The 144,179-nt window shown below is 35.3% G+C and overlaps 6 protein-coding genes across 11 annotated transcripts in view; 4 read left to right on the forward strand and 2 right to left on the reverse strand.

Moving 5' to 3' along the window:
* Positions 1 to 173, reverse strand: part of LOC123540929 (uncharacterized) — a 4,251-nt gene extending 4,078 nt beyond the window's left edge. The window contains exon 1 of the mRNA XM_045326256.2: positions 110 to 173. Within this exon, the coding sequence (XP_045182191.2) occupies positions 110 to 143 (34 nt within the window). The 5' untranslated portion in view covers positions 144 to 173. The remainder of the gene's footprint in view (positions 1 to 109) is intronic.
* Positions 174 to 40,844: 40,671 nt separating this feature from the next.
* LOC123540459 (L-amino acid oxidase-like) lies at positions 40,845 to 48,511 on the forward strand. The gene is made up of 7 exons (XM_053526845.1): positions 40,845 to 40,871; positions 41,175 to 41,402; positions 41,958 to 42,042; positions 43,848 to 43,985; positions 44,501 to 44,599; positions 45,842 to 46,035; positions 47,108 to 48,511. The coding sequence occupies exons 1-7, from the start codon at positions 40,860 to 40,862 to the stop codon at positions 48,032 to 48,034; spliced, it is 1,683 nt and encodes a 560-aa protein (XP_053382820.1). The 5' UTR covers positions 40,845 to 40,859; the 3' UTR covers positions 48,035 to 48,511.
* A 5,740-nt stretch (positions 48,512 to 54,251) lies between these two features.
* Positions 54,252 to 59,584, forward strand: LOC123539795 (lens fiber major intrinsic protein-like). The gene is made up of 7 exons (XM_053526846.1): positions 54,252 to 54,802; positions 55,574 to 55,815; positions 56,562 to 56,749; positions 57,067 to 57,271; positions 57,602 to 57,682; positions 57,993 to 58,104; positions 58,513 to 59,584. Exons 1-7 carry the CDS (start codon positions 54,760 to 54,762, stop codon positions 58,638 to 58,640), a joined length of 999 nt encoding a protein of 332 aa, XP_053382821.1. The 5' UTR covers positions 54,252 to 54,759; the 3' UTR covers positions 58,641 to 59,584.
* LOC123539796 (RBPJ-interacting and tubulin-associated protein 1-like) lies at positions 59,242 to 68,644 on the reverse strand. Its single transcript, XM_045324571.2, has 2 exons — positions 68,489 to 68,644; positions 59,242 to 64,348 (listed from the first exon to the last, which is right to left on the reverse strand). The coding sequence occupies exon 2, from the start codon at positions 64,330 to 64,332 to the stop codon at positions 63,655 to 63,657; it is 678 nt and encodes a 225-aa protein (XP_045180506.2). The 5' UTR covers positions 64,333 to 64,348; positions 68,489 to 68,644; the 3' UTR covers positions 59,242 to 63,654.
* Positions 68,645 to 73,561: 4,917 nt separating this feature from the next.
* On the forward strand, positions 73,562 to 106,241 carry LOC123541075 (uncharacterized). Of its 6 annotated transcripts, none has more exons than XR_006684430.2 (9): positions 73,562 to 73,719; positions 80,512 to 80,622; positions 81,255 to 81,438; positions 84,331 to 85,699; positions 91,811 to 91,981; positions 93,006 to 93,166; positions 97,902 to 100,005; positions 101,714 to 101,817; positions 104,678 to 106,241. XR_006684430.2 is itself a non-coding variant. In XM_045326445.2 (8 exons), exons 2-8 carry the CDS (start codon positions 80,512 to 80,514, stop codon positions 101,745 to 101,747), a joined length of 4,134 nt encoding a protein of 1,377 aa, XP_045182380.2. In that variant the 5' UTR covers positions 73,562 to 73,719; the 3' UTR covers positions 101,748 to 106,241. The 6 variants fall into 6 exon arrangements, 3 of the variants coding, with proteins under 3 accessions (XP_045182380.2, XP_045182381.2, XP_053382822.1); XR_006684428.2 differs by having other exon boundaries at positions 101,714 to 101,813; positions 104,512 to 106,241; XR_006684429.2 differs by having other exon boundaries at positions 101,714 to 101,813.
* Positions 106,242 to 125,407: 19,166 nt separating this feature from the next.
* LOC123540934 (zinc finger protein 260-like) lies at positions 125,408 to 136,005 on the forward strand. The gene is made up of 2 exons (XM_045326260.2): positions 125,408 to 125,506; positions 134,554 to 136,005. The coding sequence occupies exon 2, from the start codon at positions 134,569 to 134,571 to the stop codon at positions 135,682 to 135,684; it is 1,116 nt and encodes a 371-aa protein (XP_045182195.2). The 5' UTR covers positions 125,408 to 125,506; positions 134,554 to 134,568; the 3' UTR covers positions 135,685 to 136,005.
* Positions 136,006 to 144,179: the final 8,174 nt, after the last annotated feature.

Here is a 144,179-nt window from a genome sequence, read left to right on the forward strand (position 1 = left end):
ACATGAAATTACACCGGACTTAGTGACCGACATAATCAAATAGATTTAAAATACCTGAAACGCACAACAACTTTATGTTAAAACCAAGTTAACAACAAAAAATACCTACATAAAATGCACACAGTTAATGCGTATTTAAGCATGACTGCCGTAGAGGTGTTGCAAAGCGAGTATTTTACAGGCCTTTATATAACATCAGTCAATCCGGCAAATTTATTTTATTCGCAAACAGGATTTAGTTGGAAATAGTTGTTCATTGAATTAAAAAATGAATGAGTTGGGTTTTGCGGCGAACCGACACAAAAAGTCATATCATGTTTATCTCCGAATCCGGCAAATTTTTATGTAAACAGTGCTTTTTCTTGATGACACCACACATACATGTTTTGCAACAGAACGTGACTGTACTCAATAGCTGCCCAGTTTTTGGGAATTTAAGGTTGATATTATTCATTTACTGTATACGCAAACAGGATTTAGTTTGAAATAGTTGTTCGTGGAATTAAAAAAAAATGGATGAGTTTGGTTTTACGGCGAATCGACACAAAAAGTTCCTATATCGCCGAGAAAATGTCATATTGAAACGTTATTTGTAAAGCTTATCTAAAACCATTTCAATAAACTCGTTTATGATACACCAATATAAATTCTGTGAAATAACATAAAATTGGCTTGTATTTTACAATTAAATATGAACAGAAAGACAAAAATTCTATAAATTTTAAATTCCGTATTGAACCTTCTGTATTGTAGGCTGCTGGACTACTTTCATTAATAGTCCGAGAAATTCGTAAAATAATTGTGCACATCGTGTGAAAAGCATGAAACTTGGCATGATAGCTGATGAATATATTTCATTTTATTTAAGAGTGGGAAGCGGGCTGTGAAAATCAAAATGGCTGCCAAAATCCGAGATGACCGCCAAAACTTACAGTTCTATAGGAAAATACTGAGACGACTGTTAAGATAGCATTAAAATAACATATTTTGGCATATTATTATATAATTATATCAAATGTCAAATAAGCATGATGTAAAAGCAAAAATAAAATCCAATATGGCTGCCAAAATCCAAAATGGCGGCCAAAATATTATGTTTACGAAACAAAAACGCACTACAATTGAGCATTTTTTGTAATTATCTTGAAACTTGGCAAATAATTGTATACAATCATACTCAGCTTCCAATAAGAATGACAAATTAATAAAAAAGTCCAATATGGCTGACAAAATCCAAGATGGCTGCCATAAAATCATGTTTTCATAAGTGAATCACGCAACCATTGGGGTTTACTTTTTGTGTGAATATTTATGAAATTTACATAATTCATGCATAAGTGTTCACTCCTGAAATAACATATAAGTGTACACTCCTGAAATAACATTAACATTTGTTAATAAAATCAATTAGTATGGCAAACAAAATCCAAAATGGCCACCTTAAAAGATAGATGTAGTTTTACATATTACAGAAAAGTTATCATTTCCAAAAAATACCATATATCAAAGTTCATTGGACCAGTTCTGACCATCAGATGTTTTATATGCATTCATATATATGTATGTATGTTAAAACAAAACTACAAAACAACATCGTTTAGTGGATACATACTGATGTTTTACATATCTCAAGTGTCATTTCAATTCTACCAAACAGACCTTGATATTTATTGTTCGCAGTCACCACTACATTTACACAGCGCGGTGCATTTTAAGTTTGCCTTCAAGCAACCCATAAGTATTGATATATCAGAAAATCGAGGAATATATTGATTATGACAATGATGCAGTCATATCATGTAAAGCAGCAAACATTGTTCGCCGGGATATGTTCAGTGGTAAAAACTGTGCTTTTAATGGAACATTGCAAGAAACTTGCCAACAGAAGGCTATACCGAAATTCCTACAGACTATTGTAGAGATGACCTTAGGGGGTTCAAATATTAAGACTAGGACATCGAAAGTTGATGAGTTTCAATCCGCCATGTCCAGAGCACAACTTATGATATTTAACAGCACATCTACTCGTCGCAGAGACACAACAAAGAGTGTGTATAATTGCAAGCAACGCGAACCATCTCTACCAATATATGTAGGACTCATTGTACATGCAGAGACCAGAAAGCGTGGTTTTGTGGATAAGCTTCATGATCTCGGTCTGTCAGTCTCGGTGATTCACGTTGATTGCAATTATACACACCCTTTGAACAATGTTTGCTGTTTTACATAATATGACTGCATCATTGTCATTATCAATATATTCCTCGATTTCTTTCAAGGAAAATCCTACATCATCATTAAATGCCAAAAACCTTCTCGGCCTTCATTATATGTATGCATGTCTTTAAAATGTGCCATGAGTCTAGTTTCCAATCTTGTTGAGTGAACTGCGAAATGTAGATACTTTATGCAAGGTTGACCAATCTCATTTATTTCAAATAAAACATGTGTTATTATCAAGAAGAGTTGCATTTGCAGTGCTCTTCCGTGTAACTGTCATAGGTGTTGCATCACTGTATACTGAGGCAGCCGCTTAGTTGCCGTATCAAGCTCTCGGTCTCTGAACTTTACTCTGCATGTCTTATGCCATTTACCTTTGTTCTTTGTCAAAGTATCATCTATGGATGTTTCCCTTTTCAAACTTTCCAGTTTTAAAAGTACTGGAAGACAAACCCCTGGTTCTATGAATTTGTAGATATTATCACAAAATGAGGTATACTCCTTTCCAAAGCCTGGATGAGTAGGGTTAAGGTTAGCAGGGCATTGTAGGGGTTCTCTTGTAGTTTCTTGGCATATGATACAGAGATGCCAATTGATTCCAATACCCTCCTTATCTGTGGTTGAGGTATCATTTGACAAGTTAGTAGTTTATAAGCATATTAAGTATGTTATTTGTCCAACAATGCAATAATCTATAGCAAGAACATGCAGTAATAACCTCCACCAACAACAGCAACGCTCGATTATTCAGCAGCCTTGTCAATTGAATGAATACAGAAGTTGAAAAAGGGGCATAATTTTGTAAAATGCAAAATAGAGGTATTGAACCTCTGTACTGCATGTCATATCATGACAGTGAACAAGTGTGTGAAGTTTCAATCCTTTCCAATTTGTAGATACTGAGATACCAGCTTACACACAAAAACTTAACCAAAAACTGCTAAGTCGAAAAAGGGGCATCATTTTGTAAAAATGCAAAGTAGAGTTATGGGACCTTCACAGTGCATGTTAGATCATGACAGTGAACAAGAGTGCGAAGTTTCAATCCATTCGAATTAGTGGATACTGAGATATCAGATTACATACAAAAATTTAACCAAAAACTGCTGTCGAAAAAGGGGCATAATTTTAAAAAAAAGAGTAGAGTTATGGGACTTGCTTAGTGCATGTCAGATCATGACAGTGAACAAGTATGTGAAGTTTCAATCCATTCCCATTAGTAAGTACTGAGATACCAGCTTACATACAAAACCTTAACCAAAAATTTCTAAGTCGAAAAAGGGGCATAATTTTGTAAAAAAGCAAAATAGAGTTATGGAACCTGTGCAATACAAGTCAGTTTATCACAGTGAATAAGTGTGTGAAGTTTCAATCCATTCCCACAAGTGGTTACTGAGATACCAGCTTACATACAAAACCTTAACCAAATCGGGACGCGGACGCCGACGCAGACGCCGACGCGGACGCCGACGCATGGGCGAGTCCAATAGCTCTAATATTCTATGAATAGTCGAGCTAAAAACTAGGTCTACTACTACTACTATTGTTTCATGCTGAAAGTAAAAAATGAACACTAGTTAAGGCTACAGTTTGTAGTTATCCAAACAACAAATGGGTAGAGTGCTATTATAATATGTTAGTAGCATACATGAAGGATTGAATATATACAGATAAATACATGAGCTATAGTAGGTAAACATATACTGAAATGCATAGAACTATGTGCACTGCATGTTAGACTGATGTGAAAATTATACAGTCAGGGTGTTAAAACGTATAGATAAACAGTTGATATATCTTTGACAGATTTACATGTACTTGGAACAGAAATTATATTTGTTATTTTGAATTGCGGGAACATGTGTCAGTATTAATGTTGTTGACATATATTATAAATAGCTAAATTAAAGAAAGGGGAACAACTTTTGTTAATAATTGATGCATTTAAACAAAAGGAAGGAACTTTTTAAAAATCTGTTTTAAATATCAAATGAAATAGTTGATATATAACAATTTAACTTTTATTTTGAATCCATACAGCATAAACAGTATTTCTTGTATACTTCAGTAACAAATTTCTGTTAGTAGTATACTTCAATAAAAAGTTCTTGTGGTAAGTGTTTTAAAAGTAATGAATTTGGTTTGAACTAGCTGCAGTATCATGACATTTGTCTAGAGACTCAATTAATTCTGTCAGCAAAAAAGATTTATTATAATCTTCATCATTGTTTGGATCAAATTTTAAAGGTTTACTTTCTTTAGTTGATTTAATGTTTTGGAAACGCTGATCATAATTGTTTTCCAATGCGTTTACGTATGAATTACGTTTGTTTTCAAATAATGTTTCTTAAAACTGAGTGAAGGTCGTGAAAGTTTATGATTGTTGTCATATGTTCAAGATATAATCATGTTTGTGTAATTGTTTTTCAAAACAAACTTTCATAATCTAGGCCATCTGTCGTCGCATAAATTAGGATTGTTCGTACATGTATATATTTTAAGTATATCTAGGTTCATTTTGTTGATGTTTTCGAATAATGGAGCCACTCAATTAAACAATAACACACATACAGGAGACAATAATTTTATCCGATTGAGTAGGAGCTCGAATAAACGATCTGTGGTTTTGTAGATCCGCTTGTTACCTCTGGAGTATTTTATATGAAGCATTCTGCAGTACAGTTTACCAGGCATGCGTGTACTAGGTCAGTTTTGTAACATTATGTAGGGTCCTAGATTATAATAATTGAAATCAACACTACTCAGTTTTCTGTGTTATGAGGAAATGAAATTGATTCAATAGATGCAATACATCAGGGACATCTTTTACATCTGTGTGCAAGTACTTTGTGTAATATTCATTTATGTCTCTTTAACTTGTTCGTCTATTTAGATGATATATTCTAATCAAGTCATAAACTCACGTGACTGGACAATGTGCGCCTGTCATATTATGATCATGAACTCTATTCCATGCTTGTCATTCAGTAGCTCAAAGGAGAGTTTAATGATTGCCAAAATACCCGGAAGGAATATTCTGAACTATGATAAGTTGCTCAGATACCTTGAGTGAAGTTTGAAACCAGTTTTCATCGAGCCCGCTTGTGGTGAGCTCGATATAGTCGTCACTTTCGGTGTATGTGTGTGCGTGCGTCCGTCCGTCCGTCCGTGTGTGCGAACGTCCGTCCGATTTTGTCCGGACATAACTTTGACATGCATAGACCAATCTCGTTTGTATTTGGCCTGAATGTTTACCTCAATGAGGAGGCATGTTATGCGCAAACCCCATGTTCCTACCTCAAAGGTCAAGGTCACAGTTGGAGGTCAAAGGTGAAATTGATGTTTGTCCGGGCCATAACTTTGAAATGCATGGACAAAATTTGTTAATATTTTGTATGAATGTTAACCTCAATGAGAAGGAGTTTATGCTCAAACCTCATGTTCCTATCTCCAAGGTCAGGGTCACAGTTTGTGGTCAAAGGTCAAACTGAAGCTTTTCCGGAGCATTCCTTCTTCATGCATGGTGGAATTTTAATATAACTTGGCATGAATGTTCACCTTTATGAGATGGAATGTCTTTCGCATGAACCAGGTCCCTAGGTCAAAGGTCAAGGTCACACTTATACAGATGCAAAAATGACATTGTCTGGAGCATGTCTTCTTCATGCTTAAGGGGATTTTGATGTAACCTGGCACATATGTTCAACACCATGAGGCAATCTTGATTTAAGAATAAATTCCTTTTGTTTTACTGTAAATAGCTTATATTGTAAATTTCTTATTACTGGCCTTGAGGAAAAATTGGGACCACTTTTCTGTGGTAAAACATGCATGTAACATCCAATGTTTTTATGTATTTTGGCCTATCTCTACCTGGTAAGGAGTTTTGTGTGGACTTATATATATTTTTTAACCATTTGTCAAAATAAATCATATATGCAAATACAGGTGGTAGTGTAAATCAGTTCTGACACCGCCAAATAGTATAATGAATGTTACTGTTTTAGACAGCTAGCGGGCTCGACATTCTGCCCGTGGGTAGGCAGAATGTATTTCTTTGGTATTTATGAACACTTCTCGGTTAGCTACTTGGATATTACTACTTTTCTCACATATCACCCATTCTCATATGTGTTATTTCCTTCATTTTACTGCGTTTCGGTTAGGTACTGTTTTTAGTACACTTAATATTTTTATATAGCTGTGCCTCACAAAAAAGCACATCATAAAATTGTATGTTGATTTGATTGCTAACAAGATTTGTCTACTGAAGCTATAATCTTCAAATCCAGAATAAGATACCCATAGTATGAATCTTAAGTACGTAAAACAAAAGCATCAATTAACATTTTTAAAGATAGCAGCCGCACGCACAGAAGAGACTTTCTCTTATCCTTATCCTGCTAAATTTCTATTGTGAGCTTTTCAATCTTTCAATTTTGACAGTACTAACTGTCAAAAGGAGTCATTAGCGAAAAGATACTGACTGAATGGCGAACAGTACAGATCTTTATCAGACTGCAGGGATGTGCAGGCTGATCATGGTCTACACTGGAAGCCTATGCAGAATCAATGGTGTCCAGCCTGATAGGGTTTTATCGGCTTTACTCAGTGGAAACAACTAACTTATGGAAAAATTAGGTAACAAAAAATAAATAAAAAAAGAAATATGTACGCGAACGACAAGAAGAAGAAAGGAAAAATTATGTAAATAATTTCATAATATTTCATGCAATGAAAAGGTAATCTATCTCTTATCTGTCATAAACAATGGCACAGAAATGTATCTAGCGATCCTTATTTTGGTTTGGTTGATTTTCTCCTAGATCTTTACATTTGTCTCTAACTTCTACGCACATATCTAGGCAGTAGAAATTGTTCTTTTTTCATCAGTAACCTTGTCAAAACTATCACCAAGTGAAAATCTGTGGGTTTTAACTTACAATGTTACTATTTAGAGATTGTCACATCCTCCCTTATGCATCTTTCAGTCAACGCCTTGGTAGCCCAGTGGTAGAGCGTCCGCTTCGAGTGCGGGAGGTCGTGGGTTCGATCCCCGGCCGCGTCATACCAAAGACGTAAAAAACTGGTACTAGTAGTTTCATCACTGGGCGCTCAACATTATGAGGATAGTGTTAGGACTGGTCAGTCCGGTGTCAGTATAATGTGACTGGGTGGGGTATCATGTCACGTGTCTACGACGTGATTTTCCAGTGAGGCAGCACTATAAAGTTGGGCATTGTGCTTACTGCAAAGACGGTAAAACCCGAACACACACACACACGCACGCACGCACACACACACACACACACACAAACACATTTTTCAATTTGATCTTGTTTTAGTGAAATATACAAATGAACTGCAGTATAGTAGTATAATACCATAGTAATACATAAATTGACAATATGAAAAAAAAAACATTACTGTTTCCTTTTTATGAAAGAAAGCATGGTGCGTGTGTTTATCAACATTAATTATGGTCGTACTTGTGTACCGTAACAAATCATACTGTTATATGCAACTGTTCAGATATTTAACTATATGACAATAAAAATTCGACACATAGTCACGAAGTTGTCGTCTGAAAGATGACATCACTTTAGCACCATAAGACCATAAGACAAGTTTTAGAACTAAAGGAAGTTTTCATATTCATGTATATCGAAACTATCTTGGTGCAACCATAGGACAATGAAGGTATAATAGCTTTACAGTTTTGCATTTATAACCCTTACCTTGCTAAATTTCGATAATGAACTTGTCCTTCCTTCATTTTGAACGGAACCGTTACTTGTTTAAAGGGATGCTTACCAAAATGATACTTACTGAATTGTGAACAGTGCAGATCTTGATCCGACTGCACGGATATGCAGGCTGATCATGGTCTATGCTGGTGCAAAGGCAGAATCAGTCGTGTCAATGTAAGCGTTAATTCTGTAACAAATATAACGCAGACGCTTTAATGTTCATATACTTCCCTAGGATAAGCACGTTTTATTTCAACTTAATATTTATGTTGGATTCTGTAACAAATATAACGCAGACGCTTTAATGTTCATATACTTCCCTAGGATAAGCACGTTTTATTTCAACTTAATATTTATGTTGGATTCTGTAACAAATATAACGCAGATGCTTTAATGTTCATATACTTCCCTAGGATAAGCACGTTTTATTTCAACTTAATATTTATGTTGGAATAGTTCTACCTTGAATTGGCAACCAGGATAAGAAATTCAAATTATAAAGATAGCTTTACTGAAAATGTAACTTGTACAAAGCACTTAATCTATAAATAAGTGTGAATATTTAGATGTTTATGCTTTGAACAAATCCATAACCTTTACCAAGATATGATTATTTTTAAACCCTACGTTGTTTACTAAATCCTCCACGTACAATATTTAAGTATGAAAAAAAAATCTTTTATGAAACACATCCCTCTTATCTATAGTAATTCTCTATTGACTTTTTTTTTCACTTTTTATGGCAAATGTTTGCCAGTGAACAATATACAACTTTATAATATCATTATTGTTATTATGCATATTTTCATACAAAATGACAAGAATTAAACATTTATAATATATTTAAGGCGTTGTTTATTTCATATTTGTTGACTTCCTGGTGGAGACAAAATATACTGTCAAAACGACGGATAAAAAATGGAGTTTTCGTTGAAATTCTCCTGTTCTTTAAACATTTTTGTAATGGAATTATTATTCAAATAAACGAACAAAAATATATGTGGAAAACTTTGATAACAGACATCTTTTTCGGTTATCGGAATTTACGAAAATTCAAAGCCAACCGAAGATCGAAAGGTCATGCCCATGGCTTGCACTCATTGTGCTTATGGTCGCAATGGCCATTCTTTATTAAAACGCGCAGCATAACACATATTTGTTTATGATCGCAATGACCATAAACGCACATGTCTATGATCGCTAAAATGATAGACGCACATGAAAATAGCTGTTATATGTGTTACTGATCGCTATAACAAGAAATTCATTTGCCAAAATTAGAGGATATAAGGGTTTACCTCCTAGTATAGCTGATCGGGCGAACCCTGACTTCTAATTGCTACCACTGAATTTGAAGATGCTAGATGGAATTTCCTCCCCACTCCAGTTACTTCACTGTAGTGAACAAAGATCAGGGGATCCATCCAAGCCCTAAAAGAATAAATGCCGTCTGAATGAGCTCCCTTTGTTATCGAGAGTAATCTTAAACTAGGGACAAATCACGATTCGACCAACGGTTGACTAGAATTTTCCGCTCTGCGATTTTATATATATTTACTTAAATTGGGCACTGACAACAGAAAAAAAATGTATATGCCTCCCAAACAACTGCTAATCTCATCACGTCTTCATATAATAGTTGACAGTTGCATACATCAATTACATGTAGCTTCTTGTCATATCATAGCTGACAGTTTCATAATAACAACCATCATATGTCACTTCTATACATCCTACAATTTGTAACTACAGCAGTATCGTTGTTTACAAATAAGCTAGAGTATGATAAGATATTAAAGGTGAAAACATGAAAGAAATGTCAAAGCACACATAAAAATCCAAGATACTTAAACAATATGAAGTCTGCAAAAATTGGGTGAGATGGTTGGGTTAGTAAATTCTGAAATATTACTCGCCCGAGAGCCCGGATTATGTTAACTCTCCTTATTACGAATATATATTTCATCCAAAAATATGTTTCAACGTTAACGATTTCGTACGCATTCGCATCTCTTTGCACCGGATCAAATGTATGCAAATATTTACAAAAATAATATGGCATTATTTCTATAACAATATGCACACTTACTTTAATCAAAGTTTAAAATGCATTCCCTTGATTCTCGTTTGGGAAATTGGTTAATATAAATGTCACATAGATTTTTTTCTTGCAAACAAGAAAGGGCAACACATAATAAAGGTATACACGTATTCAGTAAATATGAACCAATATGAAAAAAAAAATGTTTTCAAACACAGTATAAATAAATCTTGCACTTGTAGAGAACAGATTAGAAAATACTACTTGTAGAGAACAGTTGTAGCTATTATTTTAGTTAAATTTCTTATAATTGTATTACTGATATCCTTTCGTGCTGCAAAGCCAAGACACTATATAGTATCTGTATAACGCAACATTTGCGAAAGGATAACATAGTTTAAACGAGTTGTTATTTCTATCAGGGAGTATATTTTCTTATATCCGACCGGTGCTAGAATAGAGGGCGCGGTTAACTTTTTATTACCTCACCGCTCAAATCGGTTCTTGACAGCTTGACACGCGTAATACCTCTCATGAAAAAAACTCAGTCTAGCCGAGATATCAAAAATAATCCAAGACATATATGGTAAAATCTTTAATAACTTACGTGAACCTATTTCTATTGATATGGTTTATAGTTGCATTAGACCCATATATCATAATTTAATATACGAGCAATTACTTTATGATAGTTTTATATCACATTTTCACATTTTGTTTTGGACAATAAAAACTTAATATATGTATATAACTAGACACAGTACAACATATATGTGTAAAGCCATAAAAAACTGGAAGTGTTTTAAACAAACGACTTACTGTAAGACATTTAATTATGAATATAGCTCTACATACATCCAAAATATTGTTGAATATATCTGACGAGGACTTTTTAATTTAGAAATAGAAACGTAAAGGTAGAAAAGGCTTAGCAATAAATTGTGTTTGGATATCTTAAACTAAATAAAACAAACATGAAAGTATATTAAAGTTCTGTGTGAAAAGGAATTATCTTCGGCAGCAAAACAATTCCCTGTAGTCATTTCTAAAGTATGTTCCAACGAAACAGTAAATAACTAAATTGAAAGAGTTATTAAGGTATATAGTCAAGTTGCTTGCAAACATCAGAATGATAAATTGTTCCTTTGACCTTAAAATACGAGCCATTGATGTTCTGCCAGACCAATCTAATTCCAATAGCATCGCTGGAATTACAGAGATGCACTGAAGTAACCCTGTTGCTACACTTAATGTTGTAACTTTTGACGCCATAGTTTGTCTTTTTTTATTTCTAACACCATTGTGTTTTAACCAGCACAATTTTGCAATGATAATAACATTGCTTGTTGTTATTAATAGAAACGGCAGGGCACATAATAAATAGACAGAGGAGATTTCTAATATTATAAAATACAAATCTTGTTAATATTGTACATAAAAAAATGACATGGAACAGATATCTGTAGGACAATTCCTACTTTGTTCCAAGTTCAAACGGCTCGTGGGACGTTAGCAAGCTACATGTAAAGTAGCAGATTGAGTATATATGAAATATATGGAAACCAGAAATGAAACCAGTCAACTTTGACTGACTTTGAATGACTATAACATAAAACTGACTGATAATAAAAGCTGTAGTAATTATCATCATATTCATAGTATGATGTAAGATTCCATTTGTATCCACTGGTATTCATGTTTTAACGCGTTTCAAATTATAACTTTCCACTACAGTTTGGAGTGACATTTAAATAATATTATTTTCTTCGATGTATAATTCCCATATACAGTTCTCAATAGTTTGATTGCTAATCATGTCATCGAAACATCTGTTACAGTTACCTGTCTTATTAACTACCATATCAGCAACGTTGTACAATTCTCAACAAAAAATACACGGCTACTATAACATGTATAACTGTCTGTTTGATTACTTATTTTGTCATTTACAGTATCTGCTGACATGTAGACAAGTTGTAGAACATAAAAATAATCATCGTGGTGGAAGAAATATTCCGACGACATTGTTGAGTCTAGTTTAAAGAAATTTAAGGCAGATGATGAAATCATAGGAGCCCTTAAGTCAAAAATTAATCTCCCTAGGGCTAGTGTGCTAAGGGAGGATGCCTCCTCACACTTCTCCAAATCCGAGATTTCCCCCGAAATGTGTGAGGTAAGTACCTCAAAGGAATAGGGGGATTTGTCCTGTGATACTCTAGTTAAGGACCAGGGTAGTGTGCCTTGTGTCCCTCGGGTTCCAATAAAATCAGATGAAGACCTTGAACAGTTCTTCAACTTTCTGGACTTTGCAGAGCAGGATTTGTCCCAAGTTACTAAATAAAAATTATTGAGCTCTTTTAGAAGTTGGGAGAGTGTGGGTGAAAATGATAGTAGTGCTCTCGTGCTGGGAGAATGTCTTAAATCTTGGGGAGAGCAGGCAAATAGGGTCCATTAGTTCTTTATTGAGTCAAGATTCTAGTCTTGAGGGAATCAGTGATGAGTCTCCGCAGAGAGGAGCAGTACACTGACTTGTAACCAGCTTGATAACTCTGCGTCAGATAATGGTGGGAGTAATGTTGCTGACACCACTAAGTTGAGTTATGCTAGTAGGCCTGGTAGGAATAATACAATACTTATTCCCAACAAGTTATTTAGTAAAGGAGACCATTCACGATCAGAGACTGTACCCACCCATAATCTTAGTACTGTGTGTGTTGGTGCAGATACCGTACTTAACATTTCTCTGAGCGCCCCCTGTAATTTAGAAAATACGGCCACCGTATTAAGCCTTAATGCCAGCACCCAATGCAGTATGGACAGTAATACAAATACTGTATCTACCATTTTGTCCAGGTGCAATATAGACTATGTGGATGCCGGCATCCAATGCAATATGGACGGTAATACAAATACTGTATCTACCATTCTGTCCAATGCCACGTGCAATATAGACCATGCGGATACCGTAGTAAACCACCAGTCTAGCACCCCATGTGATTTACTCATTAATACTGATACAGTATCTACTTATCCCCCAGGGGCCTTGTTCAATTTAAACAATACGGAAACCGTATTCTCTCTTGATCCTAACGTCCAGTTAGCTTTGCACAAAAATATGAATATTGTAAATACCCTGGCTGCAACAACCCTGTGCAAATTAAACATTATGGGTACTCAATTAGTTAAGTGTCTGTGTGCCCAGCTGCTTGTGACAGTAACAAAGATTTGGCTTCTAGGGAGCAGTTATCAAATAGTGTTCTTAAGCACAATACTGTGACTCTTTTTAATACTGGCTTGTATATATTAATGGTAATTCAAGAAGATAATTATAGGAACTGCCACACAATAAGATATTCTATAAGTGTAACTGATGTATCACTAGTAGCTAATGCAACAGGCAAAATGGTACATCGGATTTGCCCAAATCGGAGACTGTTTTTACAAGGGTAACTCTTTTGACGGCCAATCTGGGACTTCAGACCAATGTCTTCCACTAAACTCCTCGCCAAGTTTATGCCAAACTAAGGCCCAGTTTAATACGAAGTCATCTGGACTTCAAGTGGCATTTTTGGAACCTAAGGTCATAGATGAATCGGGAATATTAGAGAATATTGTTACTAAAGGTCAAGGCATCGGTGGAAAGCTCACAGGCCATTGTATTCCAAAGGTTTGCGGACCTTATACTAGCAGTTATGTTCAATATCAAGAGCTCGGTAGAGTATTGCCTTTCAATCATTCTGGGGAATTGCCGCCTTATCACGTTGGGGAACCAACAGTTAGTTTATCCCTATCTGACTTTGCCTATGAGGATTCACTTGCTTGGGGGTTGCCGCCACAAGCATACCTTGTCATTGTACTCTGTACCACCCTTTCCATCAGGGTTCCCTTTTCCTGTAATCAGCCAGAGTGCCTGTACATTGAGCCATTCTCCAGGACAGCAACTATGGAACAAGTATGGGTTTAGCGATTCTTGCTCTTGGTCACAAATTATAGTGTCCTTGTCTGGGAATATGTGTCCTACAGCTCCGTTTTACTCACCCCTTCATTCAGAGATAGAAGGGTTGTACTACACCTTCCGTTCACAATCCGGGGGAATATATTTGAATTTTGACAGGTACAGTAAGGGCCTCAGGCCTCTGCCGCAACAGTTTTGCACCATTGTGGAAATACTGAAAGAGAGGTTTTTGGTGTAGGGTCTCTGGGGTGTGTTCAGGTCTCCTGTTTAGATGGACAGAACAGTAGGGGCATGGTGCGACAGAGTCATACTTTTGGATCTGATTGTAGTTTGGTGCCGCCTGCTAACATTCCTAGTGTGAGACCAAAGTCTGTGCAGCCTTTATTTAACCACAACATCCTTTGGGTGGTAGCACAAATCTCTTCCAGATGGGATTCCGGGATCTGTCGCGGGACCGGTCTGGTCTAAGCAATAGGGATCCTTGGGCTACGGGCCTGTGGAAAGGGACTCCGGGTCACGGAACACCTACTTCAGATCCTTTTTTTACTATACGGGTCAGTAGAGGCAATGCGAGTGAACCCTCATAGGCAGTCAGATAGGGATAAACTGCGTCTATCTTCTTGGGGTCTCCCCAGCCTCCTGGTATCACAGGTTTATCCTTATTCTAGATGTAGGTTCTAGATGTAGAAACTGTCCATCTGCTCAGTGCACCCCAAGCCTCCTGGGCATCCCAGGTTTATTCTTGGAATAACTTGTCCTGATACTGTCAAATGCTAAGCTATTTCCATAGACTGTAAACTCTTTTGGGTCTCTTTAAACCTTAATGCAGAATGGTCCAAACTTTAGACAGCTCTGCTTCCTAAGATTAATATGGGTGTCCCATGATCTTTAATGAGGTATTTCAATGACAGGGGGTTCTCGGATTTGAATGTTTTGCTAGGTACATTTTGTGTAATGTCCTGGTTTAAGAAATGCAGTATGGGTATCCCATGGTACACCTTGATATAACAGTTGTTTCGCTGGGTATCCCAGCACCTTAATGACTTATTATGCCTCTCCGGGCAACCTTAAATGTTACAAACTGATGTAATTATGTTTAATTGCGCGTATGCATTAGTATAAGTATAATGGTTCTTCCCCTGGGTATCCCAGGACCTTAATCATTTGATATGTTTATCTGGGTTACCCAGAAAATTATGAACTTAGGTCAGTATGGGGATCCCATGACCTTAATTCCTGTTATTATAAGAGATGTTCGGAATAACCGCTTCTAAATGGTAATAAATCTCCTACGAGGGAACCTCGTCAATGATTTCAGGAGTCCTTGTTGTCTGGTCTGTTTTGCACCAGATGTAAAATCGTTATTGGTGAAACCTCCATGTTTATTATTAAGCAGGGTATCCCTGTTATGCCTGTCTCTGCGAGGAATCCATCTGTGGCCTCCCAGATCATCTCTTTACTGTGTGATTCACACGGACTCTGGTGATACACTTTATATAAAGGGGGGAGTGTAGTGGGAACGTAGTTAAGGTTAGTTAGGTCACCGTAAGAGGTCACAGGAGAACCAGCCAATCGGAGAGTGGGATTCCTATCACATGGCCAAGAGGACCAATCACAGACGAGCAGCATCGCTTCACGACGGGACTCCATTGATTGTAGATGTACTTTTATATCATCCGCTGAAATTCAGGGCCATTTTGGGTAGTAAGTGACCTGTGTTATATTTATATCTGCCTGTTAGGGTTAGGAACCTTTTCTGCCTCTAAAAGGGGTGTCGACTCCGGTATAGCGAAGGCCATTTTCGCAGTATTTGTATTATTGTCCATATTGCATTGGATGCTAGCATCCACGATTTAAGTCGAAAGCGTTTAGCGAATGGGGCTATTATGAAATTACTTTACTATAGGCATTATGATAATTATAAATTTAGTAGTAGAATTTTATACAGATACGTTTCATTAGTTTCGTATTAATCTGATGTATTGAGAGGATAACATTTGATAAAACATGATAGAACATTAAAATGTATTAAGGTCTTAAAGACATAAATAATTTACCCTAAAAAGTAATTGACGAGCGAATGATTCAAAATGAATGGCTTCCTTTAACTACGAACAAAACTGATTTTCGAACATAGAACAAAACTCTGCTGGTTAACAGTCAATAATAGAAATAATAGCAATATTTCAAGCGTTTTTTCTTTTCTATGAAATGGTCATAATAAATGTTAAAAGTTCTAATTAGGAGGAATTGTGACTGCTCCAAATAATATGACTTTAAAGGATTTCAGTTGTTTTTTGGACAGAGATGAAATAACTTTATGAAAATTTGCTTTTTTTTTCATAAATATGCGTTTTCCACAATTTATCAGATAAATTATAAATTTGGTTTTCACGTGTCAAATCTTGTCACTTGTATTTTGCTATCTGCATCACTGAAAACTAATATGATGATTTTTTGTATAAGACTTCAATTTTCATGGTAATATAAGGCTGAAAATGGAAAAAGGTGGACATCCATAGTTCACATGATACGATAAAACTGAAAAGCTCGATTCAGTTGAAGATGGTTTATTGCGGATGTCTCTAAAAAAATGTTTGTACTTTTAGCATGTGTTAATGTTGAGTTATGCTCAACCCGGGGCTAGAGGGCGTGGACGGTAGCATGCATTTTAACTACCGTCCATGAACAGGTTCAATCAAACCGAGACTGCAACATTTTCGCTTTTGTTGTGTTGAGCGACCTGTGGAGTTTCCACTTTTTCTATTTTATATGGTGGCAAAGATTTTTGCAATAAAGTCATATGTAGAATATTTTGGAAACGTACCGGTATACATTGTAATCATGCTTTCGTTAGTTAGTGGAACAGTTATAAATACTCTCAGGACCACATTAGATCAGAGTTAACCATCAGAGACATTTTATATTAACTAATTTCCTGAGAGTAGCGAAATTTCCGCTGATTACTTAAAGGAAGACACGCAACCTTTAAAACTAATTTGAGCCGCACCATGCCAAAACCAACATATGAGTAGAACATTTGCGACCAGCATGGAACCTAACCAGCCTGCACATCGGCTCAGTCTGGTCAGGCTTCTTGCTGTTTGCTTTCAAAGTCTATTGCAATTGGAGAAACCGTTAGCGAACAGTATGGACCCTGACATGACTGCGCTATGTCTCGGTTTAAGTTAGGTAAAACAGTACTGTTGCTTGCATTGTTTCCAAATAACAAACAAGATCGGTTTAGGTCAGATTTGCTTTTCATATTATTTTCTTTCTTTTATTTATTTTACTTCACGTTTGAATTAAAAGAAGAAAACATCGTTTACATAGATACTGGCTGCTTACAAAGTGTAGGTAAGATGCATCTATTTTATTTATATATTTACCTTATTTTTCAAAGGATAATAAACAAACACTATCAGGATTGGTATATGCAAATTATTATCATTCAAATAGTATATTCAGTTACATCAATTACTCATTCATTTTTTTCGATATGTTAAATACGGGAAGAACCAATCAATGTGTCAGACGATCTATGATTGTGTTTGCTATAACTGATGAAGTGAGGCGAAAAAGGGGACGGTGCCGACGTTAATAACAAGTTTCTCGGCAACGAGGGTAACTGTCTCACAGAAGAAGAGCCCTGTTGTAATGAGTCACAAGACAAAATAGCAAATTTAAAACGCCATAACGCTAAACCCATATGAGCCTCGCCATGAGAAAACCAACAAAGTGGCTTTGCGACCGGCATGGATCCAGCTCAGCCTGCGCATCCGCTCAGTCTGGTCAGGATCCATGCTGTTCGCTAACAGTTTCTCTAATTCCAATAGGCTTTGAAAGCGAACAGCATGGATCCTAACCAGACTGCGCGGATGCGCAGACTGGTCTGGATCCATGCTGGTCGCAAAGCCACTATGTTGTTTTTCTCATGACGCGGCTCGTATGAGATCTGGCCAGTTTTCGAAAGTAACCGAGATATTATACCAATACAAATTATGTGCAAGATTGATTAAAATCGATTGCAAAATGTGGTCTCTATCGTGTTCACAAGAAATTTCCTTTAGGTGAGCTAAAAACAGTAAACGTTTTCAAGTTTGTTCTGGTGAAAAAAGGTTGAAATCAGATTAAATGGTGGCAATGACTTTGCAATAGATACATACGTACTTGTAAAATTATTTAAAGGCAACTGTTTGTGATTAGTAATCATTAGATTACAAATACCCATAGAAGGACATTCTCTAAATCATCACATTAGTGAAGACCATAAGAGACATTTCATCTTCTTTAATTTCCTGACAGCTAAAATTATCTCCATTATTTGAACGAAGACATGCAATCTTTGGAAACAATATTTTTTTATTCATAGCCGGCGTTTCTTTCTATTATTCCTTGGTAGAAAATTGTGTCTTGGTTTATGTTACAGTAACACCGTATTGCTGCTTAATTCTGTTCAGAAATTTAAAACAACTAGATCTATTAAATGACATTTCATGACTTTTCTCTAAATATCTTTTAACTACTAGTTATCATCACTCAACACAAAACAAAAAGTTCTTTACAATTTGATTGTTTACAGAGTTAAGAAAATCATATGCTTTCTATTTTAAATATATTTTTTCAGAGAAAGGACAAAAAGCGAGTCATTCATTACATGAATCATTGCTTTAAGTTCTTTATAAAATTATAGAATTCTATTATTAATCGAATATCAATTAAATGTCACATGACTACACCACTTGCATTTACAGGAGACTCTAACGGAAATAAAATAATTATATTGCATTAGGTAGTGGAATGTAAATTACATTTGATCTATGTTTTAGACGTTTTTCACTTTTTGTAAATTCTTTCAGAATGTTTTAAAGCACGAAATGGGCCTCTGCATAGTGTAACATCCTAACTACAAATATATGTTATTGTTTTTTGTAATTTGTAATTTTGTAATTACTCTCACCCCACCATTGCCTCCTACCCTGTAACATAAACAGAATGAATCCCGAAATTATTGCGATTGCGCAAGCATTTTACCCATTCTGCACAGATTAGTCAGATTTTGTTTCTTCTTTCGAATCAGGATATACTTCATCTGTTACCTTACCGACGGCTTTCAAACCGTCCTTGAATTGGATGAACGTTATACAAAACAGCCCTACAGACCAATATTCTCCTCTGCTGGACTAAATCACATAGCGTTATTACACGTCGTAAATTATACCATCCCAAAACATCAGGCTAGTGACTTGTTTTTGATCTGCTTTAAAAAAATTTGAAGTATGAGGTCTATGCTTACGTCTGTTTGGTTTTCTTCAAAATTTGAAAAAAGCATTGCAAACAACAACTTTCTTTCAAGATCCACATGAATACTAAAGAAGACACCATACCATTACCTCGTTAGAAAAAATGTCTCCTTTAGTTTGTTTGTTTGTTTGTTTGTTTGTTTTAGGTTTAACGCCGTTTTTCAACAGTATTTCAGTCATGTAACGGCGGGCAGTTAACCTAAACAGTGTTCCTGGATTCTATACCAGTACTAACCTGTTCTCCGCAAGTAACTGCCAACTTCCCCACATAAATTATCAGAGGTGGAGGACGAATGATTTCAGACACAATGTCTTTTATCAAATTGTCACAGAGCACATACGTCTCGCCCGGGCATCGAACCCGCGACCCCGCAATCTGTAGACCAACGCTCTCTCTACTGAGCTAAGCGGTCGGGCTTAAAATGTCTCCTAGTGGATTTTGACAAATAATCACTTCGAAGTAGAAGTGTTGAACCATACAATCTCTGCTCAATTGTAGAAACTTTAGGAGGTTATGGCATGGGACAGATATCTGTAGGGCTATTACTACTTCGTTCCAAGTTCAAACGACTCACGGGATGTTTGTAAGCTGCATGTAAAGTAGCAGATTAAGTATATATGGACTATATGGAAACCAGAAATGAAACCAGTCAACTTTGACTGTCCAGAGGTAAAACGTTTGCATGAAGAGAAAATGCGCCATGATTCATGTGGGTGCTATCCCGTAAAACATCCAAGATATGAATGGATAACTTAGGAAGTGAGAAATGAAATTGCCAAAATTGAAACAGACTTTTGCACATGTTCATTGAACCAGTGTATCAGTCTGTTTACTTCAGTACACTGGCACAGAACGGAGTCACGAGACGTATTAATTGAAAAGTGCATTTGAAATGATTGTTTTACACTACTATATTTTAGTTGCATTGCAACACATTTATCCGAATAACCACAGCATCTAATGTGTAAAAAGTCCTTCCTAATTTGATTAAAATAATCATATGATGTAAAAGACAATGCTATAAAAATGTCTTCAAAAAGCATTATTGTACGCGTTAACCACTTCGTTTTAGACAATACATACAAACTTAATACATGTATGTAACTGGACACATAACAACATAAATGTCTACGAGGGCGGTTCAAAAATAACCTAGACTTTTGGTGTCAGAAGACACATATTGTGTAAAGAGCAATGTGAAATATATAATTGTAATTCGCAATCTTTCTCTTATTTGGTCATACATTTTTGTAACTCTTTTAGTGATAGGCGAAGAGCGTGGAACGTTTTAATTAACATAGCTACGCATTATCGGCGCAGTCGCTTTTTTATCTGTCATGATTTGAAATTTATCGCTAATATTCGCACTGATAGAAGGCTTTCTCGCCAGAAAATACGTTAAAGTGCAGCAACACGTCAGGGCGACATGCACCGAAAGTATGGCATCATTCGGACGTAGGAGGCGAAAGTAAACAACATTAAAACTACGTGAGTATCACTGTTTATAATGCATGTTTTGTCGTAATCGACTCGCATAGATAATTAGACACTTACTTTGTTATGTAGAAATTTTGGCGAATATCAATTGAAATTTATAAACTAATGAAGCAGACGCCACAACAATGTTCGGCCATCTGTGTCTTGATTTTCAAGTGGTACAAACGATTCACAAATGCCCCATATGTACTTAAAGGCAGCGGAGGTAAAGAGAGGAAACAAAACAAATCTGTGATTCCGCGTTAACGTCATTGTATGACACTTTGGATAAAGACCAAGTACTCACGTTTGGCACCCTGTCTGAGATGCTTGGCATAATTGTTCATAATTTTCAGTATTCTAACTAAACAACTCGTTATGACTTAGGGGTTGTTCATCAAAATTAATAAAAGAAATTTACAAATATTGAATAATGCAAACCTAATGAAAGCATCTCGATGAAGGCCGTGCGTCGTTAACGTTATTAGAATATGTTCACCGTGCGCCGAGTTCGTGTAAGTGACTGTTTTCGAAGTGGCCTTACTCCTGACTGTATGATCAGAATCACGTCAAACTTGCAGTGCAATGAGCAGAAATATTGCAAATTACGATGGTATAAATTTTGTTTTGTTTCATTAAAGTAGATAAAAGATAGAGAAAAATAATTCTACGTTATTTTTGAACAACCGTAGCTCGAACAACCATAAAAAACTGGAAGTTATTTTTAACAAACGACTTGGTGTAAGACATTTAATTATGATTTCTACATTCAGAAAAAAAGTTGAATATATCTGGCGAGGAGTATTAACATTGGAAATAAATACGTAAAGATAAAAAAAAGCATAGCATCAAATGATTTCTGGATATCTTAAACTAAATAAAAACAAATATAAAGTATGTTAAAGTGCTGTGTGAAATTATCTACGGCAGCAAAACAATTCCCTGCAGTCATTTCTAAAGTCTGTTCCAACGAAACAGTAAATAACAAAATTCAAAGAGTTATTTAAGTGTATAGTTATGTTGCTTGCAAAAATCAAAATGATATATTGTTCTATTGACCGAGAAGGAAGAGCAAATGTCGTTCTTCCAGACTCATCTAAGTTCATTAGCATCGTGGGAATTACAGAGATGCACTGAAGTAACCCTTGTTATTATACTCAATGTTGTAACTTTTGACGCCATAGTTCGTCCTTTCTTATTTCTAACACCATTGTGTTTTAACCAGCACAATCTTGCGATGATAATAGCATTGCTTATCGTTATTAATACAAACGGCAGGGCACATAATAAATAGACAGAGGAGATTTCTGATATAAATAAATACAGATCTAGATAATAATGTACATAACAGAATCCATCCTCTTCTAATATTAGAATGAAATTCAAACTATTAACAGCCGCGAAGAATATAAAGGAGATTAGAAATGCTATCTTTGCCCTTCTGCTTGAACCTCTTGTATGAAACCTGAAAGGAAAACATAAATTCAGCACTCTCTCGGTTGATAAACATACAATCACCCATCCTGACAGTTGCGGGGCAAAGTAACTGCTGAACGATCTCATTTTGCACCATACATTTCCCGACAAAACATTATATGTTTCAATATAACTGTTGGTTTCGATTTCATTAATAAGGTTAAAAACTAAAGCATAAATGTCACTCGCTGCTAGAAACTTGAAATATGTAGAACATGAAACCTGACTACTTCTGCTCCCAGCAATCCATACAATCAGAGACACTGTATTGCCAGTTATTCCAACAACGCTTTGAATGACTGTAACATAAAACTGAATTGTCACAAAGGTGTAGATAAAGTCGAACAAATGAATGTAGTAATCGTTATCATATTCATAGTATGAAGTAAGATCCCATCTGTATGCACTGGTTTTCATGATTTAACGCGTTCTAATTATACGGTTCCGCTGCAGTCTGGAGTGAATTTTAAATAATATATTATTTTCTTCGATGTCTAATTCCCATATACAATTTTCATAAACAATAGTTATCTGTTTGACTGTTTGGCACATCTGTTATAGTTATCCGTCTCATTACCTACCATATAAGCATCATTGTACAGTTCTCAACATAATCACACGCTTATGATACGGTCATTTTATTGGTTACTAATCTAAACATCAAGAAAATACATTTCTAATTAAATTTACAATCTACTATAACTGCATATTTGATTATTTATCATGTCATCGAAATCTACCAGAGTAATCTGCTTGAATACTTATCATGCCATCAGCCGTTTGATCTTCCAAGGTCGGTTCTTTTTTTGTACCGCAACGCAAGTATTTCTTATGTTACTTCAGTTTTGCATAAGTGCAGATATCGTATATTCCCTAATTTGCATTATTACTATTTCTCCTGCACAAAATATATGAGCCGCGCCATGAGAAAACCAACATAGTGGGTATGCGACCAGCAAGGATCCAGACCAGCCTGCGCATCCGCGCAGTCTGGTCAGGATCCATGCTGTTCGCTAACGGTTTCTCTAATTGTAATAGGCTTTGAAAGCGAACAGCATGGATCCTGACCAGACTGCGCGGATGCGCAGGCTGGTCTGGATCCTTGCTGGTCGCAAAGCCACTATGTTGGTTTCCCCATGGCACGGCTCATATACAGTTGTCTTCGGTTAAATTCATTTACAAATGATAAAAAGCTATTTATCTGTACATTTTATCATATGTATGAACAGTTCCTGCAATACAGAAAAATATGGCCAGTGTAATTATGTTATTACAAAATTCACATTGATAAAAACACTCAATTTGATTGGTCTAGAGCGTTATGCACAAGGGTTCAAAATAACAAGGCAATTATGAAATGACTATATGCATTATGATAATTAAACACTGCAATTACGAATTAAGTAGTAGAATTCATACAGATACGTTTCATTAGTCTCGTAATTATCTGATGTATTGAGAGGATAACATTTGTTAAAAGTTTGTTAAAAGAAAAGTATTAAACATAGTGTATTAAGGTCTTAAAGACATAAATTATTTACCCTACAAAGTAATTGTCTAGCTTATGATTCAAATGGAAAATGTATTGTACCAAGCAGATATAGCAACCAAAAGACTGAGGTACAACCCCAACGATCTTCTATTTGCAAAGGTTGCATGTGATATACATGGACTCTAACAAAGTTCATAGTTCTTGCCAAGGTCTTGCCGAGGTCTTTTTTAATCCGAGATGAAAAAGGTATTTAAACATCATGGTATTTTCAAAAATGTTGTATATATCAAGTACATGTATACAGTAAAAAAGAAACATTTAGATGTTTCCGTAAGATCAAATAGGCTTTTACTGTAAAGTGCATCAGATAAATTGTATTTAACAATTCTGATTTTCAAACATAGTACAAACTCTGCTAGTTTCCAGGCAATAATAGAAATGACAGCAAAATTTCAAGCTTTATTTTCTGTGAAATTCTCATAATAAATGTTAAAAGTTCTAATTAATAGTATATTAGGAGGTATTGTGACTGCTCAAAATAACGTGACTTGAGCAGCGCCATGGGAAAACCAACATAGTGGCTTTGCGACCAGCATGGATCCATGATGTTCGCTAACAGTTTCTCTAATTCCAATAGGTTTTGAAAGCGAACAGCATGGATCCCGACCAGACTGCACGAATGCGCAGGCTGGTCTGGATCCATGCTGGTCGCAAAGCCACTATGTTGGTTTTATCATGGTGTGGCTCACTTTATAAAATTTCAGTTTTATAAGGACAGAGATAAAATTACTTTACACACTAGCGTAGCATTGAAGGTTCCATGTGCACCGCCGTATTAACACATCTGCGGATGTCTCTAAATTGTTATTTGAACTTTTAGCATGTGTAAATGTTGAGTTCTGCTCATCCCGGGGCTAGAGGGCGTAGACGGTAACATGCATTTTCACTACCGTCCATGAACAGGCTCAATCAAACAGAGCCTGCAACATTTTCATGTTTGTTGGGTTTAGCGACCTGTTGAAAATTTGGATTATTTTATAAATATGTGTTTTTCCACAATTCATTAGATAACTCATACATTTGGTTTTCACGTGTCAAATCTTGTCACTTATATTTTGAGACTTGCATCACTGAACACTTTTTGTGTAATATTTCCATTTTTTGTGGTGATATGAGGCTGAAAAAAAAAGAAAGAAATGAAATCCAGAGTTCGTCCGATACGATAAAAATGAAAAGTTCGATTCAATTGAAGATGGTTTCTAAAGTGGCAAAGATTTTTGCAATAAAGTCATATGCAGAATATTTTGGAAACGTACCTTTATATATTGTAAATATGCTGTCATTAGTTAATGGAACAGTTATAAATACTCTCAGGACTAAATTAGATCAGTGTTAACCACCAGGAACAGTTTATATTAACTAATTTCCTGAGAGTAGCAGAATTTCCGCTAAGACCTGTGAAAATAATTCCGATTTTGACTTAAATACAGCCGGCGGGTTTTCCCCCTGTTTGAACTATAATTCACAAATAGATAAAATATGTCTCGGTTAGCACAATCGTTTTCTGCTACAGCGTTGTCTACGGAAGCGGATCTTGAACCTTCGAAAATTATTACTGCTCATTACACAAAACAAAATATTTATGTACCATTATTTACTGCTTTAAGCAAAAATATATGTAGAAATAAATGTTATTATGTATTTGTCATTTTGTCATTTTAAATATATATGAGAGTTACAGTTGATCTGATAGAGATTATGACACAAATGTGCATTAAATTTGATCAACAGTTGTTATTGATCCAGTATCGACATTTTCATTAATCTTTACATAAAGATCATCACCTATTTAACGTTTAAGAAAAAACAAAGAATTGTTCGATTGTCTTATTAAGACCTATAGAGATCATCATTTCTGGTTAAATGTCACATAATACATAGTGTATTTTAACCAATGAATCTGATATAACAGACGAACAAGTATGCACAAAACCATCACACAGTGGGCGCAGTGGTTGAGAGGGCTAAAACGCTTTCCTACGGAGGTGAAGGCCCCTGGTTCGAATCCTGGGTACTCCCATTGCGGTGTTTCCTTGGGTAAGGCACTGTATCACGATTGCCTCAGTCGACCCAACTGTAAATGGCTACCAGCAAATTGCAGAAGGTAAGGTATAACTGGTTTAAATGTTCTTAAAAACTCAAAAGCTCTACAATGGTAAATAAAATTTACCTTTACCGTTACCGTTACCTTTAACAGTGTAAGTCAAGTTAATATGTACATATTTTATACAGACAAATATAAAAAGTAAGCTTTGTATGAATAGTCACTGAAAATATACAGCGCATAGTTGGATGCGACATTTAATAATCACAAAAACAGTCCACCAACTGATATGCTATATATTGCCTTGAATAACTAAGAATTGTACATAATGCCTCGCCTAAATAAGTAAGTCTTAAAGCCCTGCTGCTTCGCGGCTATTCAATTTCTATTGTGTGTGTGCAAGCCATGATTACAAAAGCTAACAGTTAAAGGCCACGCGCCACACTTTATTTCATAGTTCATGGTCAGGATTTTCATGCTATTTCAGATGTGCGTGAAATTAGCCAGAGCAGCCAGAGTAGCCAGAGTTCAGCCAGACTTCAGCCAAAGTTTAGCCAGAGTAGCCAGAATTCAGCCAGAGTTTAACCATAGTTTAGCCAGAGTAGCCAGAGAAGTCAGAATTCTGGTTACTCTGGCCAGCCAGAGTTCAGCCAGAGAAGTCATAACTCTAGCTACTCTGGCTGGCCAGAGTAGCCAGAGTTCAGCCAGAGTAGCCAGAGTTCAGCAAGAAAAGCCAGGGTTTCTAGGGTGTTAAAATGTTCTGGCTACTCTGGTCAGCCATATTATCCAGAATAGCCCGAATCCCCGGATTTTATTTGCTCTGGTTAGTCTGGTTGGCCAGAGTAGCCAGAGTTTCTAGAATTTTAAGAGTATCCAGAGTAACCTGGTTCACAAAACATTTTCCGTCTTAGCTGGGTTTGATTATGAAACGTAATATGTCATTTCTATAAAAATAACATGTATAAACTGAATTTCAAGTTAATTACTATTTTCAAGTGGCTTTTTAGAGTAGCCAGAGTAGCCAGAACTCTGGTTACTCTGGAGTAGCCAGAGTAGCCAGAACTCTTGTTACTCTGGCTGGCCAGAGTAGCCAGAGATCAGCCAGAGTAGCCAGAGTTCAGCCAAAGTAGCAAGAGTTTCTATGATTTTAACATGTTCTGACTACACTGGTCAGCCAGACTATCCAGAGTAGCACGAGTCACCGGGATTTCATTTGCTCTGGTTACTTTGGCTGGCCAGAGTAGACAGAGTTTGTAGGATTTTAACATGTTTTTGCTACTCTGGTCAGCCAGAGTAGCCAGAGTAACCAGGTCCCTTGTTCACAAAAGTGTTTCAGTCTTAGCTGAATTTGATTATGAAATCTAATAATTGAGCCGTGTCATGAGAAAACAAACATAGTGGCTTTGAGACTAGCATGGATCCGCACAGTCTGGTCAGGATCCATGCTGTTCGCTTTTAAAGCGTATTGGACTTGGAGAAACTGTTAACGAACAGCATGGGTCCTGACGAATGCGCAGGCTGGTCTGGATCCATTCTGGTCTCAAAACCACTATGTTGGTTTTCTCATGGCGCGACTCATATGTCATTTCTATCTAAATAGCATGTTTAAAACTGAATTTCAAGTTAATAATTATTTTCAAGTGGCTATTTACAGTAGCCAGAGTAGCCAGAACTCTGGTCACTATGGCTGGCCAGAGTAGCTAGAGTTCAGCCAGAGTTTAGCCAGAGTAGCCAGAGTAGCCAGAAATCTGCCTTGGGGCTTTAAGTTTCACATAGAGTAATATATTAAATCCTATAAAATTATTCTTATTTTCCTTTAGGCCCAGACTATATATATTTTGTATGTAGCATGGCCTAGTGAATGCCTCTCTTAAAATTGAGCAAATCATGTCCCCTGATGTCAAAATTGCCCCCGCTTGTGCTAATGAGCTTGCAAAGTCTTACAGGAAAATCTTTTAAAATCGTCTCAAAAGAATTGCAATGCCAAGAGTTAAGATATTTTACACGTTAAAATCAATACCCCAGAGTCAAAATGGTTCCTACAGATCCACAAGGGTAAGAGCTGAAATATTTTGCATGTAAATTAGCAAAATTTATAATGGAGTTCTTTCAAACTTGATTGAATCACCACCCCCAGAGAAATATTAGTCTTCCTCTGTGGAATATCAATATACTAAATAATCTTATACAATATAAGTTTTAGTCCAGGTAAGCGATTCAGGAGCTTATTCAGGACCATATGGGTCCTCTTGTTTATATTGATATCATAAACAACTGCAGTGAGTTCCATATAACTTTGAGTGAAAAATAAAGAATATTTATTTGGAGGCTTCTGGTTTTGTATTTATTTAACTTTAGTGTTTGCCTTGAATTTGTACCAAATAAATTAACTTGAAGACATAATATAAGGAAATTGGAGAAAAAAAATTTCATACGTGTTAACAGCAACCAATTCCTGAAATTTGCATTTTAAATTTGTGAAAGTTGACGAAATGTTGACATGTGAACACATACACTTAAAGCGGCTTAATAACGGTATTTCATATAAACCCTTGGAAAAAAGTAGGTACCTGTGACATGTCAATCAAAACGCAAAATGCCATTCAAAAATTGATTGTGGTCACCTTATGCTATCAGACAATCAACATTCCATGTTGTATTAACTTGTGTACGTGTATGAAACGATATTGACTGTGTTTGGATTAAACAGTGATAGGACTGCTGACTGATAAGTAAGACAATTCTTTGAAGTCCGTTTGATGAATCACTTGATACATGAAACACTAAAAAAACACCTTGAGGGTACAAAAAGGGTCATTTCACAACATGTTAAAACTCTGGCTAATCTGGCAGAAGTCCGTTTTATGAATCACTTGATACATAAAACACAAAAAAAATCAACCTTGAGAGAACCAAAATAGTCAACAATCTTTCCATTATAGCTTCCGTTCCAAATATAGCTGTGAGGCTCAACTATTATCCTTTACACAAGAAACTTTTGACAATTTCCAATCTGGAAACAAACAGGTCTCATTGTAATGGATTTCTCGAAAGCTTTCGACAAGATCAATCATCAACTCCTTCTCTATAAAATCGTGAAACTTTGTGTCTACAGAATCTCTCTATCCTGGATTCAATCTTTCCTTAGTAACCGTTCTCAATCTGTAGTAGTTGAAGGCTCACACTCTTTACCAGTTCTATCAGGGGGTTCCTTAAGGTTTAATGTTGGGTCTTTGTCTTCCTTTGTTTTATCAATGACCTTCCTGACTCTGTTAAAGGTAGAATACGCTTATTTGCTGATGACACTATCATATACCTCAACATAGACTCGTTAATAGACTCTTACAAAGTTCAAGATGATTTGACAAAATTAGAAGAATGGGAACGTAATTGGTCTATGGAATTCAATCCTGATAAATGCGAAGTAATAGGAATCTCAAAAAAAAAAAAAAAATATCATCTTTCCATATAAATTACTTAATCAAGAACTAAACACTACAGAAAATGCTAAATATCTTGGGATTACTATTAGTGATGTCTTATCTTAAAAATACGTATTGATATTACATCTTCAAAACCTAGTAACACTCTCAGATTTAAAAAAAAATGTATGTACAATTTAATAACAATAATATTAAAGAAACTGCCTAAAAACATACGTTCGCCCACAATTAGAATACTGTAACATAATATTGCATCCATTGCAGAAAAAAACTTAGTATATGAAATTATTATCATTATTATATCATCATCATCATCATCATCATCATCATCATCATTATTATTAATCCAGATTTGCTGAGCGCCCATTTAATATAAAATATACGTTTAAGGGCGCTTAGCAATTAAGCATGTGACATATCGCAGATATGTAAAAAAATCACAAAAACATGGCATATGCAATATTAAAACTGAAACTGAATGATTTGATTAATGTTTTTTTTTGTACAACTTTATTCGGGATGTATTCTATTTTTCATACTTGTTAACAGCAACCAATTCCTGAAAACTTGCATTTTAAAGTTGTGGAAGTTGACGAAATTTTGACATGTGAACACGTACACTTAAAGGTCCATTACTAAGGGAAAGTGAGTTGGCAATCTTTTTCATAGCCAGTGCATAGACTTCTGCAAGACACTAAATAATGAAGATTGGCAGGTCAAAATTTACAGAAGGTCTTTGGAACTCAAAGAAATGTATGTGTATTATGTTGAAATTTCAATAAATCGACAGAATGACCCCCCAGGTCTTTTTAACTTTCTTCATACTTCACAGAAAAATAATTGTACATATACTGCGATTTATTTCGAATTTCTACATACCAACTTTCATTTTCCAATAAAATGAAATAGTTTCTGTGCTTTTTAAAAGAAATTAAAATGTTCACTTTCCTTAGTATTGGACCTTTAAAGAGGCTTAATAACGGTATTTCATCTAAACCCTTGGAAAAAGGTAAGTACCTGTGACATGCCAATCAAAACGCAAAATGTCATTCAAAAATTGATTGTGGTCACCTTATGCTATCAGACAATTAACATTCCATGTTGTATTAACTTGTGTACGCGTATGAAACGATATTGACTGTGTTTGGATTAAACAGTGATAGGACTGCTGACTGATAAGCAAGACAATTCATTGAAGTCCGTTTGATGAATCACTTGATACATGAAACACTAAAAAACACCTTGAGGGTACAAAAAGGGTCAATTCACAACATGTTAGAACTCTGGCTACTCTGGCAGAAGTCCGTTTTATGAATCACTTGATACATAAAACACAAAAAAATCAACTTTGAGAGAACCAAAATAGTCAACAATTTTTTGTACAACTTTATTCGGGATGTATTCTTTTATGTTCTAGTGTCTGCCATTTAAGTTTCAAGCATTGATGTTATGCTGCTTTGATATGAGTAGCCAGAACATGTTAAAATCCTAATAAAGTCTTGTTACTCTGGCTGAGCTCTGCCTACTCTGGCTGAACTCTGCCTTCTCTGGCTACTACAAATAGCCAATTGAAAACAGTTATTAACTTGAAATTCAGATTTAAACATGTTATTTAGAAAGAAATAACATATTAAGTTTCAAGATTTAACTAAGACTGAAAATGTTTTGCAAACACGGGACCTGATTACTCTGGCTGCTCTGGCTTCTCTGGCTACTATGGCTGACCAGAGTAGTCAGAACATGTTAAACCCCTAGAAACTCTGGCTACTCTGGCAACCAGAGCTACTTTAATTAACCACTTGAAAATAGTTATTAACTTGAAATTCAGTTTTAAATAAGCTATTTACATATAAATGACACATTAAGTTTAATAATCAAGGGCGGATCCAGGAGGGGGGTGGGCATTTAGTGATTTGCTCTTGAATAAAGTCATTGTTTGTCGTTCTAATGCGTATTATTATATCACTCGAGCTACGCCCCCGTGATATCATTCCTTATTTCTTAAATAAACAGAGATTGACTACTTGTTTCTTCGTTTAACTGGCAACCAAATCCATCTATGTAAGAATGTGCAATTTATTTAATGGTAAATCGCTTTTATAAAATCGATTTATCAACTGCAAGTATACTAGTAAGACTTTGTGAAAACATGAACGATAAAATAATGTTTGTATTTTTCTATGAATGATTCCACTCAGTTATTCTTTTTTGTGACCACGAACCTTTTAATGTACGAAGATATATAAAGATAAATTATATAACAATTTTGTCAGATTTCATTAAAAAATGTAACTGCCAAGAACATTTTTATAATCAAAGCGCTGAAAGTACTGAAGGACGGTTGTCCTGGAAAGTGGCAAACCAAACCGAGCAAAAATGAACATTTGCATTATACATGTAAATGCTCAAATGTCACACTAGAGCTCACTTTAACAATTAGATAACAGTATGAGGCCTAGGTTTCTATTGTTCCTAGGGGGTCAAAACTGACAGAAACAGGCTTCATCACTAGACACCATTGCTTCAAAGAAGGTTAAGGGAAAGACTGTACAGTTGTACCTGAAATAAAGGTTTCACTAGGAGGCCTGTATATATATTCTTTATAAAGGCTTAATTAACCACTTTTACAGCAAACTCATTTCAAACGTGGTTATAAAGAGAAAGGACATTGTACATTCTATAAACTTTAATTTAGTAATAAAACAATGTTAGACTAGTTTAAAGTGTTCTAAAATAAAATAGGATTTTTAATATGAAATAATTTACAAAATAATAGTTTTATGCACTACACATCTTGGCTAACATTCTTAAAGCATCTTTGTTTTTTAATTAATTGTTTTCCTAACTTTGTTTCCTTTCAATTGAGAGACACTTTAATCACCTGACACCTGTTTAGTAGAGTAATATACATGTTTCACAGGTTGTTCAATTCTAAGTTGAAACAACTCTTTCTTTCTATGATTTTTTTTTTTTTTGGTGTTGTTTGATTTTTTTCTCTCAAAACGGAAAGCTAATAACTGTATATCCTTAAGACACCGAGCACATTTTTATGCAATCTAGCAAGGCTAATAATATCTGTCATGTGTTTACTAATCGGATAGAATTATCCATCCCGAGGGCACCTGCTCATTGGGCGGCAATGAGGCTTGCCGAATTACCGCCCATGCCAAGGTAGCCAAGGGACGGATATTTCCATCCGATTTGTAAACACATGACTGATATTTTTTCTTGCATATCGTCTACATGTTAGCATTTTATCCTGGCAGATTATTTTTCTTGCATACCGTATTTTACAAATAACAGGTAGAAATATTTTCTTTGTATCACTCTTTCTTATAGTGAGCGCGGGAAATTAACGTCCGTAAGCAGAAGTGACGTCATGATGTTTTGCGTTACGCACAATAACAATGTTCCACTTAAGTTTTATCGTTTGTAGCGTAACGTTATGTTGTTATGGTAAACTAACGTATTTTGAATCGAGAAATATACTATAAGGAACGGAGAGAAACTATCAAGGTACCTGCTTTTTTCGTATTTTTACATAAACAATACATTATCAGTTTTGCCGGCATGGGTAAAATCACCGGAAACGCCAGTCCGGTGTGCAAGAAATACGTATATGGCACGCCAATTGTCCAATAATAACATGAACCAGGTTCACGGTCGAAACATTAGGATTAACAATCGGTAAACTAGGTTTCTCGAACATAAAACCAGGTTTTTCGAATACTAACCTATATTTTCGAACGAAAACATAAGATAAAAGGCATAAACCATAGTTTATGCTCGTGAACCCAGGTTAACGTTCGATGAACTGAATTCGTTTGAACTATGAAATTCGGTCGTTATTCTAAGTTCACTATCTGTAACGACAGATACTTATTAGACCTTCCTGCTCATAGTAAGGGGGCAGTAGGACCACTCTGACAAAATAGACTGGATCAGCGTATGTCTAAAGCGTAACATACATTTTTTCATAAAAGGGCCGTACACGAGTAAAACCTACATTTTGCATTTTTAAAGTCACTGATTTTAACTATACAATAACATCTCTGATAGACGGAGGATTGGAGATTAGCACTGGGGCCGTATTCATAAAGCATCTTAAGTACAAAATGTATAAGAAATTGATTATTTACTTAAGTATTACTTAGGTTAGAAATTTATTTGATTTAAGTAGATCTTCTATATTTGTTATTCATAAAACAACTAAATAAGTTATTCTTGTTTTTTATTGCGGACGAAAACATTAAAAAAACAACATTAATTTCAGACGGATACAACATGCACAATTATGTTTAAAGTGCTTTTATCTGAAAACAACTCTTCAATCGTACTCACCACGCTATTTTATTTTCTGACTTAAGTCATTTCTTACGTATCTTAAGTTTTAGCTGTTTTATGACTAGAACTTAAGTTTTTACTTAGACTTAAGTTGAAATCACTACAAACTTAAGTAAAATCTTAAACTTAAGTCAAAACTTATACTTAAGATGCTTTATGAATACGGCCCCTGGTCTTTCTCATGTATGATGTTTCGGTAAACCGTCTTTCTGTGAAAATAGCCGAAATATTGTTGAAATCTAAAAGTAATCGAAAAGAACATAAACTAGAAAATATGTTGCATGATATCGTTGATTAATCTGGTGAACATGATAAATCCATCATCGATCTCGTGTAAAGTCGTGAAAATGTAACAGTATTTAGTACCTTTTAGGTTTAATACAGATAAAATGTAGCCGAAACTTGGACCAAAAACTTGCGCAATATTCAGGATGACGCATTTTTGTGTAAGTTTGCTGTTATATAACCTGTATAATGCGCACGTTTTTGTTTTGTACTTGCACTGGGATAGCGCAGATCTACGGAGTGTTCGATCCTCGGGCAGGACGTATGTTCTCCGTGACGTTTTGATGAAAGACATTGCATCTGAAATCATTCGTCCTCCACCTCTTATTCATGTGGGGAAGTTGACAGTTACTTTCAGAGAACAATTTGTACTGATACAGAATCCATGAACACTGGTTTATTCTTAGGTTAGGTTAACTGTCCGCCGATACATAAGTGAAATACGGTTGAAAAACGGCGTTATAAACCCAAGACAAACAAACACATTTTTAGACATACAGTGCAAAAACAATACAATTTCAGCTTTAGAGAGTTTATGTACGGGTACTGATCTCGCTAAAGTTATCAGATGCGACCATCAAACAATAGAAATAACGCCTGACCAACTTTGCTAACTAGAGCTAGATACTTCGGTCTCGGTCACAAACAATTCCGCGGGCTTCTGCAGACGTTAACACACAAAAAACGTGTATTATCCCAACATTATACAATGTAGTTATCAATAAAATGTGTTACCTTTCCGGGATTCCAACCCACACCTACACCTAATACATTGTATGCGACGTTCACTCTAACCTACTGCGCCAACGTGGCAAGTTTAGTACGTCCGATTGGTTGGTGTCTTTTATGTGTAAAACATGTATTCAGTAAACTATAGCACTCCTTTACTTGGATTAGTTCAATATTAAAAGTACATTTACGCCCGAATGCACAACGTATATCTATATTGACTCCGATTCAAACAAACATAATACTGTTAAAGTATAGAACTAGTTTATTTCAACGGGTTTTCGAAATCACAGGAGTAATAAAAAAAGTCGAAAGATTTTCCCCGTATATATATTATTGGAGGGGGAAGAAGCATTTGTACAGGCCGGTATGTCTTCGACAACAATATGGCGTCTTCCACGGCAATGAAGCGAAGAAGGGGGCCATGTGACCCGTCATGTGGTCAGTTTTGGTGCAATCTTTTTGCATTAGAGCAATACTGGGATATTGGCCTTTGGAAATTTATATAGATACACCACTTCGATATCTAACGTTTTCTCGGAGAATACGGAAATGCATCACAATGTATTTTTCCTACGACCAAAATTAATAAATAAAAGGACAACTTTTAATACAACTGTTTTGTTACAATATTTTGGTAGCTCTACATCACTCTTAATAATAGATATAATTTTGCAGACTCGCATTTTTTCAAGGCGACTCATGAAGGGAACTATTTTAACGGAGTTTTACTAGATCTTGAAGTAATTAAAATGAATTAAAGGAAAATATCGTCTATGTATTATTTTGTGCAGGAGTGGAGAAGGTGTGTGTGGGGAGAGAGAGGGGGGAAGGGAGTGTGGTTGCACTGGCCGGTTTGTCTTCGACAACCGTCCAAAAATAACGGTAGTCGTTGTGCATTAACAAACTTGAGTACAAACCTGCTTTTGTTTCTATAATAGAAAGATATTAACACAAAACACTTAAATCCCCGAAATCTTAAAGTTTCAATAAAAATTGAGCGAAATAAAACGACTCAAAAAGAAATTTGCTGAAACTATCCTTTATATAAGTTGTCTTCCCCTGACAAGAGAAGGTGCGAAAAGTCAGTGTTCCATATAGGCACAAGACCACAATTATTTGCCCTTGGTTGATACGGAAGTGGTTACGCGGAAAATAGTTCCTCTGTTTGATGGTGAATATTGCTGAATTTTTGAGTGAAAGACCTGCAATAAATGGCAGGATTTAATAGAGGAGATATGAAATAGTAGGTACATGTACAATTTGACAGAATGAGAATGTCAGAATATGCATAACATGACTTTTTGATAGGGCCTGTTTTGCCTGTTTGCGGCCATCTAGAGAGTATTCTTCATACGCATGTGATTTGGTTCAAAATTGGAAAAAAGAGCCGGTCAACCCAATGTTTACTGTGGCTGGATTTTTTTCTCTTGAATAGTTCTGTTGAGTTCAGGTATTTTTATGGGGGTTGGAATGCATGCAAAATTGCTATAGTGTCCAGTGCCTATATAGAACATATAGTAAAAATAACTGTGGTCTTAGACCTGATATCCAGATTTGTATTTGACATAACTTTCAATCATTTAATGTTCGTTGATTGTTTCTACTAAAAGGTGCAAGATCGAATGACTTATAAGCTTAGCTATTAGTAAATTGGAGGATAAATAAAATGTCACGCATGATAATTATTTTCAATAAATAAGTACATGTTCATCTCAACGCTTATTTAAAGAGGAAGTAAACTTTTACACTTACACAGGGGATGGCATACGTGTCAAAAACACGAAAGACCACAGCAGTAAATTTAACTTTGTGGAAGCTAAATGCTTTTTCATGTTGAACTGGCAATGGCCAAGTGTCATGAAACCATTAGTATACGGTGCTCTTAGCGGGCGATCTTTATCACGTTGACAAATGTCATACAGAGGACCCACCCACGTCGTTGGCCTGAAACCTTTCCTGTAAAGTGTTTTATAGACTGGCATCAGTCGTTAGAGTCATAAATGTAAAGCACTTGGCCATAAAATCAATCCTCTTTGATAGCACTTTCTGAAGAAATTTACAATATCTCTAGCCTCTGACTCTAACGATGTCACTTTCAGAATCCAATAAGAGACCACTATAAACAGATTTGTATGTATTCTACATAGATCCTTATATCAAATGTTTACACTTCCTTTTTGAGGTATTATCAAGTTTTGAAGTAAAATTAAAACCAAAGCATCAATGAGCCTAGAGAGAAAATGGTTTTCTTAGAAAATATCAGTGTCAGTATGAAAAAAGAATAAACTATTACACGGATAACTTGATCTCAACAGACTTTGTAAGTCTAAGTGTTTTAAGTCATTGGGAGAAGTTAAGTTCCTTGTACTTAAGCAAATTTCAGAACAAAACTGCAGTACTGATAAAGGTTGGAAATAAGCTAGCTTGCATTTCTCCCATTCGGACTTAAATTATTTCAACGGAGTTTTTCAAAAGCATTATGTATAGGTTAATAAATGGGAGAGCGGTGCCTTTGAGTGATAATGGCCCTGGCAAGGTGATAATAGCCCGAGGGCTTTAGCCCGAGGGCTATTATCTTCTTCCAGGGCCATTATCACTCAAAGGCACCGCTCTCCCATGTATTTACCTGTTTATTACATGTTTATCTATAATATAGTAAGAAATGTTTTTTTGTGTCATTTTTATGGGTACTTGCATCTTCTGGCACAATAAATTTCAGCTTTTCGGTTTCTATATTATTTGTATAAGACTTAGAGTCTATTTACTATATAAAATTAAATTCCTGGATAGTTGTACTTTCTTGCTTATTGCATAATTTAGGGATAAAATACGTTATTTCACGAAGAATACACGATGTTACGCTCAAGATGATAAAATAAAACGGAAATATTCGCTGTTTTACCTCCACGAAACGCCATGACGTCATTTCTGTTTACGGACGTTAATTTCCCGCGCTAACGCCAGGGCCATTATCGATAATGGCCCCGGGGCTTATTATGATAATGTGATAATGCATGACGCAATGCGATAATGGAAGAATTTTCAACACAAATTTGTTACTATTTATAGGTACTCATGTAATAAATCGAAATTACATTTCTTCTTGAAAAAGCTAGTGGTATATAATAAGTAGAAGTAAATTAACATTTTAGATTAAGCTTAATCATTTGTTGAAATTTAAAATAGATAAATGAGCCGCGCCATGAGAAAACCAACATAGTGGCTTTGCGACCAGCATGGATCCAGACCAGCCTGCGCATCCGCACAGTCTGGTCAGGATCCATGCTGTTCGCTAACGGTTTCTCTAATTGCAACAGGCTTTGAAAGCGAACAGCATGGATCCTGACCAGACTGCGCGGATGCGCAGGCTGGTCTGGATCCACGCTGATCGCAAAGCCACTATGTTGGTTTTCTCATGGCACGGCTCAAATATAATTCAAAATTTCCATTACGTTTGTCTTATATTTGTACCTTTCACAGTTTGTTTCTTTTCATACCCTGATAGGGCTTAAATACAACACTCAATTGGATATTTATGAACATTAGAATATGAGTATTCGTTTCTAAACTAGATCTATCTTTAAAAAAAAAAGCCAAATCAAAAGAAAAAAGATGCACGCGTCGGGAATCGAACTCGGCTCGCAGCGGCTATAAACACTTTTCCACTGTCTTTACCAATGCCAGCACGGTGGACTATGTATTTGTTTGTTTGTTTGTTTTGGGTTTAACGCCGTTTTTCAACAGTATTTAGCGCATTAATTATTGGTATTTATAACTAACTAAAGGCAGTTTACCTCAAGTAAATGGTTACAAACGCTTTTCGATTATCAGTGTAAAAACAACTTATTCTCATGTGTTTCCACAACATATAGTCTGTCAGTAATTAGAATTAAGAACTATAGCATTAATTTCCTGGTACCTATCATTTACCCTCTGGTTTTTTTTGTTGTTTTTTTGTTGTTGTTGTTGTTGTTGTTGTCGAACGATTTGGAGGTCTGTGCCTTTATTAACGTCACATCCAATCGAGTAAAGGTCATATGGATAATTTGATATTGAACAGGAAATACATTATGACCATATCCTTGTTCATCAAATCTCGTAAAATAGAAAACATCCGGCCATTGAAAAAAACACTTAATTATCGCCCAGCTTCGAGTCGGACTGTCCAGTGATTGTTCAATTGTTACGTATAACGAGAAGGAAGAGAAGCTGCTGCATGAGATATCATCACTTTAATTACCATTTAATACGTCATTTACTTAAGGATTCAAGGCTATGTCATTTCTTTTTTTCGTGATTATATAAATCTTAGGTTAAAAATAATAAAATGTATTAAAAGATCTTTGGAAATAAATCATTCAAATAAGCAAAATAATGGCATACTCGGAACTGGAATCATTTGAACAAACCGAAGAAGCATTTCTATGAAATTTATTTGAACTAGATTAGAGACAACCATTCTAACCATTTTATATAATTCAAGTGAATCATTAACCAAGATTTTCAATTGTTTGACCAAGTGACTTACTATTTTGCCCAAATCACAGCTGAATTTAACTGCTCTCGGCAGTTAATGTTTCCCACTAAGTTCTTTTAGAAATGTTAAACTGGTTACGAATACTTTACAAGAAACACTTTCCATGCTGATAGCAAACTGGACAGCTAGTATGACACAAGCGTTGAACAAATATATCACAAGTCTTCAATTTAACATCTGACAAAATAATTATAAAAAGAGAAAAAGAAACTGCGGTTATATCAGAAAGCGGCATCGGTGTTCAATTGAAAGGAATTTTGTGTACAATTAGGTACTCCTTGCTTGTTGCTAGCGTTATCTCGATGCAACACAAGATAATACTTATTTTAAATGAGCCGTGCCATGAGAAAACCAACATAGTGCATTTACGACCAGCATGGATCCAGACCAGCCTGCGCATCCGCGCAATCTGGTCAGGATCCATGCTGTTCGCTAACGATTTCTCTAATTACAATAGGTTTTGAAAGCGAACAGCATGGATCCTGACCAGACTGTGCGGAAGCGCAGGCTGGTCTGGATCCATGCTGGTCTCAAATGCACTATGTTGGTTTTCTCATGGCACGGCTCAAATTGTAATGAGCTTACCTTGGTAGCATTTGAACAAATATTACAAAGAAAGGACGTAAGGGTGATGAGTAGCTTCCAGACGTTTTATTGAACGTTAGGAGACATGTAATTCATATTTTACAGAAAAAAATGATGAAGCTAGAACTTTGGTCCGTTAACATTATTCTGATTAATTTTGATAAAAAAAAATCAAATATACAGTAGTAGTGCTGAGGAATAGAATGGCGATGGGTCCATGATCCAGTTTAAATTTCTTGTCTGTATATTTAATTTTCAAATGTGAAAATTGTACTTTCATTAGATCTGTATATTCAAACAACGAAACCTTACTAACACATTTGAAAGAAGTCCTCTATTTTAAATGAGTGTCCTTTATTTACATAAGTTCACTTTTTTCTAGGAGAGAGTCCCCGATCATAACGTAATAAATTCTGGTCAAAGCTTTGTCCCCGAAAAATGTTGTAATAACTTCTGGCCAAAACTTTGTCCTCGACTAGTAATTTTGTAATAACTTATGGTCAAGCATTTGTTCCCGATAATGTTGTTATAATTTCTGGTTAAACCCTTTTGTATATCTTACTGCGAAGTGTCTGTACATTTGGCGTGTGTATATGAACTGAATGTATATAAAATGCTCAGAGACATATAGAACTCTTATTTAGCTGAATAGTATATCATTTTGCCATCAGTTTAGAAAATATTTAATAGTTCTTACAGCGATTAGGAAAGTTCGGACTGACTCTGTCAGTTATATCCGGACTCACATTGTACACCTTGCAGCATACAAGGGAAAATCTATGAGGGTACTTAATTATGAATAAATTTTTACCGTCCTGTATGAACGACGTAATTATTATCTCGTTGGAACGAAATAATATGTTGTGCCTACGAGATAATTAAAAACGAAACATGTCCCCATTGAGCGTCCGTAGAATCCTGTTTCAGTTTCTACTTAACAAATAATCCGCAAAGCCTTCGAGTGGTTTATCGTCTAATTTACCACGGTTCAGAGTTCAGAGCGTAGGTTACATCATTTGACGGAAGTTGGTTGTTACATACTAGTACATATAGACCCGAAGCTAGAATGCTCCCAGTTAATTTTCATTTTGCTGGCTGTGATCTCCAGAACAAATATGTCGGAAAATGTACGTATTATAATTTTTTAAAGCATCTAGATTTGTTTTCTGTAAGGAAGATATTTCATTTAATCTAAATTAAATGTAAATGAATTCAGTGTAAATAAATTAACATAATAAGATAAAATAAAATGAATATTCATTTTCATCACGATTGCAATTTATTTATCAAGTTGAAAATTAAACGATTCACTAATGTATATTGTAAGTGTTACGGCCATAATAAATACTTTCCGGCTTGAGATCAATGAAAATTTGTTAAATTTTAGCAAAACTAAGTAGAATAATTATTTGTTTGATTTGTCATGCTAGATTGACCAATACTTCGGTATTCAGCAAGATGAAAATTATAGAGAATTCATGGGATGGATCACCACAGGTGGTCTCCGTTATGCCTACGCGAAGCACAATGAAGTGCCTGATCCTGAAAGCTTCCATCGCAAAAAGGTTACTGAAGAAAACAAACGCAAAGTGATAATCGTCGGCGCCGGGATGTCGGGACTGGCAGCAGCTTATGAACTAGCTCAGATAGGACATGAGGTAAAACATTTTAATTTTCCGTTTAGATTCAAATTACTTATAGCTGAGCCCGCTGTCTTATGGGCAGCTCGTATTATACTTATTATACTTTAATATCTATATACTGTAATTGGGATCTGGGTATCTATGCCTTCATACAGTATGTTAGAATATTTGAGTTAAAATTAGAAGTGAACCATTTCTTATAACTCAAATTTATGAGTGGCAACACATTTATTTTATATATGTTTTAGGTATGACCTCTTTGTATTGTGTTGATGAGATGTAAATAAACTAAATAAATAAATAAAAACTTATAAACTAGCTAAAAATAGTTACATCTTATTATCACTGTGACGTCGCAAATACTGACATTTTTGCCGAAATCGAAGTAAAAAGATGTTATTTTGGACTTTTATCTAAAAAATAAAACCTCCAAAACTCGATTTAGGGAGTCATTTTGTGAAGATATTTTTCCACGAGACCATGTTACGCCTGCATCATAAATAAAATGATAAAAACGAAATGACATATGATCTTAAATTTTACTTCCGTTCATATTTTCAATTAAAACAGGTCACTATTCTTGAGGCACAAACTCGTGTGGGCGGCCGTGTTAAAACATTCAGGGAAGGTTTTCAAGATGGTCTGCACTGCGAAGGTAAAACAAAAAAAAAGCTGAGGTATTTAAGAAACAATATAACATAAGCAATTGCTTGTCATTGTTTGGGGTCCATATGCAAAGGAATTGTATCACGAGGGCGCAAAATACAATAAATAGAAAGTATTGAAATCTGCAAGCTCGATTTTTGTTAACGATACTACATGCATATGTTTCAAGCTCATCTTTCAATGAATACATTACGTCTGTTGTTTTCTGTGTATTGTTTAAGAAGTTATATATCACAAACAGTGATTTGTCATTGAATAAAATCATTGTTTGGTGTTTAGAAGCGAAGGAATTATATATATAATTAATACGCATCTAAACGACAAAAAATGATTTTATTCACGGGCAAATCACTGTTTGAGATCTATTATTTCGATTCTAACACGTTATCAAGGATTATTTTGTACGTCCTTGACGATATTTATCAAATAGTTGTCTGCTTTCTGTTGAATTCTTTTCCAGCACGCCGCTATGCCGTCTAACGCTATGACGTGATAATTCTAACTTCAGAAAAATGAGTTGTTTAAGAAATATTCTAACACGATCCGATTCATTTACTTATTAAACAAAGCAGGCAGAAAACAGTGAATTATAATACAACAAATTCATGGCGTCGAACGGCATAGCGGCGCGCTAGAAAAGAAACCGATTGAAAACGGGCAAATATTTAATGAATGTAGTCAAGGATGTACTTAAAAATACTTTTTAACGTGTTAGAATCGAAATAATATCTCTCATCCAGTGATTTGCTCTTGAATAAATCATTGTTTGTCGTTCAGATGCATATTATTATATCACTCGGGCTGCGCCCTCGTGATATAATTCCTTCGCATCTGAACTCCAAACAATGATTTATTTAACGACAAATCACTGGATGAGATATATTATTTCTTAAATATTTACATTCGCCCTATCCTTTTCCGTTGAAAATTATAACGTTCATTTCGTATGAACAGCAAAAGGAAAGGCGCGAAAGTTACGTCATCGCTGCTTAGTGATAACCGACCGCTGCTTTGATGACGTCCGCGTATAGTCAAGGAGAACGTTCCTTAGATGACGTCTTAGTTGTTCCATCTGGTGAACAGAATGGCCGGTAAGCTGATTTTAATGCTAAATGCCACAAAATATGTGCAGTTTATAATATTATCTTGTTTACAAATGGAAAGGAACTATAATGTAAATATTAGAAATGAAACGATTTTTTCGGTGTTCATGCGAAATGAACGACAGAATATGATCGGCAAATTAAGCATGATTCATGGTTTTACCGATCCTATTCTGTCGTTCATTTCGCATGAACACCGAAACGAAAATAAAAATCATTTCATTTCTTAAATATATCCCAAACAGTGATTTTTCGTTGAATAAAATCATTGTTTGAAATTTAGATGCGAAGGAATTATATCACGAGGCCGCAGCCCGCGTGATATAATAATACGCATCTAACCGACAAACAATGATTTTATTCACGCGCAAATCACTGTTTGAGATTTATTATTTCGATTCTAACACGTTATCAAGGATTATTATACATGTACGTCCTTGACGATATCCATCAAATATTTGCCTGATTTCTGTTGATTTCTTTTCCAGCGCGCCGCTATGCCGTCTAACGCTATGACGTAATAATTGTGTCGTCAAAAATGAATTGTTGAATAATAAGTTAATAACACATAGTTTTCAGCCTTCTTTCTTTAATAGGAAAACAAATCGGGTCGTGTTAGAATGAATAATAACACAAAGTTCTCAGCCTTTTTTGTTTCATAGGAAAACAAATCGGGTCTGTTTCATTGCAGGTGGAGCAATGCGGCTTCCAAATAACCATTTCCTAACGAAACACTACATAGACCTGTTCAATGTTGAGACTAGAAAGTTCCAGAATTTCAATGAAAATGGATACATGTATATATATGGAGAAAAGATTACGATGAAAGGTTTGATATTACGATTTTTTTTCTCTGCAGTTTTCATGTTTTACAAATGTGCATTTTATTACCTTTGCTATTGTCTCTAGCCTACTAATGATCTTTGGTTGTATTTTATTCAAGTTTTCAGTTTGTCCCACGTCTTACGTTCGTGGAAAACGTTGTAAGTTATTTTATTTGTTTGTTTTATATTTAGTGCTGGTTTCAAGCAGTATTTCAGTTATATAACGGCGGATATTTAACGTTACCAGTGTTCCTGAACTCTATACTGGTACTCGCATGTTCTCTTCTAGTAATTACCACCTTCTCCACATGACTTACAGGTACACGAATTATTTTAGACACGTTTTCTATCAAACTGTCAAGCAGAATATACACCCGCTCGGCTCTACGATCCTTAGATCTACGTTCTCCCTACGTAGTTAAGCGTCATGCTATTGTCAGTTATTTACATTATTATGTGTAGTTTTATAACATTTATTCCTTAAACAGCATTATTAAGTGTATTTTGAATTTGTCTCCAGATTGGTCTGAAAATAATGGATATTACTGCGACCGTTTCTGGCCAGGATGGGACGCTAACATAAAGGAAATAAAAGTGGATCAAAGCATAAAGGGGATACGTAAGTAATATAACAGCTAAATATTTCTTTTCACATATATGTGATACGATCTATAAAATATAAACATGATTCTAATATGGCTAACAATGCTTTAATCATCACAACGATGTTATGTTGACGTCACGTCAATGTGATATTTAGCGCCATGTACGCATCAAGAAATAGCGCTTTCAAGTTTCATGAAATATTTTACTTAATAACATGTTTTAAACGAAATGTCATATTGCACAAATGTTTTAATGAATTTATACACATACTGAATTAGTTATTTGCTTTGCTGAATAATTCGCAATAATTTTCGCTCGAAATGAATTCTGCTGCAAGACGTATTACCGTTTCCGGTCCTGGCGTGTTTTACAAATACCTACTATTGGCGCCATGCTTGCGCGAAGAAACAGTTCCATCATATTTGATATAAATTTTACAATAAAGAACATATTAGAATCGAAATAATTTATAGCAAAACAGTGCTTTATCACTATTTATACACTCGGGCGGTTATACGTCGTCCAAAATAATTTCACTCGGGCTGCGCCCTCGTGAAATTATTACGCCCGACGTATAACCGCCCATCGTATATAAATAGTGATAAAGCACTGTTTTGCTATAAATTATTTCTTAAATGCAAGCAGACGCGGTTTATTTGAATCCGTGCATGAGATATTATGGGAAGTACAACACCCCACACGCCTCCCTAGCACCGGTTAAAAAAAAGAAAGAGAAAAAAAAGAAAATATAATAACACTGAATCCAAGTACATGGAGACTTTTTACGACCGCCACACGGCTCTTGAAAATTGCTGTTGTGATAGTTTATGAAATTTATAAGAAGAACATATCGTGGGCTTAGCGCAAAACGGTTGTAACTCCTTCTTTATTTCATATAAGTTACAACCGTTTTGCGCTAAGCCCACGATATGTCCGCGACAACCACAGGAAACATTTTGCCGTTGCTGTTTATATTCTCAAAATGTCTCACAACTGAAAACTTGTCATGAGACACTAAATATTTGGAATGATTTACACTTTTCAAATACGTTTTTGTATAATTCTTCCGTAAAAATAAGATAGAATAAATTCATAGCTTTCACAGTCTCATTGTCAGAAGTTTAATTTTAAATCGTTTCCAGAATTTTAATTGAAAATACAGTTGAAAAGAAAATAACGTAAAAAGTTTTCACAGACGTGGCGAATCTGTGTATGAATCGACGGATAAATAAACCTTGCTTTTGAACCGTTTTAGTGGACTACTATGAATGTACAATGGATGTAGTCAAGAAAGACCTGGGCACAAATCCATCTGAGGAGCAATGGCAACGTTGGATCAACAAATGGAGCAAGCTTTCAGTGGAAGACTTCTTAAGAAGCACAATATACCAACCTGATGACCAACCACAGCTCAGACCCTGGCCTGAAGAAGCTATTGAGGGATACAAGGTATTGCATTTTAACATAATCATACCGATACTGTTCAATGTATCACCAGTATACTTATTTTGCAGCTTATTTTTAGCTCTAAAAAGTAGAGCTATTGTACTCGCCCCGGCGCCGGTGCGTCGCCGTTGGTTAAATTTTTTGATAAAGTCAAATATCTCTGTTACTATCAAAGCTATTGACTTGAAACTTAAAATTGTTATTTACTATCAAAGTCTACACCAGGAGAAACAACTTAATAACTCTGATTTGAATTTTGACAGAATTATGCCCCTTTTTAACTTAGAATTTTTGGTTAGAGTTTTTGATAAAGTCAAATATCTCTGTTACTATCAAAGCTATTTATCTCTGTTGCTATTGACTTGAAACTTAAAATACTTGTTTACCATCAAAGTCTACACCAGGAGAAACAATCCCCATAACTCTGGTTTGAACTTTGACACAATTATGCCCCTTTTAACTTAAATTTTTTTTGTTATTTTTTTTGATAAAGTCAAATATCTCTGTTACTATTAAAGCTTTTGACTTGAAACTCAAAATAGTTATTTACTATCAAAATCTTCACCAGGTGACATAATTCACATAACTCTGGTTTGAATTCTGACAGAATTATGCCCCTTTTTAACTTAGAATTTTTGGTTAAAGATTTTGATAAAGTCAAATATCTCTGTTACAATCAAAGCTTTTGACTTAAAACTTAAAATACTTGTTAACCATCAAAGTCTACACCAGGAGAAACAATCCCCATAACTCTGATTTGAATTTTGACAGAATTATGTCCCTTTTTAACTTAGATTTCTTTTGTTAATTTTTTGATAAAATCAAATATCTCTGATACTTAAAGCTTTTGACTTGAAACTCAAAATAGTTATTTACTATCAAAGTCTACACCAGAAGACACAATTACCATAACTCTGTTTGAATTTTGACAGAGTTATGTCCTTTTTAACTTGGATTTATTTTTACTGGCAAAGCTCCAATTCAGACTCAAGCACTGAGAAAAGTCGAGCGCGCTGTCTTACGGACAGCTCTTGTTATGTTTTACAACTCAATTGACACATGTAATCTTTTTCAGATTTCAACATACACCCCAACGTTTAGTCAGGATCTAGTAGCCTACTTGCGAGAAGAGCTTGGAGAGTGGTGGAAGGATCCAATGTACACGCCTAAATTTGGAATGGATGAGATACCAAAGTCATTTGTAAAAAAGAATACGAACGGATGGAATGAAGATGTATATCTGTCTAAAAATTTAAAATTTGGAGTCATGGTACAAAAGGTCGAGAATATTGAGGAAGGAGGTCGGGGCAGAAAGGTAAAAGTATCTGGTGTGAATAGAACAACAGGTAGGGCAGAGGTGTTTGAAGGAGATGCGGTTATTTTGACTCTACCGCTTCATATTTTACGCCAGCTTGAAATTCCTCTCACTACAGATCAAAGAAAGGCACTCGCATCAGTAACTTATGGTGCTTCAACCAAGGTAATGCTTCAATGTAAAACACGCTTCTGGCAGAAAGAGGTTGGTCAAGGGGGCTTCAGTAAGACAAGCATGCCAATTGGTCAGCTACATTATCCTGATTACGATGGGTCCGGGATAGAAGACGACGAGCGTGGAATTTTATTGGTTTATACTTGGGATGAAAATGCCATGATGTTCGGCTCTGAAACCAAGGAGCTAGCAATAGCCAGTGCTGTTGAACAGATTAGTAAAATCCACCCAGAAATAAAGGATGAGTTTGAAGTAGGCAACGTACAGGCATGGTACAGCGATCCAGCTGCCCAGGGAGCGTATGCCAATTTGAAGCCATTCGAGTACATGAAATACATGAAAACACTGACAAAGCCGACTGAAACGATATATCTGGCCGGAGAAGCTTTGTCTTGGTCTAATGGCTGGATACAAGGTGCACTATTTTCTGGTCTGATGCAAGCTTACTGTCTACAATCACTGGTAGAAGGATGTCCCAATATCTGCGATCCTGTTTCACTCTTGATCAAATAAAAAGGAGAGTCTGAATACAGATTTGGATTCAGCTTGACATTTGCATACATTAGTATCTTTTTCTACATATATCACAAGTCAATATGAAATTAACTTATTGTCAGGCTTTCCTTGTCCTTTAAAGGCCAGCAATTTTAACACACATTAAGCTTACTATTCCTTTGTTAAAATTGTCGTTTTTCGTCTATATATTTTTGATGTTTTATATATATTATATAATGTTTATTCCAAGTACAATATGCAAGTGACACTATGGATAAAATGTGTATTATCTATTTTTTCTAGTTGTTATTTGCTCATTTTTGTTAATTAATAAGTATCAAATACAGATTATTGCAGTGAACATATTGAAATTAAAGATAAATGTATAAGGATTAATGCTGTTTCAGAGAAACAAATATTACTTAAGTTATTTCACAAATATATATGTTTCATTGATTGTACAACAGTTTAAACTATACATTTTTATTCTATGTCTTACCCATTAATCTTGTTCATGTCAATAAAGAAACAGAAACTTTTAATTTGTTTGTTTCATGGCTGATTTACGATTAACGTTTTGCGTTTTAACTGGTCAATGAAATGGCTAAATTAGCAGACAGTTAAGAATTGCACTTACTTTAGAAACACTTGAGAGTTTTAACATTTTTATTGGATATAAGATCACGCAGACACAACTGTATATTTGAATATTATATCAGGCACGAGTGGGCAGGTAGAACCGCGACCTTCCGTAAGCAAGCTTCCTCATATGAGCAAGCCAGGTTTCCCACCCACAAAGGCATGGGACAGGTAATCCTCAACCACTCGGGCACCATGTCATCGACTTTTACCACCCGGCCACGGAGTGATCGACCTTGACCACCCGGCCAGGCCACTCAGTCTTTCGTCTGCTCCTGTTAAATTCGATGACAATTTTTAGAAAATGCACGATTATTATGGCAAACACCAGGGATGTGCCTAATATACCGGTATTTCGTTAAATTGCGATTCGTAGCATCGCGAATATACTGTATATGTTATAGCTCATTTTGTCATGTATTCAAAAGGGTGTTTACTGAAAATTTACTTTTGAATAGTGAGCAGAGCAGACCATGTTCAGCCTGCACAGATATGCAGGCTGATCCTGGTCGACATTAATCACTTGCTGCCAGCAGGCTAAAGGTTAATAACCGTGCTCAGGCTGCATTTTACTCAACTCATTTTAAATATAGGGCAATACCATTGGTATAATATATCATTCTAAGAAACTCCTAGGGGTTTTACAGGAATGTCTTAATTTTTCAAAATACTTGATTAATTCTGCATGGACCATTAAAAATACGAATTTGGTAGGGTATTTTTGATTGTCATTTAGGATATTTTAGATTTAAATTGTGGCTAATTTGATGATAAACTATTATAAAACTTTCAGGATGTCTTAATCAGCCTAAAAGCCAATTCCTTTCACACATTTCTTAAAGTTTCTAATTTTCCAGAATTGTGATTTTGCCCAATTTTTACTAGGGGAAATTACATTTGTGGCCATAAAATTAACCTTATGAGAGATATTTTAAAAGATTGGAAAGACCTTTCTTCTGTTTACCCTTGGAGACCTTCAGATTGATAAATACCTTCATCTTGCAAAACAAACAAAAATCTGTAACGATTTAGGCTGAACAAACAGTAGGATCGATGTAAAAAAAAAAATCTGTTTACAGTTTTCTTATATAAAAGTAAAAAAAAGAACAACAAATCACATACAAAAACAGTGAAAAAAAGTCAATTATTATTAAATTAAGCAACTTTCACAAAATATATTATTGAAATTCTGTAGCTGTAGGAGCTTTCGAATAGCTATGTTACATATCACATAACTTATGAATGTTTGTATGAGGGAACTTTAAAGAGAGACAAGTCTGAAGCTAAACAAGCGTTTGATTCGAAATTAAGGTACACTTATCTCCCTCCGCCTGTTATTGCGTATTTAGAATGTTAAAACGAAAATACTGAACTATTCAAAAATGTTTACTACTAATATTTGTGTATAAACAAAAACTTAATATATTGTATTACGTTTATTGGTAAGTTAGATACAAACTTGAAGTAATCGTATAAATGGTTTATGCGTTAAACCGGAGTAGTTTTCAAAAGCTGTAAATAAAGCTTGAAAACAGGAATAATTTGCATTGACATGTATAAGACTTTATGACATTGGGTATATTTGCTGTCGAAAATCATCAGCTTATTTATTTACTTATTTATTTTTTTTTTTTTTTTTTTTTTTTTTTTTTTTTTTGGTTTTCTTAAAGTAGTATCATCATAACTCTCTGTATCTACATTACAGTTAAAGTGTATGGTATTGTGTATTATTCACATGAGTCGCGCCATGAGAAAAACATCATACCCAGGAGGCACAGCAACGTCGATTCAACGTTGAATTTTGGTTGAATTTACATTTTATTTTGAAAGTTGAAACAACGTTGAAGCTTCAACCATTATTCAACGTTGATTTTAAGGTTGAAATAACGTTGATTCAACATTGATGCAACGTTGATTTAACATTGAATTCTGGTTGAAGTCAACCAAATATTATTTAAAATAGGCTGATTGTTAGATACTGTATTGTCAGTGGTTGATTGACTTGATACCCGTAGTTGGTCACAGACTTGCAATCGCGTAACTTCTAAACTGGGATTTGTTAGACGTTGACATAATGTTGATAAATGGTTGGGGACTTATTCATTTAATATTTCATGATTTAAAAACACTAAACTGCATCAAGTCTAAATTTATGTCCAGTAATCCTCGTTTGAGATTATAACCGTGTGCAGCGTTTTTCTGAAAGTATTAAGTAATCTGGCTAATTTTTGATAAATCATTACAAATGAAATTCAAGTCTTATAAAATCGTGCGAGATTTTTGTTTGCAAAAGGAATAATAATGTATAGGATTAGGACATCAGGGGATTAATGACCAATAGGCACATAGGGAATGCAAGCATACATTTTTATCCTGTTTATAAAGAGCTTATGGTAGATGCATGCTGCAAAAGCACGACTTGATTTTGAAAAACTTTATTGTGTTTAAGTTCTGAATTTACCATTTATGTATGGGTGTTTTGAACTTAGAAATTCAATAACAGTCTGAGACTTATTTTTGAAAATCGGAGAAAACTGTTATAGTAACTACTATAATTAAGTCGAAATATATGCCTGTAATTATGAATTTTATTGAAACTGTAGAAATAAACTAGAATCACACACTTAATTAAGATATGTTAAAAATGTATCATGCCACATGCACAGGCGCAATAATAAATAACATGTATTTTAATGCCATACTGGCAATCTGAGTGTACGATTAATAAACGAAAGTCAGTATTGATCTTGAAACAATTTTCAAAGCACCTCTTTTTATCTTAACCTTGCAAGAAGGTCGAAACATGATCAATATTCAACGTTTATTCAACGTCAGTTAGCGACCAAACAGCAAAAGAGCATCGCCTATGGTTGCTGAAGGTTGAAATAAGGTTGATCAACGTCACGACCAAATTTAAACGTTGAATCAACGTTGTTTCAACGTTGTGTGCCTGCTGGGTAGTGACTTTGCGACCAGCATGCATCCGCGCAGTCTGGTCAGGATCCATGCTGTTCGCTAACGGTTTATCTAATTGCAATAGGCTTTGAAAGCGAATAGCATGTATCCTGACCAGACTGCGCGGATGCGCAGGCTGGTCTGGATCCATGCTGGTCGCAAAGCCACTATGTTGGTTTTCTCATGCCGCGGCTCAATTATACTGTATTACATTACTTGTTAAAATACCTTCAAGCCGTCTCCTAAAACTGTACGTTGTTTAAAATCAGTTTGTAAGTGACTTCAAACTTTTGTTTAGACTCAACCAAATTTAACCCTGGAAGTTATTTTGCTTGATGTTTATGTTCCATGCTTGCGAAGGATCTTATCGTTTTTGATAAATACACTTTCCCAAAAATGATACAATTATTTAAAAAAATCTCAAAGAGCTGCCTATATGATCACATTAGAGCAGATTCAGCGCCGTATATGTTCAGCACTGTAACCATGAAGCTCTATTAAATGTCGTGTAGATCTTGATTCTTGAATCCTAGGCATTGCAGTTTTTGAAGTAAAAAGGTCCTTCTTGAAAAGGGAACATTGAAAATTTAAGTGAAGCTTGACATATCCCTCCTAACAGTAAGTTAGTTAGTTTAGTTATGTTTAGTTATGTTAATACATTTAAAACCTATGTATATGAAAACTGCGTCTGACCGAAGCGTTCAATAGTTTAGACAAGTACTTATGCACGTAGTCTACAATACATGTTTGTCCATGGTTCGAATACCTAACAGGATTTTTTTTACAAATGTGTTATGTTGTCGAGTTTGTGTACAATAAATCTATGTTGGTAAACAGGGGAAATGAGTGGAAGGTATTAATACAACTGAAAATAAATACCGCATTAAAGATACTGCATTTTTCAAGACGGGATTCGAACTATAAACTGGTGTATCCAGTCATTTCCGTATATATATTGCTAATTTTATAAAAATTGTATTTTGCAAAATATGACAAAATAAGTCCGAATATCTGACTACCACGTCTACATGTCCGGCTCAAAGGCTAGTGACGAAAAAAAAACGAATAATTAACAAATGCATGTTTTTATCTTGGCCCAACACGGCCCGAAAACCTTTATTGCCTGACCTGCCGAAGTATTTTATAGGGTAAACAAGTAAACATGTACATTAATCCTATGATGTAGAAGTAAAGAAATTATCAAAACAGACATCAAAGTGTTTGAAATCGTATAAAATGTGTCATTTAAGATATCATAAGTGATAAAATCAACGATTGAAATTCTTTATCTAGCTCGTTTATAAGCTGATCTAGTTACAGTCTTCAGCCTTATGTTTTTTTAACTGGATTAAATTTACGTAGTAAACAGATAAAATGATAATGATAATACTTTCTTCAATGGCTATACAATGTTCTAGATTTATTTCAAGATATCTTTTATGTCGAACATCTCGCTTAATTCGAGTTTACATATCTCAAACAAATAACATACGATATTATAAATCAACATGATACCCGTGTCTTAACCGGCTAATTCGTATAAACCGATCCTATATTTTAAAGGTACTTTATCAGTTACTTTATCAGAAACGTAGTTGAAAGAAAAATATAATATTCATTTCATGATTATAACGTGCAAAACATATTTTCGGGTTCATTATATGTATGTGCTATGACAAATTGTATACTTATAGCTCGGTTAATGTCTGTAAACGTTTCTTTTGTTTAAATATAGTCTCTCTTATTTCTCTTTTATTATATCCCCCTTGTTCTTGTAAATTCATACCCGTTCTGCGCATAAACGTTGTGGTCCGAAACGGTCTGTTCAAGCGAGAATCATTCCGTTCCATTCCGGTCCAGTCCTTTCTGTTGTAGTGTGAATCAATCCTTCCTGCCTCATAAAATTTGAGTACATGTTTTAAATTGATTGTCAAATGTCCTCGGATAAAAGAAAAACGCATCATAGAGAAGTTGTGCGTGTACAGTTTGATTCATCGTAAAAAAGCTCCAAATTATTTGGAAAAAATCCGGAAATTAAATCATGACTGTGTTGCACACCAAAGTTTCATATCAGGATTTTGACGTCATATAATTACAATTTTGATTATAAGATTCTGTCACTGGTTATAGGTGCAGATGGGAATATCCGGCCTCGAGGGTAACTGTTTAGGTGGTAACGAGGCTCCCTACCGAGTTACCGCCTAAACAATTACCCGAGAGCCGGATATTTCCATCTGAACCTATAACCAGTGACAGAATCTTTTTCTTGCATACCGATTTCCAGAAATAATAATAAAAAATAAAAAAAATCTTTTTAGAACTATTTCTTATAGCAGTGTATATAAACAAAGCGCGGGAAACCAACGTCCGTAAACAGGAAAGACGTCATGACGTTTCAAAACAAATAACAATGTTAAGTTCCGGTTTTGTTTTATCATTTGCAGCGTAACGTTATGAATTTTTGATAAAATAACGTGATTTGAGTGTCAAGGTATTGAATTGTTATTCCGTTTTTTTTTTAAATAAAATATGAATTATTACATGAATCTTCTACATATATGTAGTTTGTAATACGTCATTTACAACACGAGAGTCATCTTACACCCCGGGGTGTAAGATGGATTTTTCCAGCACCGGTAAAAATACCGGAAATCCCCGTCTGGTATGCAAGAAATTTTCATATATGATGTTGTGTATTTCGTACGTAAGAAACAGTATGATAACTGTTTTTTTTTTCTATTTTTTTATGTGGGTGGGGTCACACTGATACAATTATTGGTCATATGGCAGAACCATCGACCTTGAACCACGGACCTTCAGTAAGTCAGCTGGAATGGTTCCTTACACGAAAACTTTTGCGCCACAAGCGAGGCTCGAACCACCATAGGTGAGGGGTCAGAAGCCTCTACTACTCGGCCACGGAGGACCCTATGAAAATTATTCAACATAAATGTATGTAAACACTGATAATACTGGTGAAGATGAATTAAAATATTGTTTAGTAAATGAGGAAAATACATACATAATAAAGAGCACCTTTACAAATTAAGCTTAATGCGAGACAAAACATACAGACACCGGTCGCTTCTTCTCATTTTTAAACTTATCTACATCGAGAAAAGAGTGCATTGACATCTGTCAGGATTCTGATGACTTTGGCTCAAAATAATTTTGAGATAGAGAGCTTTTTAAGTGAGTACTGTTACTTTTTAATCTGTTTAGTAATTGTTGTCATTGCTGTTGTTGTTTCTTTTTGTTTAATATTCATGTTGAATTAGTTTGTTTAACTAGTATTATGTGTGTTCATATTAAACATTACGTTTATATTTTGTCTAAGAGTACGGACACTTAATTATATAAATAGAGGATATTACATGAGTGTCTTTCCATATTGAATTTATTAAACGAGTTGAATAAAATAATATAATGCGAGGCTCTGCCGAGCATTTTATTAATTTTATTCAACGAGTTTAATAAATTCAATATGGAAAGACACAAATGTAATATTCTTTTTATCACATGTTAGTTTTTCCTTTTAAAACATCAGAAATTCTACATTCTTTTACTATAATTATAAACAAGTCAATTTCACCAACGTCTCGTATACTTATAACGACGTCAACGTCAAAGCTTTATTACACTAGTGTATTACCATTTTTATTTAATGGCTTTATTACACTCCCGCGACGTCAAACATGTGATAACTGAATTTATTTCATTAACTTAACTTGGATAGAAATACAGAGTAACAAATATGGGTCCCATAGGAAACTTTATTCCCTTTTTATCAATGTTCATAGTGGTTCAAAAGTATATCTTTAAAATGTCTGCATGCGAGTATGTATCAAAATTTTGTAATTATGTTAGGAATACAGTATTAAGTGGACCGGCAGTATTTACAATATCATGCAATTATTATTTCTGAAATTAACAATCTGCTACTCCATCACTTTGCATTTGCAGAAAATTTAGAAAAAGAGTTTCAAGATCCAAACATGGATGGATATTTTCTAGACTTGTCCAGACGAATAGAAAAGGTCCGAACAGGAGATTCTCCATCAGGGATGCTTCAAGAACTAAAGTCTCGTGGATTTTGGCGCGCAGTATTCGCAGAATTCATTGCTACCATGGTGTTTCTATTTATAGCCACAATGGCTGCTGTACCACTTGTACCAGTGGAAGGATCGGAAGCTAGTGTTGTAAAGGTAAGGCAAAGCCCTTTATATGATATCTTTTCGTGTTATAATATTGCGGAATCCCGACGGAATAGTTGGTCCTGTAACGTTTCAAGAGGGATTCTGCAGGTGATTTGATTGGAAACAAACGTACGTAAATGCTATTCTAGAGTATAAAACGTGTAAACTTTTAAATTAAATAAATTCTTTAGGCATAAAAAAAATTGTTTGTTTCCGGTATCCCGACCTACCCTAAATTTTTGGCCCGACCCTAAATGTTTTTATGGCCTTGGAGAATTTTTTTTTCAACTTTTGCAAAACTGCACTTTTTATGCTTTAAACATGGCCAGTGATGTTAGAAATCAACTTACTGGTGCTCTAAAGGCATAACCCCCTTATTTGTATTCATTTTTTGACACAAAAATAATTTCCGAAAAGTCTCTTATTAAAAAAAATTCAAAAAAAAAAATTTTCCGACCTACCTACCGTAATTTTTTTTAGCATGTTACCGGAAACAAAGAATTTTTTTAAGCCTTATCAATTAGTGATAATTTGCTTAGTTTTAATTATGCTTTATGGGACAGTTAAACATTTGGGTTTTCGACAGTGTGTATATCACTTTGCCTCCTGTTGAACTGTTTAAATCCCTTTGAAAATCACAATAACAGCAGTTTTATGGTAGAATAGCGTGAAGTAAATGCCGTTATCAGATTATTTCAATATCCAAATAACTGGTTCTGTTACACTTTATCACCTATATCTTCTTTCATTTTCAGAATGCGCTGGCGTCAGGGCTTATGATAGCAATATGTATCCAAATGTTTGGTCACGTGTCCGGTGCTTTCATGAACCCTGCTGTGACTATATCTTTTGCGGTTGGAAGGACCATAAGCCCGCTTCGTGCGTTTCTTTATGTCATTGCCCAGTGCAGCGGCGGATCTCTAGGTGTCTTAATTTTAAAAGGGTGAGACAGTTATGATTATAAATAAATTAGTATCACTGATATACTAGTAAAAAATTTACGCAAGTTCGCTCATTTTGTTGGTTTGCCGAAATGTCATTCTTATATAAAAGATATCGTGCAAGGAACATTTTTATTCTGGCATTTCAGTAATGTCGCGTCTAAATTCTCTCTATTTGCAGTTCAAGAATCAGTGAAGTTGTGAGCAAAATGTTCTAATACAGAGTATGCAAATCAAAGCAAACTGCTGGTACTATTTCCACAAAAGCATCAAAATTTCTCAAAATACTTTGAAATAACATAATATACATCTATTTTAGTGTGACGCCAGACGAACTCCATGGTAACCTTGGTGTAAACATGGTCAATCCGAGGATTGATGCTGTACAGGGATTTGCATGCGAAGTTGTTTTCACTTTTATTGTTGTCATTTCTGTGTACGGCTGCATTGACCCAAACCGGCCATTTTTTGGAAGCGAGGCTGTAGGTATTGGATTCACAATTGCTGGTGTGAATTTAGCTGGAGTAAGTTGATTTCAGTTGTCATTGCTGTATCTTAGCAAATTCATTGAATAATATCATTAAAATACGAACTAATTCGGCCAGACATCTTTTACTTCTTGATTTCCATTGCCTTGTAGTGTTTTACATGTTGAATTCAATTAACTTTTGTTTTAGGAAACTATTTATCTAAACTTAGTCTAGGTCTGAAATAGAATAGATATTTCATAATTTCAGCTAAAAATTGTTGGAATCTGAATTAGTTTAGAATATATAGTTATTGATAGACGTGAAAGTATTTTATTTTTCAAGAACCAGGAGTTTCTGTTAAAATGATTTATTTGTTGCCGACAGATCCCTTTCACGGGCGCCAGCATGAATCCGGCTCGGTCATTCAGTGCAGCTTTTGTATCAAATTCGTTTACAAACCATTGGGTATGTGGATCTGTTACATAATTTTGTACTTCTTATTGTTACTCCATATTTTTCGTCTAAACATTTCATAATGTTCTCTTCAAAACATGTATGCTTAAATGATAAAACGTTTAAAAACAAAATATTTCAAACGGTTCTACGAGCACCAGAAGATGTTTATTTGTTCGTTCAAAGTGTCTCTTTCTTATGTTGAGGTGTAAGGCACCCATGAATTAAAAATGTAATGCGCTAGCGTTTCAATGCTATTGGAAATCCTATTCAGTTTGATATATTTAAGGAGGTAATATGTTTAACGAATAATTCTCGCCAGGTATACTGGGCTGGTCCAATCCTTGGTGGAAGTATTGGAGCTCTGGCATATAAATTTGTGTTCGATCCTTACAAGAATGTACTGTCATACTCGGACGCTGCGAAGAAACTGCGTAAGTAGTCCTCAACTTTTGTATGATTCTCCCGATTCGCTAGGGAGAAGCTTTTCCGAAGTCCGAAAAAACTGCTATTAAATGGTTTACAAAATTAAACGGATATTTCAAATTTTGTTGTTGGTGGTGTTTAACTTGCACATACAAAGTTTGTGTCATTTGGCAGATTTCAAGCATTTAATGATGGAGAACCTCTGGACAGTCAGTCAGAAAGACCTTAAGCAGTCTAGCTGGATAACTTCCCACGTGACGAACCCAGTGAAGCTAGAGCCCGCAGAGGTATGGGACAAGTGATTTGCAGTCTGCGACCTAACAACTGACTTCCACTTTTCCCATGCAAGTTGTATGGCATTGTTAATAAAAGTTTTTCAATTTTAATTTGCTTCACTGTGTATTGTAATTTTTCAGTGAATGGAAACGATCCTGTTGAGATACCAATGAACTATTTGGAGGCAACCGCCGGGAAAAACGGCTGTGAGAAGACAGACATGATAAATAAATCACAGAATGGAAGCATCGATGTTATCAGTCTGTAATTCATAATTTCCTCCATACATCATGCCCTGGACTTTGAAAACTGCAGAAACATTAAATTTTGTTTACTCAGATTTTTGGTTTAGAGATTATATTTATATGATATATATTTTTATCAACAGGCCGAAGGGTGGATGTTTTATGTTTTAGACATTTAAAAGGCAGACGTTTGTATAATATCTGTATGTTTTAATGCCAATAATATTTGTATGTTTTAATACTAATATGTACATGGGTGTTGTACAGATGTTTTAATAAGAGATAATGTTTTAACAGGCATAATGGAAAACTTGCATGTCTTTTTGGTGGCGGATGGGTGGAAATATCTTTTTATAGTAAGATGAATCGGTGCACCTATTAACATACAGACAGATGAGTAGCGCTATCTTTTAACAGACAGACGGATGGGTTGATATATCTTTTAATAGGCAGAGGAATGGGTGGATATCTTTTAATTAGGCAGTGATGGGTGGATATATCTTTTAACATGCAGAGGACTGGGTGGATTAGTGGACCGGTGTGTGTATACATTTTAACAGTATGTTTGTGGACGGGCGTATATTCTACTCAACAGTTCTTATCACATACAATTAAACAACAGTATAAGCAGATATAGACTTTATTTTACTACTGAATTTACCTCTCTTAAAAACAATAAATATTTACAATAACTAATAGCATTTTACATCAAATTATAATTTAGATATCAAAGTTACAGGGGTGGTTTTACAGCTTTCAGGATTCAACTTTAAAACAATTTTACAAAGTCTGTTTGACTAGGCAAGGTCAACATTTAGTTGTTTAATTGATTTCTTTCTTTATATCAATTTAACACAGCAAATATATATCTAATATGTGTAAAAAATGTTAACATAATATGTGTATCATATGTGAAAATAATAAACAAAATCCTTATGTATTGCTTTTCTTTGCACCAAATCCTAAATATAACATTTTACAAAAGCTTAAATCTTTACAATGCTCCCATTCCAACTGTTACACGTTTAGTGTATAATACATCGACCTACCTATCCTTATGTTACATCAACAAAAATATCAAAGGACGATGATGAAATGAAACCCATGAGATATTAAAAATATTCAAGATAAACATAGGATTTATTGGCAAACAGGTCTGAAAATATAGCATGTGTTTGGTTCTGTACTACTACGATTAAGTAACCGTGAAGTGTTTGAGACATTACCTTGACTTTATACTGAAAATTAAACACCAAATAATATATCAGTGAACAAAGGAATGGAATGTGGAAAACAAATTTAACTCCAGTAATGAAGTTTCAATTATGTGTGTAAACTCAATATCAAATACCATCCAGCAAAGCTGTGACAATAAAAATGTAACAGAAATATAATCGTGAAACACCACTTCAAGTTCAACAACGAAGTTACTGAATTTATTATCCACTAAAATGGTGATTATGAGAATGTAATGTGGAATGGAACTTCAAAGTCAGTCAGTCAAATATCTATCTTGATTTACAACCAGATACCAAGTACCATACTATACAACATATACAATGTAACTCAAAAACAACTGTTCAAAAGACTGCATGCTTAATTATTCAACAATTTCCAAGTCAAACAAGGGCCATGACTGTAACCGAGTTATTTTCAGTACAACTGTTAAGTTACAATTTTACTATTGCAATGATAACAACTTGCATGTAAAACTTTAGTAATAATAGACTGTAAATCTGGAATGTGAAAAACAACTTTCAACATCTGAATCTATTTCCAACAACTTAATGAAGGATAACTGTGTATGTCAGAAACATAGTGCATTAACATCACAGATTCAAAACAAAACTTGGTTACATAAAAATAAAAAAATAAATAAAACAATAAAACGAAAAGGAAATAAATATAAAGACTTATAATATTAAATGTTTTTGCAGAAATGAAAAAACAAAAACACTGTGAAATTTCACATTTTGGCAAAAAAGTAATAACTAGTGTGACAAAATATAAAAGAAATATTTCTAAATACATGTACATTTCCTCATATATTCTCATATGATTTTTTTATTTTGTTTTGTTAATTGTCACTTTGACACAATTACAGGTTATATGGAGAGTTTCCAGCTTATTTCATGACAAGCCGGCACCTGGCTTGGTAGAACCACCAACATTCTGCAAGCCAGCTTGATGACTTCCTCACATACCCAAGGGAGGTTTCGAACCCAAGTCGATGAGGAACAATTGCTTCAAAGTCAGTGACCTTTATCACTTGGCAACAGAAGCCACTTCTAATTTACTTTCATATTGACATTAAATAATGCATACCTTTTTTTACACAGACACATTTTAAATGTATTGGAAATCTATGTTTAACTAATATGATGTTCAAAAATTTGAAAAATTACTATGAAATGAAAACGGAAGGAATTTCCATATGAGCTGCACCATGAGAAAACCAACAAAGTGCATTTGCGACCAGCACGGATCCAGACCAGCCTGCACATCTGCACAGTCTGGTAAGGATTCATAATGTTCGCTAAGGGATTCCCTAATTGCAATTGGGTTTGAATGCGAACAGCATGTATCCTGACCAAACTGCACAGATGGGCAGGCTGGTCTGGATCTATACTGGTCGCAAATGCACTATGTTGCTTTTCTCATGATGTGGCTCAATTATAGTTTTAAAGTTGGAGAAAAAAAGATATCAGCTGTGTGCTATGAAGAATACAATGTAGCACATGAGTGTGAATAAAATCTGGAAGTTTTCATCAATATTGTTTTTGATGATAACTGAAAGCTATAGTGATGATATTGACAATTTTTAAGGTTTTCTATTACCTCCCTTACAGTTCTTAAGAATGGTGTATGATATTAGTATGTCTTTTTTACAGAGAAATAAAGGAAAACCCCTAGTTAAGAAAAGTTGAAACCAAAAGTAAGGTATTAACAGAGAACACTACCATCTAATCTACAAGAAAAGGCATCCACATTTTGATATTATTGTCAAGTAACTTATATACTACTATAACAAAATAAGGAGAAACTCTACAAGAAGGTACTTACATATATATACCTATATATCAAACAGAATAATCATGGTACAAAAGCAGTGTATATAAATTAACAATACTGTAGATAAAACAATGTGAAATACTATTACATGTACAATGGTTTTGAATATTTTTTAACAAGTGTGATTAAATAAAACACTTATGAGGTATGTTGAATGAAAACAAGTTCAAACAATACATGCAATGCCATCTTAAACATAGTTTTCATAAAGAAACGAAACTGATATCAAACATCTACGTATGAACCTAAATTCCAAGATCAGTCAATGATTTATTACAAACTTGTTAATTCGAAATCTAAAAATCTCATTTTGATCGACCCTCTTCCCATACACCAATATACTGATCAAAGCCGCAACCTGAATATAAAATAAAGGATTTAAACGTTTATTAAATCCCAAGCACAAGCTCTACGATGCAAGAATTTAGTAGAAAAAAAAATTAAAATTTCTTCTTTATAAAATTTAACAAACTCATACATAGTATACAAACTCATAGTATACATACAATAATATTTAAAGATGTTTATTTAATAAATCTTTCCAAACAAAGACTTCATGATGACTTTATTATCTGAAATACCACTATTGTTTAAACACCAGACATGCAGGTTTTAATGAACTGTGCTTAATCAGACAATAAAAGACAAAATGGCCCTTTATGTAATTACAGTCAAACTTTGTTTGCTTGAACTCAGATAATTTGTACACCACCCATTGCTCCAACTCCCTTTAAGGTCTCGACAAAATATTTATAAAATGTATACTTTTGGCTCAAACTGCCGATAATTCAAACCAACTTTGCTTGACCAGATGAGCTGCAGCGAATGAAGTTCAACTGTATTTTCAGTAACATGCTCGTTGAAGTAACATGCTCGTTGAAGTCGCATCATGCACCAAAATTTGATGTCATGATGTCATAATGGTTACTCAATGGTTTTTGCATCAAATTCATTGTTTATTGCAGAATATACAATGCTTGATTTCCTGCTATGTTTAACCGACAAACCAATCCAGCCATGGCAGAATGAACAATATTTACTGATAATGAACTACACTGAAATCATTAAATATGCCAATTTTAGCATGTCTTAAATAGTATGATTGTTTATGCTTAGATCACTTCATTCCAAGTGCATTAATAAACATCCAATCTGTGTTGAAAGTCACACCAATTCTGAATCTGGTCAGTCTAATAGTATCATTCAGATTCTTGGATATTTAACAACTCAGGCATTAGCCCATTGGTTCAATTCCTGCACATCTAAATACCTAACTGTGGTAAATCAGACAAAAAAAACCACACAAAGGCCTTGATTAATTCATAATCAGATATATCAGTGATATTATGAAACAGTGTTAAGTTTCCATAGGAATTACAAAAAGTACATCTAAAGCAAAATTCCCCTCTTCCCCTATGAGCAACATACATGTTTATGGTTCAAATTCGCAGCTACAATCTATGGTTGATATTTTCTAACTGCAATGACTTTAGAACTTTATATCCTACTGCTGATTGTGTTGTATTTTGTAAGCAACTTTTAGAACTGTACAACCCATACAACACATCCAATAAACGTTCTTAGCCATATGCCTTGGTCAAAGCTTTAATAAAATACAAGAATGATATAATTATGTCAATTTGCCAACAATGGTTTGTATTTTACAAACAACTTTATAGTTATAACCTATATGATCAATATCTTAGAGATCAAATATGAAGCAGGTAAATTTGTCGCTCATGGTTTGCATTTTATAAACACTGGTAAGAATATGTTATCTAGTAAAACTTCTGAGTGCAATTCCACTTGCAATTAATTGTTACCTACTTTGCTAATCTATTTATGAGCCAAGAAACCATTTTACCCTTTTTTCCCAACCATTCTGATTTCATATATAAAATATCTGACTTTTTTCCATTTTACAAAAGATCTAGATATAATTCTATGTAAAGCTGCAATGTTAAGTTATGGTATCCAAGTTGGGTTTTGAATATCTTGAGCACATTCCACAGTTACAGGTCTTGTTGAGGCCGTCTTTGGCCGCCTCCCTTGCCTAGATGGGGGCCTCCCATCCAGTGTTCCTGATGAAGAATACTTAGCACTCATTGTTGACCCTTCTCTTGTTAATCTCGCATAGTCAAGAGGGGAAAACAGGAACGGCTTCTGTTTCTTGGTTTTCTCAGCCCACGGTGCCTCAAAAGAAGGCTCCTCTAGCCTCGGTCCAAACAAAGATTCATCACAAAATGAAGGCTTCTGTTTAACAGGCCTATATCTATTCAACCGTTCTAAATCTACTGTATGACTGAGTCCTTTATTTGAGGATTTATAAACTTTCCTATCTGACTGACTAGTAAAAGTAGCTCGGTCCTCACCAGGTGACCATAGCAACGGCTTCATTTTAGGCATCTTTTTAGCCCTTACAATATCAGTGTTACAGCGTGGAGTATTTGTCCATGGTGGTTTAAAGTTAGCCACATTTTCAGTCCTAGGGTGATGTGATGTGAAGAGTAGTTCATCAACATTTGATTTGTCTGAAACAACATGGTATCCAGACCCGGGTCGGTGTGAAGATCTAGAGGAGGGTCTTGAACCTGTCACCGAAGGGGGCCGGGTCCCAGTCAGTTCTAAGTCTTCCATTCTCATTGTCTCACCTCATCACCTAAAATGGAAAGATAAAATGAACTCAACTGAACCTAATAACACCATTTACCAAGATTGGCTACTTATCAAGCTATACTGTGGAATCATTTAATTTCATTGCCTTAAAATTTCGTAGTTTGGGATAATTTAATAAAATTAATGCACTATTTTCAACAGACATGAATTCTTGAATCTTACAGATGAAATAAATGGAATAATTCATTCATTGTTGTGATTTAATGATCAGGTCTGTTGTGGACTGATGCAACAAAAAAAAAGAGGGCCAAGATGGCCCTAGGTCGCTCACCTGAGAAACACACCATAACAGTGTAAACATGTTTGACCTAGTGATTTCATGGAAACAAATATTCTGGCAAATTTTCATTAGGATTGGACCTAAAATGTGGTCTCTTGAGTTTAAACAAGTATTTTCTTTGATATGACCTAGTGACCTAGTTTTTTACCCCAGATGACCCATATTCAAACATAGCCTAGATTTCATCAAGGCAATCATTCTGACCTAATTTCATGAAGATCAATTGAAAAATACAGCTTCTATCGCATACACAAGGTTTTTCTTTGATCTGACCTAGTGACCTATTTTTTTATCCAAGATGACCCATATTCAGCCGCAACCTAAATTACATCAAGGCAATCATTCTGACTTAATTTCATAAAGATCAATTGAAAAATACAGCCTCTATTGCATACACAAGGTTTTTCTTTGATTTGACCTCGTGACCTAGTTTTTGACCCCAGATGACCCATATTCAAATTCAATCTAGATTTCATCAAGGCAATTATTCTGACCTAATTTTAAGATCAATTGAAAAATACAGCTTCTATCGCATACACAAGGTTTTTCTTTGATTTGACCTAATGACCTAGTTTTTGTTCCTAAATGACCCAAATTCAAAATCGATCTACCGGTAGATTTGATCAAGGCAATCATTCTGACTAAATTTCAAGAAGTTCAATTGAAAAATACAGCCTCTATCGCATACACAAGGTTTTTCCTTTGATTTGACCTAGTAACCTAGTTTTTGATCCAAGATGACCCCTATTCAAACTCCGCCTAGATTTCATCAAGGCAATCATTCTGACCAAATTTCTCGAAGACCAATTATTGAAAAATACAGCCTCTATCTCATACACAATATTTTTCTTTGATTTGACCTAGTTTTTGACCCCAGATGACCCATATTCAATCTCGACCTAAATTTCATCAAGGCAATCGTTCTGACTTAATTTCATAAAGATCAATTGAAAAATACAGCCTCTATTGCATACACAAGGTTTTTCTTTGATTTGACCTCGTGACCTAGTTTTTGACCCCAGATGACCCATATTCAAATTCAATCTAGATTTCATCAAGGCAATCATTCTGACCTAATTTTAAGAAGATCAATTGAAAAATACAGCTTCTATCGCATACACAAGGTTTTTCTTTGATTTGAGCTAATGACCTAGTTTTTGTTCCTAAATGACCCAAATTCAAAATCGATCTAGATTTGATCAAGGCAATCATTCTGACTAAATTTCAAGAAGTTCAATTGAAAAATACAGCCTCTATCGCATACACAAGGTTTTTCCTTTGATTTGACCTAGTAACCTAGTTTTAAATCCAAGATGACCCATATTCAAACTCCGCCTAGATTTCATCAAGGCAATCATTCTGACCAAATTTCTCGAAGACCAATTATTGAAAAATACAGCCTCTATCGCATACACAATATTTTTCTTTGATTTGATCTAGTTTTTGACCCCAGATGAACCATATTCAATCTCGACCTAAATTTCATCAAGGCAATCATTCTGACCAAATTTCATGAAGATCAACTGAAAAATACAGCTTCTATCACATACACAAAGTTTTTCTTTGATTTGATCTAGTGACCTACTTTTTGACCCAAGATGACCAATTTTCAAACTAAGCCTAGACTTCATCAAGGCAATTATTCTGACCAAATTTCATGAAGATCAATTGAAAAATACAGCCTATATGGCATACCCAAGGTTTTTCTTTGATTTGACCTAGTGACCTAGTTTTTGACCCGAGATGACCCATTTTCGAACTTAGCCTAGATTTTATCAAAGTTATAACTCTGACAAAATTTCATGAACATCAGTTGAAAAACACAGCCTCTATCGCATACACAAGGTTTTTCTTTGATTTGACCTGGTGACTTGGTTTATGACCCCAGATGACCCATTTTCAAACTCGGCCTAGATTTCATTAAGGTAATCATTCTGACAAAATTTCATGAAGATCAGTTGAAAAATACAGCCTCTATCGCATATACAAGCTAAATGTTGACGGACAGACAGACAACAGACAGACACCGGACATCGAGCGATCACGAAAACTCACGTGAGCTAAAAAAAAACAATTATATAAAAGGTCAGGGCTTTTTCCCTTCCATAATAGGGGCCATTTTAAATGACGGGCCTCTTTCTCATTACTATTTTTTTTTTAAATCATGGTTTTCTGTGGTTCATACTAAAGCAGAAATATGAGGCTAAGAATTAAGCCATGCAAAATACTGTTTTGTGCTGATTAGAATTTCAGACACGGCTTTCATTTGTGTCAAATATTAGGGCTTGATCTGGGCTGTCACCGGCTTCGCAAAAGTGGTCCGGCCATGTGACCGCGAGTGCCGAAGGCAGGGGAGGAGTGAGAGCATGAGAGTGGGATTTCCTCCTCTCTTAAGGGGGGTTCGAGAAAATTTTAAGATTTTGGATGCCAGTAAGTGCGTTTTTCTTGCATCTTGAAAGCATATTTGGTTAACTGATTATCAGTCAATGTCATAATTTTTATCAAGGACAACTATCCAACATTTGCCAAATTTTAGAACATTGCTATAAATGTTGATGTATTTTTAAATTAGTTTCCGAGTGTCAGCCAAGACACAGAAAATCACTATTTTGACCCCTCTGTGAGTCTCATCAGATGATGGCATCAAACTTAATGCTACGGTTAAGTCCGATACAGATATCTCCATTATAGTTTTCTTTTCATTCTTTTGTTTCTGTTTTAGCCCAAATAATCAGAAGAAATTAGCTCGGTTAGTTTTGTTTCATTAGCTGCGAAAAATACAATTCATAATTATAACATGTCCAAAACATTGCGGAATGATGTTTATTTCACTTGGGTATTGATTACATTTTACTTGGACTTTATCATAGACTCCCTGTGTAAAATCTCAAACTTTTAAATAAAATAAAGGTATTAAATCGATATGATATTTCAATGAAACTTCCAGGTCTTGTAGTTTGTAGCATCATCTGGGGCATGTGCAGTGAGAAATCTTAATTTGATTTCTAAAATAGTGCGAAATTTATTTTTAAAATCACTATATGTTCATTGTAAATATACTTTGTTATACCCAAGTGGAAACTGGCAGTACTCGAAAATGCAGCTCTCTGGTTGGTCAGTTAGAACCCGTAATGTTCTGTGATGTCGTGATAAAGTTATGAATATTAATATGTTTTCAATATTTTAACATAGGGCATGTTTTTTTATTTAAACAATAATTACAGATTATAAAAGAAATCATCCTTTAAATCACCGGATTAAAGATCTAATAGTTAAGCTTTTAATTAAGATTAATCCTTCGATAGATGTGCCGAAGATGTTTTCACACCAGCACCAGGCTGCGGAAAATAATGACAAGATACCGCCCGTTGTAGAAAATTACATTAACTAGGCAATATTTCAGCACTTTTAATCATAGCAAAAGATGAAATTTAATGCGAAAAAACTGGTATGATCAATATTATGCTCGCCAAAATGTGGTCCGGCCATGGCTGGACTGGCCAAACCGTCCACAAGGGCCTTTTTGATTCATACAACACCGGGCTATCCCCATCAAATCATCGTTACACAGGAATGTGCCATATCTTAAATCGATTTGGCTAATCATTATGCTCCATGTGTATCAAATGGATAATCATAAAACTTGCCCGACTGAAATGAGTACAAATCAGGCGAAATTAGGGTCTGTTTATAAAAAATCTACCCCACCCACTTGTTTCTACTGCTGCAAACGCTGTCACGACTACTGTAAATGCCTGTCATGCAGATGTACAACCTGTATTGGCATCTTTTTATCTGTCTGAGCAAAAAGATTTGCATGTTTAATGCAGGGACATAACTTACTGCTTGTTCAATTATTTTGCAATTAAACTTTTGCAATTTGCGGAGCACCTGTCTCCTATGTAAACAATCAAGGTCACGTGAGTGCTTGGTGAGTTTTTTTATATTCGTAGGAAGAAAATTATTTATTTTTCTAGCAGCAGCAAAAATTGTTGCATTGTTGTCGCATTTGTTTGCATTGATTAGTTTGATGTTAGAATACTTTTTAGATAAAAAAAAATTATTCATTTTAACTACAGGAAAGACAAAAAAACTACAAACAAGACGAGTGTCAGCGCTTTCACTCTCATTCCTTTTCTCTCCCAAGTCTTTTTCTCCCCTGACTGTTCAATCCCATTTTCTTTTAAGGGGTAACTTTTCACTCCCAATTTTATTTTGGCCTTTAGAAATTATATTTTGATTAATGGGAGGACAATAGATGCTGTTGAAATGGCTTATATGTATTTTTTTTATTATGCAGATTGACTTAAACTATATATTGAGAATTTTTTATACTTAATTTTTACTGGGAGGGGTAATAATAATACAAAATAAAATCTGGATATATTAATGAATATGTTTTGGACGTGTTTTTTTTTTTTTTTTTTTTGTATTTGATTGCCTAATTATGCAGTTATTAATACTGTGAAAATGCAAATTATGCACCTGTCAATATTTTGCCCGCCCAGGGGGGCGGCGGGCTGACCCGGGGGAATTTGACATTTCAAAAAAAATGTTGTCTAAATCCCCACCCTAGAGACAACCTTTTTTGTCTAAATCCCACCCTAGAGCCTTGTTGGTACATCAAATGTTTGTCTAATTCCCGCCTGTCGGGAATGGCCTTCTGTCTAAAGTCCCGTGTATGCCCGCCGCTCCCCCGGGCGGGCAAAATATTGACAGGTGCATTAAGTTTGTTTTGAGTGTCTTTTTAAGAGACAGTATATTTAAACAAAGAACTATAAAATATTTTATAGCTCTTTGATTTAAAACAGAGAGAGGATACTGAAAAAATAATATCAAACTTAATATAATATGGATATATTTTAAATCTTTGTTCTTATTTTTATAATATGTAATGATGTAACTTTCGAATTTATTACGTTTCGATATATTATTTTATGGAAAAGGAGAGAAAATCATTAACATTTTGTAATTAGACAGACCTGTATGAAGGATCTATGCTAGGGGAATAAAAATAATTTGAAATGGATATATTAAATAAGTTGTCTGTTGAGAACTTTTGGGTTTCAGTGTTGCATATATTGATTCTAACTGAGAGAAACTAAAAAATACAACTGAAAAACATTCTTCAAACTTCAATGTATCAAAAAATTAATTTAGATGACTTTTGATTTTTATGTGTATATTTTCTAATCCTTAAGTCAACATTTGTATGCGACTTTTCACTGTTAATACCAACTTACACTTGTGTATTATAAATTTGTAATTATCAATAACATTTCCTAATATCTTGTGAAATAATTTATGTAACATCTTTAATATTGTGTTTATCTGAAAAGTTACTAATTATCTCATCACCTTGAGATGTAGCCCCCTGGATTACTTGTATATTAACAATATCACATGTCAAAATAATGTACATAAACCACTGCTTAATGACATTTCATTTAATAAGTTGTCGTGGGATTCTTCGAGGTCTCAGGAATTTATAAACGCACTAGAGTCTAAGAGACATCTATTTGTTGGTATTACAAACAACATTTTAAATGATGTGGGAGATTTGGATACAAATATATCGTCTCTTTCAGAAATTATATTATGATTGTTCATTCGAAGTTTTTGGTAAAACTGTACATATAAGACAGAATCGTAAAAACCACAAAACTTTATGGTTCAAATGAAGACTGAAGGAATGCAAAGGCTAGATTCTTTGCTGAAAAAAGAAGATTTAAAAATAATCCATCACCGGAGAATAAATTATTGTTTCTAGAAAGTCGTAAATACTTTTGTACAGCTAAGCGTAGAGCTAAATATGTATATTTTTCTAAAGAGAAACGTACTTTGTCGGCGTTAAGCCGTAAATCACCTAAACAGTTTTGGAGTAAAGTGAATATGTACAGAAACACTAAAAGTTCAAAACACATTCCTATTGATACAACTCAGTTTTCTACATATTTTGCGGACATTTTAAATAGACCAGCTCAAAATGATGCAATGTTAAATGATTTTACTCTTGATGAAGAACAGCATATTGTCATAGAGAGTTTGGACAAGCCTTTTGGTGTAACTGAAATTGATAAGTGCATCTCAACATTATCAAGAAATAAGGCACCAGGCATCGATTTAATTGTTTCAGATTTTTTCATAGATGCCAAGCCTTTTATTACACCATTTTTAGCACAAATTTTTAATAAAATATACAGTGAAGGCGTTTATCCTTTAAGCTGGACAAAGGGTATTATTGTCCCGATTCATAAAAAGGGAGATAAGGCCGACCCAAACAATTATAGAGGAATTTCACTAATCAGTACTATGGCTGAGCTATTTTCTTTATGTTTAAGAAACCGATTAGATAAATGGTGTGAAAGTATGTCAATTTTCAATGATATGCAATTTGGATTTAGAAGTAACAGGAGTACAGTGGATTGTGTTTTTATTTTGCATAGCATAATTCAAAAGGTATTGTCTGAAAATAAATCACTTTATTGTGCTTTTATCGATTACGAAAAGGCCTTTGATACAATAGCTAGGGATGCTTTATGGTACAAATTGATTGAAACTGGTGTTAGTAGTAAAATGGTAACAATGTTAAAGTCCTTATATCAAAAAGTGTCAGCCTGTGTTAAAGTGCATGCAAATTTGTCTGACTTTTTTGATGTGTCGCTTGGATTGAAACAAGGGGAACCACTCTCGCCCATACGTTTTATACTGTTCGTAAATGATGTAACAGAAAATCTTGATTTTAATTCATTGACTGAAACAGACCTTAACTTTTTGAGCATATATATGTTATTATTTGCGAACGACATGGTGTTGTTTACCACTAGCGCACAAAGTCTACAGACACAGTTAGACAGCTTATATACATATTCCCTTAAATGGGGTTTAAAGATAAACGTTAAGAAGACAAAAAATTGTGTTTTTAGAAAAGGGAGAACAAACATTAATTATAGTTGGTATATTAATAATGAAAACATTGAAATTGTAGATTCATTCTGTTATCTCGGGGTAAATTTCAAATACAATGGGTTAATGCTAGGTGCAATGAAATCTTTGTCTGACCAGGCATTAAAAGCTATAAATAGTTTATACTCTATTTTCACAAGAATCAAGTTCGATGTTAAAACCAAGTTTTTACTATTTGATAGAATGGTTGAACCTATTTTACTCTATTGTGCAGAAGTATTCGGTGTTTACAAGACAGATGTTTTAGACAGAATTCAGATAAAGTTTTGTAAAAAGATTCTAGGAGTTAAACCATCTACTCCAAATATGGCTGTTCTGGGCGAACTTGGAAGATTACTTATATCTGTTTTATGCAAAGAGGTAGTTTTGAATTACTGGGTGAGAATTAATAAAAATAGGGAATCACTGATGTATAACATTTATCAAATACAATATAAGGAGACATATAATGCTGGATGTTCATTTTGGGCAAAACAGGTTAAGTCGCTTTTAGAGAGTCTTGGGTACGGGTATCTTTGGAATAATGTTGGTGAAAATATTTCTTTTAATGTGTTAAAATGTCGTTTGAGAGACCAGTTTGTTCAAAATTGGAGTGGTAGTGTCCATAGTATGTCTAAACTTGACTATTATGTTAGATTTAAGAATGAATTTAAATATGAAAACTATCTTGACATTGTTGAGAACGAATATCTGAGAAAACTCTTTACATGTTTTAGGTTATCGTCGCATGCCCTTGCAATTGAAACTGGAAGATATGTGGGAATAAATAGAACTGATAGGATATGTAGAAATTGTAACTTCAACGTTGTCGAATCTGAATATCACTTTTTATTGACTTGTCCAAAGTATAGCCATATTCGCACTAAATTCTTACCAAATACATCATGGCCAAATATTAACCTTTTCAACAGACTGATGTCTTCAAATAAAAAGAAAACAGTATTAGGAATTTGCAAATACCTGAAAGAAGCATATAATGTAAGGAATCCAGATTTATAAATCTATACTTCAAAAAACTGGGAAAGTAAAGAAGCTTTGTGTTGAATTGTATAATTTAAATATGGTTACCACAATTATATTTGATAGTACTATCTGAATACATTGTTAAATAACTTCATGTATGTGCACATTGTGATTAAGATATAAAATTTGTTGCTGTTTTTTCTGTTCATTAGCCAAAGGCATGTTATTGCCGATTTTTGCTAATAAATGTGTTGTTGTTTTTTGTTTTTATTAACAAGGCAGTCTGAAAGACAGCAATATCACCCGCCACTGTTATGGACAGTGAAAGGTCTGATAATATGGAACCATCAAACATTCGAGTTTTGACCTTGGTCTTAAGCTGGCAGGAGTGAATTTTGAATTGTGCACATTGTCTTGATAAGGGGAATATTATAGTCAAGTCATATTAAAATCCTTCAAGGGGTTTAGGAGATATAGAGCAGACATAAAATGAAAGGCTTGAAGCTTTGGCATTGAGTTGCGACCTTGATCTTGAGCCAACATGACTGACCCATGTGTTCTGCACATCGTCTTGATGAGGTGATCAATTGACCCAAGTTTCATGAAAATCCTTCGAGGGATTTAGGAGATACAGAGCAGACACAAAATGGAAAGCTAACTCATTTAACCCTGAGTTGTGACCTTGACTTTAAGCCGACATGAAGAAAGTTGCCAAGGCAGTATGTTAGAATATTCTTCAAATACAAATTCTTACTTAAATATACGATAGTTTAAACGTTTGCTTAAAGTGTTACAATGGTGGCCTTTCGTACCTGTGTTTTTTGTTGCGTTGGGTTAGTTATAGTTCTAAAAAGTTATGAATAGCTTCCTTACAAAAACTCGAGTTTCGTCATATTGATTAGATTTAAGTTGAGTTCTAGAATATAATTCAACGATGAAAATACTGCTTCAAATGATTACTTTTCCAAGATGTTGTCAGCATAATTTGCGATTACTGTTTAAGAGTCCAAACTATTCATTACTTGTCCAACAGATGGCGCTTTTCTAAATATGGCGTCAGAGGACACCGGGCATGTGCTTTCTAGAAATTACCGTGTTTTCCATCTTTGAATAGTTTGCTTGACAGTTGTTTGAAGTTGCACGAGGTATATATTTGTTTCTCATACAAACCACGGTACTTTTCTTCTATGACAATGCACAGTTTGCATGCATGTACGTTCGAGAAACGTTCAAATCGCTAACCACCCTTAATTCCTTGGCAGCATGCCCAGATATTTCCTAATGAAACGTTGGTATAACGTTGCGCATGTAAACAATTGAATAACCAGTACCTATTTGAGATACTTTTGAAAATGTAAGGTAACAAAAAAAGACCGAAGAAGGTAAGTGTATCTGTCTGGATTTAGTCTTTGAGACGTTTTATCAAATACACTGGCCACAGGAAGAAGAAGAAAAAGAAGATTTGCATTCAAGAAATTCTAGTCGCAAACTATTTGTCTAGTTAACGGGATGTTTACAAATTGTATTCAATAATATGAAATTAGGTGCTACCAAAAAAGCAGAGCTCCCATGAAAAATCACCAGTGCCCGTTAAAAATTAAAGGAGTGGTGCTGGAATTATCTGGAATTATGGATTCGTTTAGGAAGTTTATGTTCTTTAGATCTGTTAAAATTATTAATGACAATTCATGATTTCTGAATGCATGTTTTACACTGCATCAAGATTAATTCTCGACATGTGAAAACTCCACAAATATTCTGTATATAATCAAGAGAAAGTTCGGTATAGATTAACATCTGCACCAAGATAAAGAAAAAACGTATTTGAATAATTTCTGTTATTCTTATTACAATGTACTGCATCAACAATTTTACATAACTTATTATCATACTGGAAACCAGTCACAAAATGATAACTGCTTCAAACTGAAATGCTTGAACTTTGAAAATTTCAAACCTAACAGAATCTCATTAGGCCAATAGTCAAAGGAATTCTGTGTCTTTGCGTGTGAATGTTGGGCAATTGATGAGGACTTAATGTAAATAGTTAATGTTCCAATTCCAAAGTTAATAGAAATTAGAATTTACGTTATCCTGGAATGATTATTGTAATTCTTTTAAATGTCATTATTGTCAAATTTTGGTTCTTTTTGGAAGGAAGAATGTGTCCAACTTTCAGTCAAAAATACTGCTATAACAGACGCCTGATATGAGAAAATTACAATCATTTACATGACTCTACAAAGCTTGTTTTAAACCCAAAAGTGGTTAATCTTTTAGCACTGTAGAATAGGGATGGTAGTAAGAACCTTTTTGATGTTTGTTGATAATTCATCGCCAATTATTATTATTTTTTTTTTTTTTTGATAAACTCTGGTCAGTGATTTTAAAGCTAATGGATGAAATATACGCGAGCGGGGAGAAGAGCAATATTTGCTTTTCACAGTTTAATGCCTGTATATTTTGATCCTAAAGCTTTTCTTTTTTTAAGTTATGTCTACTGACTACTACACAGGCACTACAGTGGAACCTGACATCAAAACTAAACACATGTTGAATTTCACATGAATGACTTTAGTTATACAATATTTTCAAAACTCATAATAATACAAAAAAAAATGAAATAAAAAAAATCTGGTTGAGGTGAGATTCGAACTGAGATTCGAACTCACGACCTCTGAATTACAAAGCGAACTCGCTAACCACTACACCATTGTGGAGTTATGACGTCATAAGACAAACATAAGTATATATAATAAAGTTCAGTAATGGCAGCGTGACGAAAGTCGTTTCCAAATGAAAATATTGTGTTTTATTTCTTTTTTTCTTCGTAGAAAATGTATTTAGCACTTATTTCTTATTATCAAACGCTCATTTGTATTTTTATTCAATATTCAAAGCAGTAAGCGAGACGCTTTTGTCAACCGTAAACAGTAAGCGTCTACTGACGCGTTTACTGATTAATTACTATGTGCATAGTGTACTTGAAAAAGTCCGAACAACACCGATTCCAAAAAGTACCACGAATTTTCAACTTGATAGTATACACAGTTAGGTCTCTCTATTCATTTTCTTTTTCATACGTCTAACCGTAATGCGACGCTGTCGGCGCCGCTTTGCGGCGCCGGTAGCTCTGCTATAAACGCTAAATTTTATCATTGGCATTGTCACGAGTTATGTACAGGGTGTTACATGTAGGTAGACCCGTGGTAATGGGTTTTGACCCGTGAAATTGGAGTCTCCAATTTTACCTGCACAAAAAATTTCTTTGATGCGTCTCAAGTTTAAAAGTTCGGCATTATCCTGTTATTTGGTCCGCGGACCAAATAAATTCCACAACATTTAGATGATATGTTTAGCTTCGGTTTTGTAAAAAAATCATAGTGTATCCATCCGCCATTCTAAAAAAATCATAGTGTATCCATCCGCCGTTCACAGTTGAGGTCAGTTAAGGTCGCGTAGGAATACACATAATAAATTATACATGTGCGGACCAAATACCAGGAGTATATATATAGAGACGAAAATGTTTTCCAATAGATTCATTCTAATGCCTTATAAGGGGAAGTATCCCCGGGAAAAGGGCTTTCTTTGGGGGGCATATTTTCAGAAAATGGGGCTTGGTAGTCTTTTGGGGGTGACATTCTTAAAATAATTCGTTAATATAGAAGTTTTCAGATGCGGACCAAATACCAGGAGTATATATAGCGACGAAGAATTTATTTGGTCCGCGGACCAAATACCAGGAGTATATATAGAGAGACGATATTGTTTTTCAATAGATTCATTCTAATGCCTTATAAGGGGAAGTATCCCCGGGAAAAGGGTTTTCTTTGGGGGATCATATTTTCAGAAAATGGGGCTTGGCAGTCTTTTGGGGGTAACATTCTTAAAATAATTCGTTAATATAGAAGTTTTCAGATGCGGACCAAATACCAGGAGTATATATAGCGATGAAGAATTTATTTGGTCCGCGGACCAAATACCAGGAGTATATATAGAGAGACGAAAATGTTTTCCGATAGATTCATTCTAATGCCTTGTAAGGGGAAGTATCCCCGGGAAAAGGGCTTTCTTTGGGGGATCATATTTTCAGAAAATGGGGCTTGGCAGTCTTTTGGGGGTTACATTCTTAAAATAATTCGTTAATATAGAAGTTTTCAGATGCAGACCAAATACCAGGAGTATATATAGAGAGACGAAATTGTTTTCCAATAGATTCATTCTAATGCCTTTTAAGGGGAAGTATCCCCGGGAAAAGGGTTTTCTTTGGGGGAGCATATTTTCAGAAAATGGGGCTTGATAGTCTTTTGGGGGTGACATTCTTAAAATAATTCGTTAATATAGAAGTTTTCAGATGCGGACCAAATACCAGGAGTTGAATAGGGACGAAGAATTTATTTGGTCCGCGGACCAAATACCAGGAGTATATATAGAGAGGTCAGGCATTCTGCAGACAATGTTTACCCGTAATTTTACGTTCAGATCAAAAGATAATCATGTACTCCGAATGAATCCATTAACATAGTTCACAGAGATGTTAATATGCCTTGATTTTAATTGCAAGTTTCAATTGACCGTTAGCTATGGAAGCACGCGATCACAGAAGAAATAGTTACACACAATGGATGATAATACAAGACATTATTGGAGATGCTAAAAAGTGGCCAAAGCTAATTAGAAGACTGTTTTGGAAGATAGGTGTTAAACATTTTGATCGTTTATTATTAGCTGCATTCATGTATGTCAATGGATTAAATCCAGATATATTTCTAGAGTGGGCTTATCTGACAAATTTGTGCAGGGATGAGAGCGGGATATAAACATTTTCGCGATTTATTCCGTCTTTTTGACGAAAAGAAATACAATTTGTATGCATTTAATGTCACAAATAATCGGTACGAGTATATTTATTTTTTGTGTGTACGTAAACAGTATCTCGGAATAAAGACTTTTCTAATTTTGTGCTGGAACTGCTCTTTTAAAACTTGGATATTTCGTTGTTCATTTGCTGTGGAAGTAATTTTGAACTGCTAACTGACATGTTAGTAGTTTTTATATTCGGTTACTTTACGGAATAAATAGCATTAGTCTTTTGATACAGACTATAGTCACCTGAGGAATGAAAAAGACTTTAGGGACTTTTTTTGCAACACTATAGGAACTACTTTTTAGGATGGACTACTTTTTGACCCCAATACGGTGAGAAAGACCGATAAATAATTTCAAGAAAGTTACATTAATACAAGAAAATAAGACCGGAAAGTTTCTGGTCCGCGGACCAAATAACAGGATAATGCCAAAAGTTCAGTCCTTCGTCAATCAAAATCTCGGTGAAATTCAATATTGTTTGTCGCCACAAGCTGAAGTATGGCATTAGGCGGAGCGTATATTAATTAGCTACTGGCAGATGTCAGTCACACGTGGTCATCTCTTGGTTTGTATTTCGTACAGTAATGTTCGTCATTATCAAAGGTGTTGATTGATCAATGTGTAAAAGTTAATTGATAAACAATTTGCTTAGAAGAGCAGTCCAGGGGTGTAAAATTCTTTTTCACACCACTCGCCCTGCAGGACTAGTAGCTAGTAAAATCTACTCGCCCTTAGTGGACAGTCACTCGCCCTAATAATTGACATTTTTAATACTGTCACGTTTTATGGAAGGAGTATTATGTACAACAAGCAAATTTCAAACATAACACCTAGCTCCTACACTACTTTTCCTTTTTGATTATTCATTTTTGTTACTCTTAAATTCTCTTTTCAAACCAGACATTTTTCTTCACTAATTTTGCATCTCCACCATCAAGTTGTTCTCCACGTTAACTACATCGATAGCAAAATAATCACATTCTAACCCCTACCGTTGTTTCCCAAAGTGTCTGGAAAGTATTAAACATCAGTTATTTTCATGTTCTGAAGACTTATTTCCCTAAAAATAATTATTTTGAAAAGTGTCTTAAAATATGGACACAATAATCATCATCCACCTACCCGTCTTGAAAGCGAAAAAAAAGTTGACGATCATCGGTAATTATTCTGTTGATAAACTAAGTAATTGGTCTGTTTTCATCATCAGTTAACATCAAAGAGCTAAAAGAAGTGTGTCGGTATCACGACCTCTGAAGTGGAGATCAAAGCGGTATCGTGGCACGAGATTGTCATGGCATTACGTCATATTACAGTTTTCGCGCCATGTGACCTATTTGCCCTCAAGGAATGTACATTATCGTTTGAGAAGAATATTTCATATAAAAAAAAATACATGTACAAAGATTCATTTAAAACTTTTTAAAAACGCAACAACATCATTTTGTTTTATTTTAAAGCCACATTTCTATTTACGTCCACGAGGTCACGTACCCTATTCCGCCGCACTAACAGAAACCTTTTTACCAAAAAAATCGTTTTACTCAATGTATTTAAATTACTGCCGCTTTTTCATTATTTTAGATTTTTTAATTCTGTTTTTTGTTCTTTCTAGTCAAAAGTCTGAATTTTATGCCCATAGTATGTATCACTCATTTTCTCTTAGAAAGAAATCAGTAATTAAGATCGCGCTGTTTGAAATTTAACAAATGATTATATGAAAATTCGACCGTTTTCATACAAATTTGCTTACATTTCCGTCGATATTTTATTGAAATCTTAATAGAATTCATATTGTATTACTTCTCAAGCAGTGCTGAAAAACTGAAGTGATAATGTTAAAAAATGAATGCACTACGCGCGTTTTTTGTGTACGTGTCGATAAACAAAAGTAACAGAGATGTAAATTTGATATTACGATAGGTTGCACGTGCTCTCGGAATGGAAAATTTATACCGGCAAGACGTTTTGATATCTGTACGATTCGCGGGTAAATTCCAGTCAATCAAAGTGGCAACTGAACAATCTCGATGTTTGTTGACGTTTTTCAAGATGTAATTTCTGAATTTCATTAAAGCTACGACGTAAAAACCACTCGCCCGATCGGTCATCCACTCGTCCTATCCAGACTTTAACTCGCCAATGCGAGCGAGCGAGTGGAATTTTACACCCCTGCAGTCCATTATCATGGTTCTACCACTTGTTCAGGGGTCACACTGTCGATTGCCAGTTGAGCTATTTGCAACAAAAAATTAAATGTGGTAAACTTGTGCTTTTATGAACTTTCCTTGAGTATACTGTGACACTATGGCTCAAAGAAAACTGTTTGATTTAGGATTTGTTGGTGGTCAGAAATGTTCCAATGACAATGATTATGACAGTATGTGTGGTACGCCAACCAAATGTTCTAAGAGTGATTATGTTAGTGATGCTGAAACACCCATGTCTGAAAATGACCCAAGTTCAGAACTTAATGGCTTTGTTTTCTTGTATACTTGCATAGCAGGGCTTTTCACCCTTATATAACAGAGGCCTATAAAAGACCTCTTCCCAATCCAAAAATATACTATTTTTTTCCCAACTGTGGCAGAGATATTTCCCAAAATGCAAGGTAAAATTTCCCCAAATCATGCAAAAGATGGTTAAGATTTTGTTAACATTTTAGTATTTCCGGAGGAAGCATTTGTCTGGTATCGATTTTTTGTCGCACAATAGCCTAATAGTACTAATAGCCAGAGTGCAAGAATGACCCAAGTCATTCAGATACCGGTACTTGTTTCACAAGATAGATTAACCTTTAGCCTGCTGGCGGCAAGTGTTTCTGCCTTGCAACCAGTGCAGACCAAGATCAGCCTCAGATTATGGTCTGCACTGTTCGCTATTCAGTCAGTAAATTTTCAGTGAACACCCCTTTGAATAATAAATAGTACTGCCCAAATTGAATGATGGACCAGTCCATTTTAGAAATTTAGCAGGCTAAGGGTTAATGACATTGGGCAATCCAGAAATTGTAAAAAAGGAAATGATGATAATGTTTTCTAAGAAATTATTTTGTTTGTCTATTACAGATGCAAGATAGACAACAGTGTCCTCTTTGTCTACGTGCTGGCCTGGTCAAATACCTGCAGAGTTACCAGATAAATCTTGAAGAAGCAATAGTCCTGTGTGAAAATAAACTGGTAAGTATCTTACTGCAACTTAATCTGTCAGACATATCAGCCACAGAAAGTTTGTAGTGTAAATGATTGGCAACTGCCTGCTGTTCTTAGCATTAAGGATGCATGGTTTTCATCGGAGTAAGGGTTTTACCTGTGTTGGTTGATTAAATCATTTTGTATCAGTTGATTTATTTTGGATGTTACTGATTTATATACAAAGTTTGTATATACAAACATTTCAATATCATGTTTCCATCTGTTGCTGTGAGAAGTTATTTGGCAAGTTAGTGCCAACAGAGGATATGTCAACTTGCCTCTGAAAGGCAAAGAATCTGTAGGGCAAGTCAGACAGGCAGGTACGCTACAACTTAGATTTCAGACTCTGATTAAACATGATTTTAATAAATTGTATTTGTTATTGAACAGAAAGGTCTGCTGTTTTGGATAATATGAAATATAACATTTAGGGAAAGGGAGTAACTGAAAAAGTTTCAATAGGCCTTCTTAAAATTAATACTTATTGGGGCAAGTTGATGTTAATGCAGACAGGCTGAATATTGAATTTAAAAAGATGTAACACCTGAAGATATGTACCAGTATGTAGTGATAAATTATAATGAATGAATAATGATGGCTGTTATTGTTATTTTCAGTGTACATATCCTCTGTCTCAGAGTTCATCCGTGACCACAACATTTTCTCGTAGCCTTGACGATGTCATATCCAGCAGGGCCAATGAGGAGAAAGTTCAAGTCCCAGATGCCCAGTTGGCATTACAGACGAAAGTAGCATCTCACATGCGCAAGACAGGACTCCGGCTTCAAAAAGATGCTATCGGTAAGTTAAACATACATTGTTACCAGGCCTCGATCTTAACCTACTTTTGCTGGTAGCCAGCAGGGCTACCAACTTGTGAAATCAAGTAGCCCTACCAGGTTTCTGGTAGTCCCGTTTTGGAAAAGAGAAAAATATATTACAGTCTTCACCTTAATTTTTTTCCAGCAATTGTCCTTTCAGGCAAGTAAGTTAATAAAACCATTTGCCAGAAAACATTTTTAATTGCCCGAAATCATTTTGTTTATAAATATGATGTATTTTAGTTTATGCTTGGTTCAACATTCAGTTATTTAAATGGTAGGCATCAAACCTACCCACACTATCCATGGGCAGGCTAAGCCAATGTAAGTGGATAACCATGTTACAATATTCAAGTAACTAGCAGACAGAAATTATGGGAGAAAACTGTAGAAAAAAAGTAAGACCTATACCAGTATCTAGTTATATGCCAGGCGTGGGGTTCAAATTTGCACTACCCGTCTAAAACTTACTTTTTTAGCCAGGGCCTTTAAAATATAGTGTAGCTGTTCAAATTTAACTGCAATAATGGATCAGCCTGGTTAGCCCTACCACCACCCCCATGTCCCCAACCCCCAAAAATGTTGTGTTTCATGGCCAAAAAAAAAGTAGGGTCGGTAGGTCGGTATTTGTTTTTTTTTTTTTTGCATTATGATCAAGTAAATGTAGCCTATTATCACAGTCCAGGGCGACGTGGACACAATAATGTCTATAATCATCATCAACCCACCCGTGTTTAAAGCGGAAAAAAAACAATTATCGGTAATTATTCTGTTGATCAACAAGTAATTGGCCTTGTTTTCATCATCAATTAAAACCCCCTCAAAGAGCTAAAAGAAGTGTGTCGGTATCATGGCATCTAAAGTGGAGATCAAAGGGGTTTAATTGCCCGAGATTGTCATGGCATTACGTCATCTTTTCGCGCCATGTGACACATCACTGTCTGATCGTACGGCCTCGGTTCTTTAAATTGCTGAGAAGAAATCAGTAAAAAATTATCTTCTTTAATTTTTTTTTAAAGCGAATGCGCTATATCCCGTATAAACTGACAGGTAAATGTGTCAAACGATAATAGTAGATATCCTACCTCTGTGACCTATTTGCCCTCAAGGAATTTACATTATTGTTTGAAAAGAATATCTGACATAGTGTCGAGTCAAAAAAGACATGTACAAAGATTCATTTACTTATTAAACTTATTAAAAACCACAGCGACATCATACTGCTTTATTTTAAAACAATCATTGTTTTTATTTACGTTCACAGGGTCCCGTAACCTATTCATCCGCACTTGCAGAAATCTGTTTGCCAAAAATCGTTTTGCTCGATGTATTTAAATGGCTGCCGCTTTTTCATTATTTAAGATTTTTTAATTCTGTTTTTTGTACTTTCTTGTCAAAAGTCTGAATTTTATGACCATAGTATGTATTATTTATTTACTTTTAGAAATAAATAAGTAATTAAGATCGCGCTGTTTGAAATTTTACAAATAATTGTATGAAACTTCGATCGTTTTTAAAGAATTTTGCCTACATTTCTGTCGACATCTTATTAAAATCGTTATAGAATTCAAACTGTATTATTTCTAAAGCGGTGCTGAAAATTTGAAGCGATTATATTAAAAAATGAATGCACTACAAGCGTTTTTTGTGTACGTGTCGATAAACATTTAAGTAACGGCGATACGACAGGTCGCACGTGCTCGTGGAATGGAAAATTACTGGCATGACGTTTTGATATCTTTACGATTCGCGGGTAAATTCCAGTCAATCCAGGTAATTTTTAGGGATGTAATTTCTGAATTTTGTAAAGTTACTTTATATATTGCAAATCTGAAGTCATCAATTCATGCATAAATATACGAAAGCTAGTATTTAGGATGTACATTTCAGATTCATGAAGTTCTTTTTGTAATTATTGTGAAAATTAAGGGATTTAAATTTCGGAAAAATGGCCGACCGGTGTTATGCGGACCGAAAATATCGTTGTCATTTAAAAGGAAACATCAGATAAATCGGTGAAATTTCACGCTTTTATTATTAACATGTTTGAAAACTTAGTAGCCCGACGGACTACCCAGCTTGGGAAATTCGGTAGTCCGTCTAAAAAACTGGTAGCCTCGGGCTACCGTCAAGATCGAGGCCTGGTTACCCCCTTTACAATAGTGGATATTACGTAATGTACTCTAATTTGTTTCCTTTCAATGCAATTTCAAGTGTAGCTTACAGTTGGTGTCAAGTAAGATTCCTTTAAAAAAAAATATATAAGGTGCGAAAAGAAGATGTATGGCTTGACCTGGCTAAGGCTGGAACTTGCGGTCTCTGCTGATTGCTGATATTGGGTCATATTCTCAATCTGAAAACATTTTGTGGTAATGCCATACTTCGAGAAATGGGCATGCTTAATTATTGACCTATTTTGCTTCCCCCGAAAGGTAGCACTAATCGAACATTCCAAATAAGACATGGTGGAGTAGACTGTAACATTACAAATATACATGTATGTTCACTTAAACAGGTTGATAGTAAATTAGTATTAACCATTTTATGCTTTTATTTTTCTATGATGATAGTGTATAACATTGTAAAAAAAAAGGAGTTTTTCTTCTCTGTTTTTGGCCCTTTGAGTATTAGTGTGTATAGCGAACTCCCACCTTTGAAAATGTCAGTTATAGGTTTGCAAAAAGCACCAAAATTAAACGAGTCTGCTTCGAGAAAATCAAAAGGCACGAAGAACAGTATTACATTTTCATACCTTCAAAATTATTGAAAAATGAATTATTTCTAATAAAGGACAAGGCCTTTTAACAAATTCAATAAACACGAAGTCAGTAGTAAGATAGTGAAATAATGAAATTGTTTGTTTCCATTATAGGTATTCAGACTGGAAGTCCACAGTTAAAGAAAAAGTTAAAGTCTCACAGATTGCCTCATAAGAAAAGAGGCATAACTCCAGTATTACTCAAACAGGCTAGTTCTGACAATTATCATCACCCGCTCAAACTCCAGAATAGTTCACGGTCATTCCCAAACTTCAAGTCTTTCACAGAAAACAGTCGTAATATTCCTGGTGCTACAGATTGCAAATCTTGGACAAGTTGTAATGGATCGGAAGGAGGCTCCGATAAAGATTCGTTACTTAACTCTAGCGTTGACAGCCTAGAGTCAACGTCCTCAGCTAGTTCAAACAGTTCTATTGGTGATAGCTTAAATTTTTCAAAACAGGTGACAGCCTCTTATCCAGCATTTCAGCTTGGAGAAGGTAAAACACGAAATTTGCCAAAATCTTTGCCAAGTTTTAAAAGTATTTCTAGTCAGCCAACTCAGCTCAATGGACAGTCTGTGAAAGAAAATCATAAGCTGCCCGAAGCTGTTGAAAATGTTCCTCTCAAAACTGAAGATATTAATCCAGTTTCTGTCCCAAAAGATTGTGAAGTTAATGTAAATGAATTACATGTACCCAAACTGAATGTGATAAACAGGAGTCCAAGTATTTCTCAAGGAGACAGTTCATTACTTGTCTGTAAAGATAATTGTGATCCACTAAGTAAGGATAGATTGGTAAATAAGGAGACTCTTGGTAAACTTCAGAACTGTTTGTCAAAAAATGCTGTGATTGGAAATAGTACCAGTGTGATTGGAAATAGTAACACTGTGATTGGAAATAGAACCGGTGTGATTGAAAATAGTGCTGATGTTGAAAAGAGAGAAAACTTGCTCAGATACCCATACGTCTTTCCACAATGGCGAAACAAAGATGCTCTCTGTTGGCTAGATGTAATTTTATGTTTAGTTGTTCATAACGAAACACTGAAATCCTACATATTCAGAGATTCCTGTGATAAGGAAAAATTTATCCATAAACTGTTCAAGGCACACAATCAAGCCTGCATTATGATACAAGTATCACAAATGAACCAAACTGAACACTCTCCTGTTGTTGGTATGGAACAACATACGAGCAAAATTGATGAACATTCAGTTTCAACTGTAAATCAAGTGCATCAGAGTAATGGTGTCAGTAAAGAGAACATTGTTATTAGCAACGCTGGTGGTAATGGTACTTGCTTAGATAACAGTACTAGTGTAGAAACCCTTTTAAATGAAGTCAGGGACGAGGTATGGACAAAGTTACAGAGCAAACTGAAGTGCGAAAAGGGGCAGCACGAAAGCCCTGTGTTTGCATTTCCATTAGTTTTGAAGGAGGACCAAGGTGTTGAGGAGAAGTTTAGGATGACATACAGGTAAGAAAAAAATCACTTGTATTTATAACATTGTGTACATAAGGACTTTATGTAATAATCTTGAAAATTAGAAATTTTTATGCTGGATATTGTGAAATATTTAAGAAATAAGTTCCCAAACGTGGTTTATTGTAGAATAAACCGAGTTTTGAGTTCTTATGCGCAAGAATATATCACGAAGGCTGTAGGCCTGAGTGATATATTATTTCGCATAAGAACGAAAAACTCTGGTTATTCTACGATAAATCACACTTGGGAACTTATTATTTCAATTCTAACACAACATACAAGTATCAATAATGTTAGAGAAAATAGTAACTACTTTTTACGGCCGTGTTATGCACCTGGATCGGATGACGTCATTGCACACGAGTGGTTTATTGCAGAATAACCCAAGATAGATTTTGCTCTACATGTATGTAGGTTCTTTGTTGGTCGTTTAATGAAACATAAAAGAACATGTCATCAGAGCTCTAGATAAGAACTTGTACCACTTTTCATGCTTACATTCTTATCTGTAAATAAGCATTCGGATCAGTATTTGTGCATACATGTACCAGTACGGATTGACCATATTGGCGGCTGATAAGCTTTCTCAAAATCGTTATACTGGCAGTGATTTTTTTTGCGTATTTTTACTGCCGAATATCGGCACTTTCCCCTCGCCAAAATAGGCCATTTTTCCCCAAAAAATCATCTATTTTTCCCCTAAAAAAGAGATGTTTTTCCCCCTCAAATTATAGTATTTTATTTCCAAAATGTAACAGTATATATTCGGGCGCGATATCTAACATGAAACTGGCAGAAATGACATCAGAAACGTCCTTTTTCAAGATCAAAATCGCATCAAGGTTACAGTCGCGAAAACACGTGACAAACAAAACATTGCCGATTTTCAAGAGAAATATGGACTTCAGTTGGTTTAAATATGTTTCATTATGTCAGTTAATCGTTTATGGTAATGAAAAATGACAATATCTATCCTAGTTTTTGGAAAATTGGAGATCAAAATCGCCGCGATTGTACCGAATTTCGGATAGTCGAAATTTCGGACGTTATCAAATTTCAAGGGAATGAAGTGAAAATTGATAAATACAATTATTACAAGTTGTATTGGTGTCTTAATTAATTTTATCACCCAAAAATTTCACGATTTTAAATCCAAAAGTGGTTTTGAAAAAATATAATCTCTTTAAACAAAATTCAGTTAGGAAATGTACAGATTTATATCACTTAGTATGGAAATTAAACATATTTATATTTTTCCCAATTTGGGGAATTATCGCGCTTATTTTCCCAATTCAGCGGGCACAGGCACCTTTATTTTTTCCAAAAAAAATCACTGACTGGTTTCCCATATTTGTAGCTATAAGAACAGTTTACTGCCTTTACTGAAAATTCTAAACTGAGACATGTATAAATTTGTCTCTGACAGCAGAGGAATCAAATTAATATTAACGCGTAAAATGTTTCATTAATATATACAGATACAAATGCAAATTCGTAGCTGTATTTCAAATAAAACAATTTACAATTTTAAGCATTTCAAATAAAACAATGTTTACAATTTTCAGCATTGAATCCAACTTCAGGGAGTAAAATGCCAAGGCTTGAAGCTAACTAATTGGTGCAGATTAACTTATTTGCATTTCAGCTTTAGCATTCTTATACAGGGCTCACACTGGCCTCCAAAAAATAATAGCCAACTTTTTAACCTATGAAAAATTAATAGCCAAAATTGATGCGGATCTTTGCGTGCAATTTTTATAAAAATGAAAATGATAAATTTCAACATATATATCTTCTTAATTACTTTAAAAAGTAGCAGGCCCCAACAGGGGGTGTGGGAATCGGGGATTCAGGGAAATTACCTCCTAATATTGGTGGTGGGGTCCCACTATAACAGTTTAAAATGCTATATTCTGATTGATTTTGAAGGCATTTACAGGACACATAGTTAGTTTGTGTAAGGCAGTTGAAATTGTTTATATTGACTGACATTATGGACTGGGCAATGGCTCAATTAGCCCCATTCATGCACACACACAATAAGGACACAGTTGCACACAATGGAAAGTTTACCAAGTCTTTGAGTATCATTCATGTTTATACTTTTTCTTTATATAAAAGTGTTTTCATGATTCTTTTGACCATAACTGCACTTAAATTGCTCGAAAAGTACAAAACAATCAAGTCGCGAAAATACGTGATATTTGGCATCTATGCACACTGTTGAATTACAGCTTTTTGTCCACAAGTTTTTGATGCTTTATTCAATAAATATACTAATTTTTAAGTGTTTTAGAATGTTTTTACTTACGCTAATTACAGTATGCAAGCACATTTATATGTTGTTTTTTTTAGTTTGCCCGTATCGGCCATGTTTCTAAAAATAGAAACAGGACTGGGTTTTCCGATATTTTTTTAATTAATGTGCAAAACAAAAAACATTCATTATGCCAGAATTGTCTTGGTAAAAAAAATAGACTATTAAAAATATCTGGCCTGTAATATTTCAACAAATTCGCGTTCTTTACAAATTCTGAAAATTCGAAAAAAAAAAAAATTTCGCTTCGAACAATTTCATTTTAGTTTTAAAAACACATACTGGTAGATCTAACCTAGATCCTGATTAAAGACATTTTGAAATCATCGACAGTTAGGTCAGTTTATAATATGTTTTTAAAGATAATTAAATTAGCGGTAACTATAGATGGCAATTTAATTTTTCATCAGGAAACTGCCCGTACAAATTGGTTTAATTGTCCTCTGCCGAATATAGAGTTGAAGAAAATTTGCGCTGGCGTTTTAAAATGTTCCAAAAAAGTAGCCTGCCAGTTCAATCTGATTGACAGCTAGATAAGTAAGATTAACTTCCGGTTATAATCGGTTTAATTGTCGTCTGCATCATACCGCCTTGGGCAATGTTATCGGCATAGTTGACACGTGTTTGGAATACACGAGGTAATAAACTGTATGCTCTATCGATTTTCTACACTAGCAGACCGCGGGTTACTGTCTAACTTGGCATAATTATACCCCCACCAAACATGTTTGAGGGGGGTATATAGGAGGCAGTTTTGTCGCGTCCCGTCACGTCGCGTCCCGTCCCGTCGCGTCCTGAAATCTATTATCTCAGTTATTACCAAATGGATTTGATTCAAACTTAAAATACATGTACCACCTTATCACCCACATCATGTGACACAAGGTGCATAACTCTTGACACCAAGTTTTCATGAATTATGTCCCCTTTTACTTAGAATTTAAGCTTAATTTTGTTGTATTTTCACTATATCTCAGTTATTACTAAATAGATTTGATTCAAACTTAAAATAGATGTTCCACCTCATCACCCACATCATGTGCCCACATCATGTGACACAAGGTGCATAACTCTGACACCAAGTTTTCATGAATTATGTCCCCTTTTACTTTAAATTTAAGGTTAATTTTGTTGTATTTTCACTATATCTCAGTTATTACAAAATGGATTTGATTCAAACTTAAAATAGATGTTCCACCTCATCACCCACATCATGTGACACAAGGTGCATAACTCTGACACCAATTTTTCATAAATTATGCCCCTTTTACTTAGAATTTAAGGTAAATTTGATGTATTTTCACTATATCTCAGTTACTACTGAATGGATTTGATCCAGACTTAAAATAGATGTTCCACCTCATCACCCACATCATGTGACACAAGGTGCATAACTCTGACACTAATTTTTCTTGAATTGTTTCCCCTTTTACCTAGAATTTAATGTTAATTTTGATGTATTTTCACTATATCTCATTCTGATAGGCTTAGAGCCAAAGGGAAGTAACCTTTTTTTAACTTTTGTACTGAGTTTCTTCCCCTTAAATTCCAGGAATTAGTCTATTTTTAGAAATCCTATTTTTAGATTTTCAGTATTTTTAGGTATTTTTCTAACTTTTTTATTATAAGTCCTATGTAGAAAGTAAAAACATTTTTCTGTGGTAACATGGGTCGGTAAGACCCTTTTTTGTATTCACTTTCAGTGTATCTCTAATATTAGAGATTTAATATATTTACTTGTATTACTATACTAGTATTATACTAGTATTACTTATATGTGGAAGCCCAGGATGAAGTACTCCAAAGTATTTTTAAGATTCCTTATGGTTTCCATTCTTCTATGACAAGACCGTATGGTGGGGGTATGAGTCACTCCTATGACAGTTCTAGTTATTATGTCTCCCCCAGGAGACATATTGTTTTTGCCCTGTCCGTCCGTCCGTCCGTACGTCACACTTCATTTCCGAGCAATAACTGGAGAACCATTTGACCTAGAACGTTCAAACTTCATAGGGTTGTAGGGCTGCTGTAGTAGACGACCCCTATTGATTTTGGGGTCACTCCGTCAAAGGTCAAGGTCACAGGGGCCTGAACATTGAAAACCATTTCCGATCAATAACTAGAGAACCAATTGACCCAGAATGTTGAAACTTCATAGGATGATTGGCCATGAAGAGTAGATGACCCCTATTGATTTTGGGGTCACTCCGTCAAAGGTCAAGGTCACAGGGGCCTGAACATTGAAAACCATTTCCGATCAATAACTAGAGAACCACTTGACCCAGAATGTTTAAACTTCATAGGATGATTGATAATGAAGAGTAGATGACCCCTATTGATTTTGGGGTCACTCCATCAAAGGTCAAGGTCTAAGGGGCCTGAACATGGAAAATCATTTCCGATCAATAACTAGAGAACCACTTAACCCAGAATGTTGAAACTTCATAGGATGATTGTACATGCAAAGTAGATGACCCCTATTGATTTTGGGGTCACTCCATTAAAGGTCAAGGTCACAGGGGCCTGAACATTGAAAACCATTTCCGGTCAGTAACTTGAGAACCACTTGACCCAGAATGTTGAAACTTAATAGGATGATTGCTCATGCAGAGTAGATGACCCCTAACAATTTTGGGGTCACTCTGTGAAAGGTCAAGGTCACAGGGGCCTGAACATTGAAAACCATTTCCAATCAATAACTTGAGAACCTCTTGACCCAGAATGTTGAAACTTCATAGGATGATTGTTCATGCAGAGTAAATGACCCCTAATGTTTTTGGGGTCACTCCGTCAAAGGTCAAGGTCACAGGGGCCTGAACATTGAAAACCATTTCCGATCAATAACTAGAGAACCACTTGACCCAGAATGTTGAAACTTCATAGGATGATTGAACATGCAGAGTAGATGACCCCTATTGATTTTGGGGTCAGTCTATTAAAGGTCAAGGTCACAGTGGCCTGTTCATGTAAAATCATTTTTTTGGAAGTAACTTGAGAACCACTTGACCTACAATGTTGAAACTTAATAGGATGATTGGACATGCAGAGTAGATGACCCCTACTTATTTTGAGGTCACTTGATCAAAGGTCAAGGTCACAGGAGCCTGAACAGTGACTTGAGAACCACTAGGCCAAGAGTGTTGAAATTTAGTGGGATGACTGGACATGCCAAGTAGATGATCCCTATTGCAGCCAACCATCAGTGTCTCTTTGACTTTCGCTCCTTACCCCTATTAACTTCTTGCCTATAGGACTTTGCATTGGGGGAGACATGCGCTTTTTTACAAAAGCATTTTCTAGTTTATGTAGCTATTAAATAAAATAATCGCCAGTTCATGTCGCCAAAATGAAAAAATATTCGCCATTTAAATAAAATAATCGCAAATGGCGATAATGGCGACTGACAGCGTGAGCCCTGCTTATATAAATTTTGGGAGGAAACTACTCACTAATGTAAAAGCATATGATATCCAGAGCTCTAGGACCCAGGGTATTTTCTGTCTCTTTAGAAGGATTACATTGTGGTGATCATATTGAAGCATGCCCTGTTGAATTCTGATAAATTGATAAATAAAAATGATATAGTCATGAATGAGCATGTCCCAGACATTTTGTTTCACTTTCAATCAGATGTCCTTTATTTGTGATGAAGTAATTTCAAAATTTAATTTACTTCAGTAAGAAACTGAATGATAAATCCTGTTTCATTTAGGATAGCCCAAAATATTGTAATTCTCCTCTCTTTTGTTCTGTTTTTGTTCTTATGTTTTATTTTACAATTTCAGGTTTGAATATGAGTGCTCACAGTGTGGAAAAGTTGAGAAAACAGATCATACAAACACCCTTCCTACATTCCCAGCTGTTATTCAGAACTTCAATATTGGTGACCCACAACACAGAAAGACGTGTCCTCAATGTGGCAACACTGCAGATTCAAGAACTATGGTCTACAAAAAGTAAGCTGACCTTGTAATCTAAAACAGAAATTAAGTTTTAGTTCGCAACTCTTAAAATCATCTTAAAATTTGTCCTGTTCTATTTCATGCTGTATTATGATCGCATTTGCTAGATGTTTGATAGTCCAAAATATGATTCCAGTCCAATATGTACTATTTTCTATAGACAAAAGAAGAAACTGTCCATAAAAGTTGTTTTCCATTGTAAATTGCTGGACAAGCACAAATTGTAGCAGGACAAGTAAATAAGGCACTTGCTTGATAAGAATTTGTTGAGTCCTGCAATGTACATCTACATGATGTACGAAACTTTCAAAGTTTTGTATTTACATGTACATTTAAATTTTAAACATGTTTGGCAAAATTGTTTGAATTTGTAGACTTCTCAGACTGAGATGAAGAGTCAGTGGAATTGTATATGTATGCATACCTGTACAAATCGGTAGTCCAACATGTATTAATTAATTAATTAACTGCTGTGAAAATCAGCATTAGTATAAACAGGTTGCTCTAATAAATGCACAACTGCTCATTTGTAATGCTTTTCCAAATTCAGAAGCAACTTTCATTTGTTAAAGGTGTTTAACTTAAGTTTGAAAATAAAAAGATTTGCAGTAATTATTTATAGAGATACTGTAATCATCAAAAAATGTAGTACTTAAAACAATCTTCTACAATAGACAGTAAATATTTAATGTAAAATATGAGGAATTTAGCTATTATGTAAGTCGAACTTCGTTTGCTCGAACTGGACAGAACTGGAAAAATCTTTTTCGAGTTACCGGTAGTTTGAGCCATAGATTAATAAACATTAATTAGGGATTTTACCAGAACCTGCCAATGAGTTGGAACAAAGGGTGGTGTTTACGTTATCTGACTTGTGAGCCAACAAAAGTTTGACTGTATTAAGTAAAGAAAATAATCGACTTAAATGATTTATTGATATAAAATGTTGACTTTGTGATATACATTTGGTACCATGTGATTTATGTTGTGTAACTTTGTCATTTGACTTGTATTACAGGCTACCTGAATGTCTGCTCATGCATTTTGTGGAAGGATTACCAGAAACTACATGGAGAGAGTTGCAGTTTGGTTTCCATGGTTACTTGTATACAGTGACAGGTGTTGTACAATATGTGAATAATCCCAATCATTTCATAGCGTGGCTGAGAAATCCAAATGGTGAGTATACAGGCATTTCACAGAATTGATTCAGCATTTTCTGGCATCATGAGTTTTAGGATCTCCTTTTTTAGTCCTGATTTTTTGAAAAAATGATGAGTGATTGTCTCACTTAGAGGTTCCGTCGGCGTCGGCTCCTTCTGCGTCCGTTAAGCACTGGTTAGTTTTTGTTAGTCAGCTTTTCTCCTAAACCCTATCAAAGCTATTGTCTTTGAAACTTGGATAATGTTCACCATCATAAGCTGACTGTATAGCAGAACACATAACTTCCATCTTGCTCTTTTGCAAGATTTATGGCCATTTGTACTAGAAATCAGAGGTTTGTTAAGTTCATTTTGTGTCAACTCTATCTCCTAAACCTATCAAGAATTGTTTGAAACTTGGATAACTTGTTCACCATCATAAGCAGACCACTGATACATCAGAAACATATCCCATCTTGCTTTGCAAGATTAGGTCCCTTTTGAGACTTAGAAAAGTTTTGGTTAAGTTTATGTTAGGTCAGCTTTGTATCCTAAACCCTAAAAGCATTGCTTTAAAACTTGAACACTTGGTACCATCAAATGATCCCTGTATAGCAAGAAACATAATACCTGTCAACTCTTTTTGAAATATGGCCCTTTACTTAGAAAATAATAGATTCTGGTTAAGTTTTATGTTTAGTAACTTTTATCTCTAAACTATAAAGCTATTGCTTTGAAACTTGCAACATTGTCACCATCATAAGCTGACCCTGTACGCAGCAACATACTCATCCTGCTTTTGCAATAATTATGGCACCTTTGACTAGAAAAGTCATTCTTGTGAGTATTATCTTTAATCAACTTTTCCATAAACTATCAGAGCTTTTGCTTAAACTTGCAACAGTTTTTTCACCATCATAGTGGACATGTACATCAAAAACATAACTCTATCCTGCTTTTGCAAGAATAATGGCCTTGTTTGACTTGATACTAATCATGGTAGACAATATTTATTACACAAAAAAAATAGAGGTCAACAACAGCAAGGCGGTGCTCTTGTTTTAATTCCCCCACAAATTGGGAGTTATAGGAATGGTCTCCGTCCTTCCTTCCTTCTGTCTGTCCGTAACACTTTCGTGTCCGCTCCATATCTCCTAAACCCTTTGAAGGATTTTCATGAAACTTGGGTCAAATGATCACCTCATCAAGATGATGTGCAGAACCCATGAGTCAGCCTTATCGGCTCAAGGTCAAGGTCACAGCTCAAGGTCAAAGGTTTGAGCCTTCCATTTTGTGTCTGCTCTATCTCCTAAACCCCTTGAAGGAATTTTATAAAACTTGGATCAATTGATCACCTCTTCAAAACGATATGCAGAACTTATGAGTCAGCCATGCTGGCTCAAGGTCAAGGTCACAACTTAGGGTCAAAGATTTGAGCCTTCCATTTTGTGTCCACTCTGTATCTCGTAAACCCCTAAAAGGATTTTCATTAAACTTGGGTTAAATGATCACCTCATCAAGAACTCATGAGTCAGCCTTGTCAACTCAAGGTCAAGGTCACAACTCAATGTCAAAGGTTTGAGCTCTGTATCTCCTAAACCCCTTGAAGGATTTTCATGAAACTTGGGTCAAATGATCACCTCATCAAGACATTGTGCAGAATTCATGAGTCAGCCATGTCAGTTCAAGGTCAAGGTCACAACTCAAGGTCAAAGGTTTACCCTTTCACTATCCATAGCAGTGGCGGGGGATTTAGCTGTCTTTCAGACTGCCTTGTTTTCCATATATTAAAAATACCTTTGAATGCTATTGAGGATTTTCAAAGACTGTAAAAGTCCTTGAATTTGATGCTTGTCATTACGTATTCATTGAAAATTATTTAAATCCTTAAAAAACTGAAATTAAATGTAAAAAAAAAGAGACTGCTTGGAATACAGTCAGCATCTTTATAAAATTAGATTTTAGTAAAATAGGAAAAATGGGATAATTTGAGAGATAATAATGACATTGGGTCAATTAATGAACTGTTATGCACCATACAGGTCACATGACACAACATTTTAACATGTAACATAAAGTGCAATTTCTAATTTTTGGAAATCGCTGGTGAAAACTCTAGGGATGGGAACAAATACTGAAATCAATATTCGAATATTTGGTTTGCCATATTCGAATATATTCGAATATTCGGTTAGTTTTAATGTGAGCTTTAAATTCTTATTAAGTGGTTGGCATATACACAACGTATTCATTTGTTTAAAGCGTGGATCATCGTAAATAAGGCCAAAAAAATGTTTGTTTCGAACCCGACCTTACATAGCAAAACCCGCCAATCCTAGCGTTTCATTTCACGATTCTGTCAGCATAATCATGAACATATTTAACTAAATTTAGTGTTTTAGCTTCAAAATGATACAAAAAATCAAAACGATTATAATTTAGACTGTTGCAATTTTATATAAATATTGCAGGTCACCTTATTTAAACATGTGACGCGCTGTTGTATTACTGCCGCCATTTTGAAAAATTTCAATCTGCGTGTAAAAAGCAAGTAAGGCAGACTTAAACTTAAGGCAGACATGAACTTATGCATCAATCATATGTTTTTCTTGATTTTACTATTAACTACTTCAATGTGTAATTCGAATACGGCCGATTGCGAATGAATACCGATTATGGGGATGGTCTGAAACGTCGTACAAAATATTGTGAAAAGATCGACAATATCTACAAGTTTGGTATTGTTTTCGAAAAAAAAAATCTACAACTTCTTACATAAAACAGGCGCCAATAAAAATGAACAAAAAATAAAAATATATCACATTTGCGCCTAATACAAACTGTTAATCCGTAGCGATGACCCCAGGTAATTATGCATTGCAATTTTCTTGTTAATTGGACATCTTTTGACATGCGTCTGACACATTGACGTCTGTTGCAAACTGTTAATCCGTAACGATGGCCCCTGCCAATTTTGCATTGCTATTTTCTTGTTATTTGGACATCTTTTGATACGCGATAAACAAACATGACATGGTTTTATCCAGTAGAATTGCCCAGAATCAGTGATACTTATTTTGAAAAAAATAATTACAATAATTTATGAATATTCGAATAATTGAATATTCGTTCCCATCCCTAGAAAACACTTTTAGACTGAGATTTTCAGATTACATTTGAGAGAAATAGGCCTTGAAAAGAGTGAAAAAATACTGGACAAGTTCTTGAAAAGTGTAAAGTTTTGTCTTGGATGTTCTGTACGAACCATGTAATTAGTTCAATAACTGAAAATATAATGAGTGGGAAGGTGTACTAATTACGAAGTAAGTGTTTTGTTTCAAGCATCTGACTTGTCACTTCCGTACATGTGATCTCCCGCGCGGGAGGGTCAAAATCCCGATTTTTTCATCTTGCCTCCCGTCTCCCGACCAAAACCATAATTCTCCCGCTTTTCAAAAAAAAAAATCAATATTATGACTTGGTTGATAATTACCGAGGAGTGCCAGACATGTTTACACAGTAAATCAAAGTGTCACCGACTGTTGTGTATTATACATGTTTGACACGTAGCTGGAGGAAAGAGTGGGTTAGTTTTTCCAAAGACGTATAAAATACATAGCTCTTTGGTTTTTCACAGGTGAATTTTGATAACATGATTAATTGTTTTGATAAGGGATTAGACAAGCAGAATATCGACCAATTCTCAATGCCAATTAGGCTCCATTTTTTTTAACAATGTGAAGCAAAAAAACTCCAAGTCACAAGAAATAATTCCCAGCTGAAATGAATTTTTGATTATTCAAAGAAAATAAAATCACATAAATAATTGTTGAAAAAAACCAACCCAGTACTATTTTTAGAACACGAATGTTATTTCCCCTTATGCAGTTACGCCATTTTATTCCAATGTTTACCAAATTAATTTGCTAATAAATCGGACTTATGTCATTGAAAATTGGATGAAAACACACACTCATTTATATGATAACTTCAATCTACATTATTTTGGTAAGGGTAAATACATGTTGATGCATTTCTGTTTTCTGTTTTTCATGTCAAAATCATTATCAGTATTTTCATACGAAAGTGGGTGGGGTAAGGAATTTACATAATTTATGGGTTGTGTTCAGACCAATTTAGGGCTTCGTTTTTTTCTTCAGTCCTCGAGTAGAATAATGTTAATGTATGTTCACCACCATTCCAGACCTAAATTGAGACTTTGTTTCAACAAATTTAATCTGTTTAACTTCTGTAAAACAGCATGCTCGACTTTTCTCAGTGATTGGCTCTGAATTAAAGCTTTGCCAGATAAAGGGGCAGTTAAAGCTTTGCCAGTAAAAGGGGCATAATAGTCAAAAGCTTTGAATGTAACAGATATATTGGACGTTATATAAAACTTTAACCAAAAAATGTAAGTTACAAAGTGGCATAACTCTGTCAAAATTCAAATCAAGAGTTATGAGGATCAGTTGTTTCTTCTGGTGTAGACTTATGCGTTATTTTGTGGCCTAAAATGTTGGATTTTGTCTCGAAGTTTTGTGTCCGCGCGCTTAATTTATGTCGATAAAAAACCTCCAGTTTTGAGACCCCATCTCCAGCTGAAAAATGGCAAACCTCCAGTTTTGGGATTCTGAACTTATCACATGTATGAATTGTACATACATATATTTTACAGCTTTTAAGTACTTTGGGAAATAGCAGTATTAACAGTTAAACATTAGCTGTGCAATTTAATGAATAAATAAATAAAAGCTACCTCTCTTCTTTTCCAGATAATAAATGGTTTAAATGTGATGACTTGCGGCCAACAGTATGTAGAAAAAGAATCAATGAGCCAAAATTTCCATGTAAGGAAATACACATTGTAATGTGGGAAAGATTACAGTTGAAGTCTAGAATTTGTCGTCAGGTTGCCATGGATATAGATTCCCCTTTGCGTCAGCAGGAATTAGAAAAGAACCTGAGCCTAGTTTGCTCATCAGGAAGTAAGCTGAAACTATCTGCAAATGAAAGTGATACTGCATCGAAACAAGTAGACATATTAAGTGAAAACACCATGAGTAATGATAAAACAATAGATACCAAGGTAAAATGTATAAGTTTGAACTCTATTCAAGCACTAGACACAAGTCCATGTTCTACGCGTAGTACTGAATCTTCTGATTCATTGTTATTGCCCAACTTCATAGCCTCTACACCAGTGAGTGAAAGTGTTCTTCGTCCTATTCCAGTGCCAATTGTCAGTGTATTACCACTTAAGAGTGATAGGAATGATGTTTGTATTAGAAATGATTTACCAGTGCAAGAAAAAACAGAACACGTAGACAGGTCAGAGTCAGAAAATTCTGAAACTACTGGCTTGAACAAAGAACTGAAAGTGAAAAATCCTGATGTGATAGAACATTTGAAAGCAATGATAGAAAGCAGAATATCAGTAGGTGTTAAAGATGATCCAAATGAGCAAACTGAAAGAAATTGTCAGTCTGACTTACCTTGTTCTCAAATAAGTGGACCAAAAAGCTTGATCAAGCCATCAACAGTATTTTGTGTTCCGAAGAAATCCAGTGACCTTGGAAAGATATCCCTTTCCAGTGGTGTAATGGCAGCTCATTGTAATGGAGCTGTTAAAAATGAAACTGTTTACCAAAACGTTTTTAGTAAGTCAAAAGAGAAGGGGACTGAATGTGATTCAGGTGTTAAAGAAAATGAATTAAAAGACGCATCGAACAAAACCATGGCTGAAATAGAACTTCCATCTAAACAAGGTGAGAAAATGGAAGAAAAAGACAGTAAAAATGAGGTTGAAAAAAATACTGACATCATTAAAGAAAGTGATAAAAAAAAGACTACGAAAGGACGTACCAGCTCCTCAAGACTTAGTCACAGTTCTAGGTTCAAGGTGCCATTCAGTTATAATAAAAAGCCTCATATATCAAGGGATGCTTTCTTTACACTACAAACTGATAAAAGTAGTCCATGTTCAAGTGGAGAAAGTACACCGCTTTCCATTTCAGCATCCTCCTCACCATCATTAAGTGGCAATTTAACATACTTAAGCTCTGTTAAACAGTATTTGCTGAGCAGAACAACAGGCAGGACAGACCCGAAATTCAAATTTGAGGGTCTGAATTTAAAATCAGTTTCCAGTAGAAGTAGTTCTTTCAATTTTTCTGAGTTTTATTTACCTGTATCAAGTCACACATCAAGTAATGGTTCAGAAATACCAGAAGTAAGCAATTCGTCAAGTGACAATATGGAGGATTCTCAGTCCATGAGTGATACTTCTAGTCAAAGTTCAATAATATCAAGGAAAAGTGCTTTAGTGAATAAATTAATCGAAAAACTTGAACAGAGTCCAGTTGGTGGGACTGGGAATCATACAACTTTGAAAAGAAAATTAGAGAACAATACAAGTAAGAACACAAAGAAGAAAGTTTCAGGTGATACAAACAAGTGGGACAAAATGTCAAATGGAAATACGTCGTTAAAAGAAAATTCTAGATTTCCCCACCGGAAAAAGATGCCTGGTGGAAAGAGTATGAAACTTGTCAGAAATCTTGTAAATGCAGCAGAACAAGCTAATATTATGCAAGAAAAGAAGACAAAATATGACGAGGGTTCTACAGAACTGAGTGACAACATGGTCAAAGCAAACGAAACAAAATGTGACTCCGAATCGGTGCTACAGGATCTCTATGAGGCTCTGAATCTTCCATTTAGTAATGTGAATGCTGCAATGTCGGATATCATGACGGACGTAGATGATATACTTGACTTTGTAAATGTTGGGGACGTGGTACCCGATGAGCATCAGAGTGATAGACCGTTGTCTTGTTTAGGTGGCTCCATTGCTGGGAACCAGAAACACTCCGATTGGTATGTTTTAACTTGAAACTTTTCGAGGTGTTGTGTTGATTTTAGACATTGGTAGTCACAATATTTTACATAAATGTGTATATAAATATACAGGTGTAGCTGTGGTAGTCCTTCTGAGAAGACAATAAATATTACAAACAGGGCTCGACAAATCAACTATTCAACTCCTTTAATAAGAGTAGAAATTGGCTATGGGCAAGTAGAGCTTGCTGTAGTACACGTACTGCTGGTTGAGTGGTAGGATTAGTGCAATTTAGACCAAAAAAAAATTAAATTCAATGAAAACCGAGGTGCAGATAAGCTAGATCATCTCAATAATTTAAAATAAAGTGGATTTATTGTTTGTACCATTCAGTTATGGTACCTAGATATGATCACATTAAGTAATAACTTAAGTACATGTTAGGTACATGTCTACAACCAGATTCCATGCCACTTTCTCAATGTAAATGAGATGTGGAACCAAAATTTGTAGTCCTGTTCGGCACCATATAACCTATACTCTGTTGGTGCGCCGTAAAACCCAAATAAATAACTTTCTCAAGACTTTAAAATACACTCTGTAGAATAGATAAAAATAGGCTTTTCTTATTTTATTGTGGGAGAAGTACAATTAGCAGCATTTAGTTACTTTGAAAGAGTTTGTCGAGCCCTGACAAAGGAACATAAGTTTCAATTGTTAAACAAATATTTAATACATGATGCGGGTACAAATTTCTGTTAATGGTTGTTAAATAAACTGTAAGCTTGTTGATCAGTTTTGTTGCTTTGTATATTTTTTAAACTTTGAATTGAATTTTTATCTCCGCTTTTCTGTAACACTGGCAATGTTTGGCAAATCTAGAGGTAATGTTACAGTTAGGCCAAAAAAAAAAATTCTTTGTTTCCGGTAACATGCTCAAAAAAATTAGGGTAGGTAGGTCGGAAAAATTGTTTTTGGGGGAATTTTTTATTAAGGGAGACTTTTCGGAAATTATTTTTGTGTCAAAAAATGAATACAAATAAGGCGGTTATGCCTTTAGAGCACCAGTAAGTTGATTTCTAACATCACTGGCCATGTTTAAAGCATAAAAAGTGCAGTTTTGCAACTTTTTGTTAAAAAGTTGAAAAAAAAATTCTCCAAGGCCATAAAAACATTTACGGTTGGGCCAAAAATTTAGGGTAGGTCGGGATACGGAAACAAACTATTTTTTTACGCCTTATAAGAAAACATGACTGTTGTATTGGGCTGTTATTGTTGCAGATCTATGGCCTTGATAGACATGTGTTTATTATTTTGACTTTCAAAAGAAATGATATGGAATAAACTAAAACATCTTTAGTACTTACATGAAAGAAAGGGATTAAGAATAACTTGCAACAGCTGTTTAGGTTGGCAAATGAAAAGTTTCAAAACATTTAAGTATAAAAGTACTGCTTAATTTCGTCTTATTTTACGATAAGATCTATTGCATGGCTAAAAGTTTAGAGATTTTTCATACACATAATTTTCAAACAGGTCACATTGAGTGTGTTTGTTATTTCGAATGTGGAAAAGATAAATTTTGGTACATGCACTTCCTTTGGCACTTAGTCCCCAAGATCAATTCAGTATACATGCATAAAGTATGCAAGTTAATTCCATCTCGTTTGTTTTGAAATCTGGACATTGGTTTCCTTGCCAACAAAATCTTTTCAGAGTTAATCTGGACTTATTTTCATATTTCAGTTGGATAAGGAGACCAGGTCGTAATTCTGCCTAAACCGAGATGCCATATCTTAGAATCACTCATTTATTTCTCAAATAACCATAACGTATTGATGGAAGAGTAGGTATCGTGTGACTTAAACAAAAAGAGAAACTTATAAATAATTATTGCACTGACATTGATCAAATAAAAATTTGTTTTTCTTTAATTAAACTGTGTATTTTCATTTTCAAAAATATATTATTTTTTTGCTCTTTCTTAAGAAGTATTAATAGCTTAAATTTTAGTACCACAAAAATTCCAAAATCTTTCGAATGCAAGCAGTTGAGGTAATGAAAACACTGAAAATAGGACTAGATAAAGTGTTTGACCTATTTAAATACTTTTTAAGGAATGCAGTAACAATTTGTGTTACTTTTTTCAAAGATTGTTTTAACTAAAGTCTTAAAGACTGCTGAACAATCATTACTTAACTGTGCTTTCTCACCAAAAAGCGGTAGTCCGGCGGGTTTTAAGGTTGTGTAAGCAACCTCATACTGTAAGGAATTATTGCCTTTGATCTTTCTTATAATGATATATCTAATTACCATGATATATCTCGGAAAATGTTAATGGTTATTTGAAAAATGAAATTTTCACATCTGCTCAGAATGGACTGGTGTTAAATAGCCTTCGATTGACATAAGGAATTTAAATATTCATGCACATGTCTAACAGTGTCGATTTCAGATCTAAAGACATTATCTATAATTGCTTTTTTAAACGGTATTTTCTGTTATACTAGGCAAACAAGTTTATACCTTGGCCTAGGTATACATGTGCAGACTCTGGGATGATTTGATCTTAGACATTGTGTCTCCTGGTCATACATCTTGGACATTTGTTTCTGTACAGGCCATGCTGAGTATTCGCAATGCTACATGTATGTAAGAAATGTATTAGATCGGTTCATTATGCTTGACACACCTTTGATCATATAACTTAACACTTTTATCTCACGTCTGTCTGTTGGATCCTCATGTAGTTAGATATGTTCATGTGGAAATGCGATCAAACTAGTTTGTGGAAGGTCTTTGTTTCTATCAAAATGTCCTGCATATTTGTGACATCTGGAGTTTCACAGAACAAAATCATAAAAAAATGACCCAGCATGATCAAGTTTCATATTTCCTACAATAGGATAAGCTTTATATATCAACCAGCATTTCAAGTTGAAAAACTGGTTGTTACTGTGGCTTTATCAGCTTCGACTCGGTACTTAATTTCAGACTGAATTGAGCTTGGCCTATAGCTTTAGGTTGCCTGTATTCATACCACTGTTGGGATTTAAGTGTTGTTAGAAAGGTCAAAGTTTCTAAAATTAGAAAATCACCAGTCACACGTTAGAACAAAGTTTATGCTGTAGCAAGCTGGTTTTGATTTCCCCTATAAAATCACTAAAGTCAAGGTGACTGGTGCTAAAAAAAAATTTAAAAAACACAAAAAGCTTTGTCACCTTTACAACTTCAGTATGGGTTGATAAATCGGAATGAAACTTGGTCTAAAACAGTAAATAATAGGGTTGCTATTTCATATAGGATCAGTTTGGTCATGGTCGGTTTTACTGGAAGCCTGCTACCTCCTCAAAGTTAAACGAAGCAAATGAGTTTTACCCTCTAGCATTGTGTCTAGAGAGCTGATCTAACTGCCACAGTTTGAAAGGCAAATGTGCTTAGTGCGGTCAAGGTCATTGTTACTAAGTATAGATAAAACATGGTCTGATCAGTACCATTAGTCAAGGTGTTAGTATGGATTTCTTTGTTTAAAAAATATAAACTTAACAGGTAGCTCATTTATTGAGACCGATGTTGGGATTAAATATAGGTCATTTGGGTAAAATTATTATTGCTAAATACAGACAATACTTGCCTGATTAATTATTAAGACATGATGAAGTCAGTCGTAGACTGGGCTTCATATCAGTAAGAAAGAAGTGTTTCCGCGGCTGAGTGTTGAAGATCGCTGAATTCAAAGCACTTGCCCGACCAAGCTGTGGGTTGGAACCTCTATTGGGATATCGAATGCTTTCGTGTTAGTAAGCCATCTGCTGGCTTATAGGAGGATTTGATGGTTCTACCCAGGTGCCCAACAGTGCCAGAAATAATGCACAGGTAGGCATTTAGGCTGGAAAGTGGCCATATAACCAATGAATGTGTTGTTGTGATGTTAAACCAAACAGCAAATTTGACTGTATGGTGGCTGTAAAAAATCTCCCTGTACTTGAATTCAGATTTGTTATATTTTCTGTTCCTTTATGGGATCATTGAGTCCATTCAGCATATGTGTAATAGAGTTTGTTTAAGTTGGTGCTAGGGGCATGAGAGGTGTTGCACATTTCATTACCTCTCATGAACAGACTCAATCAAACCGAGTCTGCTATTATTCTGCTTGGTTGCATTCTTTGCTTCCAAAGGATCTTTTTACAGATTTTACTGTTTGTTTCATGTAGCGAAGAATATTTTCCAAGTTAGGGGTACAATTTGCATAGTATTAGGGGTGCTTCATTCTAGTTTTGCATTTGAAGGACTAACATTCTTTGTAGAAATGGACAGTTAGAAAACGATCATCTTGGGATGCTTTTTAAAACTGTACTTGAAACAATGTATAGTGTTTTGTTGTCTGCAAATACTGTAGATGCATTTTCAGCTCATACACACACAGCAAATGTGACCAGAGCATAACTACAAAAATGACAGCTGCAAAAAAGTCTGATTTGCATTTGCAACAGAAGTTATATTCATCATTTTAAAATCAGAATGCTTTTTATTTCTCTTGACAGATTTACACTGGAACTTCCAAAATGAAACTTCAGAGTTATGTGTTGTAATTCAGTCACCATGCTGACATTTGTTTTGAAAATGTATTAGAAGCACAAAATGCTTCACCAGGTGTTACAGTGAAAATGGTTTATAAAATGACCAGATTGCTTTATTTTGTATTAACAGATATGGCTACAATATATACAACACGAGAATCACTTGTCTGGTTTGACCACTGTCCGACTTTTAGAACTGTCCGTCATGTCCGAAGTGAGCATTTTTACTTTGAACCAAAATTTGATGGCAACTCAACAAGTCTTGGTTCAAAGTTCTGTTGTCCGTATGGTTGGTTTTCGTCCGTACATACGTCCGTCCGTCTGTCTGTGGTAGAACCAATGGTGGAAGTTTACGAAATGGAGGATTCAAGGATGAATAACAATCGATGGACCCCACACCACATGATGCAAGGGTTTGTATCCAGAGAAGAAGACCTACCAGTATGGAACACAAAAATGAATTTGGACAATCATCAACTTGGGTTCAGGACTACTGCTAGGAAATTAAATCTTATTCAGTTGTGAAATAATGAGGAATAATACCAGTTAGTAATGTGAGCATATTGTAGAATTTCTTGTAGAAAGAAAATGGTGCAAGTTTGAAATTTGTTAAATAATTTTTGTTGAATCATGAAAAAATACCTGTCAAATACAGCCAGTTTGCTTTCATATTTGATTCAGTTGTTATTCTGACAAAGGCTGTAAAAAAGTTAAGTGCGTTGAGACACTTCTGATATACAATCTTGCATAATCAGTTGAACATTTTGTTAAATGCCTCCAACCGTACTTTGAAGAAGAAGGGGTCTGTTGTTTTGCTCATAATCTGTTGTTTCCGTTGTTTCCTATCAATAACTGAGAATGCTTGGTATCACCATGGCCAAACTTCATTGGATGATTACCTGTGGCCAGTAGATGACCCCAATTACTTTGGGGTCAATAGATCAAAGGTCAATGTCGCAGTGACCTTGAGACTGAAAACAGTTAATTAAACAACGCTATCGTGTTTGCCTCTGGTCAGGAGATGACCACTCATGTTTTTGATGTTACTTGGTCAAAGGTCAAGGTCACAACACACAGAATTATAGTACCACTTGCCTCCACAGGCCATCACATGGGGTAGCATTTTGTTTTACTAACAGTGCTCGTTATTACAGAAATGGAAAATTTTCACTTTAACAAATGTTAATTTGGTCAGAAAACTTAGATTAGCATTCTGTTCCGTGTTTAGATTGGAGCTGGGAGGGGATATATTTTCAGCGCCTGTTTCTGAAATTTGAAATTATTGTCTTCAGCATTATATGCTGATTCAGTATAGACATCAATGCTCTGTCGATCCTTTTAAAAATGAAATTATATGATAAATTTTTCATCAGAGGGTCTTTAAAGAATACATTTGTTATCTTGATCCATTTTAAAAATAATTACATCACAGGAAAAAACTTAATTGGTAATATGTGAACAAGTATTTTGATAAACGTTATTTGCTAATATATGAATTGTTAAATTGGGTCCAAATACGTTAATTTTTATATTGTTGATTGTCGCTCTTTTGCCAAGCCCTATATAGGCTGTTATCAGTTGTCAAAGGTAATTCCCATTACATATTGTCTGTACTCTCTGTGAAACTATTCTTTGGTGGACAAAAAAGGTATGTGCAATGTTTTGTTGCGTAAATAAAAAAAGATTTAAAGTGATATATTGTTATTATTTCTAGATGAACGTACATTACAAAGGCTTCTAGAGCACGCCTGCTTAGCTTAGGGATAGCACGGATCAAAGGGTTGTAAGTTCCGTCCTCAGGCAAGGCTCATGTTCTCTGTAATATTTTGATAAAAGACGTGTGTGTGAAATCATTTGTCCTGTTCCTCAGATTAGTGTGGGGGAGTTGGCAGTTACTTTTGGAGAACAGTTTTGTACTGGTATAAAATCCAGGAACACCGGTTAGGTAAACTTTCTGCTGTTATGTTACCGAAATACTGCTGAAAAAAGGCGTTAACCCCCCCCCCCCCCCCCCCCCAGCACAGAGTGCTCAAGACATGAATGTGTGATCACCTTGTAGTCATCAGGAAAAATATTACCACGCTGTTTTAGCTCATCTGAGAACAAAATCTGCATGATGGGCTTCAAAGATCATTGGATGTCTTCATTCGTCTATAAAAATTGGTTTAAAAAGATAATTGCTCTGAAACCATCAACCCAATTTCAGTTGGACTTCATAGGAATTATGTCTCCCCCCACCCCCCGCCCCAACTGGGGGAGACATATTGTTTTTCCCCTGTCCGTCTGCCACACTTCATTTCCGATCAATAACTGGAGATCCGTTTGACCTAGAACCTTCAAACTTTATAGGGTGGCAGGGCTTATGGAGTAGAAGACCCCTATTGGTTTTGGGGCCACTCTCTTAAAGGTCAAGGTCACAGGGGTCAGAACATGGAAAACAATTTTCGATCAATAACTTGAGAACCACTTGACTCAGAATGTTGAAACTTCAAAGGATGGTTGGAAATGCAGAGTAGATGACTGGTATTGATTTTGGGGTCACTCTATTAAAGGTCAAGATCACAGGGGCCTGAACATCGAAAACCATTTCCAGTCAGTAACTTGAGAACCACTGGACCCAGAATGTTGAAACTTTACTGTATTAAAGGTCAAGGTCACACTTGAGAACCATTTGGCCTTCAAACTTTATAGGGTGATAGGACTTACAGAGTAGATGACCCCATTTGTTAGCTCATCTGATTTTTAGCAAACTCTAGTTTTTAGATGACCCCATTTGTTAGCTCATCTGATTTTTAGAGTTTTTCTGATCGCTCAATGTCCGGCGTCTGTCTGTCGTCCGTCAACATTTAGCTTGTGTATGCGATAGAGGCTGTATTTTTAGCTAACCTGACCATTGCTCAGGTGAGTTTTTCTGATCGTTCGATGACCGGCGTCCAGCGTCTGTCGTTGTCAACATTTACCTTGTGTATGCGATAGAAGCTGTATTTTTCAACTGATCTTCATGAAATTTGGTCAGGATGATTACCTTGATGAAATCTAGGCCGATTTCAAAAATGGGTCATTTGGGATCAAAAACTAGGTCACTAGATCAAATCAAGGAAAAACCTTGTGTATGCGGCAGAGGCTGTATTTTTCAATTGATCTTCATGAAATTATGTCAGAATGATTACCTTGATGAAATCTAGGCCGAGTTCGAAAATGGATCATCTAGGGTCAAAAACTAGGTCAAATCGAGGAAAAACCTTGTGTATGCGACAGAGGCTGTATTTCTCAATTGATCTTCATGAATTTTGGTCAGAATGGTTACCTTGATGAAATCTAGGCTGAGTTCGAAAATGAGTCATCTGGTGTCAAAAACTAGGTCAAATCAAAGAAAAACCTTGTGTATGCGATAGAGGCTGTATTTCTCAATTGATCTTCATGAAATTTGGTCAGAATAATAAGTTGAGAAAATCCAGGACAGATTCGAAAATGGGTTATCTGGGGTCAAAAACTAGGTCACTAGGTCAATTCAAAGAAAAACCTTGTGTATGCGATAGAGGCTGTATTTTTCATTTGATCTTCATAAAGTTTGTTAAAAATGATAGCCTTAATGAAATCTAGGTCAAGTTCAAATATGGGTCATCTGGGGTCAAAAACTAGGTCACTAGGTCAAATCAAAGAAAATACTTTTTTATACTTAAGATTTTTGCTCCAATTTTAATGATAATTGGTCAGAATATTTATTTCCATCAGATCACTAGGTCAAACATGTTTACACTGTTATGGTGTATTTCTAAGGTGCGCGACCTAGGGACATCTTGGCCCTCTTTGGTCAAAATGATAACCTTGATGAAAACTAGGCAGAGTTCGAAAATGGGTCATCTGGGGTCAGAAAGTAGGTCACTAGGTCAAATCAAAGAAAAACCTTGTGTATGCAATAGAGGCTGTATTTTTCAATTGATCTTTATGAATTTCGGTCAGAATGATAGCCTTGATAAAATCTAGGGCAGATTGGAATATGGGTCATCTGGGGTCAAAAACTAGGTCAAAACAAAGAAAAACCTTGTGTATGTGATAGTGGCTGTATTTTTCTGATCACTCGATGTCAGTCGTCTGTCTGTCTGTCAACATTAAGCTTGTGTATGCGATAGAGGCTGTATTTTTCAACTGATCTCCATGAAATTTGGTCAGAATGATTACCTTCATGAAATCTAGGCGGAGTTTGAAAATAAGTCATCTGGGGTCAAAAACTAGGTCACTAGGTCAAATCAAAGAAAAACGTGGTGGTTGCGATAGAGGCTGTATTTTTCAATTAATCTTCATAAATTTTAATTGGAATGCTTATCTTGATTAAATCCAGGCCGAGTTTGAAAATGGGCCATCTTGGGTCAAAAACTAGGTCAAATCAAAGAAAAACCATGTTAATGCGATAGAGGCTGTATTTTTAGCTCACCTGAGCAGGAAGTGCTCAAAGGTGAGCTTTAGTGATCGCCCTGTGTCCTTCGTTGTCCGTCCGTCGTCATCAGTTTGACTGTTATCACTCTAGAGGTCACATTTTTGGCCCAATCTTATTGAAACTTGGTCAGAATGTTACCCTTAATAAAATCTTGGACGAATTCGATATTGGGTCATCTGGGGTCAAAAACTAGGTCACCAGGTCAAATCAAAGGAAAAGCTTGTTAACACTCTAGAGGTCACAATTTTGGCCCAATCATAATGAAACTTGGTCAGAATGTTACCTTTAATAAAATCTTGGACGAGTTCGATATTGGTTCATCTGGGTTCAAAAACTAGGTCACCAGGTCAAATCAAAGGAAAAGCTTTCTAACACTGTAGAGGCTACATTTGAGACTGTATCTTCATGAAATTTGGCCAGAATGTTAATCTTGATAATCTCAAGGTCCAGTTTGAATCTGGGTCATGTAGGGTCAAAAACTAGGTCACCAGGTCAAATCAAAGGAAAAGCTATTTAACACTCCAGAGGCCACATTTATGACCATATCTTAATGAAACTTGGTCAGAATGTTAATCTTAATGATGTATAGGTCAAGTTCAAATCTGGGTCAGATGGGGTCAAAAACTAGTTCACTAGGTCAAGTCAAAGGAAAAGCTTGTTAACACTCTAGAGGACACATTTATGACTGTATCTTCATGAAATTTAGAATGTTAATCTTAATGATCTTTAGGTCAAGTTCGAATCTGGGTCTTATGGGGTCAAAAACTAGGTCACCAGGTCAAGTCAAAGGAAAAGCTTGTTAACACTCCAGAGGTCACAATTTTGGCCCAATCATAATGAAACTTGGTCAGAATGTTACCCTCAATAAAATCTTGGATGAATTCGATATTGGGTCATCTAGGGTCAAAAACTTGGTCACCAGGTCAAATCAGAGGAAAAGCTTGTTAACACTGGCCACATTTATGACTGTATCTTCATGAAACTTGGTCAGAATTTTAATCTTGATAATCTCAAGGTCTAGTTTGAATCTGGGTTATGTAGGGTCAAAAACTAAGTCACCAAGTCAAATCAAAGAAAGAGCTAGTTAACACTCTAGAGGCCACATTTATGACCATATCTTAATGAAATTTGGTCAGAGTGTTAATCTTGATGATTCCTAGGTCAGATGAGCGATACAGGGCCTTCATGGCCCTCTTGTTCAATTAATCTTCATGAAATTTGGTCAGAATGATTGCCTTGATGAAATCTAGGTCAAGTTCATATATCGAGGGTTCAACGCAATAAGGGCGTATCTACATTGCGTTGAACCCTCAATATGGGTCATCTGGGTCAAAAAGTAGGTCACTAGGTTAAATCAAAGAAAAACCTTGTGTATGCGATAGAGGCTATATTTTTAGCTCACCTGAGCACAAAGTGCTCAAGGTGAGCTTTTGTGATCGCCCCGTGTCCGTCGTCTGTCCATTGTCGTCAACAATTTGACTGTTAACACGCTAGAGGTCACAATTTTGGCCCAATCTTAATGAAATTTGGTTAGAATGTTACCCTCGATAAAATCTTAGACGAGTTCGATATTGGGTCATCTGGGATAAAAAAACTAGGTCACCAGGTCAAATCAAAGAAAAAGCTTGTTAACACTAGAGATCACAATTTTGGCCCAGTCTTGATGAAACTTGGTCAGAATGTTACCCTCAATAAAATCTTGGAGGAGTCTGATATTGGGTAATCTGGGGTCAAAAACTAGGTCACCAGGTCAAATCAAAGAAAAAGCTTGTTAACACTAGAGATCACAATTTTGGCCCAATCTTCATGAAACTTGGTCAGAATGTTACCCTCAATAAAATCTTGGACGAATTCGATATTGGGTCATCTGGGGTCAAAAACTAGGTCACCAGGTCAAATCAAAGGAAAAGCTTGTTAATACTCTAGAGGTCACAATTTTGACCCAATCTTGATGAAACTTGGTCAGATTGTTACCCTCGATAAAATCTTGGATGAGTTTGATATTGGGTCATCTGGGGTCAAAAACTAGGTCACCAGGTCAAATCAAAGGAAAAGCTTGTTAACATTGTAGAGGCCACATTTGTGACCCTTTATCTTATGAAATTTGGTCAGAATGTTAATCTCAATGATCTTAAGGTCCAGTTTGAATCTGGGTCATGTAGGGTCAAAAACTAGGTCACCAGGTCAAATCAAATGAAAAGCTAGTTAACACTAGAGGCCACATTTATGACCGTATCTTAATGAAACTTGGTGAGAATGTTAATCTTGATGAGATATAGGTCAAGTTCAAATCTGGGTCAGATGGGGTCAAATCAAAGGAAAGGCTTGTTAACACTAGAAGCCACATTTATGACTGTATCTTCACGAAAATTGGTAAGAATGTAAATGTTGATGATCTTAAGGTCAAATTTGAATCTAGGTCATGTCAGGTCAAAAACTAGGTTACCATGTCAAATCAAAGGAAAAGCTAGTTAACACTAGAGGCCACATTTATGACCATATCTTCATGAAACTTGGTCAGAATGTTAATCTTGAAGATCTTTAGGTCAAGTTTTAATCTGGGTCAGTTGGGGTCAAAAAGTCAAATCAAAGGTTAAGCTTGTTAACACTCTTAGAGACCTAATTTTAAGTTTTTTTTGTTTTTTGTTTTTTTGGTTTTTAGCTCGACTATTCGACGAATAGTCTAGCTATTCTACTCACCCTGGCGTCGGCGTCGGCGTCGGCGTCACACCTTGGTTAAGTTTTTGCATGCAAGTACATACAGCTATCATTTAAAGGCATATAGCTTTGAAACTTATTTATTCTTTTTCTAGGTCAATTACCAACCTCACTGGGTCAAGTTCCATAACTCTAACATGTATTTTGAGCAAATTATGCCCCCTTTTGGACTTAGAAAATTCTGGTTAAAGTTTTACATGCAAGTTACTATCTCCAAAACTAATGCAGATATTGAATTGAAACTTCACATGTGTCTTCGGGATTATAAAACTAGTTGATAGCACCAAGTCCCATAACTCTGACCTTCATTTTAGCCAAATTATGCCCCCTTTTGGACTTAGAAAATTTTGGTTAAAGTTTTGCGTGCAAGTACATACAGCTATTACTAAAAGGCATATAGATTTGAAACTTATTTTTTCTTTTTCTAGATCAATACCTACCTCACTGGGTCAAGTCCTATAACTCTGACATGTATTTTAGCCAAATTATGCCCCCTTTTGGACTTAGAAAATCCTGGTTAAAGTTTTACATGCAAGTTACTATCTCCAAAACTAATGCAGATATTAAATTGAAACTTCACATGTGTCTTTGGGGTTATAAAACTAGTTGATAGAATCAAGTCCCATAACTCTGACCTTCATTTTAGCCAAATTATGCCCCCTTTTGGACTTAGAAAATTTTGGTTAAAGTTTTGCGTGCAAGTACATACAGCTATTACTAAAAGGCATATAGATTTGAAACTTATTTTTTCTTTTTCTAGATCAATTACCTACCTCACTGGGTCAAGTCCTGTAGCTCTGACATGTATTTTAGCCAAATTATGCCCCCTTTTGGACTTAGAAAATCCTGGTTAAAGTTTTACATGCAAGTTACTATCTCCAAAACTAATGCAGATATTAAATTGAAACTTCACATGTGTCTTCGGGTTATAAAACTAGTTGATAGAATCAAGTCCCATAACTCTGACATGTATTTTAGCCAAATTATGCCCCTTTTGGACTTAGAAAATTCTGGTTAAAGTTTTGCGTGAAAGTACAAACAGCTATTACTAAAAGGCATATAGATTTGAAACTTATTTATTCTTTTTCTAGGTCAGTTACCAACCTCACTGGGTCAAGTTCCATAACTCTTAACATGTATTTTGAGCAAATTATGCCCCCTTTTGGACTTAGAAAATTCTGGTTAAAGTTTTACATGCAAGTTACTATCTCCAAAACTAATGCAGATATGGAATTGAAACTTAACATGTTTCTTCGGGGTTATAAAACTAGTTGATAGCATCAAGTCCCATAACTCTAATATGCATTTTGGTCAAATTATGTTTCCGTTTCGGAACTTAAAACTCTTTTGATATTTAACATTTTGGGTAATAATTTCCTGCTTCTGTGACAATATTTCGAATAGTCGAGCTTGGCTGTCTTACGGACAGCTCTTGTTTTTTTTGGATTTAACGTCGCACCGACACATGATAGATCATATGGCGACTTTTTAAGTTTTAAACTCATGAGAATTGATCAGAATGTTTGTCTTGATGACCTCTAGGAGGACTTCGAATTTAGGTCATGTGGGGTCAAAAACTAGGTTACCACGTCAGATCAAAGGAAAAGTTTGTTAACACTCTAGAGGTCACATTTATGACTGTATCTTTATGAAACTTGGTCAGAATGTTAAACTTGATGATCTTTAGGTCGAGTTGGAATCTGGGTCAGTTGGGGTCAAAAAGTCAAATCAAAGGTAAAGCTTGTTAACACTCTCAAAGACCTAATTTTAAGTTTGAAACTCATGAGAATTGATCAGAATGTTTGTCTTGATGACCTCTAGGACGAGTTCGAATTTTGGTCATGTGGGGTCAAAAGCTAGGTTACCACGTCAAATCAAAGGAAAAGTTCGTTAAACTTGATGATCTCTAGGTCGAGTTGGAATCTGGGTCATGCGGGTTTAAAAACTAGGTCACCAGGTCAAATCAAAGGAAAAGTTAACTCTCTAGAGACCACATTTATGACCATCTCTTAATAAAACTTGGTCAGAATGTTAATCTTAATGATCTAATGGTCAAGTTCTAATCTGGGTCATGTAAGGTCAAAAACTAGGTCACCAGGTCAAGTCAAAGGTAAAGCTTGTTAACAATCTAGAGGCCACATTTATGACCGTATCTTAATGAAACTTGGTCAGAATGTTAATCTTGATGATGGTTAGGTCAAATTCCAATCTTGGTCAGGTGGGGTCAAAAACTAGGTCGACAGTTCAAATCAAATGTAAAGCTTGTTAACACACTATTGACTTAAGTTTAAGTTTAAAACTCACCCGAAATGATCAGAATATTTGTCTTGATGACCTATAGGTCAAAATCGAATCTAGTTCATGTAGGGTCAACAACTGGGTCACCAGTTCAAATCAAATGAAAAGTTTGTTAACACTCTAGGGGTCACATTTATGACCATATCTTCACGGAACTTTGTCAGAATGTTATTTTTGATGATCTTTAGGTCGAGTTTGAAGCTAGATCATGATTGGTCAAAAACTAAGTCACCAGTTCAAATCAAATGAAAAACTTTTTAACACTCTGGAGGCCACATTAATGACCATATCTTCATGAAAATTGGTCAGAATGTTATTCTTGATGATCTTTAGGTCAGGTTTTAATATGGGTCATTTATGGTCAAAAACTAGGTCTCATCGAAAATAAAACCAAGAAGTCACATTTTCTACTTGATCTTTATAAAACTTTGTCAAAATGTTTGTCTATATGAAATCAAGGCCAGCTTAGATTCTAACTTATCAGGGGTTAGAATTAGGTCAGGTGAGCGATACAGGGCCTTCAGGGTCCTCTTGTTACTTAAAATTTCAGGTTAAAGTTGTGATGCACATTGACTATCTCTTATTTTTACCAAATTAATTTGATTCAGACTTAAAAAAGTTGTTCCACATCATCACGAACATATATGATTCAAGGGCCATAACTCTTTCACCAATATTTCATGAATTGTGCCCCCCTTTTTTAGAATTTAGTTTTAAATTTGATGCTTTTTCACCATATCTCTGTTGTTACTAAATGAATGTGATTCAAACTTGAAACGGTTGTTCCACATCATATGACACAAGGTCCATGGTGCTTGCACCAATATAATGAGCGATTCCCGCTGGCTTACGGAAGGTCGGTGGATATACCCAGGTGCACGCTCGTGATGAAATAAACCATTTCGTAGGAAGCTTCATTCTTGAGAGGAGATGTGCATAATAATTATGTTCCTGTTCCTGTCAGATGCTTTTTCTTTGAGTTATCGCCCTTGGATTATTCAACATTAATTTAATATTATACTCTTTCTTGTCAGGAGTATTCTTCAGCAACCACTTTGGAATTCATCAAAAAAGGAGATGCGTATATGCACTCTGTGTTCCGGTCAGATTATTTTAGCTCGCCCGAGCACAGCGTGAGCTATTTTGATCACTAAACTGTCCAGCGTCCGTCTGCCCACACTTAAAACAACATCTGCTAAACCACTAGAACCACCCAGTCACATACTGACACCGGGCTGACCAGTCCTAGCACTACCCTCAATGCTGATCACCAAGCGAGGAAGCTACTGGTACAGTTTTTACGTATTTGGTATGAAGCGACGCGTACACTTAGATTCGAAAATTTTGGGCAAGGCCAGGCTTACATGTAGCGAGTCGCAATATTTCACTTCCCTAATGAGCAGAATCAGGATGGCCATTTTATAAATTTCGTGCATGTTTTGTGCTTTTAATTAATTGCAAGATCAGGACCGTACAAGAATACAGAAAGTTATCAAAACGAAAGTTTCACATATTCCATTAAAAATAGCATGCAAAAATCATCAATTTTGCACTTTTTGAACAGCCTGCAATGATCCCGCTGCAAGAACAATTAAATGCCCAATTTTATTGCATTTCTCAATTTAATAGTCCTTACTGAACTACAGGATTTAAACGGAATGGGGGCCTATCCAGCTCGTTTTTTCACAAAATAGCGAAAAAGTTCCCGAGTATCAATAAGCACGGAACCCTTCCGTGATTTGAATTTCCCGCGCCAAGGTGACTCACCGATTCATACAAAGCTAGCAGCAGTTAGTTTTACAACTTTCATCAGAATTTTACATGTATTGGCTGTTTAAATTTTCTAAAGAATTAACAATCATTATCTGTCACCGTAATTTTCAGACATCTAAAGTCACGAAGTTCTAATTATAACAAATATTGACGGGGGCAAAAATTCGAAGTGTACCCTGCTACCTTACGGTCTTCTATCGAGATTGTTCAATTGTGCCCCTGGGGTGAAAAGAGGCCCTGCCCCGGGGGTCACAAGTTTTACATAGACTTATATAGGAAAAACTTCTTGTCTAAAACCACAAGACCTAGACCTCTGATATTTGGTATGAAGCATTGCCTTGCGGTCCTCTACCAGAATTGTTCAAATTATTACCCTGGGGTGAAAAGAGGCCCCGTCCTCATGCTTAGTTTATCCACTGAGACACAATTTGAAATTATTGAAGCTTTTAATGGAACCTCAGGGTATCTTGATGAAATTTTAAATATAGACAACAAATATTTTTCAGAAATGGTGAAATATATTTACCCTAAAGAGTTACAGCTTAACAAGGCTAATACTTCAGATTTAGAAGCGTCATTTCTGGATCTAAATTTAAGAATTGTGAATAATAATCTAGAAACGAAAATATATGATAAAAAGGAACGATTTTAATTTTGAAATTGCCAACTTTCCCCATCTTGATGGAGATGTCCCTTGAGCAACATCATACAACCTTTTTTTTGTTTTGTAAGAGCTTGCTCAAAGATCGATGATTTTAATGACAAAAATCTTCATATCACCAAGAAATTGTTACAACAGGGTTACCGTTATCATAAGCTACGGAAAGCTTTTAGGAAATTTTACTACAGATCGTCTGAACTATTAGAAAAATACAATACGCCCCTTAAAACACTTTTAAAACTTGGATTTACACACCCGGAATACTATGGAGATGTAGTTTATAAAATTCGGAAAATTAAACATACCCCTTAATTTTTTAATCAAATTTTTGTAAAATTGGTAAAAAAGTTTATCAAAAGAGGATACGATGCGAAAATCGTGAAGCACAGTGCATGTTTAGTGATTGACCCCTCTACAGCTAATTTCTACGCTTTCCTATTTGACGTTGCGATGACTAATAAAGTGTGGAACTCGATGATGCTTTTCTCCTAAATCCTACATACAACGGACGGAGGGAGTTGATTTTTGTCTTACAGTTTTCTTAGTCGTGCCCTTAAAAGTTAGGCTCTTGTTGCTCTGACTTCAGACAAGTTGTTGTGTACATTGGTGTAATTGTACCTTAAATTTACCTTAATTTTATGTTTGCTTTATTTTATTTATCTGTTACTTTTGCACTAAGGTTAGAGCCTTTCTCAGCGGGGATTTTATTTACATTGTTAACTTGTTGAAAAGTGCGAGGTTGGCATGCCCTAAACGCGTTTAAACCCCCAGTTTCCTTTATTTAGGTTACTGACCGTTCCAAGGCGGTGCCCCTATTTTCAACAGGTTGCTTTGTCTGTCTTGTATTGTGTGTTGCATATGTTTTCTTATTTGTTGTGGGCGTTTTTCCTCCGCCCCACTCCCCCTTTTGCCCTCTCCTTTCCCTTGCATTTACGCTACTTTTTGCATCCCCTCCCACTTTACTTTTAGTAAGTTTTCGTGGCTCCTCTTTGTTTTGGCAGCCAAATCCCGGTACTGTTCTTGATTGTTTTTTCCTACTTGTGTGGGTGCGTTTGTAAGCTTGTGAATCTATAACGGTGACCTGCTGTTTTCTTGTGTGTTGCTTGTTCGTTTTTCTGTGTTGTTCGGTTGGTCGTCGTTGTGTGTTTGTCTTTGGGTGTCTGCGCTGTTGTGGTTTGCGTTGTGGTGCGGCTGTTTTTGAGGAGCATGGCGTTCCCTTGTGTGTTCGTCCTTGTTCGGCTTTCCCCTTCGGGTTCCTCCTCCACCCCCGGCCCCGTTTCACCCCTTGCCATTTCCTTCCCCTTTATCAATATTTAGCTTATATTAATATGTACTTGTTGGATGTTTGAAGCAACCCGTCAGAAATATTTTTCCATTACAGCTTCTTTTTGTTGTGGGCCTACTGTTTAAATGCGTGGCTCTGGGGCTGTGTTTTTGGTGCTCTGTGCTTCCGAAAAATCAACCCTTACCTATTATCATCCATAGTATCTCTCTAGGATTAAAAATGACCTGGGGGCACATGATTGTTTGTTTTTTTTTTTTTGTTTTTTTTTTGGTTTTGTTTTGTTTTGGGTTTAACGCCGTTTTTCAACAGTATTACCTTACCTATTATCATCTATAGTATCTCTCTAGGATTAAAAATGACCTGGGGCACATGATTGCAATAGACTTGTCTTCAAACAGCATCTCCTCGGAAACCATTGGATGGGAGTTGATGAAACTTGGCCTGGGTGGTACTCTTCCAAAATTGTTCAAATGGCTCCGCTTGATTGCATATATGGGCCACCAGAGCTAAAAATAGAAAAAAAAATAAACAACGTCTCTTAAACAGCTGGTTCGATTTTGAAAGAATTTCATACAAATGGTCCTTATGTAACCCTCTACCAAGATTTCAAAGTTGTGCAAACAGTTCCTCATGTTTACACAAAGGGGCTGCATAGCTAGAAATAGAAAAATCTTCAAAAACATCTCTTGAAGTGCAGGTCCAATTTCAAAATAATTCACACAAATGGTCCTTCTGTAACCTTCTGTCAACGGTGTTCAGATTATTACGATTCGGCAAAAAAACATTGCCACCATGGGGTATGGTCACTTTACCCTATATGTGTATAGTGGAAACTTTAAAATCTTCTCGTATGAAAATGGTGGCCCTATTTTGAAATAATTTCACACAAATGGTATTTATGTAACCCTCTGCCAAGAATGTTCATATTACGATTTGTCAAAAAACATTGCCACCAGGGGACGTGGTCTCTTTTCCCAAAAGACTTTAAAAATCTTCATGTTTGATAGTCATATCACATCATTTCTCTAATATCTCTACCCCCTTCACCCCCCCCCCCCCCCCCCCCCCCACACACACACAAACACCTTAATCCCCACACCCGCAAAAATTCATAGACATACACATTACCTGCCTGTTGTATAAACTTTTCATAACTCTGGTTAGCGTTATAGGGCCATCATGGCCCTCTTGTTCACTGAGTTCAAATATAAACTCACCTGAACTTTGTTCATGGTTAGCTTTAAGTACAGTGGGGTTGTCCTGTGTCCACAGTTTTAATTAAACATCTTCCCTACAGGTCAGAATTGCACCAAACTTGGTTAGTAGTATCCTATCAAGGACCTCTATCAAGTTTGTTCAAATAGTTCTCCTTGGCCCATTTTCCGGGCAACCAGAGCTGAAAATAAAAACACCTTCTCAGAAACCGCCAGATGAATCCTTCATCAAACTTGGTCTGTAGCATCATTATAAGGTCCTCTTAAATTTCTCCTTTTTAGGGCTAGCAAGGACTAAATATTAATAATTTTTGGCGAATTCTTCTCACGAATGGCTCAATGGATCTTCATCAAACTTGGTCTGTAGCATCAAGGATCTCTCCCAAATATATATTAATGGGGGTGATTGGCTTTTTAGGGGCCGCTAGAACTAAAAATAGAGATACCTTAAAAAGACTCATTCTCATGGACCGCTGGATGGAATATCATTAAACTTGGTCCTTAGAATCATTATAAGGTCCTCTCCCAAATTTGCTTGGCCCCTTTAATAGAAATGATTTCTTCTCATGAACCATTTGATGGATCTTCATCAAACTTGATTTGTAGCAATATTGTAAGGTCCTTTACCAACTTTGTTTAATGGGGGGAGAGTACTCGGCTTTTTTTTAGTTAGAAATAGAAATACCTTTAGGTACCATCTTCTCATGAACTGTTTGATGGATCTTCATCAAACCTGGTCAGGAGCGTCATTGTAAGGTACCCTCCCGATTCAAATGAAGCACTTTGCACCTTTTAGAGGCCGCTAGAGCTAAATATAGAAATACCTTCAAACAACTTCTCAAGAACTGCTTGTTGGATCTTCATTAAACTTGGTCTGTAACAACATTATAAGGTCTTATGCCAAATTTGTTAAAGTGGGGTCACTTGGCCCCTTTTAGGGGCCACTAGAGCTTAAATAGAAATGCCTGTAAACAACTTCATGTGATGAACGGCTGGTGTGATCTTCATCAAACTTTGTTTGTAGCATCATTGTAGGTCTCCTCCCGATTTTGTACAAATGGATACGTTTGCCTTTTTTTAGGGGCCACTTAAGCTCTAAATAGAAAAACCTCTTAATGGCCCATGATGAGAACTGCTTGTTGGATCTTCATTAAACTTAATTATTAGTTTGTAGCATCATTGTAATTTCCTTTTACAGTGGTGGTTTATATACGCCCGAAGGGACGTATTATGTTATGACGCCGGTGTCCGGCCGTTCGTTAATATCGTGTCTGCTCTGTAACTCTTAAACCCCTTGAAGGATTTCGAAGAAACTTGACACAAATGTTCACCACATCGAGGTGACGTGCAGAGCACATGTTTCAGATGGCTCGCATCAAGGTCAAGATCACACTTAGGTCATATCTTAGGGCGTACTAATATATTGTTCCGTATTGCGGTGCTCTTGTTTTACCTTTTGTTGGCCGCTAGTGAAAGCCTTAAAATGACTTATTCTCATGAACTGATTGATGGATACTCATCAAACTTGGTTTGTAGCATCTTTGCAATGGTTCTTCTTGGTCCTTTCAGGGGAACCAGAGTTAAAATTAGAACGAAGACCAACTTTGTATTATGAAGTTTGTTCTAATAGTTACGCATTTTTGGGGTGTCATGGCAGAATATTGAAAAAAAATGTTTAACAAACAGCTTAAAATATTTTCACCAAACCTGGTTAGAAGCAATGTCAGATGGTTAAGGTCCTTTCCAGGTGAGCGATTTAGACCCATCTCAGCTTCTTGCTTAACATAGTATACTGTAGAGCCATTTTTGTCCGGAGTATTCCTCAGCAACAACTAGCTGTAATTCATCAAAATGTCATGACATCCTGGCAAGGTCCTCTCATATTTGCTCAAGTGATTCTGCTTTACTGAGTTTAGGGACTGCACGAGTTAAAAATAGAGAAAAAAAACAATGGATCAATGTCTCGTGAATCGTCTTAGTACGTGCATAGCATCAAAGTGTCATAAGAAGTGGGGTCCATTAAAAAAAGTTCCGTTTGACTGGTTTTATTGGCAGCCATTGCTAAAAATAGGACCAAACTCTATACTCTATAAATACTTGATGGATCGTCACCAAACTTGGTCTATAGCATCTCCTTGATGTGTCCGAAATGTTCCGCTTGTGGCCAGAGCAAAAGAATTGAAAATCTTGTCTTCTCATGAACCACTTTATTTCCAAATGAACAATGATATCGTCATTTATGTTATGAACACCCTCGCAACGTTTAAATACCTGCTGTTGTAATATCATTTGGTAAATCTTTTGATGAACATAAGCCGTTTATATCTGCACAGTAAAGGTGATTGCTAAATGTATTTTCAAGACATTGATGGAAGCCAAATCGATTTGGTGATAGGCCATGTAACATCCAATTTTCCGAAAAACTTGTGTTTGTTACACTTTAAAAGAACTTCATACGCTGGAATAGGGGATCTAATTCTTTGTACCACAGTATTGGCCTGTCTTGTGTACACACATTTCCGTATTAACCCCCTTTGGAAGGATAAGTACTAATGGTACCTACTGAGTTTGACCTGCACCTACTTTTTTAATAATATCCAACCGCTCAATCTTCACAATTTTATTCTAATCTATCTCGCAATTCATAAGAAATTCTTCGGGTTTGCTGAATAACTGGCTGTTTTGTCTTATCAACTGGTATTGCACATTGATAATCTCTGAGTTTTCCAATACTTCGAATAATGATGGATATCTAGCAAATATTTGCCCACCTTGATCTTCATTGTTGACCTCATGGGTACCGAGCCTGCAACATTTTCGTTTTTGTCGTGTTGAGCGACCTGTGAAGTTGCCACTTTTCTCTATTTTATTATCACAGCAGCGTAGTTTGTGCCGTGTGGCGGCCGTAAAAAGTCTCCCCGTACATTCAATCAGGGCTGTTATATTTCGATCTTCTCAGATCGTTCAGCACGATTTTTATGTCGTGTTATTGGTACTGTTTAGTGTCTCAACATGACCATTTCGGCCTGGGTGGTTCCAATACTCCCGCTTTCATAGCCTTGGGTATTGTATAATCACCCCTTGGATATGGTGCCTGCTTTTTAATTTTGTCTTTTGACAGTTCCTGTGGTACGCAGGCTCCATAACCTCAGATCCCCTTCCTAAATTCCGGTTTATTTAGTTCTGCCCATTGTTTTCTCGTTTGGGGCAAACCCTTTACTTTATCTGGGGACCAAACGCCGCTCTTCATGGAATTACACGCCTCAACACGTGTATCATTGAAGGTTCCATGTTCAATGCCGTTTGAATACATCTGCGGATGTCTCTAAATTGATTTTTGTACTTTTAGCATGTGTAAATGTTGAGTTCTGCTCAACCCGGGGCTAGAGGGCGTGGACGGTAGCATGCATTTCCACTACCGTCCATGAATAGGCTCAATCAAACCGAGCCTGCAACATTTTCGTTTTCGTCGTGTTGAGCGACCTGTGAAGTTGCCACTTTTCTCTATTTTAATCTCTCAAGCTGCTCTGTTGTTTGGCAGATCAATAATGATACGCGAAACAAATACGTCTTCTTAAACTTTCTCCCTACCTTAAGAAGTCCAAAATATGCCTAGAGGTGTTTTGGTATGGAACTATGGATACATTATTTGAATTTATTTCCTACCGTCGGATACCCATTACGCTTCTCTAATATCAAGAGTAATGTAACAAGGCACTCGTGTATATCCGACGAAGAACATTTCCTGTCTAGATTCATTTCTGCTTGTTATCTTACATGGCTTCAAATATCTATATTTACATGTCTAATTTCTATTGATGGCCTTCTTGTCCTTTGCTTTACACTGAAATTCTTGAAATAACCAACACTGGGTGTTTCCGTATTCTCCGTATAATAGTGGTAGCATAAAGACCGAGGTGAACGGATTGTAATCATTCAGTCTTAGCAGTGCATGTATAACTATCAGCCTTATACCTATTATAACCATATGAAACACTTTGTTCCTGTTCTTAATCCAAGAATCCTTGCTTCTGGACTGGCATTTCAACGGTTTCTAATTATATCTACTTCCCAAATACAATTTGTTTACACACTCCATCATATCACCCACTGATTTAGTCTGCAAGTCTGCATTTTCATAAGTAAATGGCTATCTCCAAAGCACTTTGAGGGTAAGGTATTTTCCATTAGCAGAAAATTCTTCCATGTCGTTGTTGAAAGGCACTTTTCTATCAACTGATCTCGTATAAAGCCATCCTTTTCACCTTCAAAACCACGTGTCTTATTTCTGTCTTTATCTAAATACTTTTACCACCCTTCCGCCTTAGTTGCCGGAACTAATATCTCTCAAATTGAACATTTTCCTGCAACCCAAAGAAGTCATCTAAGCATTCCATTGCCTTTTCAAATCGTGTTTGGTTACGTGAAGACTTCCTGTAGTTCCATACCATCACAGTGTAACAAAAGAACTGTTTTGGCATTCACACGAGTTAAAGGCACTTTTCCTTCTTTTTCACATGTGCGCAAGTGATGAAACCCCGCTTTGCAATAGAAAGGCCCAATTGCACTAATTGCCATTTTTCACAAATCTATTTCACATTAGTTTCATGTTTCCAGAATCCAAACCATCGGCAGAAGTCCTTTATTTTCCTATTTGAGCTTTATCTTCGGCGCATATTGTTAGGTTAATACAATTTAAGGTAAAGACGAAACTTACCATATAAGATTGGAAATCTTTACTTACAAGCATCCGGACTATTCTAAAGCTAATACGCAAACAACTCCGCATCAGATTACTAGTCTCTATATCGATATGCTGGTTTCCAAGTAAAAAGTACGAGGTAAACTGTAAAAATGCTTAAAAAGTCATTTTTCGAAGAATATGTATTGGACTCACCCATACGCTGGTGTCCAGATTTGGTTAAGTTTTTGTAAGTACATGTAAGCTGGTATATCAGTAACAATTTATGAGAATGGATTGAAACTTCACACTCTTGTAAATTCACTGTGTTAAATTTTAACTTAAAATGACTTACACTGCATAGGTTCCATAATTCTGTTTTGCATTTTTTACAAAAGTTTATCCCTTTTTTACTTCTATATTCATTCACAGACTCTAAAGAACAAAACTGCTCGAATAATATTGATAATTATAAATTTGTATTCGCTTTGGCATAATTTTAGGTAATGAAAAGTTTAAGCAAGCCACAACAAATCTATTTTTGGTACAATGTAACACACATTATCGTTTTGAACTTAAAAAATAAAATCTGTGCCAAGATTAAAACTGCCCAAAACGCCAGATTACATAGCTGTAAAACGAAAGAAAACACATTCATAACATTGAAGACAAATCCTGGTTTATTTTTATTATCACCTTGTTGTCTTAAGAGCTTTTTCCGCCCAGCACTGCACCATCATTTTCTATGTTGTTTTAACAGTTTTGTATGTATACATGTCTAATGAGCAACACTTTCAAAATGTATAAGGTTCCATTTACTTAAGCTTTTCTGTATTTTTTCTCCTTCCTCACAATACTATTATAAGACCATTAACATAACAAGATACATGTATCATTAAACAGGAAGCATAACTAGAACTGAAAAGAAACAAATGAATAACGTATGAACTAGGATCTGGTTATTGCGCCTGATAAGCCTTCTCATCATGGGGAACATTTATGTCAGATAACATTAAAAGCCCTTGAAAGAGTACGGAGTTTTGGTCCGGACAGGAAAATTCTCATAGGCTCCTCTGGAGCAAAGAGCTATAAAAATATATTTTATATATTTTATACTTCTTTGTCTGGAGCAATTTTTATGTTGACATCCGACTAAAAATTTGTATCTTTGTGCCGTGTATACGAAGCATGAAATCATGATGGCAATGCACGAGATCGCAATTGTGAAGTAATACATCATGGTGATGAAGCACGTACCAGACCATGGTGGGTGGCAACGCACGAGATTATACAAGAGGAGTTTATGTTCTTAACATAACACTACATACTGCATCTTACTATTAATCTTATTATGCCGCCTCAATAGCTCAAAATTTTATCTGATCTTATGACAGCTCCATTGATTGGCAAACATTATTTAAAGGGTGGTACCATGAAATAAAATAAACCCAGGTAAGTGTAATAGGCCTTCTAGATATGTAGTTTGAGGCACAAGAGCATTGTAGCTAATGTTATATGTTTATGATAAACGACGGTAAATGACGCTTACCCTTACCTTGAACATTAACCAACCACCTGTCCCAAACTTAACCTGTTAACGACCTGAAACCGAAATTTAACCGGCTTTTGTCGTCGTATAAAAAATAAATCAACAGACTGAAAATTGCATGCGATGACGTATTATGCATCTGTACCAAATAGTTAAAATATATTTTATACTTCTTTGTTTGTACCAAGTTCTCATAATTATACTTTTGTTACTTTTTTTCGCCCATCATTTTGTCGACCGATACCTAAAGCAAGGCCAAAAAGTGATTTTTATAAGCAGCCACTTATACGATCACCGAATTAATGTTGCTCAAACAAATACATATTTTTTTGGAATTACCTGGTACAGTTCGATTTCTTTATCATATGTATCCCTGTAGTTTTGGTGAACAAAGTAACCTCTATTTGATTATGGAGAGACTTTTTCTCCGAAAGTGTTTATTTAGAAATAAATTTGTGCTAGAGTAATGTGTCTCTTTCGGATGATTTACTTCGGATAAGACCCAATAAATTCTTACTGCAAGATGTGCAGATACCTTTTTTTCTCCGGAAAAGTAATATTAAATAAGAAAGCCTCAAAGCAAGCTCAGAGAAATCAGGTTTAGCTAAAAATATAGATAGCCTCTACCTCATTTATATGTAACAAAGAAACTCTTCCCTACTCAAAAGAATTTGTGAGAACCTAGAGTGGGCAGACCAATGCTCGTCGCATACCAACGCTCGGCGTATATAACGTTTCTCTAGGAATTTCTTAATATATATTCAAAATATCAGCTCTTGTGAGTCCCATTTCGTTTGTTTACATCACGCATGATTTTATCCAAGTGCGGTTCATTTCAGGTATGGTCACGTGGTCAGAGTAGAGCAGACGATGCAAGGCTAAAAGCCGTTCAGCTTTGTGTTCTACTCTCATTAAAACATATTTTCTGGTAAAACAGGTATTAAAAAAGTACCTTGCGGGCGGAATTTTGGGAAAAAAATCATTTTTCTTCTTATTTTCTTGATTTATTTATACTTAAATAAACTATAAACCCTTATCATGGAATTTTATATGGACCCGTTGTACTTCACTTTTCTGTAGCTTTTGCTGTTCAAGTAATTGATATACTCTGTGGACTAATGGCTCTTTTGAAAAGATTTCCAAAAATAATGGAAATATATCATCAACTATCAGGCGTAAAAAAAAAATATGTATGTTTCCTGTGACCCGACCGACCCTAATTTTAGCCCCCGACCCTAAACTTTTTTTCGGACGAAAATTTGCGGGTACGAAAAAAATTATATGCTCTCATTTAGGAACATCGGATCGATGTATATTCACTGGGCTTTTTGAACAAGTCGACAGGCAGTTTCTTGTGAAGGATCTGACAGTTCTGTATATACATTGACGAGTTAAATTCTGGATAGGACGAGTCAAAGAAATATTTATTTTTATAGCTCTTTGGACGAGTGGACTTCGCTGTATACTCGACCGATCGGGCGAGTGGTTTTTACGTCGTAACTTTACCAAATTCTGAAATTATATCACCAAAAAATACCTGGATTGACTGGAATTAACCCGCGAATCATAAGGATATCAAAACGTCATGCCAGTAATTTTCCATTCCACAAGCACGTGCGACCTATCGTAATATCTAATCTCGCCGTTACTTTTGTTTATCGACACGAACACAAAAAACGCGCGTAGTGCATTCATTTTTTAATATAATCGCTTCAAATTTTCAACACCGCTTGAGAAGTAATACAGTTTTAATTCTATAATAATTTTAATAAAACATTGACAAAAATGTAGGCAAATTTCTATAAAAATGGCCGAATTTTCATGTAATCACTTGTAACATTTCAAACAGCGCGATCTTAATTACTTATTTCTTTCTTGAAGTAAATAAATGATACATAATATGGTCATAAAATTCAGACTTTTCAACAGAAAGTATAAAAAACAGAATTAAAAAATCTTAAATAATGAAAAAGCGGCAGCAATTTAAATACATGGAGTAAAACGATTTTTCGCAAACAGATTTTCTGTTTGCGCGGCAGAATAGGTTACGTGACCTCGTGAATGTAAATAGAAATGCGGCTTTAGAATAACGCAGTATGTATAAGTTAGATAATACATAAACGTGTGTTACCGGCTGGTATCATCATGCGCGGGGGAATCTCAGGGAACGTAATTTGGGTAGCAAACGAGCCTCGTAGAGGCGAGTTTGCTATCAAATTACGTTCCCTGAGATTCTCCCAAGCATGATGATACTCGCCGGTAACACAGGCGTATGTATTGTCTAACTGATTTATTGCATGATTAAAAACAGTAAACTGAACACATTTTTAAATATCTTAAATTAAAAATATTTAAAAATATTTCCCCTCTTGAGCCTCCCTTAGAAACATTTCATGGTAAACCCCCAACTACCATATAAAAGCCAGAAGATTGCGCTTGGCAGGTTTTTATATAAATTACGCATGCTTCACATCAGATCCCTTTTTCAAAATTTTAAATAAACTACTGAAAAAAAGTTATACAAAAGTGCATAAATACGCATTGAAACATTCTTTATCAATTGGTGTAATTGTTTTTCAAAACAAATAGTTGTGAAATAGAGTTTCAAAAATAATTTAAACTAACTGTTAAGAATTTGAATTTGCCGGGGGTGGGGAGAAAGGCGCTAACGAGGTCATGAACCCTGGAGAAACAGGAAATGTAAACAATCCCCACGTGGCTAATTTTATCAACAAACGTTTCATGTATCGGTGAAATACACACCTAGAGCATATTGTAAAGCTTTGCCAGAAACGTAATTTGATTTTTTAAACTGAATAGAATATCATAATCATTTTTGCAGTTATATTTTTATGTTATTTAAAAAATCAAGTTTTAAATCAAGATGTAAAGAACTAAACTACAGAAATAAATTATTTCAAATAGCTTATCATTTTCAATACCTTATCACAGCAACACTTGCTAATTTGTGTGTATTGTTCTACATCCCAGACAGAGAAAACTGTGAGCGATACCTGTGTGCAACGGAATTTAGAGCACGGCTAACCGTGGAGATACCAGAATTTAGAAAACACAAAACTTCAAAGGAAAATGCCGCAGTCATGCAATAAGATTTTGTTGCGGTTTTTATTTAAGTTTTAAATGAATCTTTTCGTACAAGTATTATTTTTGACACGACACTTTGTAAGATATTCTTCTCTAACAGTAATGTAAATTCTTTGAGGGCAAACAGGTCACAGAGGTAGGATATCCGGTATAATTGTTTGACACATTTACCTGTCAGTTCATTCGTGATGTTGTACATTCGCTTTTAAAAAAAATAAAGAAGAAACGTTTTTATTGATTTCTTCTCAACAATTTAAAGAAGCGAGGCGGTACGATCAAACATAGATGTTTCACATGGCGCGAAAACCTGACGTAATGCCATGACAATCTCGGGCAACTATACCGCTTTGATCTTCACTTCAGATGCCATGATACCTACACACTTCTGTTAGCTCTTTGGAGGGTGTTAATTAATGATGAAAACAAGGCCAATTACTTAGCTTATAAACAGAATAATTTTTGATAATTGTTTTTCTTTTTCGCTTTCACAAAGGGTGTGTGGATGATCATAATTAGGTCCATAATTTAGGGACACTTTTTAAAATAATTATTTTCGGGAAATAAGTCTTGAGAAAATGAAAATAACTAAATATTTTATGCTGTCCTAATAGTTTAGGAAAATACGGGAGGGGATAGACTTTAATTATTATTACTATCGCTACAGTTATTTTGGAGAGCAACTGGCTGGTGCTGCTGACAAAAATACAGGAAAGAAAAATAAAAATACCGCTGTAAAAAGGAAGTTTAAGAAGAACAAGTATGCCACCTTAAAAAGGAAATGTAGGGTAAAAGAGAACAGTATTTGTCTACTGAGTGTTACATTTGAAATTTACTTATTGTATAATACTCCTTTCATAAAAGTGACAATATTAAACATGTCAATTATAAGGGCAAGTGACTGTTCACTAAGGGCAAGCAGGTTTTAGTGGTTAGTAGTCCTGCAGGGCAGGTGGTGTGGAAAAAAAATTATAACCCTGCCTTGCCATAAAAAATCATGAGTTTAGCTAGGCTTGAACCAATGGAAAACCAAAGGTGCATCTGTTGAAATATTCTGACAGCATGTATTTAAAAATTTGACTAAAAGCCGAAAGGGTATATAAAAAGCAGTGTATTTAAAGTGTATACCATCTACCATCTAGTACAGACATATATGTATTGATAAGACAATAGGCAAAAGCAAAGACGAGGGAATTCCACTACTGTAAAGATGTGTATCCTAAAAAAAAAAAAAAAAAAAAAAAAAAAAATGAAAAAATCGACCTACCTACCCTATTTTTTTCTGGCATGTCACAGGAAACATACATATTTTTTTTTTGGCCTCATCATTTATTGATTTCATGTAGTTAGACTCACATAATTGTGACAACTTATCTTCAAATGAATTCCTTAAGATAATTGTTGTATATAATGTGTTTATGCAATTTAATAGATGCAGAATAGAGAGAGGGGTAATATGAGTGCATTTATGTACTAAAAAAATAGTTAATCAATATAACCTATGTCTTGTGTTAGATATGTCTTATACTTCACCTTAACGCATAAATATTTCAAAATTACAACCTGCAGATTAATATGCCGTACGCCGAGTGTTGGTATACTTCCGCACGAACCGCACAGGTTTTACTGGTACTATTTTTAGCTCCTGCCTATTACGTCACTATGTGACTAGAAATACAGCATGTAAACAATATGGTTGAATACTCGCAGATTGTTCTACAAACTGACGATAAAGAAGTAGCGGTAAGTTAATGTTAAGTCAGTTTTTAGATTTAAAATATGTAGTTTTTACGCCGAGCATCGGTCTGCCCACTCTAGATTCACTTGAAAAGGAAGTCTACATATAGTCAGGGATAGAATTTAGCAGTCGCTCAGTCACAAAATTCGGGTAAGAATAAAAAAATGCGAGTAGAAGATCATGGCACTCGAATATTTTCGCGATCACGTTTGAAAATCGTGGAATTCGCTCAAACTGTCCTTTGTATTTAAAGGCTCCTGTGGGGTAGTTAATTTACCGATAATCACGAGACAGGTTGTAGACGCTCGTCGCTTTATACAAATGTAATTATCGGATATCTAAGTAAGTGTCTAGACAATATTTGTTACTGTTTTGGTCGGTAATTTGCAAAGTTCTGCGGAAATGGAGAGGAAAATAACAAGTTTCTTCATGCAAAGAGACCGAAAATGCTAGCAACACTTAGGGCAGTGACCTGAAAAAAAATCCTAAAACTTTGGAGGCCAGCCAAATGTCCAAAGAAACATCGAGTACTTTGGTTCGTATAGTACTTTCGAAACCAGAAAGTCCCCGGCCTGTCCGGACCATGAACTTTAATATGAAACCAAACAACAACAAAACAACTTAATAAATTTTGCACATAAACAGCTTTTAAGGAATTGCTAGTGGAACCCATCATTTTGCTTGTGGAAAAAAATGGCACTAGGAAAAATTTGCAAGTGGGAAAAAAAGTTCAAAAATTCAATTTCCTGTTAGTGTCATTATACCTATAACAGCGAATATCATACGTTGCAAAATTTATGGGAAGCCGGCTTCAAGGTGACCTCATTACCTTTTTGCTGCGTTCTCGTGATTTTATGATAATAAATGACATTTCCTCCATTTTCTGGCCAATGTTTGTTCTTTAAAAAAAAATGATATTTTTTTCAAGCAACTGGAAATCTATGCATTCAGTGATTTTTTTTGCCCTTTTGGGAAAAGGTCCGGTACCGGATAAATTGGGAAAAATAGCAGGGTTTTTACTCTGACTGGGAACTTTTATAGTTGATTAATAGCATCATTTAGAATGCTTTTTCCTTTAATTCCATGTAAATTAGCATCAAACAAACTGTTTAAATGGTTAAATAATGGTGAATGTCAATGTATCCAAGTTTTATTTCTGCAGTCATCAAAATGCAAACTTAATTTGGTCATTTGGGGAATTTTTGGATGATAATTGGGAAAAAATACTGCATTTTTCAATTGGGAAAAGGTCCTTTTAGGGGTACTTTATAAAGAAGGAAAAAAATCACTGGCATTATTTTTGAGTGATGAATAACTTTCAGCAATCGAATGAAGTTCTGTATTCACTGCGGAGAGAAGTACTTCCTCCCAAGGCCTGTCCACTAGGGTGCGTTTTTAGCTCACCTGTCACAAAGTGACAAGGTGAGCTTTTGTGATCGCGCGGTGTCCGTCTTCCGTCCGTCCGTCCGTGCGTGCGTCCATAAACTTTTGCTTGTGACCACTCTAGAGGTCACATTTTTCATGGGATCTTTATGAAAGTTGGTCAGAATGTTCATCTTGATGATATCTAGGTCAAGTTTGAAACTGGGTCAACTGCAGTCAAAAACTAGATCAGTAGGTCTAAAAATAGAAAAACCTTGTGACCTCTTTAGAGGCCACACTTTTGAATGGATCTTCATGAAAATTGGTCAGAATGTTCACCTTGATGATATCTAGGTCAAGGTCGAAACTGGGTCATGTGCGGTCAAAAACTAGGTCAGTAGGTCAAATAATAGAAAAACCTTGTGACCTCTCTAAAGGACATATTTTTCATGGGATCTGTATGAAAATTGGTCTGAATGTTCATCTTGATGATATCTAGGTCAAGTTTGAAAGTGGGTCATGTGCCATCAAAAACTAGGTCAGTAGGTCAAATAATAGAAAAACCTTGTGACCTCTCTAAAGGCCATATTTTTCATGGGATCTGTATGAAAATTGGTCTGAATGTTCATCTTGATGATATCTAGGTCCAGTTCGAAACAGGGTCATGTGCGGTCAAAAACTAGGTCATTAGGTCTAAAAATAGAAAAACCTTGTGACCTCTCTAGAGACCATACTTGTGAATGGATCTCCATAAAAATTGGTCAGAATGTTCATCTTGATGATATCTAGGTCAAGTTTGAAACTGGGTCACATGCCATAAAAAACTAGGTCAGTAGGTCAAATAATAAAAAACCTTGTGACCTCTCTAGAGGCCATACTTTTCATGGGATCTGTATGAAAGTTGGTCTGAATGTTCATCTTGATGATATCTAAGTCAAATTTGAAACTGGATCAACTGCGGTCAAAAACTAGGTCAGTAGGTCTAAAATTATTAAAGTCTTTTGACCTCTCTAGAGACCATATTTTTCAATGGATCTTCATGAAAATTGGTCAGAATTTTTATCTTGATAATATCTAGGTCAAGTTCAAAACTGGGTCACATGAGCTCAAAAACTAGGTCACTATGTCAGATAATAGAAAAAATGACGTCATACTCAAAACTGGGTCATATGGGAAGAGGTGAGCGATTCAGGACCATCATGGTCCTCTTGTTTAACAACTTCCGGTGAAACTTTTAAAATCCATCACGAAGTGTGAAAGTATACTTGCGTTACCATACAGCTCGATTCTCAAGCTAGCTATTAACTTATTAAGTATTGATAAATGATGCCAACCAGCACATGTATTAGGAGTAGAAATCGGCTCTGTGTATTACATGACGGATGTTATTTTTGAAATTCAATGATGACCAGGCTGTAGAAAAGTAGAAAACTCTTTGGTGATGGTCAATGTGTACCAGGTTAATGTGTACCACTTTCTTTAAGACAATAACAGAAGTTGATCTATTATCTAATAGTTGATCCTGCATTAACTAGACATTTGATAGTCTTCAGCAGCAGGGTTGGCTTCAACAGCAGGGTTGGCCAGTAGTCAGAATAATTTGTCGTCTATATTGTTTTAATACTTTTATATTTGTGACTGGGCAATCTAAACACCGAAACTTCGAAGGACCAAAATAATGAAGGATAAATAGCAGTACACAGTCATGTAAAGTTATTGGTTTTATCCCTTATGCATATTGGCGTATAGTAGATGCGGTAAACGTTAAACGTGTACAGTAAATACATACTAAGGTTTGAATCACCAGAAAATGTAATTTTGGAAATTTATATCACTGATTTAAATACCTGAAACTTACAATTATGTACCTTTATTCTGGTCCCGAGGGTGTGCAGTTTTCGGAAGTTTCACTGTACATCTTTGTATACATTCAACATTGTGCCAGAAAACGTTCCTAACAGATTTCATTGGGAATTTCCAAACAGAAATATGCAGAATGAGTTTTGGTGTGATGGGACAGCGGCAGTCAAAAGTTATCATGCTGTCCGGAAATGTCCTTTTATTTGGACTAAAGCTTTGACAACTGCCAGTACATGTATCTCCTGGAGTAAGACTTTCTCCTATAATATTTACCTTGACTGTACGAAATATGGAGAGCTATCCTACTCACCCCAGCGTCAGCATCGGTGTCAGGGTTCTTCCGTGTCTGCAGTTTGGTTAAAGTTTTGATGTACTTTCTCTTTATCTCTGTTATAAATTGATGGATTTGCTTCACACTTACAAAGCAGTTATTCCTCATCATCATCCTCATCATATGGCACAAGGGTCATAACTCTTGCATCAATATTTTATGAATTATCCCCCCTTTCTACTTAGAATTTCAGGTTAGTTTTAGTGCACTTTCACTCTATCTCAGTTAGGCCCCCAAAAAATTCTTTGTTTCCGGTAACATGCTGAAAAAAATTAGGGTAGATAGGTCGTATTTTTTTTTTATTAAGAGACTTTGGAAATCTTTTTTGTGTCACAAAATGAATGGAAATAAGGGGGTTATGCCTTAAGAGCATCAGTATTTGGATTTCTAAAATCACTAACCATATTTAAAGCATAAAAAGTACAGTTTTGTACCTTTTTGTTAAAAAATTGAAAAAAAATATTCTCCAAGGCCATAAAAACATTTAGGGTAGGTTGGGATACTGGAAACAAACAATTTTTTACGCCTTATTACAAAACTGATTTGATTAAAAATTAAAGTAGGTGTTCCACATCATCACCCAAATCATATGACACAAGGTCCTCAACTCTGGCACCAATTTTTCATGACTTATGCCCCCTTTTTATCCAAGAATTTTAGGTTAATTTTGATGCATTTTTGTTATTACTGAATTAATTTGATTAAAACAGTTCTTCCACATCATCATCCTCATCAAATGACTCAAGGTCAATAACTCATTACAGAAGGCACTTGATTCAAACTTAAAATATTTCAGACAAAAGTTTTTAGCCAGATGTGATTACACACATATATATGGACTGATGCAAGCATGCACATAGGGGTAACGCTGTATACCCCACCCATACTTTTAAAAGTAGGTCATAAGTAATCAGTTTTCAATATAACTTTCATAAATACACATTGTGCAGTGTCATATGTGCTTTGGAGTTCTCATCAACAGCTTAACTTTTTCAGGTGTGAGAAATTAACATGGCAACTGCTCAAGATATTATTGATGCTGGTTTGGCAACTGTGGCAGCTGAATATGAAGTCTCAATGTCAAAGAGCGAAGAGGAAAAACCTGTAGTCAGGAGTAAAAAACAACGTATACCTGTAGACAGGGTTTTTAGACAGGATGGGACTGTTGAAATAGACAAGGTAGAAGTTGATAGTGATGTTGAAATTGATGAAATAAAAGAAGAGAATGAAGGAATGTATTACATTTGTCAAGTTTGTGCCAAACCATTTGATTCTAAAAAAGATGTTGAACTACATCTAGCAACGCAAGAGTGTAAAGGGATGGAAAAGGAAGTGAAAGAAATGTACGAATGTGGAGAATGTAAAGTTCTTTGCTCGTCTATGAATAGTCTGGCATCGCATATGATGGTTCACAAGCAGAAAGTGATAGTTGTGCGACACGGACTCAACGAACACCTGACAAGAGTAGGCTACACGTGTACTACGTGTCACAAAGTGTTAGGGAGCAAAGGAAATCTTGCAAAACACCAGATTATTCACATGGGAGTTAAACCGTATAAATGTAGCTTCTGCAACAAAGAGTTCTCGTTGAAGGGGAATCGGGACAAGCACGAGCTGATCCATACGGACAAGAGAGCGCATCAGTGTCAGATCTGTTCGAAAAAATTTACTTTGAAAGGCAATCTTCAGCAACACATACTGACTCATTCAACCGTGAAGTTTTTCCGCTGTTACCTCTGTGATAAAGAGTTTACTTTAAAAGGTAATTTAGATAAGCATATCAAGAGGCATGCCAATGGTTTACCGGTTCAAAAAGTGAGTAATAAAAGTGAATCAAGTCGGAGAACGGTAGTTAGTTCTGACGGTAATGAAGATGGTAAACAACAAGTTTCAGGGTCTGTTAAAAGTTTTAATATCAAAATAGATGGGCTAATTGGTAGTTTAAAGGCAAAAATAGAACATTCTCAGATGGAAACGGAAGATTTTGATGAAATTGCTGAAGGGGAAGAGATGAATGAATACATTCAAGGAGTTGTTATTGATGATAACACTGCTGAAGAACAGGTTGTTGAAACAGAAGAAGACGCGGAGGCAAATGAAAATGGTGACATAGTTCAAAATTTATGAACAATGTTAATAATAAATAATAAAATTAACAACAGTCAGAACAGGATTACTAGTGATTGATTAAGTTCTTCTCTAGATTACCTAAAGTTTAACATTACTACAATCCAGTCTTATTTCTAAGGACCCAAAACAAACTGTTACATATTACACTCTTGTGTTTTTCATAACTTATGTTCACTATTTACTATACTATCTTTTTTTCCTCAGGGGATTTCAGATTTCTGATAAAAAATCCCAATCCAGACATTAACATGTTTTGAACTGTGAATTTTGTGAATTAACATAAGAACTACAATATAGAAGTTTAAATACGTAATTAAGGTTTTTGTCGAGTGTTTTTTTTTTCAAAATCGCATTTAAATTAACCAATATAAGGAAATTTTGAAATTCCAATCTCTAAAGGTGCATGTATAGGTCATCATTCAAGATATTTCCATGTTTAAAGGCCATTGATGGGTATATTTATTACCTCACACTTCAATTATTCCACTCTCAAGTTTGTTCAAATGATTCCACTTGGCATCCAGAGCTGAAAATAGAAAATCCTTCAAAGGACATACTTTCATGAACCACTAAACGGATCTTCACCAAATTTGGTCTGTAGCATCCTTGTATGGTCTTCCCTGCAAATGGTTCCACTCGGCCAATTTAGGGGGGGGGGGGGTGTTGTCAGAGCTAAAAATGGAAAAAACCTTTAATACAACCTTTTTTTCCTGTGAACCAGTAGGTGAATCTTCACTAAACCTGGTCTGCAGTGTCCTATTATGAACCTCTCTTTAGTTTGTTCAAGTGGTTCATTGCCAGAGGTAAAAATAGCAAAATCTTTTACCAACTTCTTTTCACGAATCTTCACAGCATCCTTGCATGTACATCTGTGATTTCTGTTAAGATGGTTTGGCTTATTAGGAGCTGAAAGAGTCAAAAATAGGGGGTGGGGGGGAGAATCAATTTCTTCTGTTGAACCACTTGAAAGATCTTTACATGGCATTATTGGATGGACTGTTCTCAGTTCAATTATAACTGTTCTGCATGACTTCAAGTAATGGCTGCCTTTGCAACCAGTGCAGAACCATGATCAGCCTGCACATTCTACAGGAATCGAATGGTCTGACTGTTCGCCATTCAGTTTGTATTTGAAGTGTACACGCCTTTAAAGAAGAAGTCGGATGCCAAAAATTGAATGAATTTGACCAGTTATATAATTAAAATTTAAAGCAGAAGTATAGTGATTTAATCTCTCCTAAGTTACTAATTTAACATTCTCAATCCAGTCTTATCTAAGACCAAACAACTGTTAATATGACTTTTATTGTAACTTATGTTCATATTACTAACTGAATCCAGGGATTAATTCTGTTAAAAAATCCTCCCAGGACATAAACCACTTTGAGGTATTTTGTAATAACTTTAGCTACAATATAAATTTAAAAAAATTTTGGGAGTGTATTTATATATAAAATGTGTTTAACATTAACCAATATAAGTAATTTATAAATATCTAATTTAATGTATTTCAACAAATATCCTTAAAGCCATGATGTAATTTTATAACTTCAATTGTCCATCTCAAGTTTTTAAATGAACTCATCAACTAATTAAAAGATCCTTACAAAAGGACTATTAATGAACACGAAACATTGCACCAGATTTGTCTGACTGCATCTTGATGTGCGAATTGATAAATTGCAAATGGTCCACATTGGCAATGTAGGTGGGCGTGTCCAGCATGGGTTAATGACTGTAAAAGTTTTGTCATCACAGAAATATACAGAAGTGCAGAAGACATTTCTAATTTCATCTTGTATAATATATTGTTAATCTGTTTCAGTTGAATTGCATTTACTTATAAAAAAAGAACTTTATATTGTATAAAATAAAAATCACCATACCAATCTACCCAAGCTTTACTAGTAAATGGCAAGAGCCATAGGAGGCAAACAAAGGCATTTTTAAGGTTGATCTTGTCTTTTAACAGTAAATTAGATGTTAGAATTATAAGACTTTATTAAAAGGACTTACCTCTAGATTGTACAACGACAAAGAAAAAAGAAAATTTTAAGATAATGGGAAATTATTGCTCTATTTCTTAAAGCTAGTCGGCAAAAGTTTGCGTGAAATTTTTCATTATGTTCATTTCCACAAAGTTTGATATAGATTGTATACACAACACTGAAAAATGATAAAGTGGGTGAAAATGAAAGTTAGATACATGTATTGGTAAAAGTCAAGAAGAATGTATATTTTCTGCATTAAAGAATATCTTGCAAAAATCTTATGTCATGAAGTTTGTACCACTAGTCATTTTCAGCGTACCAACTCTTTATGGATTTTTGAGAGAAATTATTTTTCTCCTAAAATATGCGTGTTAGACCCTTTAAAAAGGCTTTGCAACATGGCTACTGACAGATTATATGTTATGGAACCACATGAGAATTAAATGATTTTACTGTTTTGTCATTTAAAATAGAAAAGTGTTTGTCATGAGGTACTGCAGATAAGCCGCCTTAGTTATAAAGCTTTACATAAATGGTTGTTTAGTACATTTCCTCTGTGGTTTATTTGTCAAGGTGGAAGGAAAGATTTAATTGCAGAGGCAGCCCGAGTTCTATTCCCAATTAGGTTTTTACAGTACAATGTATGAATCTATTATCTGTTTGTCTGAACTTATTAACTGTCCAATAAACGGTAGTTGTGGTGTTATAGTAAGATAGATATTTTGATTCATTGTAGTAATTAATTTGTTATTGATATAATTATTTTACAGACTTTGTTCTTGATAGTATGTTTTAAAAATAGTTTAAATGAACTTATAAACTTACATGATTTGTTACAAGTGCAATTTAAGCTTAGGATTCATTTAAATTGTTTAAGAATTCAGATTAATATACTGTGAAATCAGTATTATTCATGAGGAACTAATTTGCATTGGATTCATGGTTACTTACCACCTTTAATGAATGTATTACTTTGAATATTCACAATATGAGCCATGCTGTGAGAAAACCAACATAGTGACTTTGCGACCAGCATGGATCCAGACCAGCCTGCGCATCCGCGCAGTCTGGTCAGGATCCATGCTATTCGCTAACAGTTTCTCTAATTGCAAATGCTTTGAAAGCGAACAGCATGGATCCTGACCAGACTGTGCAGATGCACAGGCTGGTCTGGATCCATGCTGGTCGCAAAGCCACTATGTTGGTTTTCTCATGGCGTGGCTCAAATGATGTTATATTGAGGAGGTATGCAGGTGTCTGACCAGAGCTGGTAGTTCAAAATGGCTCATGAGCACTCTGCGCCCAGTTTGGGGTTGCCACATTGGATTTAATCTCACCCCAAGTCTTTTACTGTACGTTTGTTTACCTTAGTACATTTATGCATACCGCTCACATGTAATTTCCTGTTTTACATAGGTAGGGATAGGCACGATATTAAGTTCTCTTTAAATTGTAAATTAAGCATAAACTGTTTGAATTCTAACGAGAATACGAAGTTCTCAATGTATGCGGTATAGATGATTTACAGCTATTCATGTATTTGTTGAGTTCCGCCTAGGGGATTCTGTATTTGAAATAAAGTCTGATATAGGATTGTATGATTTTACCAGGAAACAATATCCTGACGCAAAAGTTCTTTCAACCCAAGGGTCTTCTTCAGATTGTATAATATCTAAATCCTATGTGTTTTTTTTTTTTTTAAAAGTTATATACCAGGGTATACCATAGACTTATAAAGTCTGTTGAGATCAAATAATCTGTAATAATATCAATTTCTTTCTTCATACTGACACTGATATTTTCTCAGATAACCATTTTCTCTCTAGGCTCATCTCAACAGTGACAGAGGCAAGAGATATTGTAAATTTTTTCAGAAAATGCTATTAAGAGAGGATTGATTTTATGGCTAGGTGCTTTACATTTAATAACACTAACAACTGAAGCCAGTCTAGGATATACCAGTACTTTGTACTTTTCCTGGTTTTCCAGATAAGTCTTGGATTACGTTCATTTTAGTTATGTACGAGGTAGGTTCTCATAATATTTTTTACCTAAGATTTTATAAGTAAAAATCTAAAGTTGGAAAGTTCAGTAGTTCAAGCAAACCATAAACATATTACATGTATTATACTTCTAGATATAGTATCTACTAATCCAACGCAAAATAAAAGTGTACAGTTCTAATGCTAGAATAGAACTACGAGTTCTTACTTCATGCTTTTAAAGTGTGTTGGTAACATCCTCTTATCTTTTGAAGCTGTTAAAGCGGGGAATACATGTGAGCAGTATGCATAAATATAGAAATCAGTCCTAAAACACACGTAAAAGAGCTCAATGAGATTAACCCATGGGGTAACCTCAGACTGGGCACTGTCCCTTGAAAGGCATTCTGAACAATCCACACTGGTCAGACGCCCACGTCCCAGCCTTTAACTTTTTTTAATTATTAAGTTAAAAAGGTTGTGATTTCATACTAGTAAAAGAGTATTGCGCATGTGTACAATTTTTTCTTTTTCTTCCGTAGGAATCTGAGGTGCTGGAAATCAGAACAATTTTCTCATAATTTATCTATACACCTTCTGTACATGTAAAACAGGTCGTCTGCAGTCTTAAACATGTAGATTTACTTGTCAATACAACTGGATTAACTTTTTTAGACTTATTTAGGCACTTCTTATAATGGTAAAAGTTTGTAACAGGTATGAGAAGCTCAACCTCTCTATTGCATATCAGAGTCGAAAATTTCTTTTTAATTATCACATTACAGTTGAACCCGTCTTAGGAGTCACCTGTATAAAGCAGCCACTTGTCTTAAGCAGCCAGTCAGCTACCTTCCCAAACTGACATTTTGTTCTAATTTAGCTTGTCTTAAGCAACCACCTGTCTTAAGCAGCCAGGTTGTGTTGCTTCCTTGGCTGGCTGCTTAACACAAGTTTGACTGTACTTAGTGTTTGATTTGATAATGAAAACTTAACTGTTAGCAATAATAGAGTAGAATGAATTTTAGACGTTTTATGTTTTTGAAAATGATTATTGTCGATGTTGCGGTTGCACGAATGTCGTGGATTTCCTATTTTCTGCAGAATTTGCACGTAATAAAAGTGTAATAAAAGCACTAGATGTTATGTTAAAATTTGATTTGTTAACCTAGTACCCTAAAACACCTTATTAAAGCACTCATGCCATAACATAGCTCTAGAATAATTCCGATTCAAAATATTAGTTTTTTTATGCTCCCATACATGTGTGTGCGGGGCATATAGCATTGTTGCTGTCTGTACATACATACATACATACATACATACATATGCACATCCCAAAATCTTTTGTGTTCAACTCCTCCCACACTATTAGCCTGATTTGCTTCAAACTTTCCCAGATGAACAAGTTAGATGTGCAGATGACCATAAAGGAAGGATTTTTTCTGTGACTTTTTACTGCATTTTTGGCCTGCTATATAGAATATAGAGAAAGATCTTGTGTGTCCAAGTCCTCCCACACTATTGGCCAGATTTGCTTCAAACTTTCACAGATGAAAAAGAGAGATGTGCAGATGACCATAAAGGAAGGATTTTTTCTGTGACTTTTACTGCAGTTATGGCCCTTTGATAATTTTGCTATATAGAATGTAGAGAAAGCTCTTGTGTGTTCAACTTTGTTCAGATGCCCAACCTTATTTGAATACAATTTGCTTCAAACATCCTTATATGATGATGGTTTCTACTAAAACCTTTGCTATTTAGAGGGTGGCGAAGTATGTGAGGGCATCTGTTTCCAATGGACACAACTCTTGTTTTATATGTTGTTTGAGGACCTAGCAGAATATGTCACTCCCATTTGCATATGTCATCCAGTTGAAACGAAACGTGGTGTACAACATGAAGTGGCCATGCGCATATTGTCCAAATTTTCATGTCCGGTTATGCCCCCTTTTTGGACATTTACATCAGAATGTTGTGTACTCAACTCCTTCCAATCATTTCCATCCAGTTGCAGTAAAACTGTATACATTATCAGCTTGTAATGGACTAGCACATATTATCGGAAATTCATGTCCGATTATTATTTTGGACTTGTGACCCCTTTTGACATCAAAATCTTACAACTACATCTGCGCATTGTGTACTCAACTACAGTTTTCATCCTTTTGACATGAAACTTGGTACAAAATGTATACATCATCAACTGGAAGTGGACATATGCATATTGTCATGACTTTTGAATAGAGACCAAATATTATTTTTAGAGATACGGCTCTTGTTTGGACTTTGAAATAAAACAACTTCATCAGAACATTACTATTATGTACTCAACTCCTACAATTTCAAACCAACTGAAATGAAACGTGTTGTATGTCATCAACACAATGTGGACCTGTGCAATTTGTCAAGACTTTCATGTCTTATTATGAGGTTACAGGGGTCTTTAACCTTCACTCTGCTAAATTTCTAAAATGGATTGGTCTACCGTTCAATATGGGCAGTACCATTTACTGTTAGAAGGGGTATTCATTGAAAATTTACTGACTGAATAGCAAACAGTGTAGACCATCTGCACTGTTCGCAAAGGCACAATCACTTGCCGGCAGAAGGCTAAAGGTTAAATTGTTTTCATAGTAGCATTCCTGGTTATTGCATTTATGTATGTGTACATACTGTTGCAATGAAATGGGCCCAGAACTTTCCAACCTGAATCAGAGGTAAGGGACATTGGCCTTCGATAGTTTAACGGTCTTCAGTCAATCGTTACAAAAGTTCATACATGTCTCCCGGAAGTCAAAGATTTGGCTTAGTAAATGGAAGTCTGGCGGTCAACTAATTTGCCTTCACCTGTTTGTTTCATATACACATTCATGTTTACATTACATGTGTCTGAGTTTCCAGTTAATCATGAAAGCCAGTGTATCATAAAAACCAGTGTATCATGGACTGTGTTAAAATAACTGGTTTAATAAATTTACAAGTAAATACACAATTCTATCATATTATATCACATTTATTTAAAAATAAAGCACTTTTGAAATGGTATGATACATGTACAATGCAAAGTGTGTTCAGGTCAAGAAATTAACAATAAACAAAAGTAAAAAAAAGAACTGAACAAAATATGTAAAATGATTATTTTAAATATGAACTAGTGATGGTTGATTTGATAAAATGTAGCAAATTAGTTTTCAAGACATTCCTGTATGATTCAATTGTTACATTTATCAGATATGATACATATGCATTTTTTTAAAAGGCAGCAACATATTTATATTTTGTAACATATGCAGTTCTTTCAGGGATAAATGAGAATGCTTACAAACAAAATGGAAGTATAATATAGTTAAAAAATATCTGAGTGACCAATATTGAGGATACTATATGAGCCACGCATGAGAAAACCAACATAGTATGTTTGCAACCAGCATGGATCCAGACCAGCCTGCGCATCCACGCAGTCTGGTCAGGATCCATGCTGTTCACTTTCAAAGCCAATTGCAATTAGAGAAACTGTTAGCGAACAGCATGGATCCTGACCAGACTGCGCGGATGCACAGGCTGGTCTGGATCCATGCTGGTCGCAAAGGCGCTATGTTGGTTTTCTCATGGTGCAGCTCATATTATTCTCCAGATAAATTAAGTAAAGTAGACAATTTGGTCTTGAATAAATGTTTCAAATAAAACTGACACACTTGAACTATTTTTAGCCAGTAACCCTGTTTTAGTTCCTTGATTAATATATTATTATGCTACTTTTAATAAATAGGCATTATTTCTGTTGTTAAATCAAAGTAAAAAGCTATACGTTTTAGAAGTATCTCTATGAAAAATACTGGTGCTATTTTCTTTGATGGCACAGGCTCTGTTTCAAAAAAAAATACTGCAAACCAAGTTTAAGTAAATTAAAATTGTGACTAGAACGCGGAGAATAATGTGCAAGGGAGTTAACTCACAACCTATTAAAATCACATTGATAAAGCATTTGCTTCCCTTGCACCAAATTGATATACAAACAATGTGCAAGGAAGTTAAATCACAACATAGTAAATCATTTGCATAAAACGCGTTGTCTCCCCTTAATGAGAGGATTTTTCGTTGTAATATATATTTATGCATAGTAAAAATGGTTTGTACATACAAAAGTGGTGTAACAACCTGTTTTAATTATGAAATAGGATACACTAGTACTGATAAGTGCCAAATAGTTATAACGGAACACTGTTAAAGGGATAACATACACATAACACAAGTATTTTTCTGGTGCAAAAAATAATCAAACACCACTGATAAAATGTTTACAGATTTTAAAGTTTTTGTGCTCAATGAATTTTTTGTATTAAAGTGATATGCTCAAACAGAGTGCAGTCGTGAGTATCAAATATATTACAAAAAAATTCTAAAAACCAACGGGACTGTACGTGCTGCTTTTTAAAATTAACTGCCTAAAATGATCTATTTGTAGTAGGAGCTTAAATCGTTTTACTTTACACTGCAAGTTGAGACTGAAAAGATTTCA

The sequence above is a fragment of the Mercenaria mercenaria genome, chromosome 16 (genome assembly GCF_021730395.1).
Source record: "Mercenaria mercenaria strain notata chromosome 16, MADL_Memer_1, whole genome shotgun sequence".
Lineage (NCBI taxonomy): Eukaryota > Metazoa > Mollusca > Bivalvia > Venerida > Veneridae > Mercenaria > Mercenaria mercenaria.

Excerpts from the sequence above, each read along its gene's own strand:
- LOC123540459 (XM_053526845.1), top strand. Across the intron at positions 42,043-43,847 it reads AGATGGTCTGCACTGCGAAG|GTGGAGCAATGCGGCTTCCA; the intron begins GTAAAACAAAAA and ends GTTTCATTGCAG. Across the intron at positions 44,600-45,841 it reads TCAAAGCATAAAGGGGATAC|TGGACTACTATGAATGTACA; the intron begins GTAAGTAATATA and ends GAACCGTTTTAG.
- LOC123539795 (XM_053526846.1), top strand. The coding sequence starts at position 54,760 with ATGACTTTGGCTCAAAATAATTTTGAGATAGAGAGCTTTTTAA. Across the intron at positions 56,750-57,066 it reads GGTGTCTTAATTTTAAAAGG|TGTGACGCCAGACGAACTCC; the intron begins GTGAGACAGTTA and ends CATCTATTTTAG. Across the intron at positions 58,105-58,512 it reads GGACGCTGCGAAGAAACTGC|TGAATGGAAACGATCCTGTT; the intron begins GTAAGTAGTCCT and ends GTAATTTTTCAG.
- LOC123539796 (XM_045324571.2), bottom strand. The coding sequence starts at position 64,332 with ATGAGAATGGAAGACTTAGAACTGACTGGGACCCGGCCCCCTTCGGTG.
- LOC123541075 (XM_045326445.2), top strand. The coding sequence starts at position 80,512 with ATGCAAGATAGACAACAGTGTCCTCTTTGTCTACGTGCTGGCCTGGTC. Across the intron at positions 80,623-81,254 it reads TCCTGTGTGAAAATAAACTG|TGTACATATCCTCTGTCTCA; the intron begins GTAAGTATCTTA and ends TGTTATTTTCAG. Across the intron at positions 91,982-93,005 it reads AGAACTATGGTCTACAAAAA|GCTACCTGAATGTCTGCTCA; the intron begins GTAAGCTGACCT and ends CTTGTATTACAG.
- LOC123540934 (XM_045326260.2), top strand. The coding sequence starts at position 134,569 with ATGGCAACTGCTCAAGATATTATTGATGCTGGTTTGGCAACTGTGGCA.